Source organism: Haematobia irritans, chromosome 2 (assembly GCF_050003625.1).
Source record: "Haematobia irritans isolate KBUSLIRL chromosome 2, ASM5000362v1, whole genome shotgun sequence".
In the NCBI taxonomy this organism is placed as follows: domain Eukaryota; kingdom Metazoa; phylum Arthropoda; class Insecta; order Diptera; family Muscidae; genus Haematobia; species Haematobia irritans.
In genome coordinates, this window is record NC_134398.1 from 104,245,753 (window position 1) to 104,380,752 (window position 135,000).

Sequence of the window (135,000 nt, forward strand, 5' to 3'; positions counted from 1 at the left end):
ATGAAAACTAAATCTTGGAATGGACAATAAGGCAAATATATACTTATACTAAAATATTAATAAAAATACGTAAATTCAATAATAATCGTTTAGATCAAATTTTTGTAATAGAATAAACACATATGTTCATAGATTGTGAAAAGAAGGTTTCATTTCCGGGACACTCTCCCTCCGCCTTATAGTGTTCTTAAAACTGTTAAACTGGGATGCCCTTGGATTTTTATTTGGGCATTGCCCATAAAATTTTCTGGGATCAGGGGATTTTTAAAGCAAAGTGAATTTTAATATCGGACGTTGGACGGATTGTTTCATTGGTATTTCTAGGAGTTAGTTTTCCATTTGGTCTTCACAGGTAAGTATATTTGATCGTTTTCGTGGGTTTACATTAACTCATCCCACTTACTTATTGTTACTCCTACCTTGATATATTCTTAAATTGTTTTCTTTCTGGTGATTCCCCGGTTCTTTTTTAGGTAGTTGATCTTACAGGAACCAGCACTATGAGGTGACTCTCTCCAGGATTGTGGCAACCAAAAATACATAGGTGTTTCTTGAACTAATCTTCACCAGTCAATTTCTCCAGTAGAAAAAAAAAACGTGTTACGGTTACCCTAATGCAACAAAGGAGCAACTCACACACCCGCCAGCACAATCGCTTCCCAGAGGAGGTCCATCCCGTTGCCCTTGTCCAGGTCCGTATCAATAAATATACATGTATAAAAACAACAAATTTACTCACTCTAATACACACATTCTTCCAAACAGGGGACAAGATGTTATATCCCAGCCGCCCGCCCTACCATGACCACTCGAACTCCACAAAAATCTTACCGAATGGTCCCACAAGTCCGCTCACATCACAACTTACATCCCGCGCTCACCTACCCCTTTTAGAATAATTTACCACATCATAATCTTCGTTACAATTTCAAATCATATTATAAAAACTTTATTTAGAACAATATATGTAACCCTAATCTCTAATTTAATAAATTTGAACACATATAAGTTACAGTATTTAAAATAAATTATTTTTACCGAAAATAAATTAATAAAAAAAAAGTAAAGAAAAAAATCAAGATTATTGAAATGGAGTATTCTAAATATGTAAAAAAAAACACTAGGTGAGAATCATTAATATGTGAAATGCACAATATCAAACATTTAAACTCAAAAAAAACGCCTAGAACCTACAAAAGTTTTCAATGCCCAATTTCTGGCTGACCATAGTCTACAAATACTAATCTAAATAAGGGAGCTCTCTTATATCAGATTTTTGGATCTTTTCCACTTTAAATCCACATTTACAAACCACAGCAAACAAAAAGAAAACTATTGTAGTCCCTACGACGAAAAAAAAAAAAAACATAAAAAGGATACAAAAACTAGCCTATTGGCCAAACACACAAAAAAAAAAATATTGAAATCAATTTCACTAAAAGAGTATATAAAAATAACTATAATACGTTGATAAAAAATACATATACAATAACTTAAGAACTAGTTTTTGATTGTATGTTGGTTTTTCATTTAGATCTTTTACTTTGGGCATGAATAATTAGCCCATATGATAAAACCGATTTAACCGGGTTATTGTCTGCACAAAGACTTGGTTTCCCACACACTCTCACTCAGAGTGGTGAATATATATATATATATATATATATATATATATATATGTATATTTATGTTTCTTGAAGTGTTCCCAGAACGGTGGTCAACATTTTTTAACGGTCACTAGGGGAGCACTTACTTGACGGCCACCCCTGTCTCTATCGCCACGTAACGCAGACTTTCAATCTATCGTTCTATTATTCGTGCTGATTCTATGAGGACTGACCCGCACTACTTTATCGATAGTTTATCGCCGAGTTAAAAATAATGGTTTGTCCTACCTTAATCTTCGTACAAACTTGTCTGGCTCTTGCTGTGCCCTAAGGACATTCAATGGAATTCCCTTTTTGCCACTTTCCTTATAACGACTGGTTGAAATGTTTGCCTGCCAGAAAAAAAGCGAGCCTCCTGATACCCAGGAGGCAGTTTGTACCTATATGGATAGAAGTCATGTTCAAAATCCAATTTCCAACATATCCAAGTTATTCGATTAAACTTACGTTGATTTTATTAGATTGGGACTTATAAGTAAGTATCCTGTCTGCTAGACACCTCCTAACATTCACTTGGTTCGCCCTCTGACAAAAAAATTATTCAAAAAAACAATTTTTCAATATTCACTTTTTAAAATTTACATCAATTAACAGCACAAAAACGAACCTTTATGCACAAAAAAACACTTCACTTTATATGTATACTGCACTACTTTTGAATACAGATATATGCCTATGCTCAGCACAACAAAAAATGGCAAACTATCAGCTCGCCAAAACGCTTTCCACCCTTTTATAGCGACGCCGCGATACCTCAATACTTCCAGCGATCGCCATCATTATGGCCATTTAATTTATCGCTTCAATTCCTTCTTAATATATTTCACTAGTGGCACTTCTCTTTCAAAACTCTTAAATTTCTCGTTTTCCTCTTAACGATAATTTCATGAATGAAACCTGCATTACCCGGCATGCACTAATCACTACTACACTTTACTACGGGGTTGCCTTGCGAGGTTGGCAACACCACGTTATGAACACATCCACCCCCTGTCAATGGGAAAACGTCAAAAAGCATTCTCCTCGTTGTAGCGTCGACATGCTACTTTTTATTTCTTCCTACATTTCTAAAATTTATTAACCTATTTTTTCTTTTTTTCATTTTCAGGTTCCTTGGACTGCTCTGGTGGAATGGCTATGACTGATGGAGAACCCCGTGATAGAGGCATTCGACGGACATAGAGTGTTTATCTGCCACAGGAGTCTCCAGCAGCCACAGTCATTTTCCCAGACTACTCAACATGGGTTCGGGCAAGTCGCGGTAAAACCCAACCGCAAAGGAGGCTTCCCTGCCAAGGATGAATGCCACCAAACGAAAAGGCCATCCCAACGATACAACATAAAGAAATCAAAAAAAACTAATATCTAACCAAACTAATCCCCCCCAAAACCAAAACACAAAACTACCATACTAACCTCCCCTTACTAAATAAAACACAAAAAAAAAAAAACAAAAGTATGGACACGTTGGCTCATTGTGGGCACTTGACCAACCCTCCGCGGTCTCCAAAGCTCTCTCCAGTCCCCCCATCACCAGCATAAATTGGGGACTGGCGAAATATTGTGGCATCGAGGTCGCCACGTAGGCGACAAGGCCTTACCTAAAGTACCCCCCACGCAAAATTTTTTTTTCGTCCTGGACTTAGCCTCACGCAACAAAACACCAGGGCTGTCCAGTATACGCCGACAGGACGGGTGTGCGGTGAAATCGGGCCTCGTAAATCATTGTGTGAGTACAGGGACATCACGTGGGGAACTCCCACGCCCTGAGATTACTAGCCGGGCCCTGATACTACTCCATGAGCATACTGACTATTAGGGAAGTACGAAGTTGTTCACAAGTATGAGATTCGTTACTTTGTAAAAATATTGAATTCATTTCAGGTCAATTGCACTATGTAACGTTCGGTTTTTTTTCTCCCTGCCAGAACTTCAGGTATGAAATCTATAGTATTCGATGTAAATATCTAGGTCTATAGCTCTAAGGGTGCTACGATTATTTAAAACAAATGTATAGTGGACTGAGATATATTATTAGAAATTGGTTAAGCTAAAAAAAAAAGGTATATGAATATATATATATATAGTTAAAATAGTTGTATACTCAAAGAAAACTAAACAAAAGATATTTAAGTAATTGGAAGCTTTTATAAAAACGAACAGACCTACAGGGTAGTATCACAGATAAAGAAGCATATTGCACCATAAATTTAGACTTAATATTAGGACGAACACAAACATAAATTCAATATAATTGCATTCTAATCCTAATATTGCACCGTAATATCACAGCTTCTAAATTTATTATTGCATTAAACTTTTATATCTTTAGCATGATAATTACCAAGCGGTTTACCCTGAAGTGTTTCCAGTTGGAACATATTGTTCCCAACAGGTTTCACTATTCTACATTTTAAAAACTTCTTGCAAAATTTAGCATTACGATCCCTCGCGAAATCTGACAAAACAGTATTGCGACGATACACTTCTTGGCCAGGTACAAATTGCACCATCCTGGCCCGTTTGTTGTATCTTTGTGCACTACGTTCGTAGGCATCATGCATACTCTTCTTCACTTTTTCCCTAATAATCTCTAGCTTTTCTGTCCTCTGCAAATTTAGTATCTCATTATCTGAAAGAGATCCAAGTTTTCGGGCCAGCCTATAGTCCGCCCCATTAGTGAACATATGGTAACCGAACAGTGAAAAAAATGGGGTTACTCCTGTAGCCGAATGGACCGATGTCCGCAATGCGCATTCGATCTCTGACAAATAGAGATCCCAATCCCTGTGATCTTCGTCCAGATAACTCCTAATTGCCGCTATTACCGATTGGTTAACCCTTTCTGAGGCATTCGATTGTGGCGAATAAACAGCAGTCTTCATATGGGTTATTCCGTAAGTCGATATCATGTCCTGGAATGCCTTCGATACGAACTGCGCCCCGTTATCGCTGTGGACCACTTCTGGGACACCAAATTTATGAAAGATTTCAGTTACTAAAAATTTCACTACATTATTAGCCGTTGCCTCGCGCATAGCTTTCAAAAAGGTGAATTTGGTGAAGTGATCCACAACAATAAAAATATACGCATTACCGCTTTTCGATCGCGGATACTTCCCCAGGAAATCAATATATAGTTTTTGAAATGGTCTGTCCGTCACAACTTCTTGCCCTATAGTCGGCATCATTCGTTGGTTACATGCCTTTGTTTCCTGACAAACCTGACACTGTTTTACAAATTGTTTCACCTGAGTCGCCATTTTGGGCCAGTAGAAAAACCGTCTCACCCTTTCCAATGTCTTAGTCACTCCGCCATGAGCTACTGTAGGTGCAGAATGAGCTTTTTCTATAATAAGATGAGTGAGAGAAACAGGAACCCAAAGTTTCCAAACATATTCATCTGAGAATTCCTGATCGAAAGCTGTCTTCTTAAATATAAGACCGTCTTTTACCATAACGTCTGGCAACTTCCCCTCATTTTCCTTAATATTTCTCATTAGTTCCATATACTCTTCTCCTTCGAATTCTGTGGTCTCGAAATCCAGCAAATCCTCTCTTGCGAGTTCACTGATATCTATCCCAATCGGAGATCTCGACAGCATGTCTGCCACAACATTTTCAGAACCCTTACGGTGTTCTATTTCAAAATCAAAATTTTGTAGTTGAAGAGACCAACGTGCCAATCTACCGCTCAAATCCTTTAAACTCATCAGCCATTTTAAACTAGCGTGATCTGTTATCACCGTGAATGGCATCATTTCTACATAGGGTCTAAACTTTTTAACTGCCATAACGGCAGCCAAACACTCTTTTTCTGTAACACTATAATTTCTCTGACAAGAATTAAGTTTTTGAGAGTAAAAGGCAATCGGATGCTCTTCGTTATTATTACTGATCTGAAACAAAACAGCCCCTATTCCATAATCTGAAGCATCGCATTGTATATAAAACCTTTTCGTAAAATCGGGATGCTTTAGCACAGGTGCTGTCGTGAGAGCCCTTTTCAATTCCTCAAAAGCATTTATAGCATTTTCATTCATAGTGAACTTTTGTGACTTCTTAAGTGTATCGGTAAGCGGTGCTGATATTGAAGCAAAATCTTTTATAAACCTACGGTACCAGCCTGCTGTACCCAAAAAGCTCCTAACTTCGCGAGGATTCCTAGGTATCTTTATCATTCTAATTGCCTGAACTTTATCTGGATCAGTTTTCAACATACCATTTCCAATAATAAAACCGAGATATTTTAACTCCCTGAAACAAAAATGTGACTTTTTCAAACCGATAGTTAAGTTGGCTTTTCTTAAACAATCAGCCACTTCCCCCAATAGTCGAATATGCTCATCAAACTCACTTGAAATTACTAATAAATCATCGAGATAAATGAAAACATGTTCCTTAAGTCTTTGCGGAATCACTCGATCCATAAGTCGACATAATCTTTGAGCAGCGTTACATAACCCGAACGGCATCACACGAAACTGATATAAAGGCCGTCCGGGTACTGTAAAAGCTGTATAGGGCTTACTTTCATCATCCAACTCGATTTGCCAAAAGGCGTACTTAAGATCAACACTGCTTATATAATGGGTCTCGTCAATTCTGCTTAGGATGCCATCAATATTTTGAAGTGGATATGCATCTTTTATTGTTAATTTATTCAGTTTTCTGGCATCCAAGCAGAATCTATTTTTCCCTGGCTTCCTCACAACTGTGGTTCTATTACTCCACGGACTTTCACTCTCTTCTATTACTTTCAACCTCAACATATTATCTATTTCCTCGTAAACTATCGACTGAACCGCTGGAGATAATGGGTAATGTCGGTCCTTAACTGGTACCGCGCCTTCAACTAGTTTTATAGAATGTTTCTCCAAACTTGTACGACCCAGTCCTTTTTCCTCAAAAGTGTCGAATTTCCTAACAACTTCTTGTAACTTCATTTGTTGCTCAGCTGTCAAATCGTGTGGATTAAATTTTTGTTCAACCTTTTCATTAGCAAATTCCTTTTGGAGCTGTTCCATATTAATCTCTTCAACATCTAAAAAATCAGGGGCTATATTAAATAATTTCCAAAAATCTATTCCTAAATAAAGTGCCTGCTCTAAATCAGGACATAAATATAAATCTATTTCCTTAACTAAATCTTTATATTTTATATTAGTACTAATTTTCCCTATAATTCTATGTTTATTTCCACTAGCCGTTTTAATATTTGAACAAATAGGCTTGATGACACAATTTAGGTTCTCTATAAATTCTCTACATCCATTTCCTAAAACGCTCACCGAAGCTCCACTATCCAATAACCCTTTAATTTCCATATTTTCTATTTCAACAATGGCAAATATTCTTGGATCTTCCCTAATACTGATTTTTTTAATTGTTTCAATAACCATTTTAATTTTATTCCTCTTTTCAGCAAACTTTTGCCGAACCTTTGGTACTTTTGGGGTCTTACTCCCTCCTTGTGAGCCATCTCGGAAAATCCGGTCACGAACTAGATCATAATTCGATTTTCTAACATCTAATGGTACGTAATGTCGCATCCCCGGTTCATAAAATTGAAGATTAGTACTAACTAAATTTTTCGCTATCTCCTTCTTCGTTATGGGCCGAGACTTATTTCGTAGTATTACTGTCGTTTCTCGGGGTTCTCGCTCGGACGTGGCCCCCCTCCAAATTCCACGCCCTTGCTGCGGTTTCCCTGTTGACACACAGGACATTTCGGTGTCGTGAAACCAGGTTTCCCACATTTATAACAAAACAAACTTCTAACTGTCGATTCGCAATCCCTAAATCCGTGCCCAGACTTCCGACAATTCCAACATAAAAGTGCTCCATTATTTTGACGATTTAATTGTAACGCCTCTAGTTCTTCCAAATCATTTCCATAGCCATCCGATTCCGAATCAATTTCCGATACTTCCTGGTACAATTCGTTCACCTGTCTAATAGGACGCGCCGACTGAACCATATTTCTCATGTCTCTTTTCGGGAAATTTCGTTCTGCCTCGTTACATTCTATCCTCAGCTGTTCTACCGACGAGACTTGAATCGGATATACGATACGACCAACACTTTCCTTCACATTTTTCTTCATTATCTTGATCATGTCGTATTCTGAAACGGGTTGCATTAATTTTGCCCTTAACTGGCCCATAATGTGAAAGAAGGTATCAATCGACTCATTCACCTGTTGTTTTCTTTGAGCTAATTCTGATAAAATTTCGAAATTGGACCGCGAAGACTGATATTGACTTAGGAGACATTGTTTTAATTTCTCCCAATCGTGAAATTGATGAGTCTTCTGGAATAGCCAGTACCATGACTCAGCCGGCCCCGTTACAATCAATGGAAAATCCCTAATGACTTCTTTCCATGGAATATTATATTGCATTTGATAGTGCTCTAACCGGTATATAAAATCTTCAACCCCTAAACTGCGAGAAGTGCCATCAAAAACTAGGCCTAATTTATCCAGCCTTATTCTCTCTCTCCACACATGTTGTGTTGCTGCTGGGATTATCGGTACTGAAGTTTGCCTATCTGAAGCATTAGAAGCCGATTCCTGATGAACCCCATTAGCCAATTCCTGATGGACCCCATTACTAGACACCCTATTCTGCGCGTCAGTACTAACATTTGGAGGATTCGACCCCACATCAGATCTGATACTGGCTGTTGCGATCGTAAGTTCCCTGATAGCCCGTGATAAATCATTTATAGTCCTTTTTATATCCCCCATCTCATTTTGGACCAATTCGACTCTATTTTCCAGCGATCGATGCAAAGCCAACGACTCACCCCTCATAGGAGCCTGATTCGGTCCATTTATAGAACTCGACATATCAACTACACCATTAGGAACTTGTTCCTCCTGTCCCTCCATAATAGTCTGTTCCCTGGGCCTTTTCTCTATGAACTGAATAGAACTATTTGCGTCAAAACTTTCTGGTCTGGCTCTTTTCTTTTTAGCTTACCGATACACCGCTTACCGATACACTTAAGAAGTCACAAAAGTTCACTATGAATGAAAATGCTATAAATGCTTTTGAGGAATTGAAAAGGGCTCTCACGACAGCACCTGTGCTAAAGCATCCCGATTTTACGAAAAGGTTTTATATACAATGCGATGCTTCAGATTATGGAATAGGGGCTGTTTTGTTTCAGATCAGTAATAATAACGAAGAGCATCCGATTGCCTTTTACTCTCAAAAACTTAATTCTTGTCAGAGAAATTATAGTGTTACAGAAAAAGAGTGTTTGGCTGCCGTTATGGCAGTTAAAAAGTTTAGACCCTATGTAGAAATGATGCCATTCACGGTGATAACAGATCACGCTAGTTTAAAATGGCTGATGAGTTTAAAGGATTTGAGCGGTAGATTGGCACGTTGGTCTCTTCAACTACAAAATTTTGATTTTGAAATAGAACACCGTAAGGGTTCTGAAAATGTTGTGGCAGACATGCTGTCGAGATCTCCGATTGGGATAGATATCAGTGAACTCGCAAGAGAGGATTTGCTGGATTTCGAGACCACAGAATTCGAAGGAGAAGAGTATATGGAACTAATGAGAAATATTAAGGAAAATGAGGGGAAGTTGCCAGACGTTATGGTAAAAGACGGTCTTATATTTAAGAAGACAGCTTTCGATCAGGAATTCTCAGATGAATATGTTTGGAAACTTTGGGTTCCTGTTTCTCTCACTCATCTTATTATAGAAAAAGCTCATTCTGCACCTACAGTAGCTCATGGCGGAGTGACTAAGACATTGGAAAGGGTGAGACGGTTTTTCTACTGGCCCAAAATGGCGACTCAGGTGAAACAATTTGTAAAACAGTGTCAGGTTTGTCAGGAAACAAAGGCATGTAACCAACGAATGATGCCGACTATAGGGCAAGAAGTTGTGACGGACAGACCATTTCAAAAACTATATATTGATTTCCTGGGGAAGTATCCGCGATCGAAAAGCGGTAATGCGTATATTTTTATTGTTGTGGATCACTTCACCAAATTCACCTTTTTGAAAGCTATGCGCGAGGCAACGGCTAATAATGTAGTGAAATTTTTAGTAACTGAAATCTTTCATAAATTTGGTGTCCCAGAAGTGGTCCACAGCGATAACGGGGCGCAGTTCGTATCGAAGGCATTCCAGGACATGATATCGACTTACGGAATAACCCATATGAAGACTGCTGTTTATTCGCCACAATCGAATGCCTCAGAAAGGGTTAACCAATCGGTAATAGCGGCAATTAGGAGTTATCTGGACGAAGATCACAGGGATTGGGATCTCTATTTGTCAGAGATCGAATGCGCATTGCGGACATCGGTCCATTCGGCTACAGGAGTAACCCCATTTTTTTCACTGTTCGGTTACCATATGTTCACTAATGGGGCGGACTATAGGCTGGCCCGAAAACTTGGATCTCTTTCAGATAATGAGATACTAAATTTGCAGAGGACAGAAAAGCTAGAGATTATTAGGGAAAAAGTGAAGAAGAGTATGCATGATGCCTACGAACGTAGTGCACAAAGATACAACAAACGGGCCAGGATGGTGCAATTTGTACCTGGCCAAGAAGTGTATCGTCGCAATACTGTTTTGTCAGATTTCGCGAGGGATCGTAATGCTAAATTTTGCAAGAAGTTTTTAAAATGTAGAATAGTGAAACCTGTTGGGAACAATATGTTCCAACTGGAAACACTTCAGGGTAAACCGCTTGGTAATTATCATGCTAAAGATATAAAAGTTTAATGCAATAATAAATTTAGAAGCTGTGATATTACGGTGCAATATTAGGATTAGAATGCAATTATATTGAATTTATGTTTGTGTTCGTCCTAATATTAAGTCTAAATTTATGGTGCAATATGCTTCTTTATCTGTGATACTACCCTGTAGGTCTGTTCGTTTTTATAAAAGCTTCCAATTACTTAAATATCTTTTGTTTAGTTTTCTTTGAGTATACAACTATTTTAACTATATATATATATATTCATATACCTTTTTTTTTTAGCTTAACCAATTTCTAATAATATATCTCAGTCCACTATACATTTGTTTTAAATAATCGTAGCACCCTTAGAGCTATAGACCTAGATATTTACATCGAATACTATAGATTTCATACCTGAAGTTCTGGCAGGGAGAAAAAAAACCGAACGTTACATAGTGCAATTGACCTGAAATGAATTCAATATTTTTACAAAGTAACGAATCTCATACTTGTGAACAACTTCGTACTTCCCTAATAGTCAGTATGCTCATGGAGTAGTATCAGGGCCCGGCTAGTAATCTCAGGGCGTGGGAGTTCCCCACGTGATGTCCCTGTACTCACACAATGATTTACGAGGCCCGATTTCACCGCACACCCGTCCTGTCGGCGTATACTGGACAGCCCTGGTGTTTTGTTGCGTGAGGCTAAGTCCAGGACGAAAAAAAAATTTTGCGTGGGGGGTACTTTAGGTAAGGCCTTGTCGCCTACGTGGCGACCTCGATGCCACAATATTTCGCCAGTCCCCAATTTATGCTGGTGATGGGGGGACTGGAGAGAGCTTTGGAGACCGCGGAGGGTTGGTCAAGTGCCCACAATGAGCCAACGTGTCCATACTTTTGTTTTTTTTTTTTTGTGTTTTATTTAGTAAGGGGAGGTTAGTATGGTAGTTTTGTGTTTTGGTTTTGGGGGGGATTAGTTTGGTTAGATATTAGTTTTTTTTGATTTCTTTATGTTGTATCGTTGGGATGGCCTTTTCGTTTGGTGGCATTCATCCTTGGCAGGGAAGCCTCCTTTGCGGTTGGGTTTTACCGCGACTTGCCCGAACCCATGTTGAGTAGTCTGGGAAAATGACTGTGGCTGCTGGAGACTCCTGTGGCAGATAAACACTCTATGTCCGTCGAATGCCTCTATCACGGGGTTCTCCATCAGTCATAGCCATTCCACCAGAGCAGTCCAAGGAACCTGAAAATGAAAAAAAGAAAAAATAGGTTAATAAATTTTAGAAATGTAGGAAGAAATAAAAAGTAGCATGTCGACGCTACAACGAGGAGAATGCTTTTTGACGTTTTCCCATTGACAGGGGGTGGATGTGTTCATAACGTGGTGTTGCCAACCTCGCAAGGCAACCCCGTAGTAAAGTGTAGTAGTGATTAGTGCATGCCGGGTAATGCAGGTTTCATTCATGAAATTATCGTTAAGAGGAAAACGAGAAATTTAAGAGTTTTGAAAGAGAAGTGCCACTAGTGAAATATATTAAGAAGGAATTGAAGCGATAAATTAAATGGCCATAATGATGGCGATCGCTGGAAGTATTGAGGTATCGCGGCGTCGCTATAAAAGGGTGGAAAGCGTTTTGGCGAGCTGATAGTTTGCCATTTTTTGTTGTGCTGAGCATAGGCATATATCTGTATTCAAAAGTAGTGCAGTATACATATAAAGTGAAGTGTTTTTTTGTGCATAAAGGTTCGTTTTTGTGCTGTTAATTGATGTAAATTTTAAAAAGTGAATATTGAAAAATTGTTTTTTTGAATAATTTTTTTGTCAGAGGGCGAACCAAGTGAATGTTAGGAGGTGTCTAGCAGACAGGATACTTACTTATAAGTCCCAATCTAATAAAATCAACGTAAGTTTAATCGAATAACTTGGATATGTTGGAAATTGGATTTTGAACATGACTTCTATCCATATAGGTACAAACTGCCTCCTGGGTATCAGGAGGCTCGCTTTTTTTCTGGCAGGCAAACATTTCAACCAGTCGTTATAAGGAAAGTGGCAAAAAGGGAATTCCATTGAATGTCCTTAGGGCACAGCAAGAGCCAGACAAGTTTGTACGAAGATTAAGGTAGGACAAACCATTATTTTTAACTCGGCGATAAACTATCGATAAAGTAGTGCGGGTCAGTCCTCATAGAATCAGCACGAATAATAGAACGATAGATTGAAAGTCTGCGTTACGTGGCGATAGAGACAGGGGTGGCCGTCAAGTAAGTGCTCCCCTAGTGACCGTTAAAAAATGTTGACCACCGTTCTGGGAACACTTCAAGAAACATAAATATACATATATATATATATATATATATATATATATATATATTCACCACTCTGAGTGAGAGTGTGTGGGAAACCAAGTCTTTGTGCAGACAATAACCCGGTTAAATCGGTTTTATCATATGGGCTAATTATTCATGCCCAAAGTAAAAGATCTAAATGAAAAACCAACATACAATCAAAAACTAGTTCTTAAGTTATTGTATATGTATTTTTTATCAACGTATTATAGTTATTTTTATATACTCTTTTAGTGAAATTGATTTCAATATTTTTTTTTTTGTGTGTTTGGCCAATAGGCTAGTTTTTGTATCCTTTTTATGTTTTTTTTTTTTTTCGTCGTAGGGACTACAATAGTTTTCTTTTTGTTTGCTGTGGTTTGTAAATGTGGATTTAAAGTGGAAAAGATCCAAAAATCTGATATAAGAGAGCTCCCTTATTTAGATTAGTATTTGTAGACTATGGTCAGCCAGAAATTGGGCATTGAAAACTTTTGTAGGTTCTAGGCGTTTTTTTTGAGTTTAAATGTTTGATATTGTGCATTTCACATATTAATGATTCTCACCTAGTGTTTTTTTTTACATATTTAGAATACTCCATTTCAATAATCTTGATTTTTTTCTTTACTTTTTTTTTATTAATTTATTTTCGGTAAAAATAATTTATTTTAAATACTGTAACTTATATGTGTTCAAATTTATTAAATTAGAGATTAGGGTTACATATATTGTTCTAAATAAAGTTTTTATAATATGATTTGAAATTGTAACGAAGATTATGATGTGGTAAATTATTCTAAAAGGGGTAGGTGAGCGCGGGATGTAAGTTGTGATGTGAGCGGACTTGTGGGACCATTCGGTAAGATTTTTGTGGAGTTCGAGTGGTCATGGTAGGGCGGGCGGCTGGGATATAACATCTTGTCCCCTGTTTGGAAGAATGTGTGTATTAGAGTGAGTAAATTTGTTGTTTTTATACATGTATATTTATTGATACGGACCTGGACAAGGGCAACGGGATGGACCTCCTCTGGGAAGCGATTGTGCTGGCGGGTGTGTGAGTTGCTCCTTTGTTGCATTAGGGTAACCGTAACACGTTTTTTTTTTCTACTGGAGAAATTGACTGGTGAAGATTAGTTCAAGAAACACCTATGTATTTTTGGTTGCCACAATCCTGGAGAGAGTCACCTCATAGTGCTGGTTCCTGTAAGATCAACTACCTAAAAAAGAACCGGGGAATCACCAGAAAGAAAACAATTTAAGAATATATCAAGGTAGGAGTAACAATAAGTAAGTGGGATGAGTTAATGTAAACCCACGAAAACGATCAAATATACTTACCTGTGAAGACCAAATGGAAAACTAACTCCTAGAAATACCAATGAAACAATCCGTCCAACGTCCGATATTAAAATTCACTTTGCTTTAAAAATCCCCTGATCCCAGAAAATTTTATGGGCAATGCCCAAATAAAAATCCAAGGGCATCCCAGTTTAACAGTTTTAAGAACACTATAAGGCGGAGGGAGAGTGTCCCGGAAATGAAACCTTCTTTTCACAATCTATGAACATATGTGTTTATTCTATTACAAAAATTTGATCTAAACGATTATTATTGAATTTACGTATTTTTATTAATATTTTAGTATAAGTATATATTTGCCTTATTGTCCATTCCAAGATTTAGTTTTCATTGTCAAGGGCTATACAAAGTCACATAAATAATTTCATTTGTTTTCTTTAGTGGGTTATTATTTTGATATCTAATCCCCAACATTTCCACTTAACTGAGCTCAATTAGGTAGGAAGTTAGAGTAAAGTAAATCCCCATTGGATTATGAAATTTTAAGGCTTTGTAGGTTCCACATTACTATTCATTGAAAAGGATAAAAAAGATGTTTAGTTATTGTAAATGGTAAAGTTTCCGTGTTTTCCTGTTTTATTAAACGATACGAAATATAGTTTTATTTTGTTAGTTTTAATTATTGACTAGGAAAATGAGAAATAAAAATGTATCTTGATTTGAATATTTGTAACGAAATGATGTGCTAAGTTTTGATTTTTTGAGGGGGGGAATATGTGAAAGTAAACGGAGTGAAGTAAGGTTTTGTGGGGTTCATAAAAATTGGTGAAAAGGTATCTGTGAACCATGGTTGGGAGGGCAGAGTGGGAGGGTTGTCCATCAAAAGCCTCATTCAACGTATGTGTCCCTTTGTGTTTGTAAGTGTGTTATCGACAGTTGTAAGTTCCTTTTTTTTCATGTTATACCTCGGGCTAGGTTTCGGCGGGTTGAGGACCGTCCTGATAGAGGTTGAGTGTGCCGGAGGGCCAAGCCTAGTGCTATATGGGGTCTTAACATTATATTAATCTATTGACCTTCTCTCTTTTCAGGTGGGACATCCCGCAGTGGCATCTGCATACGCAGTGACAAGAATTGCGGAAAATATCCAACTAGTGCTGGATACTTTCCACAACTCTTACTTTGCGACATACAGATGCTCATGCCAGATGTCTAACAGACTGGGCCCAAGCAGCCGTGGAAACGCCACCGCATATCCGAGCTTCCCCCAGATCTCCTGCCCCGCCCGGGCAAGCTTTCCGTACAAGCGTATTACCACATGAGACTTGCCCCGGCCAGTATGGATTGGTCTCGTGTAAGGGTCAATCCCAACGAGGGAAAAAAATATGAAAACAACAACAACCACGAATTAACAAACAAATAAAAACACACTTGGGCACGGCGGCCACGGGCACATACACTAAAAACGGCCAGCTGTCCCGAGTGTGTCCTATAGCTATCCCTGGCCTTCCCATCATGTGGCAAATTATCCGGAGGCTGGGGAATAATGTGGATTGGTGGCCGCCACTTAGGCTAAAAGGCTACCCCCTAGGGAACCTCCACGCAAATTTTTCTTTTTTTTTTGCGCAGCAACAACCTCTCAATACCACTCGTATATTAGGGTGGCACGCAACACAAGTCCAAAAAATGTTGGCAGGGTACAAGCAAATTTGCTTAAGAAACCAGACCCATCATGTTGGCGCTGGCATAACAGCTACAGAATTTGCGAAATACTTTGAAATTTTATTAAATTAACCTACTTCAAAGTCGGTAGTGCACTACGCACCCCCATGTAGATATGTACCATACCTTGACGGCCCAATATCAATGTCTGAATTGAAAAGTACTTTGAAAACACTCCAGCTGAACAAAGCCACGCGAGAAGATAGAATCCACTATGAATTTATAAAGAATTCTCCAGATAACTTCCATACGTTGCTTCTCAAATCATATAATGTGACTTTTAATAATTGTGAGATAGATGAATCCTTTATTGATTTACAAATTAGTTACAATGGGCATATCATATAAACATGTTAAATTTATTGAAAAAGTTTATTCAGTATGGACAGGGGAAGAGTTCTCTGAATATTTCAAAACTACAGATGGATTAAAGCAAGGCTGTCTACTCTCCCCACTGCTATTTACATTATATATCAACGACATACATGAAGAACTGCAAGGTGGATTGTACTGTAATCAAATTAATATAAGGGTTTTGTTGTATGCCGATGATATGGTACTATTAGCTGATGATACAAACACAATGCAGTATATGATGCTCAATCGTAAAAAATACTGTAGCAAGTGGAATCTGGAAGTTAATATGACTAAATCTGAAATAATGGTTTTTAGAAATAGTGGCAGACTTGGACAACATGATAACTGGTTGTACAATGGTGAAAAAATAAGAATAACTAAAGAATATAACTATTTAGGTGTGGTTTTCACACCGAAACTTAGTTTCATGAAGCATTTAGAAAAAAGGAATATGGAATGGTTTTTTCAATGATCTATTAGTCTCAATAAAATTAAAAAAATTACAAAATAATATTATAAAAAAGCAAAGTAGTGACCGGCTCTATAAAAAAAACTGGACTTTTCTAGAGGACTTGCATACATAAACGATCAAAACTCTATGGAAAACATAATGTGGATATTTAGAGCGCGATGTGAAGTTCTACAGCTCAATGGAAATATGTATGGAGCTAGTGACCGGGAGCAACTTTGCAATATTTGCAATTTACAAGGGCGAGAATCAACAATACATTATATAGGCACATGTCCTGGTTTTAAAGAATATCATATTGCATGTTTTCAGAAACACACATTAATCGAGTCAGAATTAATTTTTATTTTAAATGGCGAAGGCTGCGACAACTGGAGCAATTTAATCAAATATTTGAAAACTACATGGAAATATAGGCAATTTCTAGTAAATAGTGAGAACCTTTAAATAAAATTACTTGGAGGCAGACGTTTTTTTTTATAAAACATTGTCTAAACTAAAATTTTTCTCTTTTTTGTTATAAAGTAATGTAAGAAATTTAGTACATTACAACATTCTGTAAACAAAATATATTGTTAATTAATTATTTATTTTTCAGAGACACTCACGCTCTGTAGGCAACAGTAAAGACAAGGAGCAAGCCTTGTTTTCATTCATGTTATGTGCACTTTACGCACAATCGATACATTCATAAAAAGACGGATATAGTTCTAAGTTTTCTATAAAAATTATCGATAAGCACAAATCAACAATTGTAATCGAAAAGAAAAAGTCTCAAATAAATTTACTTACTTACTTAATTATAAAGTTTTTTTTGGCAAGAATGAACATAGTACCGACTTTAGTGTGTAAATATAACCATAGCGATAGGCGGTAGGCGAAACATTTTTGCCGCAACGGCAAATACAATAAGCTTGACGGCGAATAATTCCCTTTTTCACGTTTCCTAGCGTTTTTGTTGTCAATACAGCATGCTTTCGCAATATAAACAATGAAGTTGAATAAAAACATACAATGGCTTGTTATTTGTTGAGTTATTTCAAGAAAAAAAATAATCTACACGTGTCCAGGCAACAGTAATTCCTAGTGGTGAGTTAAAAAAATTGATAAGCGATGGCAACACTATACCAGTTTTCGCCAAGGAGTTAGAATAAGTTTTAATTTAGCGACACGCCGCTAGCCGTCACGGTGTTCCGTCGCGGATTTTGGGCTTCCCATAAGAAATACACGTAAATAAGTGTTCGCCTACCGCCTATCGCTATGGTTATATTTACATACTTAATATTTAAAATGAATTTCACGACAAATATTAATTTCTCATCGTCCATTTTAATCGAAAACAACAAAATACTACACCCCGAGAAATGGTTGGTTGCAATTCGATTATTACAGTAAGGAGATAATAACAGAACCTATTTTTTGTTACAAGAATAATGTTTTAATTATTTCTCCCATTATATATCCAACACAACTGTAAAAAAGTTCACAAAATCAAATAGAAATTTCCATAACTATTCAATTGGTTACAATAACCAATGCCGATCAATTTAGTTTTTTGTTTCATAAAATTGTTGAGCTAACCACCAGCATAGTGAGATACAGCATGGGAATCAACAAATGGTTAGTATAACCAAAAGTTTAGTATTCTAAAATAATTTTAGTTCAATCATGGGACGCAACTAAGGTAGTTGTTGCAACAAATAAATAGTAATATCAACACTGACAATGACGCTACAAAATTTGCAAAACGGGTGTTTATTCTTCATGATTTTTTTTATTTTGTTTTGACAAAATAAAATAAATCTCCAATAGAATAAAATTAAAATCTGCTGCTCTTTTCATTCTTTCTATATTGCAGCCAATCCAAAGGTGGTAATTCATATGTCAGGTATTGAATGGCACGCGCAAGAACATTTCGCTTGCGTATGCCATTCAAGCTACCAGCCAAATAATATGAAATTCAACACCAGTCATTGGCTTCATATGGAAAAAGAATTTAACTGCAGCATAAGCAATTCCGGCAAATAATTCGACTATGTTATTTTTCTTTTACTTTTTGTTGTTATTACTACTTACTTGTATTTAGTATATAAGGCTGAATAAATTTAATAAAGATGATCACTACGATTAAACATCTTGGTGTTTCAATTGGCGTGATTCATTCTTTTCTTGGTGTATCACCTAGTAAGAATTTTTTATATAAAATTATTGGAACATGAGCTCATCGAGAAAGTTCCAACGTCAGACGCAAAGAACCCTCCAAGCGTACAATCCTTACATAAGGAGAACGAACAGGTGGGTGCCACTAGCAGTCACGACGGTCTTATTAGCCGTTCGTTGGCCAAAATGGAAGCCCTGAGTCGGCAACTAGAAGGTTTGCAAGTTAGTGGCCAGGAGAGAACCTACTATGAGGTGAAAATGGCCACAATAAACCGTCTATGGCAACAGATAGAGTGCCTCAACGACGATGTTCTAGACAAGTACCCAGACCCAGAGCTACTCGGGTACGATACTGCAAAATACATCTGGCTCGAGAAAGAGGCCCAGGCAGCAGTTATTCAACTCTCTAGTGTCAGCAGGGATTCAACCTTCTCCAACCCGGAAGTTGTGGCCCGACCAACTTCTTTACCACTGCCTGCAGTCACTATCTTCAAATTCGATGGTGACTATATGAAATGGATATCATTTTCGGATCTCTTCACAAAAATGATCCATGAGCAGAAAATCCCAAATGCTCACAAGATGTGGTACTTGAAAAACCACGTAATGGGCGAAGCAGCAAGCCTTATTGCGCACCTTGCCATAACAGAAGACAATTATCCCACGGCATGGCAATTGTTGGAACATCGTTATAACAACAAGAGGGTTATGGCAGCTACGGCAATCCAAAGGATGCTCGATCAACCCTCAGGTGCTGGATCTTTAAGTGCCCTCAAGCGATTACATGACACAACAAAGCAATGTTTGGCAGCTCTCTCCAACCTGGGACTCCAGACTTCGTCATGGGATCCACTTTTAATCCACCTCCTCGTTAAAAAGTTGGATAAAAGTGTTCATAGTCAATATGAACAAATGATCAAAAATCCGAAGGAACTGCAAACCATAAGCGACTTCCTATCGTTCTTGGAGAACTATTTTCATACTTTGGAAGCAATGGGTGTAAAGGAAAAAACCTCTATCAATAGCTCCAAAAATTGCGCCCTGACTTCCCATCCAAGTCCTGAAAGCCGACATTGCATCATTTGTAAGAAGGACTTTCACCAATTATACCGATGCCAGGAATTCGCTCTACTCAGCACAAAACACCGCCTCAATATTGTACTGGGACAGAAGTTATGTGTGAATTGCTTTAGCAGCAGACATTCCACGAAACAATGCTCGAATTTAGGCCGCTGCCAAAAATGTGGGAGAAAGCACCATACGCTCGTTCACCTTGAACAATCTCACACGCAACCCTCCAAATCCCCAGGTAGATCAATCAAGGAAGATCAAATGGAACACCCCAAAACACCAGAATCAGCAACAACTTCCAACCAATCCACTGCGGCTTCGCTTATCACTACCCCATCCGTCATAGCTGAAAGCTTGGCCTTAAACTCTGAATCTCGAAGGCCCTATATTCTACTAGGAACCGCATTGGTCAAGATTAAGGCGAATGGTCAGGAAATCGAATGCAAAGCAATACTCGACTCGGGATCTCAAGTCAACCTAATTACGGAAAGATTAGTAGCACGACTCGGTCTACCAAGTAGACCTACGACTATGTCAATTAGTGGTATAGGAAGAAATCGGACCAAGGTTCAACACAGAGTGAACATTTCGCTCCAGTCAAGATATAACAATTTCTCATCACGCTTGGAGGCATTCGTACTTCCCCAAATAATTACTCCATAACCTGCTCAATTTATCCACATTGATAAATGGCTAATTCCCAAGAATATAACGCTGGCAGACCCTACCTTCAACCGTCCAGGCAAAATCGACATCCTTTTAGGCGCAGAATATTATCATCAGCTACTCGCTATCGGACAAATCCAACTAGGAGACAACCTTCCAATCTTGCAAAACACAACACTTGGGTGGATAGCATCAGGGAAGGTATCTGATCAACATTTGCAAACATCAATATGTGGAGTACTAACTGATGAAGATAGCATGAACCAGACAATCGAACGATTCTGGAAACTGGAAGAAGTCGATAATACACAGAAGCAATTATCGATACATGACGCACAGTGCGAAGCTCACTTTAATCAGCATACTGGACGTGACAAAGAAGGAAGATTCATCGTAAGGCTTCCATTTTGTGCCGAACCAAGCTCTTTAGGAGAGTCACACAGTCTCGCTTTTAACCGTTTCCTATCATTGGAACGGCGACTATCCAAAGACATTACTTTAAAACAACAATATATACAGTTTATGAAGGAATACGAAGCACTAGGCCATATGACTAAAGTCAACATAGACAATGTGACAGGAACAAAATATTTTATTCCTCACCACTGTGTCCTACGACCTGAAAGCAGCACCACTAAACTCCGAGTAGTATTCGATGCTTCAACAAAAACATCCTCTGGAAAGTCACTGAACGATGTCTTATATACTGGCCCAACACTACAGAATGATCTGTTTGCTATTCTGCTACGCTTCAGATTGCCACGTTTCGTGTTTACCACAGACATAGAAAAAATGTTTCGCCAAATACTGATACATCCTAAAGACAGACCATATCAGATTATCCTGTGGCGGAACAATATCACCGAAGCTATCAACTACTTCACATTAAATACCGTTACATACGGAACCCGACCAGCCCCCTATCTGGCAATTAGATGCTTGAAAGAAATAAGCAGGGAAAATAAGATGCATTTTCCTTTAGCAGCTAGTTTTTTGGAAAAGAACTTCTATGTGGATGATGGCCTGGGCGGAGCAGACAACTTGAATACAGCTTTGGAAATCCAGCGCCAACTGCAACAAGTCATGGCGCAATACGGATTTAATTTACGAAAGTGGAGTGCCAATCATATCCACCTGCTTCATAACATTCCGGAGTACGACCAAGAAGTTAGCCTGGACTTCAGCACAGATGACACCAATTATACCAAAACTTTGGGATTGGCCTGGTTACCCAAAGCTGACCAACTTAAAGTAAAGGTCAACCTAGCGCCAATCAGGTCAGTGACCAAAAGGACGGTCACTTCAGATCTTGCACGTATTTTCGACCCCCTAGGTTTGCTATCTCCTGTAGTCGTCAGGGCGAAAATCTTTGTCCAAAAACTATGGAATCTAAATCTTTCATGGGATGAAGCCGTACCTTCAGAATTCGACTATCGATGGCGAAACTTTAGAGAGAGCCTCAAGTCACTTGAAACCTTTCCCGTTCACCGACATGTCCATAAGGGACATATTTCTCAAAACACTCAGCTCCACATCTTCAGCGACGCATCAGAAAAGGCATACGGGGCAGCAGTATACATTAGAACAATCTTACCGAATAAGATTATGTGTGTAAATATAACCATAGCGATAGGCGGTAGGCGAAACATTTTTGTCGCAACGGCAAATACAATAAGCTTGACGGCGAATAATTCCCTTTTTCACGTTTCCTAGCGTTTTTGTTGTCAATACAGACCGCTTTGACAATATTAAACAACGAAGTTGAATAAAAACATACAATGGCTTGTTATTTGTTGAGTTACTTCAAGCAAAAATAATCTACACGTCTCCAGGCAACAGCAATTCCTAGTGGTGAGTTAAAAAAATTGATAAGCGATGGCAACACTATACCAGTTTTCGCCAAGGAGTTAGAATAAGTTTTAATTTAGCGACACGCCGCTAGCCGTCACGGTATTCCGTCGCGGATTTTGGGCTTCCCATAAGAAATACACGTAAATAAGTGTTCGCCTACCGCCTTTCGCTATGGTTATATTTACACACTATACTTGTAAACCTCCTTTGTGCGAAATCCCGAGTAGCACCCTTTAAACAACAAACGCTTCCAAGGCTAGAATTATGCGCTGCACAGCTGGGAGCCAACTTGGCGGTTAAAGTTAAGAACGATTTAGATATGATGACAACACCCACTTACTACTGGACTGATTCCACAATAGTGTTAAATTGGATCAACTCAAGATCATCCTCCTTTCACACCTTTGTCGCTAATCGTATTGCTTCAATTCAAGACAACACGACTCCTGAACAATGGAGACACGTTAGTTCCAAAGATAACCCAGCAGACATCATATCTAGGGGATCAGACCCCCATCAGTTGAAACAAACAACCCAATGGATGCTTGGACCATTCTTTCTTCACGGAGACGAGAAACATTGGCCTCCTGCGTTTCTTCCTTCTCCTGATTCGATTAGCACTGAACGAAAGCAGAACCTCCACAACCTAATGTTGGCCGCTGATGCAGAAAACTTCTTGTACAAAATAAATCACAAGAATTCCTTGAAGACACTCCAACGAATTGTTGCTTATGTTCTGAGATTTATTAAAAATTCCAAAACCCGCAAAGAAAATCGACAAAACAGGCCAACCCTCACTCCCCTTGAACTTCACGATTCTCTTATTGTCATAGTTCGTATCGCACAGCATTTTAACTTCAAAGAAGACATTTTACAACTGGAGAAGCATAGAGAACTTAAAGGCTCAAGTCAAATCAAAGGTTTGTCGCCGTTTTTGGACGAACATACAGTTTTAAGAGTTGGAGGTAGACTAGAAGAATCGACTTTGAGTTTTAATGCCAAACTGTTGCGTGTGAGGCTAAGTCCAGGACGAAAAAAAATTTTGCGTGGGGGGTACTTTAGGTAAGGCCTTGTCGCTACGTGGCAGCCTCGATGCCACAAGATTTCGCCAGTCCCCAATTTATGCTGGTGATGGGGGGACTGGAGAGAGCTTTGGACACCGCGGAGGGTTGGTCAAGTGCCCACAATGAGCCAACGTGTCCAATTATACTTTTGTTTTTTTTTGTGTTTTTTTTAGTAAGGGGAGGTTAGTATGGTAGTTTTGTGTTTTGGTTTTGGGGGGGATTAGTTGGTTAGATATTAGTTTTTTTTTGATTTCTTTATGTTGTATCGTTGGGATGGCCTTTTCGTTTGGTGGCATTCATCCTTGGCAGGGAAGCCTCCTTTGCGGTTGGGTTTTACCGCGACTTGCCCCGAACCCATGTTGAGTAGTCTGGGAAAATGACTGTGGCTGCTGGAGACTCCTGTGGCAGACAAACACTCTATGTCCGTCGAATGCCTCTATCACGGGGTTCTCCATCAGTCATAGCCATTCCACCAGAGCAGTCCAAGGAACCTGAAAATAAAAATAAAAAAAAAATAGGTTAATAAATTTTAGAAATGTAGGAAGAAATAAAAAAAATAGCGTGTAGACGCTACGATGAGGAGAATGATTTTTGACGTTTTCTCATTGACAGGGGTGGATGTGTTCATAACGTAGCGTTGCCAACCCCGCAAGGCATGGTCGTAGTAGAGAGTAGTCGTGATTAGAGCATGCCGGGTAATGCAGGTTTCATTCATGAAATTATCGTTAAGAGGAAAACGAGAAATTTAAGAGTTTTGAAAGAGAAGTGCCACTAGTGAAATATATTAAGAAGGAATTGAAGCGATAAATTAAATGGCTATAATGATGGCGATCGCTGGAAGTATTGAGGTATCGCGGCGTCGCTATAAAAGGGTGGAAAGCGTTTTGGCGAGCTGATAGTTTGCCATTTTTTGTTGGCTGAGCATAGGCATATATCTGTATTCAAAGGTAGTGCAGTATACATATAAAGTGAAGTTGGGAAAAGTGTTTTTTTTTTGTGCATAAAGGTTCGTTTTTGTGCTGTTAATTGATGTAAATTTTAAAAAGTGAATATTGAAAAATTGTTTTTTGAATAATTTTTTTTTTTTTGTCAGAGGGCGAACCAAGTGAATGTTAGGAGGTGTCTAGCAGACAGGATACTTACTTATAAGTCCCAATCTAATAAAATCGACGTAAGTTTAATCGAATAACTTGGATATGTGGGAAATTGGATTTTGAACATGACTTCTATCCATATAGGTACAAACTGCCTCCTGGGTATCAGGAGGCTCGCTTTTTTTCTGGCAGGCAAACATTTCAACCAGTCGTTATAAGGAAAGTGGCAAAAAGGGAATCCCATTGAATGTCCTTAGGACACAGCAAGAGCCAGATAAGTTTGTACGGAGATTAAGGTAGGACAAACCATTATATTTGACTCAACTATAAAATATCGATAAAGTAGTGCGGGTCGGTGGTCATTGGATCAGCTCGAGTAATATAACGATATATCGAAAGTCTGCGTTACGTGGCGATAGATACAGGGGTGGCCGTCAAGTAAGTGCTCCCCTAGTGGCCGTTAAAAATTGTTGACCACCGTTCTGGGAACACTTCAAGAAACATAAATATACATATATATATATTCACCACTCTGAGTGAGAGTGTGTGGGAAACCAAGTCTTTGTGCAGACAATAACCCGGTTAAATCGGTTTTATCATATGGGCTAATTATTCATGCCCAAAGTAAAAGATCTAAATGAAAAACCAACATACAATCAAAAACTAGTTCCTAAGTTATTGTATAGGTATTTTTTATCAACGTATTATAGTTATTTTTATATACTCTTTTAGTGAAATTGATTTAAATATTTTTTTTGTGTGTTTGGCCAATAGGCTAGTTTTTGTATCCTTTTTACGTTTTTTTTTTATTCGTCGTAGGGACTACAATAGTTTTCTTTTTGTTTGCTGTGGTTTGTAAATGTGGATTTAAAGTGGAAAAGATCCAAAAATCTAATATAAGAGAGCTCCCTTATTTAGATTAGTATTTGTAGACTATGGTCAGCCAGAAATTGGGCATTGAAAACTTTTGTAGGTTCTAGGCGTTTTTGAGTTTAAATGTTTGATATTGTGCATTTCACATATTAATGATTCTCACCTAGTGTTTTTTTTACATATTTATAATACTCCATTTCAATAATCTTGATTTTTTTTTACTTTTTTTTTATTAATTTATTTTCGGTAAAAATAATTTATTTTAAATACTATAACTTATATGTGTTCAAATTGATTAAATTAGAGATTAGGGTTACATATATTGTTCTAAATAAAATTTTTATAATATGATTTGAAATTGTAACGAAGATTATGATGTGGTAAATTATTCTAAAAGGGGTAGGTGAGCGCGGGATGTAAGGTGTGATGTGAGCGGACTTGTGGGACCATTCGGTAAGATTTTGTGGAGTTCGAGTGGTCATGGTAGGGCGGGCGGCTGGGATATAACATCTTGTCCCCTGTTTGGAAGAATGTGTGTATTAGAGTGAGTAAATTTGTTTTTATACATGTATAGTTATTGATACGGACCTGGACAAGGGCAACGGGATGGACCTCCTCTGGGAAGCGATTGTGCTGGCTGGTGTGTGAGTTGCTCCTTTGTTGCATTAGGGTAACCGTAACAATATGGCGCCCAAACGGAAGTAGCTCGGCAAGATTTCTTGTCGTGGCGACCAGGAAATAGTGTATGACATCTAAACACGAGAAATAGACCAATAGTATATTTGCAATAGCCCAACTAGAAGCTCTGTTTAGAATATGGATAAGTAGGGGTTCTTAACAGCCAGTCTGGAATGATTAAAGATATGTTGTGTTAAGAGATCTTACTTAAAAGTTTTAGAATAGGAGTGGATAGATTATATACAAACTGAATTTTTGTTGTGACGTACGTATTATATTGGTAAAACGGGACTAGCACACAGGATTCAGGTAGAAGGTATAATAGAGTAGATTCCGTTTACTTATATGAGTGACCAAATGTGTAATTAATGACTTGATAGCCGTTCTGGCGAGGCTAAAGGACTGTGATATCCAGTATTTAAATGGACACATTTGCTAGGGTCAGATGTAAGGCCCTAAGAAGGCACAGATTCAATTGATTTTAATTTTATGTTATGGTGACTAACGCACATTCGGAAAAATTGCTCCAAGGAGAGCCAACAGATAATATGAAACCGCACACATCACATCTCACGCCTACCACCCCAAATGAAATTCTGAAAAGAAATAAGAAAAGTAAAGTAAATTTATAAATCGCTAAGAATATTTTTGTTGGAAGATATATGTATGTTGTTTGTTTCACTGATTGTGTTAAAGTAGGTGAAATTGTTAGGAAAACAGTTTAAATAAATTTTTTTTGTTTGCGAAGTAATGAATATTGAGACTCGGTTACAAGCTAAAAAGAAAAGAGCTAGACCAGAAAGTTTTGACGCAAATAGTTCTATTCAGTTCATAGAGAAAAGGCCCAGGGAACAGACTATTATGGAGGGACAGGAGGAACAAGTTCCTAATGGTGTAGTTGATATGTCGAGTTCTATAAATGGACCGAATCAGGCTCCTATGAGGGGTGAGTCTTTGGCTTTGCATCGATCGCTGGAAAATAGAGTCGAATTGGTCCAAAATGAGATGGGGGATATAAAAAGGACTATAAATGATTTATCACGGGCTATCAGGGAACTTACGATCGCAACAGCCAGTATCAGATCTGATGTGGGGTCGAATCCTCCAAATGTTAATACTGACGGGCAGAATAGGGAGTCTGGTAATGGGATTCGTCAGGAATCGGCAAATGGGGTTCAGCAGGATTCGGCTTCTAATGCTTCAGATAGGCAAACAGTACCGAGGATACCAGCAGCGACACCACATCCTTGGAGGGAGAGAATAAGGCTGGATAAATTAGGCCTAGTTTTTGATGGCACTTCTCGCGGTTTAGGGGTTGAAGATTTTATATACCGGTTGGAGCACTATCAGATGCAATATAATATTCCATGGAAAGAAGTCATTAGGGATTTTCCATTGATAGTAACGGGTCCGGCTGAGTCATGGTACTGGCTATTCCAGAAAACTCATCAATTTCACGATTGGGAAAAATTGAAACAATGTCTCCTAAGTCAATATCAGTCTTCGCGGTCCAATTTCGAAATTTTAACAGAACTAGCTCAAAGAAAACAACAGGTGAACGAGTCGATTGATACCTTCTTTCACATTATGGGCCAGTTAAGGGCAAAATTAATGCAACCTGTTTCAGAATATGATATGATCAAGATAATGAAGAAAAATGTGAAGGAAAGTGTTGGTCGTATCGTATATCCGATTCAAGTCTCGTCGGTAGAACAGCTGAGGATAGAATGTAACGAGGCAGAACGAAATTTCCCGAAAAGGGACATGAGAAATATGGTTCAGTCGGCGCGTCCTATTAGACAGGTGAACGAATTGTACCAGGAAGTATCGGAAATTGATTCGGAATCGGATGGCTATGGAAATGATTGTGAAGAACTAGAGGCGTTACAATTAAATCGTCAAAATAATGGAGCACTTTTATGTTGGAATTGTCGGAAGTCTGGGCACGGATTTAGGGATTGCGAATCGACAGTTAGAAGTTTGTTTTGTTATAAATGTGGGAAACCTGGTTTCACGACACCGAAATGTCCTGTGTGTCAACAGGGAAACCGCAGCAAGGGCGTGGAATTTGGAGGGGGGCCACGTCCGAGCGAGAACCCCGAGAAACGACAGTAATACTACGAAATAAGTCTCGGCCCATAACGAAGAAGGAGATAGCGAAAAATTTAGTTAGTACTAATCTTCAATTTTATGAACCGGGGATGCGACATTACGTACCATTAGATGTTAGAAAATCGAATTATGATCTAGTTCGTGACCGGATATTCCGAGATGGCTCACAAGGAGGGAATAAGACCCCAAAAGTACCAAAGGTTCGGCAAAAGTTTGCTGAAAAGAGGAATAAAATTAAAATGGTTATTGAAACAATTAAAAAATCAGTATTAGGGAAGATCCAAGAATATTTGCCATTGTTGAAATAGAAAATATGGAAATTAAAGGGTTATTGGATAGTGGAGCTTCGGTGAGCGTTTTAGGAAATGGATGTAGAGAATTTATAGAGAACCTAAATTGTGTCATCAAGCCTATTTGTTCAAATATTAAAACGGCTAGTGGAAATAAAGATAGAATTATAGGGAAAATTAGTACTAATATAAAATATAAAGATTTAGTTAAGGAAATAGATTTATATTTATGTCCTGATTTAGAGCAGGCACTTTATTTAGGAATAGATTTTTGGAAATTATTTAATATAGCCCCTGATTTTTTAGATGTTGAAGAGATTAATATGGAACAGCTCCAAAAGGAATTTGCTAATGAGAATGTTGAACAAAAATTAAATCCACACGATTTGACAGCTGAGCAACAAATGAAGTTACAGGAAGTTGTTAGGAAATTCGACACTTTTGAGGAAAAAGGACTGGGTCGTACAAGTTTGGAGAAACATTCTATAAAACTAGTTGAAGGCGCGGTTCCAGTTAAGGACCGACATTACCCATTATCTCCAGCGGTTCAGTCAATAGTTTACGAGGAAATAGATAATATGTTGAGGTTGAAAGTTATAGAAGAGAGTGAAAGTCCGTGGAGTAATAGGACCACAGTTGTGAGGAAGCCAGGGAAAAATAGATTCTGCTTGGATGCCAGAAAATTGAATAAATTAACTATAAAAGATGCATATCCACTTCAAAACATTGATGGCATCCTAAGCAGAATTGACGAGACCCATTATATAAGCAGTGTTGATCTTAAGTACGCCTTTTGGCAAATCGAGTTGGATGATGAAAGTAAGCCCTATACAGCTTTTACAGTACCCGGACGGCCTTTGTATCAGTTTCGCGTGATGCCGTTCGGGTTATGTAACGCCGCTCAAAGATTATGTCGACTTATGGATCGAGTGATTCCGCAAAGACTTAAGGAACATGTTTTCATTTATCTCGACGATTTATTAGTAATTTCAAGTGAGTTTGATGAGCATATTCGACTATTGGGGGAAGTGGCTGATTGTTTAAGAAAAGCCAACTTAACTATCGGTTTGAAAAAGTCACATTTTTGTTTCAGGGAGTTAAAATATCTCGGTTTTATTATTGGAAATGGTATGTTGAAAACTGATCCAGATAAAGTTCAGGCAATTAGAATGATAAAGATACCTAGGAATCCTCGCGAAGTTAGGAGCTTTTTGGGTACAGCAGGCTGGTACCGTAGGTTTATAAAAGATTTTGCTTCAATATCAGCACCGCTTACCGATACACTTAAGAAGTCAAAAAAGTTCACTATGAATGAAAATGCTATAAATGCTTTTGAGGAATTGAAAAGGGCTCTCACGACAGCACCTGTGCTAAAGCATCCCGATTTTACGAAAAGGTTTTATATACAATGCGATGCTTCAGATTATGGAATAGGGGCTGTTTTGTTTCAGATCAGTAATAATAACGAAGAGCATCCGATTGCCTTTTACTCTCAAAAACTTAATTCTTGTCAGCGAAATTATAGTGTTACAGAAAAAGAGTGTTTGGCTGCCGTTATGGCAGTTAAAAAGTTTAGACCCTATGTAGAAATGATGCCATTCACGGTGATAACAGATCACGCTAGTTTAAAATGGCTGATGAGCTTAAAGGATTTGAGCGGTAGATTGGCACGGTGGTCTCTTCAACTACAAAATTTTGATTTTGAAATAGAACACCGTAAGGGTTCTGAAAATGTTGTGGCAGACATGCTGTCGAGATCTCCGATTGGGATAGATATCAGTGAACTCGCAAGAGAGGATTTGCTGGATTTTGAGACCACAGAATTCGAAGGAGAAGAGTATATGGAACTGATGAGAAATATTAAGGAAAATGAGGGGAAGTTGCCAGACGTTATGGTAAAAGACGGTCTTATATTTAAGAAGACAGCTTTCGATCAGGAATTATCAGATGAATATGTTTGGAAACTTTGGGTTCCTGTTTCTCTCACTCATCTTATTATAGAAAAAGCTCATTCTGCACCTACAGTAGCTCATGGCGGAGTGACTAAGACATTGGAAAGGGTGAGACGGTTTTTCTACTGGCCCAAAATGGCGACTCAGGTGAAACAATTTGTAAAACAGTGTCAGGTTTGTCAGGAAACAAAGGCATGTAACCAACGAATGATGCCGACTATAGGGCAAGAAGTTGTGACGGACAGACCATTTCAAAAACTATATATTGATTTCCTGGGGAAGTATCCGCGATCGAAAAGTGGTAATGCGTACATTTTTATTGTTGTGGATCACTTCACCAAATTCACCTTTTTGAAAGCTATGCGCGAGGCAACGGCTAATAATGTAGTGAAATTTTTAGTAACTGAAATCTTTCATAAATTTGGTGTCCCAGAAGTGGTCCACAGCGATAACGGGGCGCAGTTCGTATCGAAGGCATTCCAAGACATGATATCGACTTACGGAATAACCCATATGAAGACTGCTGTTTATTCGCCACAATCGAATGCCTCAGAAAGGGTTAACCAATCGGTAATAGCGGCAATTAGGAGTTATCTGGACGAAGATCACAGGGATTGGGATCTCTATTTGTCAGAGATCGAATGCGCATTGCGGACATCGGTCCATTCGGCTACAGGAGTAACCCCATTTTTTTCACTGTTCGGCTACCATTTGTTCACTAATGGGGCGGACTATAGGCTGGCCCGGAAACTTGGATCTCTTTCAGATAATGAGATACTAAATTTGCAGAGGACAGAAAAGCTAGAGATTATTAGGGAAAAAGTGAAGAAGAGTATGCATGATGCCTACGAACGTAGTGCACAAAGATACAACAAACGGGCCAGGATGGTGAAATTTGTACCTGGCCAAGAAGTGTATCGTCGCAATACTGTTTTGTCAGATTTCGCGAGGGATCGTAATGCTAAATTTTGCAAGAAGTTTTTAAAATGTAGAATAGTGAAGCCTGTTGGGAACAATATGTTCCAACTGGAAACACTTCAGGGTAAACCGCTTGGTAATTTTCATGCTAAAGATATAAAAGTTTAATGCAATAATAAATTTAGAAGCTGTGATATTACGGTGCAATATTAGGATTAGAATGCAATTATATTGGATTTATGTTTGTGTTCGTCCTAATATTAAGTCTAAATTTATGGTGCAATATGCTTCTTTATCTGTGATATTACCCTGTAGGTCTGTTCGTTTTTATAAAAGCTTCCAATTACTTAAATATCTTTTGTTTAGTTTTCTTTGAGTATACAACTGTTTTAACTATATATATATTCATATACCTTTTTTTAGCTTAACCAATTTCTAATAATAGATCTCAGTCCACTATACATTTGGTTTAAATAATCGTAGAACCCTTAGAGCTATGGACCTAGATATTTAAATCGAATACTAGAGATTTCATACCTGAAGTTCTGGCAGGGAGAAAAAAAAACCGAACGTTACATAGTGCAATTGACCTGAAATGAATTCAATATTTTTACAAAGTAACAAATCTCATACTTGTGAACAACTTCGTACTTCCCTAATAGTCAGTATGCTCATGGAGTAGTATCAGGGCCCGGCTAGTAATCTCAGGGCGTGGGAGTTCCCCACGTGATGTCCCTGTGCTCACACAATGATTTACGAGGCCCGATTTCACCGCACACCCGTCCTGTCGGCGTATACTGGACAGCCCTGGTGTTTTGTTGCGTGTGAGGCTAAGTCCAGGACGAAAAAAAATTTTGCGTGGGGGGTACTTTAGGTAAGGCCTTGTCGCTACGTGGCAGCCTCGATGCCACAAGATTTCGCCAGTCCCCAATTTATGCTGGTGATGGGGGGACTGGAGAGAGCTTTGGACACCGCGGAGGGTTGGTCAAGTGCCCACAATGAGCCAACGTGTCCAATTATACTTTTGTTTTTTTTTGTGTTTTTTTTAGTAAGGGGAGGTTAGTATGGTAGTTTTGTGTTTTGGTTTTGGGGGGGATTAGTTGGTTAGATATTAGTTTTTTTTTGATTTCTTTATGTTGTATCGTTGGGATGGCCTTTTCGTTTGGTGGCATTCATCCTTGGCAGGGAAGCCTCCTTTGCGGTTGGGTTTTACCGCGACTTGCCCCGAACCCATGTTGAGTAGTCTGGGAAAATGACTGTGGCTGCTGGAGACTCCTGTGGCAGACAAACACTCTATGTCCGTCGAATGCCTCTATCACGGGGTTCTCCATCAGTCATAGCCATTCCACCAGAGCAGTCCAAGGAACCTGAAAATAAAAATAAAAAAAAAATAGGTTAATAAATTTTAGAAATGTAGGAAGAAATAAAAAAAATAGCGTGTAGACGCTACGATGAGGAGAATGATTTTTGACGTTTTCTCATTGACAGGGGTGGATGTGTTCATAACGTAGCGTTGCCAACCCCGCAAGGCATGGTCGTAGTAGAGAGTAGTCGTGATTAGAGCATGCCGGGTAATGCAGGTTTCATTCATGAAATTATCGTTAAGAGGAAAACGAGAAATTTAAGAGTTTTGAAAGAGAAGTGCCACTAGTGAAATATATTAAGAAGGAATTGAAGCGATAAATTAAATGGCTATAATGATGGCGATCGCTGGAAGTATTGAGGTATCGCGGCGTCGCTATAAAAGGGTGGAAAGCGTTTTGGCGAGCTGATAGTTTGCCATTTTTTGTTGGCTGAGCATAGGCATATATCTGTATTCAAAGGTAGTGCAGTATACATATAAAGTGAAGTTGGGAAAAGTGTTTTTTTTTTGTGCATAAAGGTTCGTTTTTGTGCTGTTAATTGATGTAAATTTTAAAAAGTGAATATTGAAAAATTGTTTTTTGAATAATTTTTTTTTTTTTGTCAGAGGGCGAACCAAGTGAATGTTAGGAGGTGTCTAGCAGACAGGATACTTACTTATAAGTCCCAATCTAATAAAATCGACGTAAGTTTAATCGAATAACTTGGATATGTGGGAAATTGGATTTTGAACATGACTTCTATCCATATAGGTACAAACTGCCTCCTGGGTATCAGGAGGCTCGCTTTTTTTCTGGCAGGCAAACATTTCAACCAGTCGTTATAAGGAAAGTGGCAAAAAGGGAATCCCATTGAATGTCCTTAGGACACAGCAAGAGCCAGATAAGTTTGTACGGAGATTAAGGTAGGACAAACCATTATATTTGACTCAGCTATAAAATATCGATAAAGTAGTGCGGGTCGGTGGTCATTGGATCAGCTCGAGTAATATAACGATATATCGAAAGTCTGCGTTACGTGGCGATAGATACAGGGGTGGCCGTCAAGTAAGTGCTCCCCTAGTGGCCGTTAAAAATTGTTGACCACCGTTCTGGGAACACTTCAAGAAACATAAATATACATATATATATATTCACCACTCTGAGTGAGAGTGTGTGGGAAACCAAGTCTTTGTGCAGACAATAACCCGGTTAAATCGGTTTTATCATATGGGCTAATTATTCATGCCCAAAGTAAAAGATCTAAATGAAAAACCAACATACAATCAAAAACTAGTTCTTAAGTTATTGTATAGGTATTTTTTATCAACGTATTATAGTTATTTTTATATACTCTTTTAGTGAAATTGATTTAAATATTTTTTTTGTGTGTTTGGCCAATAGGCTAGTTTTTGTATCCTTTTTACGTTTTTTTTTTATTCGTCGTAGGGACTACAATAGTTTTCTTTTTGTTTGCTGTGGTTTGTAAATGTGGATTTAAAGTGGAAAAGATCCAAAAATCTAATATAAGAGAGCTCCCTTATTTAGATTAGTATTTGTAGACTATGGTCAGCCAGAAATTGGGCATTGAAAACTTTTGTAGGTTCTAGGCGTTTTTGAGTTTAAATGTTTGATATTGTGCATTTCACATATTAATGATTCTCACCTAGTGTTTTTTTTACATATTTATAATACTCCATTTCAATAATCTTGATTTTTTTTTTACTTTTTTTTTATTAATTTATTTTCGGTAAAAATAATTTATTTTAAATACTATAACTTATATGTGTTCAAATTGATTAAATTAGAGATTAGGGTTACATATATTGTTCTAAATAAAATTTTTATAATATGATTTGAAATTGTAACGAAGATTATGATGTGGTAAATTATTCTAAAAGGGGTAGGTGAGCGCGGGATGTAAGGTGTGATGTGAGCGGACTTGTGGGACCATTCGGTAAGATTTTGTGGAGTTCGAGTGGTCATGGTAGGGCGGGCGGCTGGGATATAACATCTTGTCCCCTGTTTGGAAGAATGTGTGTATTAGAGTGAGTAAATTTGTTTTTATACATGTATAGTTGTTGATACGGACCTGGACAAGGGCAACGGGATGGACCTCCTCTGGGAAGCGATTGTGCTGGCTGGTGTGTGAGTTGCTCCTTTGTTGCATTAGGGTAACCGTAACAAAACATCCCATGCTTTTGCCATTCAATGACCCAATAAGTCGACTAATCTTCGAATCGTTACATAAGGAAAATAAGCATTGCACTCGCACCGCACTCTTTGCTACGGTGAGACAACGCTTCTGGTCCATCAAAGGAAAGCATTTGGCTCGTGAAACTGTTCACAAATGTATTCAATGTGCAAGATCAAAACCAAAGCTTCTGAAACAAATTATGGGAAATTTGCCAGAAACAAGAGTAACGCCTGCAAGGCCCTTCATAAACGCAGGGGTAGATTATTGCGGACCAATCTGGGTACATTTCAAAACAAGAGGAAAACGACCTCAGAAAGCATATCTTGCGATATTTTGCTGCTTTTCAACAAAGGCCGTTCATCTAGAACTTGTAACGGACCTTACAACCGATGCCTTCATTGGGGCGTTGAAAAGATTCATTGGCCGAAGGGGCCATTGCCAAAACCTATATTGTGATAACGCTACCAACTTCGTGGGAGCAAAAAATCAACTCGCAGAGCTGACAACCTCGTTATTCTCAACAACAGCTCAAGAAAAAATACAAAGAGAATGCGCAACTAGAAGCATTACTTTCCACTTTATACCTCCGCGATCTCCTCATTTCGGTGGACTTTGGGAAGCAGCTGTAAAATCCGCTAAAGGTCTTCTGATAAAGGAAATATCGAGTGCATCCTTGACTTATGAAGAAATGGAGACCATTGTCATAGAGGTTGAAGCGATACTAAACTCTAGGCCAATAGCACCACTACCAAATGATCCTAATGACGCCGCTGCACTGACTCCGGGCCATTTTTTGATTGGAGAACCTCTAACTGCTCAAGTAGACGTCACAGCCCAAGCAACAACATCAACTTTGGCAAAACGATGGGAGTTAGTATCCCGAATAAAACACCAATTCTGGAAAAGATGGTCCCAGGAATATCTCAATGAACTCCAGCAGCGTAATAAATGGCAAACTGCATCTCAAAATCTGCAATTGGGCACTATAGTCGCAATTAAAGATAACTTGCCTGTCATGAACTGGCGACTTGGTAAAGTCATTGAAACTTATCCAGGGTCAGATGGTTTCGTCAGGGCAGCTGCAGTAAAAACCTCAAGCGGTATCATTAAGCGAGCCATTCACCTACTCGCTCCTCTCCCTCTAGAACAAACTAACGACGAAAAAGGAGATAATTCATTTCCGCTTAGCCGCAGCGCCGCATCTAGCGACAAAGACAATGGTTCACCACCTCCAAAACGTGCTAACCTTCCCACAACCAGCATGCTAGTTATTCTAGCATTATTCCTCCCACTAGTGATGTGCCAACAAGTTACCTATACTCCGATTAAAGGCAACCCCGGTATAAATTTTGAGTGTATTGGTAACATTAAGCCAATTCTATCAGAATGGAAGCTTCTGATATATTTCGAACTGGCACCTCTTCATAAGGAACTGCAGCTCTTCATCAACGGAACCAATTCCTTAGCGAAAACATGCAATCACTCACACTTCCGCGATCAATGTAGTGACCTAATAACCCATTTCTACAATATCCAGAAAGATTTGCCAGCCACTCCAGAAAATCTCGTTCTACGGAAGAAACGAGGGGCAATAGATATAGTCGGCAACGTAGCAAATTCATTATTTGGTGTTCTGGACTCAAATTATGCTGAGAAAATGTCAGGAACAATCAATAGTATTAAAACCAACGAAGCTCGACTGCAAGACCTACTGCGGAACCAAACATCATTTCTGGACTCTACCCTTAATCTCATGAAGCAATCTGAAGCTCGGACACAGGAGAGTTTTGAAAAAATAAATTTTAAAATAAGTAGACTCATGAATCTGACAAACAACGAAAATATCTACCGCTCTCAACTCATCTTATCGCTCAGTATCCAGTTAAGTCTAATTGCAAATAACTTGCAAAAAATGCATGTTTCCATGACGGATTTGTTGGCTGACACTCATCATGGTCGAATCAGCCCTCTTCTACTAACTCCACAACAATTTGCTGTCGAGGTAGCTAATATAAAGGCTAACCTACCGCAAGATTTAACACTACCAGTAGTAGAAATAATACAATTATATGGCATCGCAACAGCTCATGCCTCAATATCGAACGACCATATTATCTGCACCTTGTTCATTCCATTGTCAAACCAGGATGAATATGACCTATTTTACCATACACCAGTTCCACAAGTGGTAAATAATACTCTAGTAGCCCTCATGCCGACATCAGAAATGATAGCCTTTAATGCTCATCGTGATCAATATTTTACAATGGATAACATCAAACTACTTGACTGCAACTCACTGGATCACAACACCTTTTTATGCCCAAATGTCCAAACAGTTTACCATAAAGGTGCACAGATTTGTAGCTGCGAAGTCCATCTATTCAATAACGAATCTGACCCTAGCTGCAATATCGAAGCATTATCTAACCACAATGTGTGGTATCAACTCTTTAAGAAAAATCAATGGCTGTTTGCCACTGATGCACAGCTGAAATTAAGTACAGTCTGTAATGGTAAAAGCAACTATCAGCCTTTACAGGGTACTGGAATATTAACACTGCCAGCAGGTTGCACAATAAAAAATGAGATGATTACTATCAACAGCCACCCTACACCAGTCCAGTTCATACAATGAGATGTCATTCTTCAATACACTACCTAACATGGAAAATATAACGCAAGCGTTCATTCACCGCTCAAGTTTCGAAGAAATAAATCGTTTGCAGGCAGAAGTGAAGGCACAACTACGTGAAATTCCATCAACCTCAAATTACCATGCAGTTCATAGCCTTATCGTTAGCTACTGTGGATTAGGACTTATTGTAATCGCTGTTGTGGTCCTACTAACAAAGTGCATTTTTAAGAAAAGGGCCAACATGCATATATCACCACAGCCTGCTCCAAGATCAACATGGGACATTTCAGTAGACCCATCCTAAATAAAACCTACAAGGTAACCGGAATTAGCTTATACAAGCCTCTCAAAATTATTCACGACTCCCCTCGGGGCCGCAATATGTTTATTCTTCATGATTTTTTTTATTTTGTTTTGACAAAATAAAATAAATCTCCAATAGAATAAAATTAAAATCTGCTGCTCTTTTCATTCTTTCTATATTGCAGCCAATCCAAAGGTGGTAATTCATATGTCAGGTATTGAATGGCACGCGCAAGAACATTTCGCTTGCGTATGCCATTCAAGCTACCAGCCAAATAATATGAAATTCAACACCAGTCATTGGCTTCATATGGAAAAAGAATTTAACTGCAGCATAAGCAATTCCGGCAAATAATTCGACTATGTTATTTTTCTTTTACTTTTTGTTGTTATTACTACTTACTTGTATTTAGTATATAAGGCTGAATAAATTTAATAAAGATGATCACTACGATTAAACATCTTGGTGTTTCAATTGGCGTGATTCATTCTTTTCTTGGTGTATCACCTAGTAAGAATTTTAAACTCCCCTTAAAAGAAAGTTCTGGTGCACTACCAGGACTGCCATTAAATCATTTATTCTGGTGTACCACCAGAATATCCGCTGAGCAAACGCGCTCAAGCACTAACAACGGGGAACAGCGTCACTAAATTTACTTTTTAATAGTCCGCAATAAATTGAATAATAATTTTTTCATTACCAAGTGTAAACTATAATTTGGCTTAAGGCCGGTATGCACCTCTAGCGAAAAATTTCATTCCCATAAGAAATGCATTGCTATTTATGCTAACGAAATTTTCGGTAGCGTTCAATTTCGTAAGCTGGTACGCACCTCTAATGAAAATAACAGGGTTGTCAAAAGCATATTTTGGCAGCAAACATTTAATTTATTACAATCATTGTGTACGTAAAAGTTTTAAAAGGTCTGTAAATAATAAACAATTTATTTGAGGAATATTTGGAACATATATTAACAATTTTTTAAAGCGATTAGCTGGTTTAAAAATTGTGTACACAGCCCTGTTTTTTTTGTTGTAGACTTAAATAAATTTTTGCTACCGAAAATTTCGCTAGAGGTGCATACCGGCCTTTAAGGTAAGTATCGTACCGATTTAGTGAAAACATAATATTATAGAAGTTTCCATAAAAATTGCAGGCTTCACACACATACAAACACAAATACTTTTTACGGCAAACTACCTTTTTTATTGTATTAGGCACATAAAATTCTAGGACGAGTCAATGGCGGTTCTATGTCGATCTGTATTTACACTGCCAGCATTTCAAAGTTACATTTCATCCTCATCGCTACCACAGACTCGTAAGTGACACTGCAACAATCGCCAACTGTGATGGGAGAAGCGTATGAAGAAGTATGAAATGTACATGAAAGTATGTTGCCATCACTATTAGAGCTGTTTTCTTTTAGCACTAGATACAACATTTGTGTGGGCTACCCAGAACATCGTTGCACTGGTGTTCTATCCAGAACATCTCATCAGTGCAAGTCGCGCCGATGTTGCCAAATTGTATTTTGATAAACTGACGCTTCTTCGATTCACAATATGAAATTCAAAGTGCTACAGAGTCATAAATAATCGTAGCAGAAAATATTTGAGCATTTCATACATTAAAAATGCAAGATTTCATTTCTTTTCTGAGATTGTTTTTAAACAGCTGATGACAGTGTTGCATATTTTTGGAGATGTCATAAACAAGTACTCTGTTTTCTTTTAGTCCTTCACGGCTTAGGGTATCCAGTGCTAAAAGAAACAGCCCTATTGTTATACTACGTTCGCACTAGACACGAAATCTCGCTATTTAGAACCAAAATCTCTTTACAAATCTCAAGTGTTCGGACTGGCAAAATAACGAGATTTCGTAGATTTTAGGATTTAACGGCTGTTTGTAAATATATCAATACAACCACAAACCCGTATGTGTACACGCACATGCACACACACATTCATCTACAATGAAAATTGGGGCAGGGTTGCAAAAAGCGCATTTTTAATACTAAAACCACAGTTATACAAGGCAGTATAGAGGACTTTGAAAGAGATTTTGTTAAAATCCTCTACGAGCCAGCTGATATTTACCTGTTGCAAATCTACTGAGATCTAGGAAGATGTCGGCCAAAATCCTCGTTTACGAGACTTTCGTGCCTAGTGCGAACGTATTACAAGAGGCATTTTATATTTTGTGAAACACCAAGCGCAACTAGCTTCTTATAATTTATTTAAATAAAATCGATAATGAAGTGCTGAAAACATAGTTACTTCGCTTAAAATTGTAAAAGGTATATTGGTGAACAATTTTTGGCTTTCTAAATGGAATAAAGTGATTGTTTTTCAGATATTTTACAGACACGCTGCTTCCATCGAGAATAAAAACACTGGCTGATAGACGCTGCAACATCCCTGCCAGCATTTCAAAGTTCCATTTCATCCTCATCGCTACCACAGACTCGTAAGTGACACTGCAACAATCGCCAACTGTGATAGTACTTTGCCATCACTATTCGCATGAAAGTATTTTGCCATCACTATTGTTACAAAAGCAATTTTATATTTTGTGAAACACCAAGCACAACTAGCTTCTTATAATTTATTTAAATAAAAACGATAATGAAGTGCTGAAAACATAGTTATTTCGCTTAAAATTATGAAAGGTACAATTTTTGATTTTCCAAATGGAATAAAGTGATAGTTTTTCAAATATTTTTCCAGACACGCTGCCTCCATTGGGAATAAAAGCACTAGCTGATAGATACTACAACATGTAACTTGCAACTTGTAACTCAACATAAATCTTTTATTAATGCATAAAAATATGTTAAATGTGATGAGATAGTCGTATAAATGTTATATTTATGAGAATTTATAAATGTTTAATAAAATTAATAAACATCTAAACAATCGTGGTTTACTTGACCACAATGATTATTTTACAACTATCTTAAAATGCACTTTCTCTGATTGTTTGAAGGGGCTCTTATTGGCGTCCTTCTAATTGTATCCAGAAGGGCACCTAATAATTGCACTCATGCGATACTTTTTTGTAGTAACTTGGCGTGGTACAACTTCTCAATAGTGACGGCGCTTTTCCGAGGAGTTTTGGGTATCGTATACGACTGTTTTCGACGTAGTGGGGATTCTCAGAAGCGCCCCCAAATTCAAAAAATGTTGGCAGGGATGTAACTTGCCGCTTGTAAATCAACATCATTCTATTATTAATCAAAAATTTATGTTAAATGTGTTGTGATAGTGGAATAAATGTTATATTTATAAGAATTTATAAATGTTTAATCCAATTAATAAGCATCTAAAAAATCGTGTTTTACTTGACCACAATTATTCTTTTACAACTAGTGTGTCGGATCGATACGACTTGTCGGCGATGACTAAATAATCGGTAAATGTGTTATCGATCCCATAAACATGCAGCACTATCGATTATGCCTTCGGACTTAACTTATAATGTGCACAATATATGGGATATGTTCGACACGAGCACTGTCCGGAATAACTGATAGTCTGTAAAGCGCATTAATGTTAAGTGAAAATGCTAATGCGTCGCGTAGTAGTTACTTCATTCAGGTAAATATTTTAAATGTACCTTTATATTAAATAAAATAGTATCTCATCCCTGACGCTTGATGCGGCATAATTTTTAGTGCAAAACAAGTTGCGAAAAAATTGGAGGACAGAGTTTATATTTGCATTAAAGTGAAGATAGCTTGTACGCAATAACATATAATTTTCATATATCATTTACGAGCGTCGAAACAACTAATATAAGCTTGAGAACAGTCGGGATTCAGCCAGCCAAATAGCTACATACAAATTTGTGGGATTGTCTTCTTGATGTTCTGCTGATCGAATTGGACATCTATTGTGGAGTATATTGTAAATGTTGACTGTCTTATTGACTGTGAATGAAGTACGAAAATCTCTTTTTAAGATACAAAGGTGTGGTACTGGCAAAAAATTAAACCACGATTCCAAAAACAGAAATCTGAAAGCAATTCGTAGTGCAACTGAGTCGGCAAACCTGCTTGATTCGCAATTACCAGACTATTCTAATTTTATAATCATGAGTGCCAGTCCAACTCCTCCCTTGAAATCAGAAAATATTGATGGTGGATTAAATAACAGCACAGTCATAATGTAGGTGAAACTGTTACATTTGGCAAGTTCTAAAGCCATGCTAAAGTTCAAATAATCGAAGCTATGTACTATATAACTTTTCTTTCCTAGTTCCTTTAAGCCAGGGGATAAACAATGTTGTCAAGAGATAAGCAATAGAAATGTTCGAGTAATTGCAAATCCTGGTAAACACGATCATGGCTCTTCAAAAGTCAAATTGAAAAACATTGTTGACTACAAGTGGGAAGTAAAGAACTATCCAGGCCATTTAATAGCAGTTCATATAGATGAAAAGCATATTGCATATGTAATAAACGGTAAGAATGTAATATTTTGTACAGTTGAAATTATATGATTTGATGAAATACGATATAAAATTCTTGTATTATAAGCCCTATACTTCCAAGTGCCCTGTAAGATTGTCAAATACCCATGCTATATACCGAGTGAGTCGAATAGGAATGATGCGTCTGATATGTAATGCATCAAAGTAAATGGCTATATTTGTTTATTTTGATTGCTATTTTTGTTTTATTGCAAAAAATGTGGGATATAAAGTAAAATTTTAAAATCAGTTTAGATTTCGAATTAATCAATATGTATTGCACCGTATTTTTTTCGTACACTTTTTGGACGCGATGCAACAATACCAGTATCACGATAACGTGCAGTGTCACGATAACAAAGTATTTGTTCAAATTTAAATGCTGGATGGCTCTAACAATAGCCACTTTTGGTTTAAATTGATTGATTGATTTATTTAGCAATAAGCTATTATATGCAATACATTAACTTAATAAGTACAAATTGAAATTTCTAAAATCTTTTGCATATGTAATCATTTTACGTTTGAATACAAAAATGTTGTTTTCATTTTTCAATTCTTGAGGCATTCCATTAAAAATGTTAAGTCCCTTGTAGAACAGTAGGTTTTGGCCAAAGTTTGTTGACGAAAAATCAAGTCTGAAATCCATAACATTTCTAAGATTGTACGGTTGAATATCCGCAACATAATTCAAAAATTGTTCCATGTATTTCGGCATCATTCCATGTTTAGTTTTGAAAATGAATAATAAAACATTCATTGTTAATCGTTGATTCACTGATAACCATTGCAAATTTTTCAACATTTCGTTAATATGGGTAAGGCGATGACTTTGTAGTATACAACGCATTCCTCTATTTTGTAGTTTTTGAAGTCGATCTCTCATTTGTTGTGTACCGAGAAACGGTATTGTAGAGCAATAGTCGAAATAGGCCTTTATAGTTGTGTTAAAAATATATATAGCTGTAGCCATTGATAAACTGTATCTGATTCTTCTTAAAAACGCAACTTTTTTCGATATTTTCTTGCAAATGTAGTTGAAATGTGATACAAAGTTCAGTTTTCTATCCATTATAACTCCCAAATATTTTATCTCCTCAACTTTTTCGATTTCAGCACCATCCTAACTTGCTCCGATGTAGATCCGTTTATTATCATTGCCTTTGTTTTTTTCAACATTTAGTTTTATCTTATTCATTTTTAAATATTTATCAACACTAGCTAAATCCTCGTTCAGTTTACGTACACATTCCTCAGGGGTTTTTCCAACAACATATATTAGTGTATCTTCAGCAAACATGTAAACGTTTGAATTCATTACCACTGATTCCAAATCATTTATATAGATCAAGAAAAGTAAGGTACCCAATACCGCACCTTGAGGGACCCCTGAATTATTGAGTTTCGGATTAGAAAATTGCTCGCCACATTTGGTTTTTTGGTATCAGTTATTTAAATAAGATGTAAACCAGCATAATTCAGTACCATAGCTTTTTAGTTTGAGGAATAAAATCTCTCTATCTATTATTTCGAATGCTCTCTTTTTTTGGGGTTTTGATTAATTATTGGCAATGTCTATTCGACATTAAAACGCCAGGTTGTAGACCTCGATCGATGTAGACTCCATACTACACCGGAAAGAAAAAAGAAAAACATTCGTTGAGCCAGGAAAACAACAAGGCCCCGATTATGGGTAATCGAACCCGGTTTAAGTAAAACTCCAAAAACCAGGTGTGAGTGGTATAACTAGTGCATATTAACAGTAAAAAACGAAAATTTGACGTCATCTTCCCATTATCAGCAGTATAAAAATGTAGATATTAAATACCATAAATGTATCGACAGCATAAACTTATGCAGGTATATATATATATATAACTATATATATATGTATATATCACAGATCAATTGTGTCATCACATAGCATCGAATCGGAATAAACCATAAAATATCACAGATTATTTCCATATCAGTCTTGTCAGTAGCAATCAAATTGAAACGTTAGTATCAATGATAAAATTAGCGAGCGATTTGTATAAATCAACATCCTTTGTCGCAAGAATATCATGGACATCATTAAAACGGCTAAACATGTTATATTTCAATCTCAAATCGTTAAATTTTCTGCATTCAAAAATCGTATGATGCGTTGACTCCGCATCAAAACATACATTGCACACATCTGAGCTAATGGCTCCAATTTTCATCAGAAATGGTTTGTCATACGTGCGGGCTGTAAACAGACGATTGATTATTTTGGCTTCTTGGGGGTTGACCATAGATTTCGAAAACCACGGCTTCTTTCTAACATCATCAATTAATTTGCTGGCTCTTACACTCTTGCTAAGAGCAATTTTCTTGTATTCAGAATTCCAACTATTCCACAGGGACGTTCGGATCATGTTCAGGCCCTCTTCAGGTGTAAGTTTCGGCTCAATGGGAGCACCAAGCTCCGCAGCAAGCTTAGCTGTTTCATCTGCGCTCTCATTAATGCTTAGTCCTCTGTGTCCTGGAATCCAGACAACATGACATTTGTTGATATTAGATTCGTGATGTTTTTGATGAAATAGTTCAGCAATGTAATTCTTTGTGTTATCACTGGCAATAATCTTGCACGCAGCAAGTCTATCCGTGAACAGTACACAATTATCATCTTCGTCTTCAATGGCAACCTCCAGAGCCTTCAATAAGGCCCATAACTCTCCAAAAGTGGATGAAGCAGCGAAACCGATTCTGAAAAGAAAGCGTTGATTCGTAGACACATTGACAATACCACAGCCAATTGAATGTGTAGAAACCGAAGCATCGGTAGCATAGACAGTAAAATTAAAATTCTTATAGTCAGCAATTGCGCTGAGATAGATAGATTTCAATACCTCATTGGGGTAATTCATCTTCCCGTTAGGCAACAGGTTGAGTCTGACAGTTGTTGTTGTTGTTGTAACAGTTTATTGTGATCTCATCCATTTCATGTTATACGCTTGGTACATCAGCTTGTTGGCAGATCAAGGAACTCTGCGACTAAGGTGGGGTGTGTCCAGAGTGATCTGGTGGTAAGTCGGGTTGGTTTGGCTGGGCAAGAGAAAAGATGACGCGTGTCGTGTGGCCCTTGGTTGCAAATTGGACAAACGTCAGCTACGCTGCTATCAATCACCGATAAGTAGGAATTGAGGCGGCTGCACTTGCCTGATCTTAATTGGGCCAAAACTACCCTAGTCTGCCGTGGGAGGTCTCTTTCCTCCGGTGCTATGGGCGGTGGTCGGACTCCAAGAACAGGATTAACCTTGTAGCTTCTCACCGCTTCAGCTACAGTATCCTCATGAATCCTGTTCAAACCTGCCTGGTACGCTGCTTGATCTAGAGGCTCTCTTTTATAGCGCTGGATCTCGCGCTCTAGATTATGTATATCAACCCTTACGTTCCTGGGTGGTGGTTGTGTATCCATAAGATGGTGGTTTGGATGATTACTGCGATAACAACCCAGGAGATACTGCTTTGACAACATGTAGTTGTGTCTTCGCACAGGGATGATCTTTGTCTCCACATAAAGGTGATCCAGGGGTGTGCTGCGGAGACACCCAGTCGCAGTTCTAAGAGCAGCGTTCTGGCAGGTTTGTATGTTATTCCACTGCGTATCACTAGTCTGCGGTGTCCACACTGGCGTTGCATAGTTTACAACTGACCGGCCAATTGCCTTATAAGTAGTTAGCAAGGTTTCTTTGTCCGCACCCCAAGTACTGCCGGCAAGTGACTTGAGGACCTTGTTTCTACCACGGAGCTTATTACAAATTGCAGTGGCATGGGCAGATGACCTAAAAAGGCTGTCGAATGTGACCCCAAGAATCTTGGGGTAATTTGTGGTCGGAATTATTACTCCATCGACTCTGATATTCAACTGCCTGCGCACTTCTGCCGTCCATGTAGTAAATAGTGTGGCTGAGGATTTGGTGGGGGATATCCTCAAGTTTCTCGCAGTGAAATAACTGGTAAGATTAGCTATGTAGACGTTCAACCGATCGCAAATGTCATCAACATTGGGCCCAGATGCCAAGATTGTACAGTCATCCGCATATGATACAATCTCGACGCCGTCAGGAGGGGGTGGAATCGAGGACATGTAGAGGTTAAACAGTGCCGGAGATATCACCCCACCTTGGGGAACTCCCTGTTTAACTCTACGCGGTCTTGACTTTCTGTCCCTGAATTCCACGTACGACTGGCGTCCACACATATAATTCAGCACCCAACGCTTCGCTCCTGACGGTAGGGACGTATTCTCGATGTCCTCAAATAATGTGGCATGGTTGACCGTATCGAATGCTTTCGATAGGTCAAGCGCCACGAGGACCGTCCTATGACACGGCCTGGGCTGGTTAAGTCCCTTATTAATATGTGTCGAAATGGCATGTAAGGCTGTTGTCGTACTATGTACCTTACGGAATCCATGTTGATGGTGGGCAGCTGGAAAATTCTCCACAAGGCTGGGGAGGAGTAATGCCTCAAGTGTCTTGGCAACTGGCGAAAGAAGGGATATCGGTCTGTACGATTCACCTTTGCTCGAATCTTTGCCCGGTTTCAGTAGTGGAATCACCCTTCCCATTTTCCAGACATCGGGTATAATGTGTGATTCCAAAGACAAATTGAGGAGTCTGGTCAGGTACTCAATTCCCAGTATTCCCAGATGCTTCAGCATTAGCATTGAAATTCCGTCAGGGCCCAGCGCCTTAGATGGTTTCGCGCTGTTGATGACATTGGTAACTTCGGCTGCAGTAAATTGTGGTGTGTCATCGGCTCGGAGACCACGTACACCACGGGTGGCTCTCCTTTTCGCTCTATCACTCTCGGGATGCTCGACAAACTGTCGGTTGAAGTATTTGGCGCACCTCTTCGGATCAGTCACAGTCACGTCGCCAAATGTGACTGAAATCCCATCATCCCTTGTGGAGGGGTTCGAGAGGGCTCTAACTGTTGACCACAATTTACCAGTTCCTGTTCCTAAGTTACATTGCTTCAGGTGCTCTAACCAAGTGTTCTGCTTGTGCACGTCGACTATCTTACTAATCTCTAGATTTAGTTCTCTGATTCTAGGATCAGCAGGGTTAGCACGACGGCGTTCATCACGCTCGTCTGCGAGTCCCGCCGCTTCGGCTGGGAAGTTGGGCCTCACTTGGGCAATTCGACCAGCGGGTATGAAGCGAGCGGCTGCTGCGTTGATGATGTCCCGGAACTCCCTCTGGGCAACATGAACATGTGAGGGGGACGGGAGCTCACTGAAGCGGCGATCGGTGTATTCTCTGAAGCCTTCCCAGTTGGCTTTCTTTTGATTAATAAACGTCCGGCGTTCAGAGGTTATGAAATCGGAGGGTCGGTTGATGGTGAGAATTATGGGGAGGTGGTCCGAACCCAATGAAATGACGGGTTGCCAGGAGACGTCATTTATCAGACCAGCAGTCACCCATAATTCTCGTGGGGGCCTCTTCGTTCACCGTGCAAAATGTGGAGTCGCCTATCTGCTCTGCCAAAGCTATGCCCCTCTGGTCATTACCCAGGAGAGAATGCCAAAGTTCATGGTGGGCATTAAAATCTCCTAGAACCAATCGGTTATGCCCGCTCAACAGCCACTCAATGTTTGGGCTATAACCTGGAGCACAGCTACCAACCGGCGGTATGTACACATTGTATAGCTCTATCTCGGCAGCCCCACACTTAACTGCTACCCCCATACATTCCATGTACGGGTCATTAGTGTCTAGCACAAGCGTGATAGGTCTATACTGCACGGAACGGTGTAATATGAAAGCCAGGCCACCACCTCCATTTCTTGTGCGATCCTTCCGTAGGACATTGTACCCATCAATATGTCGTAGGCTGCAGGTGGGATTCAGCTTTGTTTCCTGGATCGCCGCGACCCTTATCCTTTTCCGATTCATAAAGTCTACGATCTCACTAATCTTACCACGGAGCCCGTTGCAATTAAATTGCAAAAATGATGCACTCTCCGGAACTGGTACAACAATATTCGGTGTAAGATGCTGCGGCGGAGAATATTGTTGTGCGGGAGAAGTCGGTGGGGTCACATAATCAGATGACCCACTGCTGCTGTCATTGGCACAGCATCCTGCCACGAAGTCAGTTTGACTATACTCCCGCAGCGATGTTAGGCCGGAGCAGTTCCGGAAGTGCACCCATTCCATGCACCGGTTACACCTCACCAAAACCGAGCGATGGTGAATTCGATTTCGGCAGAAGGCACAGTACCATGGTCCGGGGTTTTCCTCTATCCCGGCTCGGACCAAAAGCAGGCGGAGAAGGCTCCCCGGGATGCACCTTCTCCAACACGAAAAAACGGACGAGACAACACGTACACTGAGGTGGCAGCCGCTGGCCGATGGCTGGTATCCATCGGGTCAATCCGGTGCGTAGAACCCGCCGCCGTGGGATTGTCTGGGATTGAGTCTGACAGTCACTTTTCTAGGTGTTAAAGGCTTAGAAATGCGTTTAATACTATCAAATATGTGAGGAAATTCATAGTAAACATGACTATAACTGGAGTTGACTCTTGGATTATCCGAGATTAGTCCATAAAGTACCACATCCTTGACCTTCACCTTAATGAGTTCTTTCGCCGTAAGATAAACTGCTCTAAATTCAGGGGGAGCTCGTGAGCCAAGGCATAAACCATATGAGTCGGGGAGGATCTGGCCACACCCAGGCTTCTCCTCAACATGTCCGTCTGCAATCTCTCTACCCTTAAGTTAACACTTTTCGGGGCATGAGCCGATGTTGTCCTGGCATATTCAATTTTCGATCTTACAATACTCTTGTATACATTTAACCTCACATTGGGGTGCAGCCCGCCTCGTATGGAAGTGAGACACTTGAGCATATTAACACGGTTTTGCGTTTCCTTCGAATAGATTCATAATGATACTTGATCGACAACGAGTTGGAAATAATTCTACCCAGAAATCGAAAACTCTTCGTCTGTTCAACTCTGGTTCCTTCAATGACCAGATCAATGTTTTTGAAGCCATTTCTCACATCGTATTCGATTTAGAAGGGTTAAACGATAAGTTAAGAGTTTTGCAGGCGTACATAAACTCTCTTATCTTTCCAATGAGATTAGATCTTGCCACAGCAAAGTCCCGATGGTAAGACATAACAATAAAGTCATCTGCATATTGAAAGATTATTGTGTTTCCATCCTCTAGGGCATGTAAATCAGCTGTATATAGGTTAAACAGTAGTGGCGACAAACAGCTCCCCTGTGGTAGCCCATTGTACACAGAGACCTCTGCATCACCCAATTTGAGAACCTCAGCAACCGCCTTCTTCCACTTATCCGTCTCTGTTCTAGCATATTCCAGATTAATGTAGGAGGAAAAAAAGCCTGGCTTTCTTCGCAGCCGCCCACTGCCTGCGAAAGCAAACCTTGAGTTCCTCACTCCACCAGAACTTAGGGCTACGCCCCTCTGGTATCACATACGACGCAAACTCTACTTCATCTTTCATCGACTTCTGAATAAGATCAAAATCAGGCTCCAGTTCAAGCTTCGAAAGCGACATCATAAGTTTATTCCTCGATAAAAATCTTGTCTTAGGTTTTCTTTTAGTGTTTAGTATAACCGTGATGGGGAAATGTCTGCTCCCGCCAAGATAACAGTCGCTCACATTCCATGATCCCTCCAAATCGGAAATGATGAAAGTAAGATCAAGCACTGAACCCTTAGAACCATCATTCCTTCTGAAAGTGCAGCCATTAGTATTAATGCACTTTAATCTCGAATAGCCTATTATGGTTTCCAACTCTTTCCCTTTTCTATTGGTAATAGTATTACCCCATACAGCGTTGCGGGCATTAAAATCACCCATTAGAATAACGTTCTCATGCCGATCCAAAAAATTACATAATCTCCCCATTTCACTGGCCAGAAGATATAATGGTAGGGATGGAGGCAAGTAAACTGAAACAATTGTAAAGTTTCTGCAAAGATTGTTCGTTTTAACTATGACTCCACTCTAGAAAATTTAATATATTTTTTAAGTCCAATGGTCCAATAAAGTTTCTAGGGACAAAAGCCCTTAACTTTCTCTTCCTCAACTCTTCATTGTCTAAAAATTTATTCGCTAACTGAACATCTTCAAAAGTCAGCTTGTATAAAGTAACCCCAATGGCATCAATTTTCTTAATATTACTAAACTCATCAGACTTGATGTCTCTTATTTTTTGCACAAAATAGAGACCATTTTTCACCTTTTTATTTGTACAGTTATCCACCTCAGACGTGTCTACCAATACATACGGCTCACCTGTGTGATCATTGGAATATCTTACCAAAGAATCGTTAACCCTCCTTTTCTTGCTTTCGTGCACCATCGTCTCATCACGCGGTCTTGTATTTTTTTGTCACATTCACACCATCGTCAATCAGCCTCACATCACTCGTAGTCTCGTCAACCCCCATCTCGGTTTCTTGACCTTGATTAGCAATAGCCAGCCCACCATTTCTACCTTTTACAGGTTTTGTCAACTTCTTTTTATTACATTTATTATCAGCATCAATATGACACACAATCATAGACTTTGAAGGCCCAGCCTTCTCATCCACACCTCTTTCCATGGCCTCCACAATGGCCAACAGTTAATTTTGCACAACCACTCGCACCAAATTTACAAAATTAAACAGCTCACAATCAACAAGACAAAAAAAATTGTCAAGATGTTTCCAACGTTACAATGCAAAACGTGCACACTACAATAGCAAATATGTTTTTCTTCACAGCACACGATGTCTACACAGCTAAGGCTCAACGAAGCTGCTTGCTTTAACTGCGAATGCTCTCTTTAAATCAAGAAATACAGCAGCTATACAGTTTTTTCTTCCAATATCTATTTTCCACATTAATACTACGAGATTTATAAGAGCTTCGCAGCTGTGGTTACTTCTAAATCCCGATTGCTTCTCATACAGTAATAAATTCTTCTCAAAATATGCATTCAGCTGTTTATGCCCAATTTTATCTATTAATTTACTTAATGTCGGTAGCATATTTACCGGCCGCATTTCGTTTGGATTCTTCAGAGTTACTTTCTTAAATTTGAAAACAGAATTTAAGTTTTCATTAATGTTGTTCTCATATTTAACGTATGGTATATATTTTGAAATATCTTCGACGCTTTTTATAAAGAATGAGTTCAATTCTTCTGCTATTTTAACATCTTGTGTAACGATTCTCCCATTCAGTTCGATTTCGTGTACGTAATCATCCTCTTTTTTCAAAACAAATTTCTTTATTGCTCTCCACATATCCTTTTGATTGCTGCATTCGTTTATTTTATTGTTTATATAGTTTCCTTTACATACTCTTAAATGTTTGGTGTATTCATTTCTAAATACACGATAGTTGGCCCAGTGAAATTCATTATTGTACCATAAAGCTATGTTATATAATCTTATTTTTTCCATCTTCATTTCTTTTAAATAAACTGTGAACCATTTATCATATACGCTTTTTGGTCCTCTATTTATTTCCATAGCTTTCAGTGCATTATTGATGTCATTGACGAATATCTGTGCAAATTCATTTATTGGAAGCCTTTGGTCAGCTTTAGCTAATTCGCTATTCATAATCGCCCTCCTCAAAGTAGAGTTGCTTTTATGATATTTCGCCCAGCATACTTTGTTTCAGTTTCCACAGGTATATCAATTTGCAATGACTCATGATCACTAATCTTCATGCTTCTATTTATTTTAACGATTATTTTATCCATGTTGGTTATAGTGTAATCAATTAGAGTCGACGAATTATCTGTTATTCGGGATGGTTCGTTTATAAGTTGTTTGAAGTAATTATCCGTTATAATTTCTTTCAGTTTTCTTTTATGGTTACTATCTTCAAACCAGTTGATATTGAAATCCCCCATAATTATGTAAGTTTTATTACTCTGGAAACTCTCTATTTCTTCTTCTATTGTCTATTGACGATTTGGGGATCTATATAATACCACCAAATACAATTTCTTTCCTTCATAAATAACTTCGATCCTCATCCACCAGATTTTTCTTTCTATCTGGTGAAGCAGGAGCTTTTTCCTACTTGTAAAGTGCGAGTCTAAATCCAAATTAAATAAAATTCACTTTTGGCAATTTAGTTTCAATTCAATTGACTATACTTTATTGCGTAAAAAGTAATGTGCTTAGCTTGTACTATGATCGATAACTGTCCATCCAAGTTTTTTCATATACACAGCGAGCTGATGATAGACGATGGACGAACAATTATTTTCTCTACCTTCAACATATTTATTTTCGTTTTACTCTTTGGCAGAAACCGTTTGTTAGAATTGATATGGTCAATGTAAATAATTTTATGACCAGCAGTAGACATAGTCGAAGTTTATAACGGCATCCAAGTTAGCAGCATATCGTTACTAGTATAACAACCAGAAATAAAGAGAACAGAAATAGCAATTGAGAGTAACTATTTGCTCTTGTTTGATGACCCTTTAGGAAATAGTGTAATTTGTGAAAGCCACAACACTATCGATTTAGTATCAATCATCCTAACTTGCCATTTTTTGTGAAAATAAATACAAACACCTCCTGTGTTTCGAGAAATGCTGTCACAACGCAGTAAATTAAAATTTTCTAAATACAATTCGTTGCTGTCAATATCAGCAGTTAAATGAGTTTCCGATAAACATATGAAATCCAAATTTGCTTCTAAACACATAACTTCCAGTTCTGTAAATTTCGCACATAATCCTCCAATATTCAGATACAATATCCTTATTATTTTTGCTAATATGCTTCTCTCTCCGCCTCAAACTTCATTTTCCGTTTTAAAATTGACAATCGTTACTTCTGCTGTCATGATTGGCGCTAATATCTGTTAAATGCAGTCTTTCCTTTGCCTTTTCACAGTTTACGCATTTATTTAAGTTACTTTGGCATTATCTAAACGAATGACCGTTCTCTCCACACTTTGCACACACTTGCTCAATAGTTTTGCAGAATTTCGAGGTATGATTAAATCCCCAACATTTGAAACAACGCAGAACTTTCATATACTGGACATCTGTCCCATTCAATATTTAATTTTTTTCTTTGAATTTTTTGATTAAATCCTTCCCCATCTGTTTCAACTATTGCGTTATACACTCTTGGAGTTTTATGTGATTTGTATACCTTAACACACTTCAGATGATTAACTTCAATATCATTTTGCGTTTTAATAGCTTTTATTCTAGATTCTTTTCCAAATCCTCATTCATTCCAACTATCATTAACTTTGGGTTCCTCATCTTGGGAGCTCGTATTCGTCGCCCATCTTCTTATTTATTTCATCCGTTGAAGCATTAAGATCGTTTTCATTCTCACACCTGATTGCTCCATCATATCTCTTTGCTATTCTTCTCACTTGCATACTGAGATCCGACGGCTTAATTTTCTCTCTCACATCTCTCTCTGTCATGTCACTGTTCTGATTGTTCTTTGGTTTCAGTATAACAGGTACACTATTTGTTGCTTTAAGTTTGTTTGCGTAAATATAAAGCATTCACTTGAATTATAATAGAATTGAGGGATTTCATATCATCCACACTGTTTACTATACATTATACTCATAGGCATATCTTTTATCTTCATCTTTTCCTTGGAAATATTTTATTTTCCTGAATTTTATGATTCAATGGTATATACCAATAATCTTCGGCTTAGATTTATTGTAGAGAAGTTTTATTATGATTGAAAATTTAGTCCGCGAAGCGCAATATGAGCAATATGAGCAATTTGTGCTCAATTTTGAGACTTTTTTTCGACATCTGGTGTGCCAACATTCATTTCCGTGCGCCGATCAGAGAATGAAGCCGGCCATTTTTTGTCGACGAATATGTCGACTCATGTATAGCCGCCAATTAATGAAAAATATTTATTTAAATCAGAAAAAATACTTATAATTACAATCAGTATCAAGTTGCTATAGTAATTTGGTAAGAATCTGTTGTAACCGAGGCAATTAAAACACTTGATATTTTGAAGGTTATTCTTTTACTGTACCGTTTATTCACTGAGATTCTTATTTATAATGAGAATATTGATGCATATTGGAAATACATAATTATGTACACATTACGCATAACGTTATATTGGAATTGTATTGGAAATATATTCTATGTTACAAAAGGGGAAATGTAAATAAATGCAATTATTAAATAGGGAATTCAATTCATGACACTACAATTCTCCCCCACTTATTTAAACATTATAAGAGTTATTCATATACGATTTATAGAGTAATATTAAAAAAAATATTAATCAGATTCTACAACATAGTTTTTGAAATGTGTGGGTATTTTCCTGAGTCTAGTTGATACTCGGCTAGCCGTATCGGTACTGGTTAGTGCTCCCGACGTGTGGAATGGTGGTTCTTTAGAAGTATTTGGAACTTGATTGGATACAATGTAGTCCCTTAAATGTGTTGGCATCTTCTTAGATCTCTTTGAAATCCGGCGAGCTAATTCAGGTGTAGTTGGTGTAGTTGCCGTGTGTACCGGCGATTGCTCAACAATATTTGGTGGAGTTTGCGTTGTACGTTCTTCTTGACGTTGTGGCTCAATAGCTTGGCTTTGATTTGAATCGTCTGGTTCGTGCACTGATGTTTGATGTTGCGAATGCGACGTTTGAGAATTTCCCATCCATACTAAATTATCCAATATGTTATCCTGTCTAGAAGATGGCGCCTCTAAACTTGACTCCGGCTCAATGCTGCCATTATTGTTGTCTGGTGGGACTTGTGTGGAACAAAGTTGATTTATATGTCTTTTCAATACATATCCACTGTCGAGCTTAATGATGTAATGTAATTCGCCGAGTTTTGCTAATATTATCCCAAATTCCCAACAGTTTTTATTATTTTTATAAATTCGAACTTGCACTCTATCGCCAACTTTAAGCTTCCTAACACTTTTGTAAGACATCTGGTTTTTACCAATTATTGGGGGTTTAAGTGTGTCCAGCTGGGATCTAATTTGCCTTCCCAAATATTGTTCTGAAGGAGTCTTACCATTTTTCACGGTATTTGCACGGTATTTAAATAATATTTCTCTAATTTTTTCATTGATCGACTGGACTTCCTCAGACATAGCCACTATTCTGCGCTTTAGCGTCTGTACATTTCTCTCTACCAGCCCATTAGTGGCTGGATGGCCCGGAGCGATAAACTTTTGGAAAATTGAATATTTTTTACAGAAAAAGGAGAATTCCTCACCAGTGAAAATTGACGCATTATCCGAAACCAAGATAACCGGGATTCCATTTCTTGAAAATATTTCTTCCAAAATTTTTATCGTCGACGCAGAAGTTGGTGCGGATTTAGTTATTCCGATTCCAGCCCATTTCGATTTCGCGTCCACAACTACCAGAAAATGATTGCCTTGAATTGGTCCCGCGTAGTCGATGTGGACCCTTTGCCAATTAAAAGTCGGTTCATCCCAAGGGTGCACTTCAGCTTTCGGAGGGGAATTCCTAATTTTCGCACATGAAGTACAAGAGCGCACCAAGTGTTCTATGTCTTTGTCGATATTCTTCCAATACACATAACGACGTGCCAATTGTTTCATTTTTGTAATCCCGACATGGGTTGAATGGAGCTCTCGTAGCACTTGCTCTTGTAAGGTTTTTGGTACCACAACTCGATGTCCTCGTAACAAAACGTTGTCTTCAATAGTGTACTCCGATTCAATATTCTTACTACGTAGCTCTTCCAATATGTTTGATAGTTCAATATCTGTAGATGTTTCGTTTTGAATTGTTTGAAAATTTATATGCCGGTTTCCAATTTGTTGCACACTCAAGTGGCATATATGACGTACTTCTCTATCAAATGGACATACAGATGATGAGTTTGTAGGCAACGGTGCTCTTGAGAGACAATCTGCATTAACGTTTTCTGAGCCTTTTTTAAATTCCACCTCATAATCGAAGCCTGATAAATAGGCTGCATACCGTTGCAAGCGTGCTGATGTCATATGTGGTAGTTTTGCTGTTTGATGAAATATTCGCATTATCGGCTGATTATTTGTTATGAGCTTAAAATGACGGCCAAACAGATATTCATGGAAACGGCGCACTGCAAAAACGATTGCCAATGCCTCCCTATCCAATTGAGAATAATTCTTCTCGGCTGACGTAAGAGCTCTAGAGGCAAAGGCAATAGGTCGCTCGCATCCATCTACCAAATGTGACAGAACCCCACCGATACCTGTTGGTCCCGCATCGCAAGCCACCTGAATAGGCAATAGTGGATGGAAAGGATACAAAACTCTATCACTAACCAATTCCGCTTTAATTTTTTCGAATGATTTTTTGCATCCTGGTGACCATCTAAATTTAGCATTATTCCTTAGAAGCTCTCGTAAAGGTGCACTAATTGTTGAAATATTTGGTACGAAACGGCCGTAGTACGTTGCCATCCCCAAAAAACGCCGTACTTCATCGATATTTCCTGGTGGAGGCATATTGATAATTGCCTCTACTTTTGATGGCGATTTTTTTACTTTGTTGTGTTCGATGACGTGCCCCAAAAATTCGATACTTTCTTTCAAAAATGAACATTTCTTTCGATTTAGATGTAAGTCATACTTCTGCAATTGTCTCAAACATCTTTTTAGATTAGTAACACATTCTTCAGTTGACTTACCATGCACGATGATATCATCGAAATAGGATTCAGTATTAGGGACGTCTCGCAGAATTTGGTCAATCACCCGATTGAATTCCGCTGGCGCTGTTTTTATGCCGAAGGACAGCCTTTGCATCCGGTAGGTTCCTCGATGTGTCGAAATTGTTTGTATAATACTGGATTCCTCATCTACTGGGATATGCAGATAAGCCTTGTATAGATCGAGGCGACAAAAGCATTTCGAATCACGTAGGCTACTAAAGATTTCTTCGATGCGTCTTATAGGATAATGTGCATCAACTAATTTCGGGTTTACACCCACTTTATAATCCACGCAAAGCCGGACACCACCGTCCGGTTTAGGTATTACCACAAGAGGGGAGCCCCAATCTGAGTTTTGAACTTTCGAGATAATACCTGCCTTTTCCAGTGAGTCCAGTTCTGCTTCAACACGCTCTCGCAACGAATAGGGTACATTTCTCTCTTTGATGTAAATTGGTGTTGTTCCTTCTCTAAGCCTTAGAGATACGTTGTACCCTGGTGTACACCCCACCTTTTCTTCGAAGACACTTGCAAATTCTGTGATTATATTCTCGATGACTGCTTGATTGGATATGTCAACGTTTTGGGTTTCGACTGATTGTACATTGTTATCGATATCATTAAGATTGATTCTCAGTTTACGTATCCATGATCGTCCTACAAGTGGAGGACATACGTCAGGGACAATGTACAATTCATCCGTAATCGACACTCCCTTAAACTTGGCGTTTACCCGAACTTTCCCATCAGGGACAAAGGTATCCTGTGTATATGATCGAAACACGATGTTGGTTGACGTGATTGAATTCTTAATATTCAGGTTTTTGAAAATTTTCCTGGGAAGAAAAGTATATCCAGAACCGGAATCAATTTCAAATCGCACTGGCTCTCCTTCGATATCAATTGTTGCCATATAACGTGCACTAGAATCTGAGCCATTTTGATATACATCCACTATGGTATACACCCCGTAGTCATCACCTTCATAGTCACTTTGTGCACTTTGTGAATATGCTGTTTCATCCTCTATTTTGTTTATATTTTTATTCATAATCGTTGATATACATACTTTAGCCAGGTGCCCACCTTTACCACATCCAGAACAACTTAATTTGGATTTGTCAATGCGGCAATCTTTAGCAAAATGGCCAGGTTTGGCACAACGTAGGCACAATCCACTGATTCCAAGTTTAACATAATCAACCTTTGTATTTTGAAAGTTTTTCTTGCGATTGGTGAAACTTGCTTTCTTCCTGTTTATGTGAGTTACTTTATTGACGTCCCCCGTTGAGTTTGTCATTGTTCGGGCATCAGCTCTAGCAGATTCTAAACTAATTGCCTTTCTGACTATTTCGTCGAATTCCGCAGCTTCGGACTGTAACAATTGTTCCCTCATACTGTTGTCCATTATACCTCGTATAAATTGTGCGCCACTGACGTTCTACAATTACATGGGGACACAAAAGCACACTCTCCAATCTCTTCCCTTAAGGCAGCTACATATTCCGAAATTGTTTGTTCTGGTGTCTGATACTTGCTCAAAAATTTGTGCTGTGCAACCAAGAGGTTCATTTTTGGGGATAAATGTGCTTCCAAGGTTTTGCACAATTCATCGTATTTCAGAGCACTCCCTTCTTTAGGTGCCGCCAAGGCAGCCACCATATTAAACATTTTTGCTCCTATCGAATTTAACAAAAGCTTAGCACAGTACTCCTTATTCTCACTTATGTTTTTCATTTCGATGTAATTTTTGAACCTTCGAAAATAATTTTTGTAGGTTTCCTTTGTTGAATCAAATACATCGAAATTGGGCACAAGTACCGGTGTGGAAGCCGCAGTACTTGATTGACTTGTCGACGGCATTCTGGATATTGTTTCGATTAAACGATTGTGGACGTCCATAAAAATTTTAAACTGTTCTTCATCCATTTTGTAGAAAATTTGATCACGGATATAATATTGGCAAAACTTTTAGCCTCGTCGCCAACTGTTGTAACCGAGGCAATTAAAACACTTGATATTTTGAAGGTTATTCTTTTACTGTACCGTTTATTCACTGAGATTCTTATTTATAATGAGAATATTGATGCATATTGGAAATACATAATTATGTACACATTACGCATAACGTTATATTGGAATTGTATTGGAAATATATTCTATGTTACAAAAGAGGAAATGTAAATAAATGCAATTATTAAATAGGGAATTCAATTCATGACACTACAGAATCTAGCTCGGAAGGTATGAATAAAATGTATATTTATTGTAGAATTGTTGTACAACTAATTTCAATACCATCCAGTAGTGGGATTCTGTATTTCTTTACGATAATCGCATTGTTAACGTTGCCTACGAAAAAAATTGTCTGCATTGATGATGCTGCAAGTAATCATTGAGAATTGTTGTTAAAGCTGCGTTGCGCTTGGCAACCCCGCCACGAAATGCGGTGGAATGAAAGAATAGCACAAAAACAGGTTGCAAGAGAAAATGAACGATATTTCCAATCTATATAAAGTTCCATCTAATTTTACAATTATTAATCGAGCTTTTATGGACAAATTTAGATAAAGGAACTTGATTAATAGAGTCATTGAAAAGAAAACGCCAGATACAAATTTATTATCTGTTATGAGCTTAAAATGACGGCCAAACAGATATTCATGGAAACGGCGCACTGCAAAAACGATTGCCAATGCCTCCCTATCCAATTGAGAATAATTCTTCTCGGCTGACGTAAGAGCTCTAGAGGCAAAGGCAATAGGTCGCTCGCATCCATCTACCAAATGTGACAGAACCCCACCGATACCTGTTGGTCCCGCATCGCAAGCCACCTGAATAGGCAATAGTGGATGGAATGGATACAAACCTCTATCACTAACCAATTCCGCTTTAATTTTTTCGAATGATTTTTTGCATCCTGGTGACCATCTAAATTTAGCATTATTCCTTAGAAGCTCTCGTAAAGGTGCACTAATTGTTGAAATATTTGGTACGAAACGGCCGTAGTACGTTGCCATCCCCAAAAAACGCCGTACTTCATCGATATTTCCTGGTGGAGGCATATTGATAATTGCCTCTACTTTTGATGGCGATTTTTTTACTTTGTTGTGTTCGATGACGTGCCCCAAAAATTCGATACTTTCTTTCAAAAATGAACATTTCTTTCGATTTAGATGTAAGTCATACTTCTGCAATTGTCTCAAACATCTTTTTAGATTAGTAACACATTCTTCAGTTGACTTACCATGCACGATGATATCATCGAAATAGGATTCAGTATTAGGGACGTCTCGCAGAATTTGGTCAATCACCCGATTGAATTCCGCTGGCGCTGTTTTTATGCCGAAGGACAGCCTTTGCATCCGGTAGGTTCCTCGATGTGTCGAAATTGTTTGTATAATACTGGATTCCTCATCTACTGGGATATGCAGATAAGCCTTGTATAGATCGAGGCGACAAAAGCATTTCGAATCACGTAGGCTACTAAAGATTTCTTCGATGCGTCTTATAGGATAATGTGCATCAACTAATTTCGGGTTTACACCCACTTTATAATCCACGCAAAGCCGGACACCACCGTCCGGTTTAGGTATTACCACAAGAGGGGAGCCCCAATCTGAGTTTTGAACTTTCGAGATAATACCTGCCTTTTCCAGTGAGTCCAGTTCTGCTTCAACACGCTCTCGCAACGAATAGGGTACATTTCTCTCTTTGATGTAAATTGGTGTTGTTCCTTCTCTAAGCCTTAGAGATACGTTGTACCCTGGTGTACACCCCACCTTTTCTTCGAAGACACTTGCAAATTCTGTGATTATATTCTCGATGACTGCTTGATTGGATATGTCAACGTTTTGGGTTTCGACTGATTGTACATTGTTATCGATATCATTAAGATTGATTCTCAGTTTACGTATCCATGATCGTCCTACAAGTGGAGGACATACGTCAGGGACAATGTACAATTCATCCGTAATCGACACTCCCTTAAACTTGGCGTTTACCCGAACTTTCCCATCAGGGACAAAGGTATCCTGTGTATATGATCGAAACACGATGTTGGTTGACGTGATTGAATTCTTAATATTCAGGTTTTTGAAAATTTTCCTGGGAAGAAAAGTATATCCAGAACCGGAATCAATTTCAAATCGCACTGGCTCTCCTTCGATATCAATTGTTGCCATATAACGTGCACTAGAATCTGAGCCATTTTGATATACATCCACTATGGTATACACCCCGTAGTCATCACCTTCATAGTCACTTTGTGCACTTTGTGAATATGCTGTTTCATCCTCTATTTTGTTTATATTTTTATTCATAATCGTTGATATACATACTTTAGCCAGGTGCCCACCTTTACCACATCCAGAACAACTTAATTTGGATTTGTCAATGCGGCAATCTTTAGCAAAATGGCCAGGTTTGGCACAACGTAGGCACAATCCACTGATTCCAAGTTTAACATAATCAACCTTTGTATTTTGAAAGTTTTTCTTGCGATTGGTGAAACTTGCTTTCTTCCTGTTTATGTGAGTTACTTTATTGACGTCCCCCGTTGAGTTTGTCATTGTTCGGGCATCAGCTCTAGCAGATTCTAAACTAATTGCCTTTCTGACTATTTCGTCGAATTCCGCAGCTTCGGACTGTAACAATTGTTCCCTCATACTGTTGTCCATTATACCTCGTATAAATTGTGCGCCACTGACGTTCTACAATTACATGGGGACACAAAAGCACACTCTCCAATCTCTTCCCTTAAGGCAGCTACATATTCCGAAATTGTTTGTTCTGGTGTCTGATACTTGCTCAAAAATTTGTGCTGTGCAACCAAGAAAATGATTGCCTTGAATTGGTCCCGCGTAGTCGATGTGGACCCTTTGCCAATTAAAAGTCGGTTCATCCCAAGGGTGCACTTCAGCTTTCGGAGGGGAATTCCTAATTTTCGCACATGAAGTACAAGAGCGCACCAAGTGTTCTATGTCTTTGTCGATATTCTTCCAATACACATAACGACGTGCCAATTGTTTCATTTTTGTAATCCCGACATGGGTTGAATGGAGCTCTCGTAGCACTTGCTCTTGTAAGGTTTTTGGTACCACAACTCGATGTCCTCGTAACAAAACGTTGTCTTCAATAGTGTACTCCGATTCAATATTCTTACTACGTAGCTCTTCCAATATGTTTGATAGTTCAATATCTGTAGATGTTTCGTTTTGAATTGTTTGAAAATTTATATGCCGGTTTCCAATTTGTTGCACACTCAAGTGGCATATATGACGTACTTCTCTATCAAATGGACATACAGATGATGAGTTTGTAGGCAACGGTGCTCTTGAGAGACAATCTGCATTAACGTTTTCTGAGCCTTTTTTAAATTCCACCTCATAATCGAAGCCTGATAAATAGGCTGCATACCGTTGCAAGCGTGCTGATGTCATATGTGGTAGTTTTGCTGTTTGATGAAATATTCGCATTATCGGCTGATTATTTGTTATGAGCTTAAAATGACGGCCAAACAGATATTCATGGAAACGGCGCACTGCAAAAACGATTGCCAATGCCTCCCTATCCAATTGAGAATAATTCTTCTCGGCTGACGTAAGAGCTCTAGAGGCAAAGGCAATAGGTCGCTCGCATCCATCTACCAAATGTGACAGAACCCCACCGATACCTGTTGGTCCCGCATCGCAAGCCACCTGAATAGGCAATAGTGGATGGAAAGGATACAAAACTCTATCACTAACCAATTCCGCTTTAATTTTTTCGAATGATTTTTTGCATCCTGGTGACCATCTAAATTTAGCATTATTCCTTAGAAGCTCTCGTAAAGGTGCACTAATTGTTGAAATATTTGGTACGAAACGGCCGTAGTACGTTGCCATCCCCAAAAAACGCCGTACTTCATCGATATTTCCTGGTGGAGGCATATTGATAATTGCCTCTACTTTTGATGGCGATTTTTTTACTTTGTTGTGTTCGATGACGTGCCCCAAAAATTCGATACTTTCTTTCAAAAATGAACATTTCTTTCGATTTAGATGTAAGTCATACTTCTGCAATTGTCTCAAACATCTTTTTAGATTAGTAACACATTCTTCAGTTGACTTACCATGCACGATGATATCATCGAAATAGGATTCAGTATTAGGGACGTCTCGCAGAATTTGGTCAATCACCCGATTGAATTCCGCTGGCGCTGTTTTTATGCCGAAGGACAGCCTTTGCATCCGGTAGGTTCCTCGATGTGTCGAAATTGTTTGTATAATACTGGATTCCTCATCTACTGGGATATGCAGATAAGCCTTGTATAGATCGAGGCGACAAAAGCATTTCGAATCACGTAGGCTACTAAAGATTTCTTCGATGCGTCTTATAGGATAATGTGCATCAACTAATTTCGGGTTTACACCCACTTTATAATCCACGCAAAGCCGGACACCACCGTCCGGTTTAGGTATTACCACAAGAGGGGAGCCCCAATCTGAGTTTTGAACTTTCGAGATAATACCTGCCTTTTCCAGTGAGTCCAGTTCTGCTTCAACACGCTCTCGCAACGAATAGGGTACATTTCTCTCTTTGATGTAAATTGGTGTTGTTCCTTCTCTAAGCCTTAGAGATACGTTGTACCCTGGTGTACACCCCACCTTTTCTTCGAAGACACTTGCAAATTCTGTGATTATATTCTCGATGACTGCTTGATTGGATATGTCAACGTTTTGGGTTTCGACTGATTGTACATTGTTATCGATATCATTAAGATTGATTCTCAGTTTACGTATCCATGATCGTCCTACAAGTGGAGGACATACGTCAGGGACAATGTACAATTCATCCGTAATCGACACTCTCTTAAACTTGGCGTTTACCCGAACTTTCCCATCAGGGACAAAGGTATCCTGTGTATATGATCGAAACACGATGTTGGTTGACGTGATTGAATTCTTAATATTCAGGTTTTTGAAAATTTTCCTGGGAAGAAAAGTATATCCAGAACCGGAATCAATTTCAAATCGCACTGGCTCTCCTTCGATATCAATTGTTGCCATATAACGTGCACTAGAATCTGAGCCATTTTGATATACATCCACTATGGTATACACCCCGTAGTCATCACCTTCATAGTCACTTTGTGCACTTTGTGAATATGCTGTTTCATCCTCTATTTTGTTTATATTTTTATTCATAATCGTTGATATACATACTTTAGCCAGGTGCCCACCTTTACCACATCCAGAACAACTTAATTTGGATTTGTCAATGCGGCAATCTTTAGCAAAATGGCCAGGTTTGGCACAACGTAGGCACAATCCACTGATTCCAAGTTTAACATAATCAACCTTTGTATTTTGAAAGTTTTTCTTGCGATTGGTGAAACTTGCTTTCTTCCTGTTTATGTGAGTTACTTTATTGACGTCCCCCGTTGAGTTTGTCATTGTTCGGGCATCAGCTCTAGCAGATTCTAAACTAATTGCCTTTCTGACTATTTCGTCGAATTCCGCAGCTTCGGACTGTAACAATTGTTCCCTCATACTGTTGTCCATTATACCTCGTATAAATTGTGCGCCACTGACGTTCTACAATTACATGGGGACACAAAAGCACACTCTCCAATCTCTTCCCTTAAGGCAGCTACATATTCCGAAATTGTTTGTTCTGGTGTCTGATACTTGCTCAAAAATTTGTGCTGTGCAACCAAGAGGTTCATTTTTGGGGATAAATGTGCTTCCAAGGTTTTGCACAATTCATCGTATTTCAGAGCACTCACTTCTTTAGGTGCCGCCAAGGCAGCCACCATATTAAACATTTTTGCTCCTATCGAATTTAACAAAAGCTTAGCACAGTACTCCTTATTCTCACTTATGTTTTTCATTTCGATGTAATTTTTGAACCTTCGAAAATAATTTTTGTAGGTTTCCTTTGTTGAATCAAATACATCGAAATTGGGCACAAGTACCGGTGTGGAAGCCGCAGTACTTGATTGACTTGTCGACGGCATTCTGGATATTGTTTCGATTAAACGATTGTGGACGTCCATAAAAATTTTAAACTGTTCTTCATCCATTTTGTAGAAAATTTGATCACGGATATAATATTGGCAAAACTTTTAGCCTCGTCGCCAACTGTTGTAACCGAGGCAATTAAAACACTTGATATTTTGAAGGTTATTCTTTTACTGTACCGTTTATTCACTGAGATTCTTATTTATAATGAGAATATTGATGCATATTGGAAATACATAATTATGTACACATTACGCATAACGTTATATTGGAATTGTATTGGAAATATATTCTATGTTACAAAAGGGGAAATGTAAATAAATGCAATTATTAAATAGGGAATTCAATTCATGACACTACAGAATCTAGCTCGGAAGGTATGAATAAAATGTATATTTATTGTAGAATTGTTGTACAACTAATTTCAATACCATCCAGTAGTGGGATTCTGTATTTCTTTACGATAATCGCATTGTTAACGTTGCCTACGAAAAAAATTGTCTGCATTGATGATGCTGCAAGTAATCATTGAGAATTGTTGTTAAAGCTGCGTTGCGCTTGGCAACCCTGCCACGAAAAGCGGTGGAATGAAAGAATAGCACACAAAAAGGTTGCAAGAGAAAATGGACGATATTTCCAATCTATATAAAGTTCCATCTAATTTTACAATTATTAATCGAGCTTTTATGGACAAATTTAGATAAAGGAACTTGATTAATAGAGTCATTGAAAAGAAAACGCCAGATACAAATTTATTATCTGTTATGAGCTTAAAATGACGGCCAAACAGATATTCATGGAAACGGCGCACTGCAAAAACGATTGCCAATGCCTCCCTATCCAATTGAGAATAATTCTTCTCGGCTGACGTAAGAGCTCTAGAGGCAAAGGCAATAGGTCGCTCGCATCCATCTACCAAATGTGACAGAACCCCACCGATACCTGTTGGTCCCGCATCGCAAGCCACCTGAATAGGCAATAGTGGATGGAATGGATACAAACCTCTATCACTAACCAATTCCGCTTTAATTTTTTCGAATGATTTTTTGCATCCTGGTGACCATCTAAATTTAGCATTATTCCTTAGAAGCTCTCGTAAAGGTGCACTAATTGTTGAAATATTTGGTACGAAACGGCCGTAGTACGTTGCCATCCCCAAAAAACGCCGTACTTCATCGATATTTCCTGGTGGAGGCATATTGATAATTGCCTCTACTTTTGATGCGATTTTTTTACTTTGTTGTGTTCGATGACGTGCCCCAAAAATTCGATACTTTCTTTCAAAAATGAACATTTCTTTCGATTTAGATGTAAGTCATACTTCTGCAATTGTCTCAAACATCTTTTTAGATTAGTAACACATTCTTCAGTTGACTTACCATGCACGATGATATCATCGAAATAGTATTCAGTATTAGGGACGTCTCGCAGAATTTGGTCAATCACCCGATTGAATTCCGCTGGCGCTGTTTTTATGCCGAAGGACAGCCTTTGCATCCGGTAGGTTCCTCGATGTGTCGAAATTGTTTGTATAATACTGGATTCCTCATCTACTGGGATATGCAGATAAGCCTTGTATAGATCGAGGCGACAAAAGCATTTCGAATCACGTAGGCTACTAAAGATTTCTTCGATGCGTCTTATAGGATAATGTGCATCAACTAATTTCGGGTTTACACCCACTTTATAATCCACGCAAAGCCGGACACCACCGTCCGGTTTAGGTATTACCACAAGAGGGGAGCCCCAATCTGAGTTTTGAACTTTCGAGATAATACCTGCCTTTTCCAGTGAGTCCAGTTCTGCTTCAACACGCTCTCGCAACGAATAGGGTACTTTTCTCTCTTTGATGTAAATTGGTGTTGTTCCTTCTCTAAGCCTTAGAGATACGTTGTACCCTGGTGTACACCCCACCTTTTCTTCGAAGACACTTGCAAATTCTGTGATTATATTCTCGATGACTGCTTGATTGGATATGTCAACGTTTTGGGTTTCGACTGATTGTACATTGTTATCGATATCATTAAGATTGATTCTCAGTTTACGTATCCATGATCGTCCTACAAGTGGAGGACATACGTCAGGGACAATGTACAATTCATCCGTAATCGACACTCCCTTAAACTTGGCGTTTACCCGAACTTTCCCATCAGGGACTGTTAGGGGCTACCCTACAAGTTATATAACCGATATGGCATTAACATACGTTTTTTGCTCATATGGCAACTCGGAACATTCAGTCTAGTTCTACGCGCTCTTCTAGAAGCTAGAGCTTCATTCTTTTTTCTTTATCTTGTATTAACTTTACACGGTTAGCGTTAGTGACCACTCGCATCTCATAATATAATTTGTTAAATAAAACGCTATCAATTTACAAAAATCAATCAAGTGGCTTTTATTTTCAAATATAAGAGCACAACAAAAGTGGCGACGAGGAAAGTCGAGTGAATTCACAAGTTTTTGGTGTTGCAATAATCATGATGGAAGACGCATCAGTGTCCGACGATACAATTGTGAAATTGTTGGCCGATCAACAGGCAACAATGAACCAACAGACGCAACTCCTCAAGCAGCTAACGCTACTCATACAAGCACAAAATACAAATTCGACAAATGACGCTCCAGAAACATCAAAGGCAGCATTGATGGAGTCGCTGGCTCATTCGATGACGGATTTTGTGTACGAACCAGAAAGCGGTTTAATTTTTCAATCATGGTATAACAGATACGTCCACGTTTTCGAGAAGGAGGCAGTCACTCTCGAAGATCACGATAAGGTAGCACTCCTGTGGAGGAAAATGTCCAACCACGTTCATGAAAGGTTTGGAAACTACATTTTGCCACAGAAGCCATCAGGGATGACCTTAAAGGACACCATAGAAAAATTAAATAAACTATTTGGGAAGGTGGAGACAGAAGTGTCGCAACGTTACAAGTGTTTACAAATGTCGAAATCCGAGGGTGAAGATTTCAAAGAATATGCTGGACGAGTCAACCTCCAGTGTGAACTTTTTCGTCTCAGGGACATGCAAGTTGACCAGTTCAAGTGTCTCATCTTCGTCCTGGGACTGAAATCCAGCAAAGACAACGACATCCGTCTAAGATTATTAAAAATTCTGGATGAAGCTAAAGACACCACGAATCTCGACAATCTTGTAGATGAAACACAACGACTTCTGGATCTCAAAACAGACAACACTCTCATTTCACAACAAGAGAAAGCTGTGTGCGCAGTAAACAAATCAGCAAAGAAGAACAACTCTTCAAAACTTCCAAAAACACCCTGTTGGTTATGTGGTGAGTTACATTTTTCAAAATTCTGTCCCTTCATCAAGCATAAATGTGCCAAGTGTCAACAAATTGGTCACAAAGACTACTACTGCGACAGTGCAAAACGGGCAAGCAAGCAAGCGAACAACAGCGGTAAGCAGCGAGCAAGCACAAAAGGGAGTTACCATACCAAGGCAGTTTTTTCTACAAAACGGTTACAATTCAAACAGTCTCGGAAATTTATCGATATCAGCGTCAATGGACATTCGGTACGATTATAGATCGATACCGCATCTGACATATCGATAATATCTCAAACTACGTGGGAAAATATTGGCAAGCCTGCCGCCTACAAAACAGATGACATCGCTACAGATGTTAACACAAACAAAATCAACATCATTGCAAAATTCGAGTGCAATGTAAAGATCAAGAAGAAAACTTTGGATTTGCCTTGCTATATTTCAGACATTGAAAATCTCAATATTATGGGCATAGACTGGATCGAAGCTTTTAATCTGTGGGATACACCAATCTCAGCATGGTGTCATCGTATAATTTCAAACGAGGATATTTCATCACTCAAGAGCAAGTATCAAAAAGTTTTCGACAACAACAATATGGGACTTTGCACAAAGACCCAAGTGCACATCAAACTTTTGCCAGGTTCCAAGGAAGTTTATATCCCTAAGCGACCAGTACCTTACGCAGTAAGGGGGGATATTGAATGCGAATTGGACAGACTACAAAATGCGGGAATAATAACACCCGTAGATTCATCTCGATATGCAGCGCCAATCGTGGTAAGCAGAAGAAACGGAAAGATACGCATTTGCGCCGATTATTCAACTGGGTTGAACAGTATAGTCGAACCAAATCAATACCCTCTTCCAACACCCGAGGAAATCTTCGCCGAATGTCACGATTGTACCATCTTCAGTCATTTGGATCTCTCAGACGCATACCTCCAGGTCGAAGTAGACGATGAAAGTAAGGACCTCCTCACGATCAATACACACAAAGGTCTTTATCGCTTCAACCGCCTCACTCCAGGTGTCAAATCCGCGCCCGGAGCTTTTCAACGCATAATGGATCAATTATGTACAGGCATTAATGGTTCCAGAGCTTATATCGACGATATTATACTCGCAAGTAAATCCATATCAGAACACGAATTCAATTTAGATCTTTTATTACAGAGACTACAGGAATATGGTTTTCGACTTAAGTTCGAAAAATGCCAATTTTTCAAGACCAGCATCAAGTACTTGGGCCAAGTAATTGACAAGTCAGGCATACGCCCAGATCCTGAAAAGATTCGTGCCATACAAGATCTCAAAGTGCCACAAAACATATCAGAGGTGAGATCACTACTAGGCTCGATTAATCATTATGGGAAATACGTCAACAACATGCGGAAGCTTCGAAAGCCTCTTGACGACCTTTTAAAGAAGGACAAAACATTTCAGTGGTCAGCACAATGTCAAAACAGTTTGGATGAATTCAAACGCATCTTGAGTTCGGATCTGTTACTGACCCACTATAATCCAAATCTTCCCATACATGTAGCAGCTGATGCTTCATCACACGGCATAGGCGCTGTGATATATCATACTTTTTCAGACAATAACATCAAAGCAGTATACCACGTATCACGAGCTCTCACAGAACCTGAGAAAAATTACAGCCAAATCGAAAAGGAAGGGTTAGCATTGATATTCGCCGTCCAGCGCTTCCATAAGATGTTATTTGGAAGAAAATTCACCCTTCACACAGACCACAAACCATTGTTGGCTATCTTCGGCTCCAAAAAAGGTATACCAGTGTACACCGCAAATCGCTTGCAAAGGTGGGCTCTCATCCTTCTCACCTATGATTTCGAAATAAAGTACACCAACACAAACGATTTTGGGCACGCCGACGTTTTATCTCGTTTAATAAGCAATCACGCGAAGCCGACAGACGACTACATAGTGGCATCAATATCGCTTGAAGACGACATTCAACGCGATATCAATGAAGCAATGTCAACAGTACCAATCGATTTCAAATCAATCGTCCAAGCTACTAAGAACGACGAAATTCTTCAAAGAGTCAAGACATATGTTGAAAGTGGCTGGCCTGAAAATCAAAAACAAATCGATTCAGACATTCTACCATATTATAATCGAAAGGATTCTATATCAAAAACAGAAGATTGTCTCTTATTCAATTCTAGAATTATAATACCACAAGTATTCAGACAACGCGTTCTAAAGCAGTTGCATAGAGGGCACATAGCAGCAGAAAGAAGTAAGGCTATAGCTAGAAGCTACGTCTATTGGCCAAGAATAGACAAGGACATCGAGGGCTACAGTCGAAACTGCAATAGCTGTCAAGTCAACGCAAAGAGTCCTGTCAAGACAAATCTGTGTCCGTGGCCAAATACAGCACGCCCATTAGAACGTATCCACATAGACTATGCAGGCCCAGTCAATGGAGTTTATTATCTAATCATCGTGGATTCATTTTCAAAATACCCGACAATCTGCGAGACAACTTCGATTACTTCAACAGCAACAATAAAAATGCTCAATACATTTTGCGCTCAATTCGGAAATCCCGAACAACTGGTGTCGGACAACGGCACACAATTCTGCTCTGCACAATTCGAGGATTGGTGTACCCATCGAGGTATAAAACACACTAGAACTGTGAGATTTCATCCAAGTTCTAACGGTCAGGCGGAAAGATTCGTAGACACTCTCAAAAGAGCTTTAAAAAAATCAGAAGGGGAGGAGACGGCCTCTGAAGCACTACAAACATTTTTACATGTCTACCGCTCAACACCAAACCCGAATTCACCAAACGGACTAAGTCCGGCAGAATCGTTCATAGGCAGAAAAATGCGCACAGTCTTTGATCTAATGTCAAAACCACCTACTGTAACATCAGAAATAAATGTAAAAATGCAAGAACAGTACAATCAAAGACACGGGACTAAGAATAGATCATTTCAACGCGGAGATCTCGTATTCGCCAAGAACTTCCGAGGTAATAAATGGAATTGGGTTCCTGGCGAAATAATCGAAAAAGTTGGAAACGTTGTTTACAACACGCTTATTCAAGTTGGAGATCGCAATATCTTGGTAAGAGCTCATACTGACCAATTACGACCGAGAAGTTCAAAGCATCGGAATGAGTCAGATGATAATTCGAACTTGCCATAGAGCTGCAAAACTATCGATAGCCCTTCCATTCGATGTTTTCGATAGTTTTAAAAAAAACTATCGATACTATCGATACTATCGGATATATTGCAACCCAACAAACACAAGGATGAGCATTTTTCATAGGTAACACCATATCAATTTGATAGTGAATTCCATCTTCAACATTATTTCAAATGGGTTTGCAAATTGCTTGCTTTCAAAAAAATTTCCAAAACATTTGAAGAACTAAAATGAAATTTAGTTTGAAAAGTTGTTGCTAATATGTTGAGAAATTGTTGCTAACATGTTGAATTCTACTGTTGAGCGTAATCGAATTCTAATCTAATTATTTGAAAAAATGTTTGAAAGTGTATTGAATATAAGCATTTCTCCAATGCTTGTTTTTATTGGGAATAGTTGATTATATCCAATTTTTAATGTTTATAATTAAACAAAATAATTGATTTTTTATTGTGGGCATAAAACTCATGTTTAATTTAGTTTAATTTATTTAAAACCAATGAAACAAAAACAAACAAAAACAAAAACAAAAACTCAACTTCAATTGCTAATGACTAATGTTCCATGAGATCAGGGTGTATGTGGTTATGTATATACATATTCGAAGAGAAAAATTATATAAAAATATATTATTATTGGGTGACCCAATAATTTTTGTTAATAAAAAGTAACATGTTTACATGTTTTGGTTTTAAAGATGTTCTTCGATCGGAAACTATCGATCCAGCTTTGCTGAACATCCTCTCCGACTCTGTGGATGTCGCTGGTATGCAAAAATACTTTAAAGCACAAGATTTTATTGCCGACATTCCAGTACCATGATTCTGTAAAATAAATGTCATTTAATAAATGAATGAATGCAAAAAAATGTGATACTCACTGTCCAATATTTCAGTGGATCATTTGCTATTGGTATATTTTCATTTTCCATATACTGTCTAACAGATATGATAGCATCAACATGACTTGTTCTTACTTTGTTTGCAATTTTATTCTGGACAAATGTCAGTAGCGGTTGCTGTGATTCAGGTGACATATTTTTTGATGTTGACGGTTCTGCAGTTTCCGTTTCATTGCTATTTGTCTTTACCATGACACTTATTTCATTTTGTAAAAAGTGAGTCCCCTTATCTGCATTACTAATACATCGGAAACCTTCTTTTTTAAACCTGGGGTCCAATAATGTTCCCAATCTCGCCACTGTGCGTTCCTCGTAGGGAAATAATCGTTTTTGCACTCGCTGAGTTAAAAATTCACAAGCTTTAGTTCCCTCTGAAGTTTTCATTTTATTTCTGTTTTCATTAAGATTTTGAAAAATACCGCAAATTAGAGGAATAATTAACGAAATAGTTACATTAGAGCTTGACGATGTCTGGACCGTGGCGTTGTCAAATGGCGAGAGCAATTCTTTGAGATCCTGCAATATTTCGATATCATCCGCCGTAAGAGGTGGTGGAGCCTTTGGCGTAGCCAACAGTGTTTTAGATATTGAACTATTTGTCAATAAAATTCTTTCGACCATCTTCAAAGCACTGTTCCAACGTGTGGGAACTTCCTGTATTAAACTGTATGGCTTATCTTTATCTTGATCTGCTTTAAATTTTTCATACGATATCGTACTACTTTTGAAATACGTCACTATCTTTTTACATTTTGCAAGAATAGGTTTAATATAGTCCTGCGATAAGCAATCTTGTACTACAAGGTTCACTGTGTGCGCAAAGCATGGTAGATTTCTCTTTTGTAACAACTCGCATGCTTTTATCATGCTACTATCATTGTCTGTTACAATTGACACAACTTTGTCCATTAATTTCCACTCTTGTAATACTGCACTTAAAGAGTTTGAAATATTTTCTGCAGTGTGGTTGGTAGCAACAAGCAGCTTTTTTGTTGATAAAACTGCAGTGCGCAGATCGAAATTTTTTGATGTAAAGTGACATGTAACAGTAAGATAACCTTCATTTGCACGAGAGGTCCAGCAATCCATAGTAATTGCACATTGTTCAACATCGTTCAGAATTTGTTGCAAACTTGTTTTAATATTATTGTATTTATCTACCATCATTACTTTTTGCAAAGTCGTTCTAGAAGGTAGGCTATATCGAGGATCAAGACATTTTATTAGCTCACGAAAACCTTGATCCTCCACAATACTAAACGGCTGCATGTCGATTGCAATCATTGTCATTAAAGCATTGTCAAGAGCATTTTTCCGTTCTGAATTAGAATCGTATGTGCCAGACTTTTTAAAAAACGTGTCAATTCGAGTTAACTGTTTTGGCATGGTACGATATGTAGGATGACTGCGTTTGAGGTGGTCAAAAAGATTGGATGTGTTGCCACTGGTCTTATATACTTTTCCACAGGAGCGACATTTGGCATGTTTTTTGTCTCTCATTTTTTCGAAATATTCCCACACTTCCGAAGTTCCCTTCCGGGATCTCCTCTTTACAACGCGCTCATTATCTGACGCGCTGGAGTCGCTATTTTCGATGTTTTCTCCCCTGGTATCTGTTGCAAGTAAAAAATAAATTTATACAATAAAAGAAATACAATACAAGAAAAGAAATTAGTTACTTACCATTCGATTTTTGAAGATATTGCTCCATTTGCAGGACCGTCAACTTTATAAGAAACTTTTTTTCCTCTTTAATCTTGGCGAATAATTAAAATATTGCAGTATGTTTGCTTTTTTGCTTTTATGAATTTGCGGCGTCACCGGTGTTTTGTTAGTGATGCGGGTTTATGCGATAGTATCGCTATCGGAAAATAACAATCGATAGGAACTTAAAAAATAAAACTATCGATACTATCGATAGTGCTATCGATAGTTTTGCAGCTCTAACTTGCCATTGGATCTATTACTTGAGGCATTCAACATTTCACCACCACCGTCTAATGAAGAATTTACAACGCCTCCAACGTCACCAATTTTCCACCCTAAGCGGATCACTGCTCGAAGACATCCAGTGGAAACTGCCTCTAGATCGCCGTAGGCATCTTAAGGGGGGAGATGTTAGGGGCTACCCTACAAGTTATATAACCGATATGGCATTAACATACGTTTTTTGCTCATATGGCAACTCGGAACATTCAGTCTAGTTCTACGCGCTCTTCTAGAAGCTAGAGCTTCATTCTTTTTTCTTTATCTTGTATTAACTTTACACGGTTAGCGTTAGTGACCACTCGCATCTCATAATATAATTTGTTAAATAAAACGCTATCAATTTACAAAAATCAATCAAGTGGCTTTTATTTTCAAATATAAGAGCACAACAGGGACAAAGGTATCCTGTGTATATGATCGAAACAAGATGTTGGTTGACGTGATTGAATTCTTAATATTCAGGTTTTTGAAAATTTTCCTGGGAAGAAAAGTATATCCAGAACCGGAATCAATTTCAAATCGCACTGGCTCTCCTTCGATATCAATTGTTGCCATATAACGTGCACTAGAATCTGAGCCATTTTGATATACATCCACTATGGTATACACCCCGTAGTCATCACCTTCATAGTCACTTTGTGCACTTTGTGAATATGCTGTTTCATCCTCTATTTTGTTTATATTTTTATTCATAATCGTTGATATACATACTTTAGCCAGGTGCCCACCTTTACCACATCCAGAACAACTTAATTTGGATTTGTCAATGCGGCAATCTTTAGCAAAATGGCCAGGTTTGGCACAACGTAGGCACAATCCACTGATTCCAAGTTTAACATAATCAACCTTTGTATTTTGAAAGTTTTTCTTGCGATTGGTGAAACTTGCTTTCTTCCTGTTTATGTGAGTTACTTTATTGACGTCCCCCGTTGAGTTTGTCATTGTTCGGGCATCAGCTCTAGCAGATTCTAAACTAATTGCCTTTCTGACTATTTCGTCGAATTCCGCAGCTTCGGACTGTAACAATTGTTCCCTCATACTGTTGTCCATTATACCTCGTATAAATTGTGCGCCACTGACGTTCTACAATTACATGGGGACACAAAAGCACACTCTCCAATCTCTTCCCTTAAGGCAGCTACATATTCCGAAATTGTTTGTTCTGGTGTCTGATACTTGCTCAAAAATTTGTGCTGTGCAACCAAGAGGTTCATTTTTGGGGATAAATGTGCTTCCAAGGTTTTGCACAATTCATCGTATTTCAGAGCACTCACTTCTTTAGGTGCCGCCAAGGCAGCCACCATATTAAACATTTTTGCTCCTATCTAATTTAACAAAAGCTTAGCACAGTACTCCTTATTCTCACTTATGTTTTTCATTTCGATGTAATTTTTGAACCTTCGAAAATAATTTTTGTAGGTTTCCTTTGTTGAATCAAATACATCGAAATTGGGCACAAGTACCGGTGTGGAAGCCGCAGTACTTGATTGACTTGTCGACGGCATTCTGGATATTGTTTCGATTAAACGATTGTGGACGTCCATAAAAATTTTAAACTGTTCTTCATCCATTTTGTAGAAAATTTGATCACGGATATAATATTGGCAAAACTTTTAGCCTCGTCGCCAACTGTTGTAACCGAGGCAATTAAAACACTTGATATTTTGAAGGTTATTCTTTTACTGTACCGTTTATTCACTGAGATTCTTATTTATAATGAGAATATTGATGCATATTGGAAATACATAATTATGTACACATTACGCATAACGTTATATTGGAATTGTATTGGAAATATATTCTATGTTACAAAAGGGGAAATGTAAATAAATGCAATTATTAAATAGGGAATTCAATTCATGACACTACAGAATCTAGCTCGGAAGGTATGAATAAAATGTATATTTATTGTAGAATTGTTGTACAACTAATTTCAATACCATCCAGTAGTGGGATTCTGTATTTCTTTACGATAATCGCATTGTTAACGTTGCCTACGAAAAAAATTGTCTGCATTGATGATGCTGCAAGTAATCATTGAGAATTGTTGTTAAAGCTGCGTTGCGCTTGGCAACCCTGCCACGAAAAGCGGTGGAATGAAAGAATAGCACACAAAAAGGTTGCAAGAGAAAATGGACGATATTTCCAATCTATATAAAGTTCCATCTAATTTTACAATTATTAATCGAGCTTTTATGGACAAATTTAGATAAAGGAACTTGATTAATAGAGTCATTGAAAAGAAAACGCCAGATACAAATTTATTATCTGTTATGAGCTTAAAATGACGGCCAAACAGATATTCATGGAAACGGCGCACTGCAAAAACGATTGCCAATGCCTCCCTATCCAATTGAGAATAATTCTTCTCGGCTGACGTAAGAGCTCTAGAGGCAAAGGCAATAGGTCGCTCGCATCCATCTACCAAATGTGACAGAACCCCACCGATACCTGTTGGTCCCGCATCGCAAGCCACCTGAATAGGCAATAGTGGATGGAATGGATACAAACCTCTATCACTAACCAATTCCGCTTTAATTTTTTCGAATGATTTTTTGCATCCTGGTGACCATCTAAATTTAGCATTATTCCTTAGAAGCTCTCGTAAAGGTGCACTAATTGTTGAAATATTTGGTACGAAACGGCCGTAGTACGTTGCCATCCCCAAAAAACGCCGTACTTCATCGATATTTCCTGGTGGAGGCATATTGATAATTGCCTCTACTTTTGATGGCGATTTTTTTACTTTGTTGTGTTCGATGACGTGCCCCAAAAATTCGATACTTTCTTTCAAAAATGAACATTTCTTTCGATTTAGATGTAAGTCATACTTCTGCAATTGTCTCAAACATCTTTTTAGATTAGTAACACATTCTTCAGTTGACTTACCATGCACGATGATATCATCGAAATAGTATTCAGTATTAGGGACGTCTCGCAGAATTTGGTCAATCACCCGATTGAATTCCGCTGGCGCTGTTTTTATGCCGAAGGACAGCCTTTGCATCCGGTAGGTTCCTCGATGTGTCGAAATTGTTTGTATAATACTGGATTCCTCATCTACTGGGATATGCAGATAAGCCTTGTATAGATCGAGGCGACAAAAGCATTTCGAATCACGTAGGCTACTAAAGATTTCTTCGATGCGTCTTATAGGATAATGTGCATCAACTAATTTCGGGTTTACACCCACTTTATAATCCACGCAAAGCCGGACACCACCGTCCGGTTTAGGTATTACCACAAGAGGGGAGCCCCAATCTGAGTTTTGAACTTTCGATATAATACCTGCCTTTTCCAGTGAGTCCAGTTCTGCTTCAACACGCTCTCGCAACGAATAGGGTACATTTCTCTCTTTGATGTAAATTGGTGTTGTTCCTTCTCTAAGCCTTAGAGATACGTTGTACCCTGGTGTACACCCCACCTTTTCTTCGAAGACACTTGCAAATTCTGTGATTATATTCTCGATGACTGCTTGATTGGATATGTCAACGTTTTGGGTTTCGACTGATTGTACATTGTTATCGATATCATTAAGATTGATTCTCAGTTTACGTATCCATGATCGTCCTACAAGTGGAGGACATACGTCAGGGACAATGTACAATTCATCCGTAATCGACACTCCCTTAAACTTGGCGTTTACCCGAACTTTCCCATCATGGACAAAGGTATCCTGTGTATATGATCGAAACACGATGTTGGTTGACGTGATTGAATTCTTAATATTCAGGTTTTTGAAAATTTTCCTGGGAAGAAAAGTATATCCAGAACCGGAATCAATTTCAAATCGCACTGGCTCTCCTTCGATATCAATTGTTGCCATATAACGTGCACTAGAATCTGAGCCATTTTGATATACATCCACTATGGTATACACCCCGTAGTCATCACCTTCATAGTCACTTTGTGCACTTTGTGAATATGCTGTTTCATCCTCTATTTTGTTTATATTTTTATTCATAATCGTTGATATACATACTTTAGCCAGGTGCCCACCTTTACCACATCCAGAACAACTTAATTTGGATTTGTCAATGCGGCAATCTTTAGCAAAATGGCCAGGTTTGGCACAACGTAGGCACAATCCACTGATTCCAAGTTTAACATAATCAACCTTTGTATTTTGAAAGTTTTTCTTGCGATTGGTGAAACTTGCTTTCTTCCTGTTTATGTGAGTTACTTTATTGACGTCCCCCGTTGAGTTTGTCATTGTTCGGGCATCAGCTCTAGCAGATTCTAAACTAATTGCCTTTCTGACTATTTCGTCGAATTCCGCAGCTTCGGACTGTAACAATTGTTCCCTCATACTGTTGTCCATTATACCTCGTATAAATTGTGCGCCACTGACGTTCTACAATTACATGGGGACACAAAAGCACACTCTCCAATCTCTTCCCTTAAGGCAGCTACATATTCCGAAATTGTTTGTTCTGGTGTCTGATACTTGCTCAAAAATTTGTGCTGTGCAACCAAGAGGTTCATTTTTGGGGATAAATGTGCTTCCAAGGTTTTGCACAATTCATCGTATTTCAGAGCACTCACTTCTTTAGGTGCCGCCAAGGCAGCCACCATATTAAACATTTTTGCTCCTATCGAATTTAACAAAAGCTTAGCACAGTACTCCTTATTCTCACTTATGTTTTTCATTTCGATGTAATTTTTGAACCTTCGAAAATAATTTTTGTAGGTTTCCTTTGTTGAATCAAATACATCGAAATTGGGCACAAGTACCGGTGTGGAAGCCGCAGTACTTGATTGACTTGTCGACGGCATTCTGGATATTGTTTCGATTAAACGATTGTGGACGTCCATAAAAATTTTAAACTGTTCTTCATCCATTTTGTAGAAAATTTGATCACGGATATAATATTGGCAAAACTTTTAGCCTCGTCGCCAACTGTTGTAACCGAGGCAATTAAAACACTTGATATTTTGAAGGTTATTCTTTTACTGTACCGTTTATTCACTGAGATTCTTATTTATAATGAGAATATTGATGCATATTGGAAATACATAATTATGTACACATTACGCATAACGTTATATTGGAATTGTATTGGAAATATATTCTATGTTACAAAAGGGGAAATGTAAATAAATGCAATTATTAAATAGGGAATTCAATTCATGACACCACAGAATCTAGCTCGGAAGGTATGAATAAAATGTATATTTATTGTAGAATTGTTGTACAACTAATTTCAATACCATCCAGTAGTGGGATTCTGTATTTCTTTACGATAATCGCATTGTTAACGTTGCCTACGAAAAAAATTGTCTGCATTGATGATGCTGCAAGTAATCATTGAGAATTGTTGTTAAAGCTGCGTTGCGCTTGGCAACCCCGCCACGAAAAGCGGTGGAATGAAAGAATAGCACAAAAACAGGTTGCAAGAGAAAATGGACGATATTTCCAATCTATATAAAGTTCCATCTAATTTTACAATTATTAATCGAGCTTTTATGGACAAATTTAGATAAAGGAACTTGATTAATAGAGTCATTGAAAAGAAAACGCCAGATACAAATTTATTATCTGTTATGAGCTTAAAATGACGGCCAAACAGATATTCATGGAAACGGCGCACTGCAAAAACGATTGCCAATGCCTCCCTATCCAATTGAGAATAATTCTTCTCGGCTGACGTAAGAGCTCTAGAGGCAAAGGCAATAGGTCGCTCGCATCCATCTACCAAATGTGACAGAACCCCACCGATACCTGTTGGTCCCGCATCGCAAGCCACCTGAATAGGCAATAGTGGATGGAATGGATACAAACCTCTATCACTAACCAATTCCGCTTTAATTTTTTCGAATGATTTTTTGCATCCTGGTGACTGAATGAAAGGTGGAATGAAAGAATAGCACAAATACAGGTTGCAAGAGAAAATGGACGATATTTCCAATCTATATAGAGTTCCATCTAATTTTACAATTATTAATCGAGCTTTTATGGACAAATTTAGATAAAGGAACTTGATTAATAGGGTCATTGAAAAGAAAACGCCAGATACAAATTTAATCTAATCTTAATCTAAATTTGCCCATAAAAGCTCTATTAATAATTGTAAAATTAGATATAATACATTTGGACGTTAATTGCCTGTTTCGGTATCAGGCTAACATAAAAAAATAATATAAAATTCCTTTTAATTTGAGACCATGTAAGGCAGTTCCGCCCGACGAAATTCTTAGAACGGCTTAGAACCTTTGGATTTTTAAAATATTGCAGAAAACTCTTTTTGTAATAGAAAGCGGATCCATTTTTTCATATTAAAAGTAACCTACATTATTAAAGACACTATTTTGTATAAATTAAATTTTCCGCTGATAAAGTCAATGCATTTCAGAAAATAAACAACCAAAATTTTTTCGTTGTTAACTTAACGATCTATTGATTGTTATCTGCTTTTGCAGACACAGCTGATTTTATACAACACAGCTGATTTTAAACGATTGGAAATGTAGTTTAAAACGACTACCGAATAGGTTGGTTGTTATGTTTCTTGTTATCCCTTCTTAACGGTGCGATTCATCGTTAAAATTGTTGTTATTTGTTGCTGTTGTGACAGTTTTTAATGTAATTTCATTCATTTTGTTCTATGCTTTGTACTTCAACTGGTGTCCAGATCTAGGAACTCTGCGACAAGGGTGGGATGCGTCCAGAGTGATCTGGTGGTGAGTCGGGTAGGTTTATTTATTTATTCAGTCATCAATACAATGGAAGCCAATAAAGGCCTATTATACATATTGTAGTAATAAATCTTTGTGTAGAATATATAAAACAAAAGCTTAAAAACTAAATAAGTGTTTCAGATTATTTATAATTTCAGCCACATGAAATTCATACAAGATATATAAAAAATAATAGATAAATGATCCCATGATGCCAACAAATCATGATAATAAAACAACTCAACACTATTAAAATAATGCAAAATCCTCTTTCTCTAAGATTCACATGAATACGAGAATGGCCTAAGGTCATTAGGAAGATGATTCCAAACACGAAAAACTCTAACTAGAAACGAATGCTCATATATGGAAGAGCGAATAATGGGAATATCAATCTGAATATTCCTGGTAGAATTAATGAAGGTGAATTCACGCGTCAAAACTTCCGGTTGCCTATATTTAATAACTTTATAAAAGTGACATACAGAGCGCAAGTTGATGTAATTCCTAAAAGAACATCCAACTCAGGAATCCTCCTTGCAGGCCACAAATCCGTAAACCAAACACATAACGAACAATTCTCTTTACTACTCTTCCCATCCTGAAAAAACTGTGGCAACACCGAAACCTGTCGGACGTACTTTTTGTTTACTCACTTAAATTTCTAATTATTATTGGGTAATTTTCATATTTTACATACTCAGGCATCCTAATTGCAATTCTGCATTGGAGATGCCTGCATCTGTACCACCAGATATGGATTGCGATGTGGCTGAAGTGGAGATAGTGCCCACAATGTCCACTGCCAATCAGACCATTGTTGATATCAACAAAAAGGCAATACAAAACAACCTAAACCCATCTATTAAGATGAATGCTCATAAAAGACAACGGATTGAGGAGGCGATATCCCCAATAAACATAAATATTTCAGAGCTGTATGAACGACTGTCAAAACACACTCCACAAGACCAAAATAGTTTTGGAATACTAAACGTTTTGGCTGACGTTGATTTAAAAAATTCCCCGGCGGTAACTAAACCAAAACCTTTAAACGACAACAACAAAAAAGTTGACCCCAAGCCCAAATTAAAATGGTGCCCGCCAATTTTCATCTACAATGTAAACATAAAGGCTTTGATTGATTCCCTAAAAGCCACGATACCAGTGTTTTCATTCAAAGTAAGAAATATTAACAGGAACAAAAGTAAATTATACTTTGCTGACAATAAAGTACATGCCTCCATGATGGCACTACTAAATACCAAAGGTATCCAATCATACACATTCACGCCTAAAGAACTGAAACAAACTTCGGTAATCATACGAGGCCTCTATGCAGTTTCAGATATTGTCGAAATTGAGGAAGAATTGAATGCCCTAGTTCCGGACACAGTAGAAAAGGTTACAAAATTCAAAACACCTAATTCTATTAAAAACAATATCGACACTGGCCTTTTTCTAGTTACACTAAAACATGGTAAATCACTTAGTGATGTACAACATATTGCGGCACTCCAAAGTCAAATTATTGGATGGGAATTACCGAAGAAAAAAGATAGTGACATCCAATGTCATAAATGCCAGAGATGGGGTCATGTATCCAAGAATTGCAGCTCTCCTTATGTCTGTATTAAGTGCGATAATAAATAAACACCCACCTGGGGACTGCCAACGCACTCGTTCTGACACCTCAGAGCCATACTGTGCAAATTGTAAAATGACTGGACACCCTGCTAATTGGAGAGGATGCCCAATATATAAAAAATATGTCGCCGCAAGGAAAGCCAGAATTTCCAAGGCCCTTGAAGAAAAGAAGAAAGCAACGGAAAATGTAAAAAACACAATGAGGGTTACTATGCAATCGCCAGGTAAAACATTTGCAAATTTGTTCCAAACAAACTCTTTACAGCAAAACTGCCAACAATCAAAACCAAATTTTGTGCAAGAATTCTTGAAATTAGCAGAATTATTTCTTGAACCTGAAGAGTTGACCTTAGAACAAGAAATCAACATTTTCTTAAAAGATTTTACAAATATGCCAAAGACTGATGCAAGAGAGACATTTTTGCGTCTGTTAAAGAAAGTTAAAACTCTATATGGACCATAGAGTTTTAACATTATTAACTTTCAAAGTTCGCTCCCTATTGGATAAAAGTCGTCAAATCGAATTAGGGCATATTCTAAAGCAAAATAATGTCGATATAGCCTTCATTCAAGAATGTCACCTAAAGAGCTTTAAACGAGTGCAAATTAACGGTTACAATTTTATTTATGACAACTCCCCTCTGGGGGTAGCAGTTATAATTAAAAGTAGTATGACATATAATAAAGTACAATTAATTGATGTTGGAATTAATACTTCTCTAGTTCAAATAGACTTAATTCACGACAACAACATAGTCAAATATTTGATTGGTTCCATATATATACCATGCAACTACCCAACACAAAAATTACTGTCAGATCTGGACAAATTACTGCGATTCAGTGGGAGCTACGACAAGTTCATATTTGGAGGCGATTTGAACGCAAGGAACATATCGTGGGGCGATTCAATGAATAACTCAAATGGAAATATTCTCCACGGATGGTTGGAGGACAATTCTCTGGACGTCTTCAGACTATGTGACACTGCACCGTCCTTTCCAAATGGTCCCTCCTTTCTCGACCATTTTCTGGTTAATAGTCAACTAATAGACACCAACAACACCAATTTTGAAATCTCTTCACTGTCGACATTCTCAGATCACTTTCCCATAAAGCTGAAATTGAAATTAGAAGGAGTTAGTATCTTAAATAACGTCCCTGTTACAGCTACGTCTTACAAGAATACAAACTGGAACAATTTTCGACTTGATATAACTTCGGCCACTCATCATCTAATTCCTCATGGGTACGGAATTATGGAAAATCAAGAAATTGATGAACTGTTAACGAATTTGAAAAATTCAATTTCCCAAGCTCACTCAGTTCACTCCCAGAGAGTCTTGATTGAAAACGGAAAATTTCCTCTCTCAGAAAAGGCAAAGAAAATGTTCAAATTGAAACATCAGTGGCAAAAGGAACTGAAGAAGATTTTTCACCGCTCTGGAAATAGAACAAGCAGTGAGTACAAAGTTATCTCCAAACAAATACAACTTTTAAAGATAATTATAAAGGAAACAATAAATATTGAACAAGCGCAAAAGTTTAAAGAGCGATTATCAAACATTAAACCTGGTCCATCTGCTTTCAAAGAGATTTACAAAATTACGAGGAAAAAGAATTCATTCTGTCACCACCTGCGTATCAATGATTCTATAATCACAAATAAGTCTGAAATTGCAAATAACTTTGAAATGTACTACTCTTCAATATTTCGTGAATCATTACCTGTTAATCCTATTCCAGATCTCAGTTCTAGAGTATTATCCCTTATCAATTCAGCTCCACGGAGAATATATACATTCGATGAAAATTTCAATGCCACAGAAAATGATGATTCATTTCACTTTACAAGCTCAGAAGAGGTGAAAAGTATAATTCAGAATTTAAACAGCAAAAAATCCAGCGGTATTGATGAAATATCAAACTATTTGATAAAACAATTACCGGATTCATCACTGAAAATACTCACCTTTATATACAACCAGTGCATTAACAATGGGTATTTTCCAAATGAATGGAAAATGGCAAAAATAATTCCCATAAAAAAGAAACCGGACAGCGAAGTAGTAAAAGATTTCCGCCCAATTTCACTTCTCCCCAATTTTGGAAAGATTTTTGAACGAATTCTGAAAAATAAAATAGAAAATGAACTCATTATTAATCCCATATCGAATTACCAATTTGGCTTCAAAGTAGGTCATTCTACTCAACATGCACTGTTTAAATTTCATGGTGATATTACAAAAAACTTAAGAAAAAAGATTTGCACAGTTGCCATATCATTGGATATTGAAAAAGCATTTGATTCAATTTGCCATACTGGAATTCTATATAAATTAATAGATCTAGAGATTGATCCATACCTAATAAAATTAATAAACAGCTACTTGGAACACAGGAAATTTATCGTACAAATCCGTGAAGAATCTTCGGTTCAGGGCTATGTTAAAAGTGGTGTCCCTCAAGGCAGTGTATTGGCTCCGTTCCTTTTTAATATGTTCCTGCATGACTTTCCACACACCACCGAGAATTCGCAAGCAATTCTTTACGCAGATGACTGTTTAATCTACGCCCACAGCAAATCTCCTTCAGAGGCGCTTCAATATGCTTCTGAACATCTGGAGTTAATTAATGAATTTTATAAAAAATGGGGAATTAAAATCAATGCAGGAAAATCGGAAGCAATATGTATTAGAAATGCTGCTGGGAAATGCCCTAGGACTGTTGTTCCCGAAAGTAAAAATCTCAGAATGTCTCTTGAGGGCATAGAAGTTCCAATTAACACGAGTATTACATATCTAGGGGTGAGATTTGATAATTTGCTAAAATTCAATATTCATGCAAGATCTACACTGAAAAAGGCAAAACGAATAGCTGCGACGTTTTCCTCTCTTTTCAATAACCCATACTTACCGCAAAATACCAAGCTGATACTGTATAAGGTCACAATAAGATCTGTATTGGTTTACGGCTTTCCAATTTGGTTCACCATCTCACCAACAGTTGCAAAAGAGTTGGAGATATTCGAAAGAAAAATAATAAGGAAATGTATCAAAAAGCACTATATAAGTAAAGGGTGATTCTTTTGAGGTTAGGATTTTCATGCATTAGTATTTGACAGATCACGTGGGATTTCAGACATGGTGTCAAAGAGAAAGATGCTCAGTATGCTTTGACATTTCATCATGAATAGACTTACTAACGAGCAACGCTTGCAAATCATTGAATTTTATTACCAAAATCAGTGTTCGGTTCGAAATGTGTTTCGCGCTTTACGTCCGATTTATGGTCTACATAATCGACCAAGTGAGCAAACAATTAATGCGATTGTGACCAAGTTTCGCACTCAGTTTACTTTATTGGACATTAAACCAACCACACGAATGCGTACAGTGCGTACAGAAGAGAATATTGCGTCTGTTTCTGAGAGTGTTGCTGAAGACCGTGAAATGTCGATTCGTCGCCGTTCGCAGCAATTGGGTTTGTGTTATTCGACCACATGGAAGATTTTACGCAAAGATCTTGGTGTAAAACCGTATAAAATACAGCTCGTGCAAGAACTGAAGCCGAACGATCTGCCACAACGTCGAATTTTCAGTGAATGGGCCCTAGAAAAGTTGGCAGAAAATCCGCTTTTTTATCGACAAATTTTGTTCAGCGATGAGGCTCATTTCTGGTTGAATGGCTACGTAAATAAGCAAAATTGCCGCATTTGGAGTGAAGAGCAACCAGAAGCCGTTCAAGAACTGCCCATGCATCCCGAAAAATGCACTGTTTGGTGTGGTTTGTACGCTGGTGGAATCATTGGACCGTATTTTTTCAAAGATGCTGTTGGACGCAACGTTACGGTGAATGGCGATCGCTATCGTTCGATGCTAACAAACTTTTTGTTGCCAAAAATGGAAGAACTGAACTTGGTTGACATGTGGTTTCAACAAGATGGCGCTACATGCCACACAGCTCGCGATTCTATGGCCATTTTGAGGGAAAACTTCGGAGAACAATTCATCTCAAGAAATGGACCGGTAAGTTGGCCACCAAGATCATGCGATTTGACGCCTTTAGACTATTTTTTGTGGGGCTACGTCAAGTCTAAAGTCTACAGAAATAAGCCAGCAACTATTCCAGCTTTGGAAGACAACATTTCCGAAGAAATTCGGGCTATTCCGGCCGAAATGCTCGAAAAAGTTGCCCAAAATTGGACTTTCCGAATGGACCACCTAAGACGCAGCCGCGGTCAACATTTAAATGAAATTATCTTCAAAAAGTAAATGTCATGGACCAATCTAACGTTTCAAATAAAGAACCTATGAGATTTTGCAAATTTTATGCGTTTTTAAAAAAAAAAAAGTTATCAAGCTCTTAACAAATCACCCTTTAGAAATAAGAAATATTCCAACACTTACATTTACGACACTGCTGGAACTCAGTCCATATGCAACCATGCCATGAAACTTCAAAAAATGTTCATCGACAAGTTACCCAATCACGAAAATGATTTGCTGAAGGAAATCTATGAGATTGAAAAAGACACAAACTGGTCCGAAACAGTTTACCTCTCTCCAGTTGGTATTATCCATGCCAACATTGACAATGGTCCAGCCCAAAACCTGCCACAATTTTACGCTGTTATTGCTCGGGGCTCACATCGAGGATAAATAGCATAATAACACAACTTGACACCTACACGGAAACACATAGTGCAATATTTACTTCTATAGATAGTTAGCAACATTAAGTACCTAATTAGTTCACTCACCTGTAACTGAACAATCGTTATATTATAAAGAGTTTGTTTTAAAACTCAGCTATTGTGATATTTACAAGAATACTCTAAAAAAAAACAAGTTACAGCTTTTCTGCAAATGTTAGCAGTTTCGTTTTGTTATCTCATTTTGTTTGTTATGTAGTTTTAAGTGTTTTGTTTTTATTCTATATTTATTGACAGACACCTTATGCGCTGTCCGCAATCGTAAAGGCCGCGAGCAAGCCTTGTTCTCTTTCATACTAATGCTTTTCCAAGCAAAACTAATTATCATTATAAGCAAGTAGCATATACGCCAACAAAGTGTATTAGAACAATACAACTATAGTTCTAAGTATTCATAATACTATTCGTTAAGAGCATTCCCTATGTCAATGAAAAATAATAAGACTCAATAAAGTTATTTACTTACTTACTCTTCCCATCCTATCTAAATTGTACGAGGGCAGTTCGGAAACTTCTTAGCCTAGCACAAAAAGCGCGGTATAAACAGAAAAAAGTTAAATGTTTTGGAAACTTCCATCTCTGTTATGAGCACATGTTAAATTTTGTTTCGATCTGACAACTCCTTCATATAGAAACAGGTGTTCAAAAAAAGACGCATCCGCAATTTTTTTACAATGGAAAAATTATAAATACGTGCTGTCATTAAATATTTACATAAAAAAGGTTTATCGGGACAAGAAATTCATAATGATATGGTGAATGTGTTAGGTGAAAGTGCTCCTTCATATGCAACAGTAAAAAATTGGGTTGCTGAATTTAAACGTGGTCGTACAAGCATTGAAGATGAACCACGTAGTCGCCGTCCAAAAACAGCAACAATAACAGAAATTGTAGCCAAAGTGCATGATATGGTATTAAATGATCGACGAATAAAAGTGCGTGAAATTGCTAATATTATGGGCATCTAAAATGATCGAGTCCATTTAATTTTGCATGAAGAACTACAGATGAAAAAGCTTTCTGCAAGATGGGTGCCGCATTTGTTAACAGTCGATCAAAAACGCATAAGAATGAACATTTCTCAAGCTTGTTCGGACCGTTTTAAGCGAAATAAAATGGAATTTAAGCATCGTTTCATAACTTTTGATGAGACATACTCCAGAGACAAAAGAACAATCAAAACAATGGACTGAAGCTGGAGGAAGTGCCCCAAAAAAGGCAAAAACAATTCAATCGGCTGGTAAGGTTATGGCAACGGTTTTTTGGGACTTCAAAGGTATTTTATTGATTGACTATCTGCAAAAGGGTAAAACAATAAATTCAGAGTTCTATTGTAACCTTTTGGATCAAATGTACAAATTAAATGTACTGTACTTGATTAAATGTACAAATTCGAGAAAAACGTCCTGGCTTACAACACAAAACAATAATTTTTCATCAAGACAACGGACCAGCGCACAAGAGTGTTTTAACAATGGCTAAAATCAACGAATTAAAGTACGAGTTGCTTGACCACACACCTTATTCTCCTGATTTAGCTCCCAGTGACTTTTACTTGTTCCCAAATCTAAAAAAAAATCCTTGCTGGCAAGCAAGGATGAAATGAAGATGCAATTACAGTTGTAAACCACTATTTTGAAGACCTTGAGGAAAACTATTTTAATCAAGGGATAGAATTGCTAGAAAAGCGTTGGACTAAGTGTATTGAAGTTTCAGGAGATTATATTGAAAAATAAAACTATTTTTGAAAAACTAACATTTAAGAGAATTGACCAAGTTAATCCTTTGACCATCTATTAATATAGAAGGGGGTACATTGCCACTATTACGAGGGTGGAAGTAAATCGCTTTTGCATTGGTGGGATTAATAACAAGGACATCAGCTTCAAGGAAACTAAAAACGTAACTTAGATGCAAGTTGATGACATCTTTTGAAGTGTTACAAGAGAAAGGTAGAAAAATGTCGTCAGCAAAGACAAAAGGTGTGCAAAAATCATTTTTCATATGTGAGATAATGTCATTAATAAACGCCAAAAATAATATAGGATCCAAAACTGTCCCTTGGAGGACACCTGACGCTACCGCCCCTATCCCAGATCTACTTTCCTTAATCGAAACATATTGGGATCTTCCCATCAAATAGGAATAAACAAGTTTACATGCAGTACGAGAAAATTGGAAATTCCGATAAAGTTTCCCAATAAGAATAGTTTAGTTTATGGAATCAAAAGCCTTAGTCAGATCTAAAGAAACTAGGATACAATTTATTTTATATTTTATTTCAAACATCAATACATAGGAAGCCTAATAAGGCTTATATATGTATTGTAAGATTAACTACTACGATTAAGTTGTAGTATAAATTATTTAATGGTAAATTTCTTATCGATGATAAATACATTACAATTAAAACTTGCCCCAGCCACAAAGTATTGCAAAATTAAATAATTAAATAACTCATTAAGAATGTGTGTCATTAACATGATCCAAAATATTACTCTTGTATGATTGGTAAGAAAAAGAAAAATTTCTTAGTGAATTAGGCAAATGATTCCCAAAACGAAGAACTCGAATCAAAAAAGACTTCATATACCGAAGAATATATCATAGGGACATACATTTGAACATTTCGCGTTGAATTTATAAATGAAAATTTATTTACAAGAACTTCTGGTTTTCTTGATTGCATAATCTTAAAAAAATGAAGAACGGTACGCAGATTCAAGTAATTTCTAAAAGTGCAACCAAGAAAATCAGAAGTACATGGATGAATACGATCGTGATCATACCATTTAACATAATATATAGCGGACAATTCTGTGGACAATCCTCTATAACTATCTAAATCCATGTTTCAGAAAATATTTCAATGCCATAGTTTTTTTACGAATATATCTAATTTTTTACGAATATATCTCGGAGTTTAATCCCTCAATAGGTGTAACTTTCTTAAAGTGAAGCAAATTCGATTTGATAATAATTTAAATGAATATCAAAATTTAGATTCGGGTCAAGCATAACCCCAAGACATGTAGGAGAATCAACGTAATCAACTATCTGATTATTGATAACAATTTGAGGGCATAAAACATTGCGAGTTCTTATGTGGAAATGCATAGCTTTAGATTAAGCTGGGTTGATCATTAATCCATCATCATTAATATAAAGTTATTAATATGATAATTGCAGACGCGTTCGGTCCTAACAAAATAAAGATATCGTCTGCAATTTACACGGGAGTTGAAACTACGGCTTATTTAGTCTGTAATTGAAAGAACAGCAGAGGTTGTACTAAAATTCTTACGAAAAGCAAATTGATTGGAATGGAAGAGCGAATAATTATTGACATGTTCTAAGATTTGCGACTTCATTATGTTCTCAACATTCTTAGACATAGCCGGTAAAATACTAATGGATCTTATATTTCCAACGTCACTGGGACCATCCTTAGGAATTGAGACAATACGTGCTAACCAAATGAAGTAATAATGGCAAAATTAGTGGAAAAAAATTACTTTAATGAATCTAATGGGAACACCGTCATAGCCTATAGGATTAGATTTTACAGAATTTACCGCCATAACTAAGTCCTCAGCAGCAACACATCGGAAACAAAAACAATCCTCAACATCCTCAAAATCTTGAAAATTAATTACAATACCATCACTTGGACGCATATTCCCTAAAAACCTATCCGTCATCACCCCCGTCAACGTCTAGTTCAGGGCAACCAATACATCCTCGTCTACGCAGCCTACTCCATAGCTGACGGTTGGCACAACCCGCAAAACGCTCCTTCCTAATAATCGACTTAGCCTTATTCCTAAGTCTACAAAACAATCTCCAGTTGATATCCGAGCGATTACGTAGATAATGACTATAAGCTCGATCCCGATCTCATATGGTTACAAAAATGCTTCTCAAACCCATGAATGAACAATCATTTGAGTTATTCGTTCTTGACACAGGAACAGAAGAATGCAGTGAAGTAATTGTTATCGAGGATAGATAATTGAGAATCAACACTACAGGCATAAAACATGGACGAAATGTGGAAACTATTACACAGCTCGACAATCGCGTTGACTTCCAGACGACTATAATCCTTATACTCAATGAGCCTACTACGTAAAGATGGGGAAAACTGAAAAGAAATAAAAATGACACTATTGTATGATGGAATTTGTATCTGGCATTTATTAGACATTGAAGAATTGGCCGGATGAGATATTAAAGTGAGTGGCCATGCTATTATGTACAACCTGAAGGCCACGCCTATTAGCAACAGATCGAAAATAACATGATTTACCAGTATCAAAAAGATTATAATTAAAGTCACACATTACAATAATATTCGAAAATCTGTCAAAGAGATCAGAATGAAGATCCTCAAAACTATCAACATAGCCCGTGCGCAAGTAAACTACACAAATAACAATTGATGAAGTGTTACCAAAAATTTCTATAAAAAGAGATTCACAAACACCATATCTAGTACCTCGGAACAAAACTTTGTAACGAAGATTCTAAGAAACGTACAGACATACTCCACCACCTCTACTATTGCGGTTAGGAAGAGAGCGATCATTCCTTATATGTAGTTTGGAACCGATAAAGAACTGGAAAAATATTAGCCTTAGGTTTGTCTGGGCAAGAGAAAAGGTGACGAGTGTCATGTGGCCCTTGGTTACACATTGGGACACACGTCAGCTACGCTCAATCACTGATAGGTAGGAATTGAGGCGGCTTGGCTACAGGCGAGAGAAGGGATATCGGTCTGTACGATTCACCTTTACTCGAAACTTTGCCTGGCTTCAGTAGTGGAATCGTGTTATATACCTTACGGAATCCATGTTGATGGTGGGCGTCTGCAAATTCTCCACAAGGCTGGGGAGGAGTGGTGCCTCAAGTGTCATGGCTACTGGCGAGAGAAGGAATATCGGTCTGTACGATTCACCTTTACTCAAATCTGCTGGCTTCAGTAGTGGAATCACCCTACCCATTTTCCAGATATCGGGTATAAGGAGTGATTCCAATGACAAATTGAGGAGTCTGGTCAGGTACTCAATTCTCTCATTCCCAGATGCTTCAGCATTAGCATTGAAATTCAGTCGGGGCACAACGCCTTGGATGATTTCGCGCTGTTGATGACATTGGTAACTTTGGCTGTGGTAAATTGTGGTGTGTCATCGGCTCGGAGACCACGTATGCGACGAGTGGTTCTCCTCTCGGGATGCTCGACAAACTGTCGGTTGAAGAATCTAGCGCATCTCTTCGGATCAGCCACAGTCATGTCGCCAAAGGTGACTAAAATCCCATCGTCCCTCGTAGCGGGGTTCGAGCGGGCTCTCACTGTTGACCACAAGTTACCTGTTCCTGTGCCTAGGTTACATTGCTTCAGGTGCTCTAAACATGTGTTCCGCTTGTGCGCGTCGACTATCTTACTAATCTCTAGATTCAGTTCCCTTATTCTAGGGTCAGCAGGGTTAGCACGACGGCGTTCATCACGCTCGTCTGCGAGTCCCGCCGCTTCAGCTGGGAAGTTAGGCCTCGACCAGCGGGTATGAAGCGAGCGGCTGCTGGGTTGACGATGTCCAGGAACACCCTCTGGGCAACATGAAAAAGAGAGGGGGCGGGAGCTCACTGAAGCGACGATCTGTATATTCTCTGAAACGCCCGGAACTCAGAGTTTATGAAATCAGAGCGTCGGTTAATGGTGAGAATTATGGGGAGGTGGTCTGATCCCAATGAAATGACCAGATTTTTTCGAGAGAGATCCGCAAAATTTTGAAATTATATCCCCCAAAAATCCCCAATTAAAATATTTTTCCCCATGAAAAATCCACCAAGGAAAATCATATAATTATTGTATGTATGTAAATTTTATGAAAAAGAAAAATAATTTCACATTATCCAATTCTTTAATAAATTACCGAGTTTTTTTAGAAAGTTATACAATCCACTATGTTCTGGTTTACGAATTCGCAAAACGCAAAATTTTGGATTGTCAATTACTTCTGAGCCATTTCATCTTTTTCCAAAAAATGTCCTTATCCAGTGATAAAAATTTCGCGTTAAACGTTTTATTGAAAACGTTTAGATTAAAATTAGGTTATTTCCATTTTAAATTGTTATTTTCTTTTTACTGGCCGCAGGAACAAACGAAACGAAAGCGAAATGAAATTACAAAAAAAATTGCATGGTACTTAATAAGACCGTGTAAGACCGGGCAGATACATAATGGAAGTTAGGCCTTCTTCAAATTTGTTACATAAATATGAAGCTGCGATGGTAAATAGAAACGCGGTTTAGCCCATGAGCCTTACGGTTCGGAAACTTCTTAGCCTATCAAAGAAAGAGAATAGTTTTTCAAAAATGTTTTTATTTTTCAATATAATCTCCTGAAACTTTAATACACTTAGTCCAACGCTTTTCTATCAATTCTATCCCTTGATTAAAATAGTTTTCCTCAAGGTCTTCAAAATAGTGGTTTAAAACTGTAATTGCATCTTCATTTGAGGTAAAACGCTTGCCAGCAAGGAATTTGTTTTAGATTTGGGAACAATTAAAAGTCACTGGGAGCTAAATCAGGAGAATAAGGTGGGTGGCCAAGCAACTCGTACTTTAATTCATTGATGTTAGCCATTGTTAAAACACTCTTGTGCGCTGGTCCGTTGTCTTGATAAAAAATTATTTTTTTGTATTGTAAGCCAGGACGTTTTTGTACATTTAATTGATCCGAAAGGTTGCAATAGTACTCTGAATTTATTGTTTTACCCTTTTGCAGATAGTCAATCAATAAAATACCTTTGAAGTCCCAAAAACCGTTGCCATAACCTTACCAGCCGATTGAATGGTTTTTGCCTTCTTTGGGGCATTTCCTCCAGCTTCAGTCCATTGTTTGGATTGTTCTTTTGTCTCTGGAGTATGTCTCATCAACAGTTATGAAACTACGCTTAAAATCCATTTTATTTCGCTTAAAACGATCCGAACAAGCTTGAGAAATGTTCATTCTTATGCGTTTTTGATCGACTGTTAACAAATCTTGCAGAAAGCTTTTTCAAACAGGTTGGCTGATAATTCCCGGTCTGACACATAGATGGCGTCGCTAGTATTAAATGCAAATTATTTTTATATAGTACCAACCCTCAAATGATTCGTGTCAAAATTTGACGTCTGTAAGTCAATTAGTTTGTGAGATAGAGCGTCTATTGTGAAGCAACTTTTGTTATTGTGAAAAAATGGAAAAAAGGAATTTCGTGTTTTGATAAAATACTGTTTTCTGAAGGGAAAAAATACGGTGGAAGCAAAAACTTGGCTTGATAATGAGTTTCCGGACTCTGCCCCAGGAAAATCAACAATAATTGATTGGTATGCAAAATTCAAGCGTGGTGAAATGAGCGCGGAGGATGGTGAACGCAGTGGACGCCCGAAAGAGGTGGTTACCGACGAAAACATAAAAAAAAATCCACAAAATGATTTTGAATTACCGTAAAATGAAGTTGATCGAGATAGCAGAGGCCTTAAAGATATCAAAGGAACGTGCTAGTCATATCATTCATCATATTTGGATATGCGAAAGCTCTGTGCAAAATGGGTGCCGCGCGAGCTCACATTTGACCAAAAACAACTACGTGTTGATGATTCTGGGCGGTGTTTGCAGCTGTTAACTCATAATACACCCCGAGTTTTTCCGTCGATATGTGACAATGGATGAAACATGGCTCCATCACTACATTCCTGAGTCCAATCGACAGTCGGCTGAGTAGACAGCGACCGGTGAACCGTCTCCGAAGCGTGGAAAGACTCAAAAATCCCCTGGCAAAGTAATGGCCTCTGTTTTTTGGGATGCGCATGGAATAATTTTTATCGATTATCTTGAGAAGGGAAAAACCATCAACATTGACTATTATATGACGTTATTGGAGCGTTTGAAGGTCGAAATCGCGGCAAAACGGCCCCATATGAAGAAGAAAAAAGTGTTGTTCCACCAAGACAACGCACCGTGCCACAAGTCATTGAGAACGATGGCAAAAATTCATGAATTGGGCTTCGAATTGCTTCCCCACCCACCGTATTCTCCAGATCTGGCCCCCAGCGACTTTTTCTTGTTCTCAGACCGCAAAAGGATGCTCGCTGGAAGGGAAAAAAATTTGGCTGCAATGAAGAGGTGATCGCCGAAACGACGGAGGCCTATTTTGAGGCAAAACCGAAGGAGTACTACCAAAATGGTATAATTTTGGAAGGTCGTTATAATCGTTGTATGAAGAGAACTATGTTGAATAATAAAAACGAATTTTTACAAAAAAATGTGTTTTTCTTTGTTAGACCGGGGACTTATCAGCCAACCTGTTATATGGCTCTAGAAACCAGATGTTTTCTCTGATTTGCTTCAAATTTTGCACAAGAAGTATATTTGAAAGTATCGTCAAGTGTGACCCGTTTGATTGAAATCGGTCCAGATTTAGGTATAGCCCCATATAAACGTACATTTGCAGAAATGCATTATCTTACCCGAGTTAGTGACGTTTAGTTGTTGTTGTTGTTGTAACAGTAATGTAGTTTCATCCATTTTGTTCTATGCTTGTGTAGTTCAGCTGGTAGCCAGATCAAGGAACTCTGCGACAAGGATGGGGTGTGTCCATAGTGATCTGGTAGTGAGACGGGTAGTCTTAGCTGGGCAAGCAAAAAGGTGACGAGTGTCATGTGGCCCTTGATTGCATATGGGACACACGTCAGTTACGCTGCTATCAATCACTGATAAGTATGTATTGAGGCGGCTGCACTTGCCTGATCTTAGTTGGGCCAAAACTACCCTTGTCTGCCGTGGGAGGTCTATCTCCTCCGGTGCAATGGGCGGCGGTCGGACTCCGAGAACAGGATTAACCTTGTAGCTTCTCACCGCTTCAGCTACAGTATCCTCATGAATCCTGTTCAGACCTGTCTGGAATGCTGCCTTATCTAGAGGCTCTCTTTTGTAACGCTGCATCTCTGGCTCTAGAAGGTGAAGATCAACCCTTACATTCCTGGGTGGAGGTTGTCTATCCACAAGATGGTGATTCGGATGACAACTTCGATGGCAACCCAAGAGGTACTGCTTTGACAACATGTAGTTGTGTCGACGCACTGGGATGCTCTTGGTCTCCGCATAAAGGTGATCCAGGGGTGTACTGCGGAGACGTCTGTTGCGGTTCTAAGGGCAGCGTTCTGACAGGTCTGTATGTTATTCCACTGCGTATCGCTCGTTTGAGGTGTCCACACAGGCGCTGCATAGTTTACCATTGACCGGCCAATTGCCTTATATGTAGTTAACAAGGTTTCTTTGTCCGCACCCCAAGTGCTGCCGGCAAGCGACTTGAGGACCTTGTTTCTACCGCGGAGCTTTTCACAAATTGCAGTGGCATGGGCGGACGACTTATAAAGGCTGTCGAATGTGACCCCGAGAATCTTGGGGTAATTTGTTGTCGGAATTGTTTCGCCATCGACTCTGACATTCAACTGCCTGCGTACTTCCGCCGTCCATGTAGTGAATAGTGTGGCTGAGGATTTGGTGGGAGATATCCTCAAATTTCTCGCAGTGAAATAACTGGTAAGATCACCAAGGTAGACATTTAATCGATCGCAAATGTCATCAACAATGGGCCCGGATGCCATGATTGTGCAATCGTCCGCATAAGACACAATCTCGACGCCGTCAGGAGGGGGTGGAATCGAGTAGGTAGAGGTTAAACAGTGCCGGAGATATCACCCCGCCCTGGGGAACTCCCTGTTTAACTCTACGGGGTTTTGGCTTCTTGTCCCTGAATTCCACGTACGACTAATTCAGAACCCAAGCTTCGCCCCTGCCGGTAGGGACGTGTTCTCGATGTCCTCGAATAATGTGCCATGGTTGACCGTACCGAACGCTTTCGATAGGTCAAGCGCCACGAGGACCGTCCTAAGACACGGCTTGGGCTGGTTAAGTCCCCTATTGATATGTGTCGAAATGGCATGTAAGGCCGTCGTCGTACTGTGTACCTTACGGAATCCATGTTGATGGTGGGCAGCTGGAAAATTCTCCACAAGGCTGGGGAGGAGTAGTGCCTCAAGTATCTTGGCTACTGGCGAGAGAAGGGATATCGGTCTGTACGATTCACCTTTAGTCGAATCACTCTTCCCATCTTCCAGACATCGGGTATAATGAGTGATTCCAAGGACAAATTGAGGAGTCTGGCCAGGTACTCAACTCCCAGTATTCCCAGATGCTTCGGCATTAGCATTGAAATTCTTAACTAAGGCACAGGGACAGGTAAATTGTGGTCAACAGTGAGAGACCTCTCGAACCCCGCTACAAGGGATGATAGGATTTCAATCACCTTTGGCGACGTGACTGTGACTGATCCGAAGAGATGCGCCAAATACTTTAACCGACTGTTTGTCGAGCATCCCGAGAGTGATAGAGCGAAAAGGAGAGCCACTCGTCGCATACGTGGTCTCCGAGCCGACGACACATCACAATTTACCGCAGCCGAAGTTACCAATTCGGCTGCGGAAAATCTAAGGCGATGGGCCCCGACGGAATTTCAATGCTAATGCTGAGGTGACGTTTAGTGCAAGTTTTTGTCGCATTTGGCTAAGCACGGGTCCAAATATCATATTTCGTTGGAAAGGTAGAGAGAGCTTTATTTCTATGCAATTGAAAAGAACAAGAAATACGAAACTTTGAAGTTTATAGGGCACAGAACAATTTTTTTTTCAGAAATTCCGATTTTTTGGGAATTAAAAATATGAATTGAAACCTTTATAACATTTCAACTAATTGCGATATCATTATAATTTTTGTTGATTTTTGCAGGGAAATTGTTTTAAGAAATATTGCTGAATATCAAAAATCCCCAAAGTTGGGACATATATTGAAAAAACGTTATTTGTTTATAAGTTGCATATTTCTCAGCTTTTCACTGGTAGGATGTTGAAACCTTTTACAGTTAGTTAGTGGACACATAGGGCTTCTTAGAAAACAGATCGGCTTAGTAATCGGTGCTTTGCCGAAAGATTTTGGGAGGAAAACAACTCATTTACTACTTGACCAAAATGACCAATAAAAGCTTAAAACGTATCCTTATTTGGTTGTCAATAAGAAACAAGTAAAAAAAAATATTGGGAGAAATCTATAAAAAAATGTTACGACAGAAACAATGTATGTGCCTTTTTCCAAAAAATGGACCAAATTAGATATTTTTTGAAATTCTAATTTGTGGACTTTACAACTTTTAATCTAAAGCGCATGGGTACACATTTTTATACCCTGCGCCACACTGTGGAACAGGGTATTATAAGTTAGTGCATATGTTTGCAACACCCAGAAGGAGACGAGATAGACATATGATGTCTTTGGCAATTTGCTCAGGGCGGGTCCCTGAGTCAATATAGCCATGTCCGTCCGTCTGTCTGTGAACATATTTTTGTGATCAAAGTCTAGGTCGCAGTTTTAGTTCAATCGACTTCAAAGTTGGCACAAGTTTTTGTTTTGGGTCAGAATAGAAGCCTATTAATTTTGGAAGAAATGTAGTGAATAGTGTGGCTGAGGATTTGGTGGGAGATATCCTCAAATTTCTCGCAGTGAAATAACTGGTAAGATCACCAAGGTAGACATTTAATCGATCGCAAATGTCATCAACAATGGGCCCGGATGCCATGATTGTGCAATCGTCCGCATAAGACACAATCTCGACGCCGTCAGGAGGGGGTGGAATCGAGTAGGTAGAGGTTAAACAGTGCCGGAGATATCACCCCGCCCTGGGGAACTCCCTGTTTAACTCTACGGGGTTTTGGCTTCTTGTCCCTGAATTCCACGTACGACTAATTCAGAACCCAAGCTTCGCCCCTGCCGGTAGGGACGTGTTCTCGATGTCCTCGAATAATGTGCCATGGTTGACCGTACCGAACGCTTTCGATAGGTCAAGCGCCACGAGGACCGTCCTAAGACACGGCTTGGGCTGGTTAAGTCCCCTATTGATATGTGTCGAAATGGCATGTAAGGCCGTCGTCGTACTGTGTACCTTACGGAATCCATGTTGATGGTGGGCAGCTGGAAAATTCTCCACAAGGCTGGGGAGGAGTAGTGCCTCAAGTATCTTGGCTACTGGCGAGAGAAGGGATATCGGTCTGTACGATTCACCTTTAGTCGAATCACTCTTCCCATCTTCCAGACATCGGGTATAATGAGTGATTCCAAGGACAAATTGAGGAGTCTGGCCAGGTACTCAACTCCCAGTATTCCCAGATGCTTCGGCATTAGCATTGAAATTCTTAACTAAGGCACAGGGACAGGTAAATTGTGGTCAACAGTGAGAGACCTCTCGAACCCCGCTACAAGGGATGATAGGATTTCAATCACCTTTGGCGACGTGACTGTGACTGATCCGAAGAGATGCGCCAAATACTTTAACCGACTGTTTGTCGAGCATCCCGAGAGTGATAGAGCGAAAAGGAGAGCCACTCGTCGCATACGTGGTCTCCGAGCCGACGACACATCACAATTTACCGCAGCCGAAGTTACCAATTCGGCTGCGGAAAATCTAAGGCGATGGGCCCCGACGGAATTTCAATGCTAATGCTGAGGTGACGTTTAGTGCAAGTTTTTGTCGCATTTGGCTAAGCACGGGTCCAAATATCATATTTCGTTGGAAAGGTAGAGAGAGCTTTATTTCTATGCAATTGAAAAGAACAAGAAATACGAAACTTTGAAGTTTATAGGGCACAGAACAATTTTTTTTTCAGAAATTCCGATTTTTTGGGAATTAAAAATATGAATTGAAACCTTTATAACATTTCAACTAATTGCGATATCATTATAATTTTTGTTGATTTTTGCAGGGAAATTGTTTTAAGAAATATTGCTGAATATCAAAAATCCCCAAAGTTGGGACATATATTGAAAAAACGTTATTTGTTTATAAGTTGCATATTTCTCAGCTTTTCACTGGTAGGATGTTGAAACCTTTTACAGTTAGTTAGTGGACACATAGGGCTTCTTAGAAAACAGATCGGCTTAGTAATCGGTGCTTTGCCGAAAGATTTTGGGAGGAAAACAACTCATTTACTACTTGACCAAAATGACCAATAAAAGCTTAAAACGTATCCTTATTTGGTTGTCAATAAGAAACAAGTAAAAAAAAATATTGGGAGAAATCTATAAAAAAATGTTACGACAGAAACAATGTATGTGCCTTTTTCCAAAAAATGGACCAAATTAGATATTTTTTGAAATTCTAATTTGTGGACTTTACAACTTTTAATCTAAAGCGCATGGGTACACATTTTTATACCCTGCGCCACACTGTGGAACAGGGTATTATAAGTTAGTGCATATGTTTGCAACACCCAGAAGGAGACGAGATAGACATATGATGTCTTTGGCAATTTGCTCAGGGCGGGTCCCTGAGTCAATATAGCCATGTCCGTCCGTCTGTCTGTGAACATATTTTTGTGATCAAAGTCTAGGTCGCAGTTTTAGTTCAATCGACTTCAAAGTTGGCACAAGTTTTTGTTTTGGGTCAGAATAGAAGCCTATTAATTTTGGAAGAAATCAGTTCAGATTTAGATATAGCTCCCATATATATCTTTCGCCCGATATGCACTCATATGGACCGAGAAGCCAGAGTTTTATCCAGATTTACTTGAAATTTTGCACAAACATAATACTTGGTCGTGTAGTCAAGTGTGCAAAATTTGATTGAAATCGGTTCAGATTTAGATATAGCTCCCATATATATCTTTCGCCCGATATGAACTTATATGGCCCCAGAAGCCAGAGTTTTACCCTAATATGCTTGAAATTTTGCACAAGGAGAACAATTAGTATTATAGTCAAGTGTGCCAAAATTTACTGAAATCGGTTCAGATTTAGATATAGCTCCCATATATATCTTTCGCCCGAGATGGACTTATATGGCCCCAGAAACCAGAGCCAATTTGGATGAAATTTTGCACTAGGAGTACAATTAGTAGTGTAGTAAAGTGTGATAAATTTTATTGAAATCGGTTCAGATTTAGATATAGCTCCCATATATATCTTTCGCCCAATTTTCCGACATATGACCACAGAAGTCAAAGTTGTCCGATTTACGTGAAATTTTGAACAGGGAGAATTAAAATACTAGGTATGCATGTAAAATTTGGTTGAAATCGGTTCATATTTCGATATAGTTCCCGTATATATGTTTTACCGATTTGGGAAAAAATGAACAAAATACCCACATTTTCCTTATAAATTCGCCACTGCTAAGTCGAAAACTAGTAAAAATGACTCGAATTTTCCTTTATTTCTAATACATATCTATCGGCCGATAAATCGTAAATACACTTTTGCGAAGCTGTCCCAAAATTGGTTCAGATTTAAATGTTTCCCATGTTTTACTAACATTGTGTTCCACCCCAGGGCATTAGCCGACTTAAATTTAAAGTCTACAAATATTGTAGAACTCTGTCCAGATCTGGTCAGATTTAAATATATGTATATGGAGGCATACACATTTATATATAGCAACCAACACATTTGACGGATTTGATATGGTATCGAAAATGTGGATCAACATAGTGGTGCAGGGTATAATATAGTCGGCCCCGCCCGACTTTAGACTTTCCTTACTTGTTTTCTTCTAGAATTCGTAGAATTTTGTAGGATATGCAGTTAAGAAGAAAAATTACCAATCCACTCCAAAACGGAATTTCTAGGTTCAAAATACTGACCCCACTTTGTCCAAATTTTGCAAAAAAAAAAATAAATTGTGGGGCCTATATCTTGCGAACGGTAAAAGATAATTGCACACACACGCAAACTTTTTTGTAGCGCTTTACAAGTTCTACCCAGCAAAGAAAAAAAATCGGTTCAAAATTGCGAGGTTGACAGCTAAAACAAAATTTCATACCCCCCGACGTGTCCAACTTTCAACGCCTACAGGTAAGTCCGTGGACCCACTAGGGCCCACAAATTTGCAAACTTAGAGGAAAACACTTCAGCTTTCACACACAGAAAAAATTATGATGATATCTTTATCCGTTCAAAAGTTACATAATTATTTCCAAAAAAAGCGATTTGGAACCGCTGTGCGATGGTGAATTTGGTTTCCGCAGACCGAACAGTACCATGTTCCGGGGTTTTGCTCTATCCCGGCTCGGACCAAAAGCAAAAGCAGAAGGCTCCCCAGGATGCACCTCCTCCAACACAAAAAGACGGACGAAACAACACGTACACTGATGTGGCAGTTGGAAAAAATTTAGTGTCAGCCGCCAAAAATGGTCGGAAAAAATGTGCGGTCATAGTTCGGTCTTCAAAATAATGCCAGATGTGCCAAAAGTTGTAGATTACACTCTGGCGAAACAACTTTTCGACAAAAAGTTTGAAACTCTAATTCCCAACAGTGAGGCGTGGTGCACACAGACCTCGGGGAATAAACGATATATAAATTTCTACACTGATGGCTCCAAAATGGAGGGACAAGTGGGGTTCGGAGTATATTCTAATGATCTGGAACTTCGAATAGCGAAAAGATTACCTAATCACTGTAGTGTTTTTCAGGCTGAAATATTAGCAATAAGAGAAGTGGCGAATTGGCTGAGAAGTAATGTTCCAAAAAATTTTGGCATTAATATATACTCAGACAGTCAACCTGCAATAATATCCTTGGACTCTGTGTTCCTTAACTCGAAAACGGCCATAGACTGCCGCAAATCTCTCAACGAGATGGCTGAGCAGTACAATATTCACCTAATATGGGTGCCTGGCCACTGGAACATGTTAGGGAACAGCGAATCGGATTAATTATAATACGTTTTTTTAATTAGTTCATTAGATATTACTTTTTTCCCATGATGAGATTTTGGTTTTTCGATTTTATGTATTGCGAAATGTCCTTTATAAGTTAAAATTTGTTGTATCTGTTAATTTAAAATAATCAACAATTCCCCCACATACTTGGACTTGTATTTCCATTAACAAAAAGAAAAAAATATTCTTTGTATACTCTCGTTTCTATATATTACATTTAATTGGCTTCAAATAATAATTATAAATGTTACAGTTAACAACAAAGTTTCTGGCATGGAGGGCATGGTACGTGTGGTTAATACAGCCAAAGGTTTGCGAGCATTGATCAAAGGAATGTCGGGGGAAGTATTAGATCTACAATTTGCTCATATCGAGAAAGAACATATTCTAGCTTCAATAGATGCATCTTCATTATACATCCATAAAATTGATATACATGAGGGATCGCTATTGTGCAATCTAATTATAAAAATAGAGGATCCCATATTGAATTATACACCAAAATATGATAAAATATCATGGTGCCCTTTCATTGAAGTAACTGTGGATGATGACGAGGACAGCCAATTAATAGTTTGGGCACGCGGTTCAGTATTTCAGTGCTTTAATATAAATATTATTGTAACCGAACATGGCGTAAGTTCCAGCTGGTGTGTCCTGTTCGTTGAATTGATAGTAATTTTAAAATATTTTATAGTATGGAAAATTCCAATCGAAGGATTTAAAATCTGGATATTTGAAACATTCCGATGAGAGCATAACTATAACGTGGGTTGCCTTATCACCAGATGGTTCAACTTTGGGTGTTGGCAGCACCGATGGTGTCATTCGTTTTTATCAGGTATATATTCATGACAAAGATCCTCGTTGTTTGCATGCTTGGAAGCCGCACAACGGAAAGCCTGTTTCTTCGTTTTTCTTCCTTGACAATTTAACAAAGAACAATGCAGCGTAAGTACCATAAAACTTCGAATCTCAACTATTTTACTAATTTTTTATGTTTTAGACCGTATTGGAAATTCGCCATTACAGGTGCAGAAAACAATACAGAATTTAAAGTTTGGGATTGTGGAACGTGGAATTGTTTGCAAACAATTAATATTGCAAGCGCTTCGGGAAAACAACTATATTTGGTCACTGAATTAGATCGGACTTCGTCATATTTGGTTATATCTAGTTTGGAGACTCGAACCTGCTATGTTATGCAAATTATAAACTCGAACAATTGTATACCAGTTTTAAATGGTGCGATTGCAAGTAATGAGAGTTCAAATACCGATGCAAGTAACAGTAGTGTAACACCTTACTCGTCCAGTTTAAATACAAAAGGAGATGGTATCGTTGCCATTAACGCCAACGTACAGGTCTATATCAAAAGTATCTCGGAATTTCCACTTAGCTCGGGAATTTTGTCATTTTCGATAGTTGATGCATCTGTTCGACGATATAAATGTGCTAATGACAATTACATGTGTGAGGAATTGGATGACTACGATGAAGAAACGTCTTCTATTTATTGTGTTGTCGTCCACATGTACATAGTACAATCAAAGAGCATGCAGGAGTGTCATATATTATATCAACCTACCGTCCAAGAGAGTGTAGAAATAAAAAGCACAATATCTAGCGAAACTAGCCTCGGACAAATAAGGGATCAAAAGAACAATGCAAATAAATCTAGTGGCGACAATGATCAAATAGAAAAAATGGCAAATAATAATGATTCCAATGAAGTTTTGCAATCGGGTGACAAGGAACACAAGAAAATTATTTCTTTGGTTAAAGAAGAAATGTCATCAAGTGAAAAAAATCCTTTGGAAATTATATTAGGAATAGCCAGCGCTTCTAGCACAAGCAATCACAGTAATTTGGTGGCAAATGCGGGTGGTTCCAATGTCGTGGCAGTCGCAGCTGCTGCAGCTGCAGCACCCAGTGTAGTAGCAACGGAAAATAGTTCAGATTCCCGTAACACATCGCCAAAAGGTTCTGCAAACGTTACAACAAAGACTTATCCGCAGGTGAATTTGATGACACCGGATGCTTTCACATCTTTATCATTTTCAAATGGTAAAGTTAAAATTTTTGGGGTTATTTTTAGACATAATCATACAATTTTTTCTAGAGAGGAAGACTCCAGAAAACGTTAGCAGTGAAGTTCTCAATACCATATTAATGTTAGCTGCCGTAGCTGGACAAAATCCTACAGCTCAAACAAAAGCGGAGAACATGAATCTAATGAATTTAGTGAATAGTTCATTATTAGAGGGTCAGGAACATCAAAAACTACAAATTAAAAGAGATATAGAATATCAAGAAAAGTTTAGAGGTGAGGAAACAAATTACTAGTAATATTTGAAATTTATTTCACATATTAACATTTAAACAGCCATAGATAGAGATCCAGGCCGTGCCATAGGTGAAAATTTAACTAGTGGTGGATCAAGCCCAAGTCGCGAAGTTCAGGAAATAATGTCACTACAAGACTATGATAAAAGTTCCTTCAGTGGTGACGAACTTTTGGATGGTAACAATGAAAATGCAAATGAAACTGATGCCGCCGAAACTGAAGAAAATAATATGGAAACAGCAGGTCTCATCCAAGTCGCAAAAACAAGTACTTCTTAAACTATATCCATTTTTGTTCTAGATAAGGATGTGTCAGCTAAAAATGGTAAAATGAATTCTAGTTCTACTACTACATGGCCTAAACTACCAGACGTATCGAAAGTTAATACTAGTAGCAAACATTCAGCAGAGCTACAGAATGCGGCAAATTTAATATCACAAGCTGTAAATGCTTCATCCATGTCGAATCTTAGCAGTAGCCATGTTGCTCCAAATCTTGGTAGCAACTCTTGTACGAACATTATGCAAAGTGAAGTGGAAAATCCGGTCGCAACGGATCTAACTGAAATTAATATGAAAATGAACGAGCTAATAGGTAAGTTTTTATAATTGTGGGAATTTACTTTTTATTATAAAATATTTTAAGTTAGGAAAAAATAGCTTAAAAATCCAAGATATTCCAAACGTTTGAATTTCCTTCACCATCCAGTGGTTTGAGAAAAAATTACTTAACCCTTATGTGCGTGATGAGGTCCCGCTGAACCGTTTTAATTTTTATTTATACATAACTTTATCTTTTATATGATTTGCAGCGTGATGGCTTATGACTTCTTGTATTAAATTGTTTTAAGTTGAAAACTTTAAATTTTTATGTGATTAAATCATTAAATCGGTTTTTATAGGTGTTTGAAAAAGTTTAGTGCGCTTCTGCATGATGAGGTCCAATGGGTCCTACCAATAATTACATTAGTGGTTATAGCACAGTTTAAAAAACAGCGTAATGAAATTGAGATTTTTGTGTTTGGAACATTTAATAACACTAACATCCTTTCAGAAAATACCCTTATTTAGAAGAATTTGTCATTTTTGAATTTTCCATTGGTTTCGTTGTTTGGTAGGTAGTACATAATTTTATCTCTTACGTGGATATATCCAGTATAGTGAAACTACAAGTGCAAAAAAAAAAAAAAAGTTATTTGAACTTCATAGAAATCGTGGTCGATCTAAGTTTTTATATTTCTATACATGTTCCAGACCCATCGGGTGCCTCAATTTGGACCAAGTTTGAAGCAACCACTATGCCAATAATACAGCGAACAAAACGAACGCCAATAAAAAAATTGCATTGTTTTACCAAAACAATATATTGTTGCTTGGTAGCTATAAGTTTACTTATAGGTACCACGCCTGCGACAAACATCAGGACCTGTAAAATACTTATCAAAAATTTAAACATTATCTGTATCCAATTAAAAATTAAAGAAAACTCTATATTTACCAACAAATATCTATATATGCAATTAGTGCGTCATAGAAGAGTCCACCTACGGTAAATAATCTACACCTAATTTTATTGTGTGTTATCACATACAGCAAGGTTAAAAAATTAATCGATTCAATGAAATTTTTATTCGAAACAGATATCAATTACAAAAATTAATTGTTTTATTGGTTTTCTTGATTGAAGGCAAAAGTTATTCTTTTCTGTGTAGACATTTTTGAGTGCTTCTATGCATCTCTAAGTCGTTTCCAATGTAATGAGACACTCCGTCATAGAAAACAGTTACAAAAGAATATTTTTTTGAATACAGGTCAGGTGTGACCAAGTAAAAAAAGATGATATTTAATGTAAAAGAATTGCGTACGAAAGTCAAACCTCAGTGATAACAGAACCGAGAAAAGACGAGATAATTTAATTTTTTATTAAATCATTATAAATACATTTCAAATTAAATAAATGCCTCAGCGCCATCAGGCTTTAGAGAGGCTCATTGGCATATGTTCCACAATAAGATCCCTAAAGTATAAATATTACAAAATAATGATCTACAAATTTATCTCCAAATATATACCAGAAGCAAATAAATAAATAAATTAAAGTAGTAAATCTTCAAAATTTTATAAGACAAACTCTTTTTAATAGCATTTTAAAGGTTGCGAGACTACTACAAGATTTTACATGTAGCGGTAAATTATTATATTCTTGGGCACCTGAAAAATCAATACGTTCCTTCGTCCTTTCCGTACGGCATAACGCTACTCTTAATTGCTGATTGTTTCGAGTATTGAATGAAGTTTGATTTATTATGAAGGAGATTGTATTATATCCAATATAAAAGTACAAAGATGTTTGATATTTATAAAGTCCACGTATTGGCAAAATATTCGGGAAAATGCTACAGAATAAGGTACTTGTTGAATTGGCAAATTCGCCACTATTTTTAATGATTTATTTCTTAAATTGTTGAAAATACCAATAGCTGGCGAAATCTTAGTCTTAATATGATTGATATGTATGTCCCACGAAAGGTTAGATTGCAGATGCATGCCTAAATACTTAATAGAGTTGACCTCATGAATTTCCTGACCGTAGTTAACAAGTTCCCCATATCGACAGAAGCATTACCAGAGTGGCATAATGATCTTAAATTCATATCACCTAACACTGTCAGTTTCTCGAAATCACAAACGGTACCATCTCGTCTGATAGTATCCACGACATTGGTAGTAGTCTCAACAAAACAAAAAAATATATCACTTAAGTGGCAACGAATAGAAAATACATCCAACGAAATTTCAATATTACTATATACGTGTTGCCAAAAAATCGCGTTATCAAAGTGTAGTGAGAACACGACATAATATATTTATGAATTACAACCCTGTTTATGTATCATATTAAAATAAGCTAACTGTAACTGTAAATGAATAAAAGCACTCACTTGTATTTAACACAACATGGTGTCAGGTTGGTTTTACACGAAAAGTAAAAAAAAAATTGAAGGCAGTCTAATTGAAATAAATAAATAAGTGTATTAAAAGTTTTACTAAAAATATAAAATCAGTCGTTTAAAAGTCAAGTTGAACTACAAAAGCTCCTGTTTCCAGAATGGCGCCAGAGCATTCATTAGCCGTATTATCGGGCTCCGTAAGCCAACAAAAACATATACCAGCAAATGCCTCAATAAATCCTATTGATTTAAAACATATGGCGGTAACGTGGAAAAATTGGTTAACTCAATTCAAAATATTTCTTCGTGCATCTGACTTGGAAAGTCAAAGTGATAAAAGGAAAGTAGCTTTGCTGTTGAATTATATGGGTCCAGAATGTTTAAACATATTCCACTCATTTGATTTTGATATGGACACAGTTCAGTATAACACGCTTATTCAAAAGTGGACAGATTACTTTGTGCCCAAGAAGAATATTGCGATAGAACGTCACAATTTCTTTTCAAGAAAACAACTTGATGATGAGAGTTTGGAATCGTATGTGACGGCACTCCAAAACCTAAGTTTGACTTGCGAGTTTGAGAAATTACGAGAAGATTTAATAAAAGACATATTTGTCTGTGGAATGTCAAGTCAATATCAGTCGATTAAAGAAAGATTGCTTGGTGAAGGTGGAGTAAAGTTGGATAAAGCTATACATATAGTAAAAAGCATGGTTTTGGCCAAAGAAAACGCCACAGCGCTGCAAAAATCGGATGATGTTGCCATAAATGCTATTGGAAAACCACAAAAACAAGATAATAATCAGTGGAAGAAAACTTGTGGTAAACGCGGACAAAAGCATCGTTCAAAGTGTCCAGCTGAAGATGTCATATGCCATTGCTGTAAAAATAAGGGTCATTTTGCTAAGATGTGCTATAAGAAGCGGCAACAACGTGTTCAAAGTCAAGGGCAACATCGGTACTCGCAGCAACAACAACAAAAATCGGCACGGTTTATAAAACAGAGGACGAAGATCTTTTCATTGGATCACTGGCTCGCAGAAAGGGAAACAGTATGGAATGGAACATATTGGTATGTATTGATAACAATATGCTTGAATGTCAAATAGATACGGGAGCGCAAGCAAACATTCTGACATTTGAAGCTACGCAGAATTTACAGTTATTAAAAAGAATTGAAAAAACCAAAGTTCGCATATTTGCATTCAATGGAGAACAAATGCCCGTGTTTGGTAAAGTGCACATTACATTCAAGCATAATGATGATCAATATAGTGCTCTATTTTTTATATTAGATTTGCCATGTAAAAATATTATTGGACTAGAATTGGCTCAAAAAATGAATTTAATTAAAATGGTGTATGTTGTTTGTTGTAGTGATGTTTTGATATGACGACATTTTTGATGGATTGGGTTTGGTGAAATGAAATGCAAATTTGTGCTAAGAGATGATGTTGACCCGGTCATAGACCCACCAAGGAAAATTCCATTTGCACTACGCAATGAGTTAAAGGTAGAACTGAAGAGAATGGTTGATATGGGTGTAATAACTACTGTTGAGGAACCTACTGAATGGGTCAATTCCATTGTTTTAGTCCGGAAGTCTACTGGGAAGTTGAGAATTTGCTCAGACCCTAGGAGTCTTAATAAAGCTATTCTACGTCCACATTATCCATTTCTGGATATTGGAGTATGTAAAGCAGAGTTAAATGGCAGCAAAGTTTTCAGTGTTTTGGATGCAAATAGTGGCTTTTGGATGTTGCCATTAGATAAAAAGTCGTCAGAGTTATGTACATTTAATACGCCATTTGGGCGGTATAGATTTCTCCGGTTGCCATTTGGAATAAACGCGGCCCCGGAAATTTTCCATGGTGAGATGGTCAGGTTGTTTGATGGGATCGATGGCCTTATTATTTATATTGATGATTTTCTTATACACGCGAGAACAGAAGAGGAGCATAATAGAATACTAGAGGCAGTGCTTAAAAGAGCTAAAGAAGTGGGTGTCAGATTTAAAAGGGAAAAGTCTAAGTTTTTGCTTAAGGAGATACAATTCTTAGGCCATATGTTTAATCAGGATGGCGTTATGGTAGATAAAGAGAAGACTAGGGCTGTTGTAGAAATGCCATGTCCAAATAATAAAACTGAACTCCAAAGATTTTTAGGTATGGTGAACTATTTTGGTTCATTTATACAAAATTTATCTCTAAAAGACAAATATTTAAGGCAGTTGCTGAAAAACAGCGTAGAATGGCACTGGGACAGACATCATATGGAAGAGTTTAACAATTTGAAAAGTGAGTTGACCCAGACACCTCTTCTAACATATTTTGATTCCTCTAAACCTCTTACTTTAACAGTAGACGCGTCTCAGTACGCGGTGGGAGCTGCGATACTTCATGATCGTCGTCCTATAGCATATGCTTCGGCATCCCTTATGGATGCTCAGACCAGATATGCACAAATTGAGAAAGAGTTGTTTGCAATTCTTTATGGTTGCACCCGTTTCCATCAATTTGTGTATGGACTGAAAGGTGTCATAGTTGAGACCGACCATAAGCCTTTGTTATCTTTATTTAGCAAGCCTTTGTATAAAATACCAGCTAGGCTTCAAAGGCTTCTAAGGCTTCAATGTTACGACCTGGATGTGAGATATAAGCCAGGGAGACATATCTCAATAAACACAAACGTTTGAGAAATTCAAAATTTCAACAATTTTTCAAACATTTTTTTCAAAGGATTAGGGTAATATTCAAGTTGAGAAATTGTTGAGAAAATCGCGTTCTCAACAAAAAACAGACATTACCCTCAACAGTGAAATTCAACACATTAGCAATAATATCTCAAGTGTTATCCTCAAATTGAAATGAATCGCTACTCAATAATTTGTCAAACAATTTTCGATGCGAGTCAAATTCAAAATTAACATCGTTGCAAATACTTTTCAACCTAAATTTGTATGAATGATATCCCCACTTCAAATTGAAAGTCAAAGCCAAAATTCTATGAATTTTGTATAATTTATTCATTTTCATCAAAATAAAATATATAATAATACACTACACTACATAATACACTACAATACCAATTGATGAATAATAATCTTATTAAACATATCAACAAATAAAAATAAAAAAACAAACAACAAAACTTTAAATATCTTAAACATTATTAGTAAACACTTTTGCATTGATAATTCGATTTCCTTCCTTTTGGTGTCATAAAACAGCATTAAAATTTATTAACATGCGGGCAATTTGAAATTAGGAACGTACTGGACCGCGTGTTAGAATTGATTTCCAGCAGAAGGAATTCACAAAATATCCATTTTAAACTGATAATAGCATATGAATTAAACTGACGATGTGATGCACATTTTCATCCAGAAGTTGTTGATTTCAACAATTTGTTGTTTTTAACAATTTTAATTGGTTGCACTTGTGTTTCTGGAAACTTTTTCTTGTCGATAAGCCACTCATTTTTCATTGGTCAGCTTCTTATTGTTTGCAAGAATGTAGCATCCAAAGATTTTAGTTTTCTGCAAAGAGATTTAGTGACTTCTCTAAAGTGTTGATTTAATTTTTCATATTGACGTACCAATTATTATAAACTAAAGGGTGGTTAAATTTTCAAGGGCCGATGTTGATTTTGAATAAAACACAAACTATTTAGGAAATTATTGTAATTTTATTTTACTATGATATATTGGTATTACTCAATTATGTATGGAACAAGATATCGGCCAAATGGGCGCCGCGACCTCGGTGGCACACCTTCATCCGATGGTCCAAATTTTCGATGACGCTGAGGCATAATGGAGGTTCTATGCCGTTAATGTGCCGAATTATCTGATCCTTTAGCTCTTGAATTGTTGCTGGCTTATCGACGTACACCTTTTCTTTCAAACAACCCCAAAGAAAAAAGTCCAACGGTGCCAAATCACATGATCTTGGCGGCCAATTGACATCGCCATTACGTGAGATAACATGGCCATTGAATTTGTTGCGCAAAAGAGCCATAGGTTAGGTTAGGTGGCAGCCCGATGTATCAGGCTCACTTAGACTATTCAGTCCATTGTGATACCACATTGGTGAACTTCTCTCTTATCACTGAGTGCTGCCCGATTCCATGTTAAGCTCAATGACAAGGGACCTCCTTTTTATAGCCGAGTCCGAACTGCGTTCCACATTGCAATGAAACCACTTAGAGAAGCTTTGAAACCCTCAGTAATGTCACCAGCATTACTGAGGTGGGATAATCCACCGCTGAAAAACTTTGGTGTTCGGTCGAAGCAGGAATCGAACCCACGACCTTGTGTATGCAAGGCGGGCATGCTAACCATTGCACCACGGTGGCCATTGTTTCGTTAGCTGTGTGGCAAGTGGCACCGTCCTGCTGAAACCACATATCGTCCACATCCATATCTTCAAATTCGGGCCATAAAAAGTTCGTTATCATCTCACGATAGCGAACACCATTAACAGTAACTGCCTGACAGGCCTCATTTTGGAAAAAATACGGCCCGATGATGCCGCCAGCCCATAAACCGCACCAAACAGTCACTCTTTGTGGGTGCATTGGTTTTTCGACAACCACTCTTGGATTATCATTCGCCCAAATGCGGCAATTCTGTTTATTGACGAATCCACTGAGGTGAAAATGTGCTTCATCACTGAAGATGATTTTCTTTTGATTTGAACGCCCATTTTCATAATAAGTCTGGATAACTGTAACACGTTGTTGGATTGTGTATCTCTCCATGGTTCAAATTGAGTAAGTCTGAAATAGAGAAATATCAAATAAAATTCGGAAAAAAACTTGGCGTTTAGGCGTGGTTCACATTCAACATCGGCCCTTACAATTTAACCACCCTTTATTTGAAGCAGTTCCAGTTAATTGTCCACCATTTTTTCATTGGTCAGCTTTTTAATGTTTTCAAGAACGTAGAATCCATAATTTTAGTTTTCTGCAAAGAGATATACATTTAGTGACTTCCTTAAAGTTTTATTTCATTTTTTATTTTCACTTACCTTTTTTTATAAACTATTTGGTTATTTGTCTAAAATTTTCCATTTGTTTTATTTCTTGCAATTGACCACGAACTTCGTTGCACAAATAAGTATTGAAAACCACATGGTTTTTTCGTTGCATTTTAGGGTAGTGTTTTGTCAAAGTTTTCTCATATTATCTTCAACACCTTTTCAAAGATTTCAACATTTTGGCAAATTGGAAGTAATTCGCAAACAATTTGAAGATGCATTGAAGGTGAGCTATTTCAAGTCAAGTTGAATTTATGTTGAAAATTATATTTACCCTCAAACTGAAAAGTTGTTGCATTTGAAAAACGCTCATCCTGTGTTTATTGGGATGTGTGTTGCAGATACACCTTCGCGAAATGCTTTGAAAGAGAATGCCTTGCAGGATTAGATGAAGAGCCGACATTACATATTGATTTGATAAAATCTCATCTTGAGATAACCTTCTCTAATATAGATGAAATTAGGAAACATTCTAAAGATGATAGAATTTTTCAGCAATTGAAGGGATACATAAAATATGGCTGGCCCAAGTACAAAAAAGATGTTGAACCTAACATTATACCATTTTTTAAAATTCGAAATAACCTATCTTCGATAGATGATATAATATTAATGGATGAACGTATTTTGATTCCTGAATCTTTTAGAAAGGATGTTTTGGATAGTATTCATTCGACACATATGGGTGTTCAGAGTTGTCAAGCTCTTGCTCGCCAGTCTGTTTACTGGCCTGGTATTAATTCTGATATTTTTAATAAAATTTCAGATTGTAAAATATGTTTAAAGTTTCAGAACTCACAACCCAGGATAGAATATTTGTTTCATGATATAATTGACATTCCATGGTTTAAATTAGGCTGTGACATGTTTCAACATAATGGAAAAAACGTATTTAGTTGTCGCGGATTACTATTCCAAGTATATAGAGCTGGCGTTATTGATCGGGTTTAATAGCCAAAATGTTATTAAAAGTTTGAAAAGTTTACTATTTTTTATGAAAAATGAACTAACCCATAGTAAGAATGACCATGATTTGGCGCCAAAGATTTTTTTCATCTAGATAAGTTCATGATTTTCTTAGTTCATGTATTGCATCGTATTTTAGTTCATTATTACTATGCTGTGGGAAGAATATACTTAAACTCATTTAAAATATTCCAGCTATCCGGAAAAATGAACAATTTTTTGGGAAACCTGTATTAAGAAATTGGTTTGAAATAAACTTTTTGTCGGTATAATTTTAAAAAAAGTAGAGAAATTGAGGAATCAAAGGTAAATCAAGCCTGTATACAACTAAGAAATTTTTCGTACAAAACAAGTCAATTTTCTATAACCACCAGTATTTTATTTCAAAAAATTATTATTATATTACACAAAATAAAGGAAATATTTTTATACAATAAAGGAAATATTTTTATTCGTACGTTGGATGCAGTTACTTGTCAGTAGTTAGAAATTGCTTCTTCAAAAGAGTAATATTCTATGTTATTAGAACTAAACTAATTAATTTAAATTTCCATGTTTTATATCCATATGAATGATATATGTGGCATAAGTTGCTATATTCATTGAATTGTTGTCCAATTTCATCGATTTTGGCTAACTTTTGTTGGGCGGATTTGTCTTATAAGTATCTGAAATTGCAAAGTTATACAAAATATAAGAAAAATATTATCAAATTCTATCGTTCATATTGATTTTTAACTTAATTACCATTACAAGACCTGTCTACCTGCAAGTGAAAATAATTATTTTTAATAAATTGAAATTTTGGTTTTATAAAAAACCGACCAAATACGGTTTATAGAAAAACTTACCACATTGAAAAATCCATCCAGTATGTACATTATTGGAATCATATCCATGGACTAATGGGACGTTTTTGAAATTAGTCTCAGAATATATTTGAAATAAAAAATATTATAAAATTAGACATAATTTCCACTATACTATACTGAGCATTTAGTATTTAAGGAGGATATTAAGTTCGAGTTTAGAGGCTAAAATCGCAATTTTCTTGATAAGTTTTCTTTAATAATCCATTATACAAAAATAATCTTTATAGAAAACTTGGTTTGGGCTATTTTCCATCAAGTTATATTTAAATTTGTATCGAAGACGTATTTTTTTTGGGGTTTTGATTAATTATTGGCAATGTCTATTCGACATTAAAAAGCCAGGTTGTAGACATCGATCGATGTAGACTCCATACTACACCGGAAAGAAAAAAGAAAAACATTCGTTGAGCCAGGAAAACAATAAGGCCCCGATTATGGATAATCGAACCCGATTTAAGTAAAACTCCAAAAACCAGGTGTGAGTGGCATAACTAGTGCATATTAACAGTAAAAAACGAATATTAGACGTCATCAACACATTAACCCAGTATAAAAATGTAGTTATTAAATACCATAAATGAATCGACAGCATAAACTTATGCAGGTATATATATATAAAACTAAATATATGTATATATCACAGATCAATTGTGTCATCACATAGCATCGAATCGGAATAAACCATAAAATATCACAGATTATTTCCATATCAGTCTTGTCAGTAGCAATCAAATATAAAATTAGCGAGCGATTTGTATAAATCAACATCCTTTGTCGCAAGAATCTCATGGACATCATTAAAACGGCTAAACATGTTATATTTCAATCTCAAATCGTTAAATTTTCTGCATTCAAAAATCGTATGATGCGTTGACTCCGCATCAAAACATACATTGCACACATCTGAGCTAATGGCTCCAATTTTCATCAGAAATGGTTTGTCATACGTGCGGGCTGTGAACAGACGATTGATTATTTTGGCTTCTTGGGGGTTGACCATAGATGTCGAAAACTACGGCTTCTTTCTAACATCATCAATTAATTTGCTGGCTCTTACACTCTTGCTAAGAGCAATTTTCTTGTATTCAGAATTCCAACTTTTCCACAGGGACGTTCGGATCATGTTCAGGCCCTCTTCAGGTGTAAGTTTCGGCTCAATGGGAGCACCAAGCTCCGCAGCAAGCTTAGCTGTTTCATCTGCGCTCTCATTAATGCTTAGTCCTCTGTGTCCTGGAATCCAGACAACATGACATTTGTTGATATTAGATTCGTGAAGTTTTTGATGAAATAGTTCAGCAATGTAATTCTTAGTGTTATCACTGGCAATAATCTTGCACGCAGCAAGGCTATCCGTGAACAGTACACAATTATCATCTTCGTCTTCAATGGCAACCTCCAGAGCCTTCAATAAGGCCCATAACTCTCCAAAAGTGGATGAAGCAGCGAAACCGATTCTGAAAAGAAAACGTTGATTCGTAGACACATTGACAATACCACAGCCAATTGAATGTGTAGAAACCGAAGCATCAGTAGCATAGACAGTAAAATTAAAATTCTTATAGTCAGCAATTTCGCTGAGATAGATAGATTTCAATACCTCATTGGGGTAATTCATCTTCCCGTTAGGCAACAGGTTGAGTCTGACAGACACTTTTCTAGGTGTTAAAGAATTAGAAATGTGTTTAATACTATCAAATATGTGAGGAAATTCATAGTAAACATGACTATAACTGGAGTTGACTCTTGGATTATCCGAGATTAGTCCATAAAGTACCACATCCTTGGCCTTCACCTTAATGAGTTCTTTCGCCGTAAGATAAACTGCTCTGAATTCAGGGGGGAGCTCGTGAGCCAAGGCATAAACCATATGAGTCGGGGAGGATCTGGCCACACCCAGGCTTCTCCTCAACATGTCCGTCTGCAATCTCTCTACCCTTAAGGTAACACTTTTCGGGGCATGAGCCGATGTTGTCCTGGCATATTCAATTTTCGATCTTACAATACTCTTGTATACGTTTAACGCCACATTGGGGTGCAAACCGCCTCGTATGGAAGTGAGACACTTGAGCATATTAACACGGTTTTGCATTTCCTTCGTAATAGATTCATAATGGTACTTGATCGACAAGGAGTTGGAAATAATTCTACCCAGAAATCGAAAACTCTTCGTCTGTTCAACTCTGGTTCCTTCAATGACCAGATCAATGTTTTTGAAGCCATTTCTCGCAAAATACATCGTATTCGATTTTGAAGGGTTAAACGATAAGTTAAGAGTTTTGCAGGCGTCCATAAACTCTCTTATCTTTCCAATGAGATTAGATCTTGCCTCAGCAAAGTCCCGATGGTAAGACATAACAATAAAGTCATCTGCGTATTGAAAGATTATTGTGTTTCCATCCTCTAAGGCATGTAAACCAGCTGTATATAGGTTAAACAGTAGTGGCGACAAACAGCTCCCCTGTGTCAGCCCATTGTACACAGAGACCTCTGCATCACCCAATTTGAGAACTCTATGGGAAAGAAAATTGACAATCCAATTGCAGTACGCACCATCCAACCCCGAGTCAATGAGTTGTTTATGCAGAATATCAATCTTGACACAATTATAAGCATCACTGATGTCTAGTGAGAGAATGACAACTTTAAAGTTATTAGCCTTTAACAAAGCAACTCTGTGTAAGAGCTCATTAATGCACGTACTGGTGGAAGCGTTCTTCTTGTACGCGTAGGACCTTTTGGGTATCATATCAATGCTATCAAAGTGGCTTGTAATTCTGTCTTTCACCATCAAATTAATACATTTCAGAAAAACAGATATCAATGATATCGGACGGATGTTTCTAGGATCATTATGATCCTTTTTCGGTTTCGGTATGGGGACAATCTTGATAATTCTCCAATCGCCTCGAATACTATTATTTAAAAATGCCCCATTCATCACAGTTAACAATGCACGTTTGGATATTCCCGAAAGAGACTTGATCATGTCATATGTTATTCCATCATATCCTCCAGCCGATCGTGATCTTTTTCCAGAAAGACACATCTCAAATTCATCAAATTCAAAGGAATCGATAACATTATCTACCATAGAAAACTCAAAAGCTGATTTCTCACCAATTACTTGATTTTTCAGATGCTCCAGGTATTCACCATTATTTTCTCCGTTCCAGATAGTTCTTGTCGGATTGCCTCTTCCTCGAATGTTATTAATGAATTTCCAGGCACTTTTAGTATTGGGAGATTTATTTATTTCATCTAGTTTGGCAAGATAATTCTTCTTGGCCTCAGCAACCGCCTTCTTCCAATTAACAGTCTCTGTTCTAGCACATTCAAGATTAATGTAGGAGGGAAAAGCCTGGCTTTCTTCGCAGCCGCCCACTGCCTGCGAAAGCAAACCTTGAGTTCATCACTCCACCAGAACTTAGGGCCACGCCCCTCTGGTATCACATACGACGCAAACTCTACTTCATCCTTCATCGACTTTTGAATAAAATCAAAATCAGGCTCCAGTTCAAGCTTCGAAAGCGACATCATAAGTTTATTCCTCGATAAAAATCTTGTCTTAGGTTTTCTTTTAGTGTTTAGTATAACCGTGATGGGGAAATGTCTGCTCCCGCCAAGATAACAGTCGCTCACATTCCATGATCCCTCCAAATCGGAACTGATGAAAGTAAGATCAAGCACTGAACCCTCAGAACCATCATTCCTTCTGAAAGTGCAGCCATTAGTATTAATGCACTTTAGTCTGGAATAGCCAATTATGGTCTCCAACTCTCTCCCTTTTCTATTGGTAATAGTATCACCCCAGACAGCGTTGCGGGCATTAAAATCACCCATCAGAATAACGTTCTCATGCCGATCCAAAAAATTACATAATCTCCCCATTTCACTGGCCAGAAGATATAATGGCAGGGATGGAGGCAAGTAAACAGAAGCAATTGTAAAGTTTCTGCAAAGATTGTTCGTTTTGACTATGGCAATGTCGAAGTCTGTCTCAAAGACCACTCTAGAAAATTTAATATATTTTTTAAGTCCAATGGCTACCCCCCGTAGCCATCATGCCTAAATTTCTGTACAAGATTAAAATTTATCATTCTGTTTCTATTAGTCTTGTTCTCGGAGAAAATTTCAGATAGTACTATAATATCGAAATCATAATTATTCGCATAAAATTCGAGATAATTCTTATTTTTCGTAAACGACTGAACATTATACTGTAGAATCTTTACCATGGGATGACGAAATGGATGAAATACTAGAAGCAGTTGGTTGAGGCATAAAACCACACTTGACCAGGCGCGAATTAAAATGATTCATGGCATCCATAGCAGCAGCATTGTTAGACATCTTAAAAAAATCCATCATAAAAACTAGCATTTCACTGGTGACCCTTTCAAGCTCAGTAACTCTCAATTCACTAGTCATATAGACTGGAGATGAGGGTTGTGTCTCTGGAAACATTCTCGGTTGAATTTGAACACCAGGACGGTGAATGTATTCCTTCCTTTGTCTCTTAGCCACAGAGCTATACGTATATGGAGTTAAAATTTCATTAACATCTCGATCTCTGGTGTCATCTCTCACTGGAGCAGTCCTCTGTCTTCCTTTTCCATTCGGCAACTCAGGAAAACTGGCATCGTCAGCTAACAAATCAAACCGATTTTGATTGTTATATTTCAACAGAACTTCCCGTTTCGACATCTTCTTGCGCGTCATAATTCTGTTGGTCTCAATCTCTTTCTTCCAGCTCGGACATATGTCCTTATCACTAGCAAGATGACCTTCCGTCTTACATAGTAAACATTTGTTACCTCCGCATTGACCATTACAAGCATCACTATTTGCTCCACATTTTATGCAACGCTTCTTCGACCGACATCCAAGTTTAGTGTGGCCCAAGCGACCACAGTTATGACATTGCCTAATGGCTGGATAGAAAGTATTAACTACCAAAACCGACTTCTCAAAAACAATCCAACTCGGATGATCATCACCAGCAAACCCAATTTTCGCTGTCTCCATGGGATGAAAGACGCCAGAATCATTCTCATCACGCCTGGTAAACCGCTTTACAGAAAGAATTTTAATACTAAAAGTTGCATTCTCCAAAATTTCCTCCTCAGTATAACACAAAGGTACATTTCTTATAACACCGAAAGTTTCAATAAAGTTTCTAGGGACAAAAGCCCTTACCTTTCTCTTCATTGTCTAAAAATTTATTCGTTGACTGAACATCTTCAAAAGTCAGCTTGTATAAAGTAACCCCAATGGCATCAATTTTCTTAATCTTATTAAACTCATCAGACTTAATGTCTCTTATTTTTTGCACAAAATAGAGACCATTTTTCACCTTCTTATTTGTACAGTTATCCACCTCAGACGAGTCTACCAACACATACGGCTCACCTGTGTGATCATTAGAATATCTTACCAAAGAATCGTTAACCCTCCTTTTCTTGCTTTCTTGCACCATCGTCTCATCACGAGGTCTTGTATTTTTTGTCACATTCACGCCTTCACCATCGTCAATCAGCCTCACATCACTCGTAGTCTCGTCAACCCCCATCTCGGTTTCTAGACCTTGATTAGCAATAGCGAGCCCACCATTTCTACCTTTTACAGGTTTTGTCAACTTCTTTTTATTACATTTATTATCAGCATCAATATGACACACAATCATAGACTTTGAAGGCCCAGCCTTCTCATCCACATCTCTTTCCATGGCCTCCACAATGGCCAACAGTTAATTTTGCACAACCACTCACACCAAATTTACAAAATTAAACAGCTCACAATCAACAAGACAAACAAATTGTCAAGAAGTTTCCAACGTTACAATGCAAAACGTGCACACTACTAATAGCAAATATATTTTTCTTCACAGCACACGATGTCTACACAGCTAAGGCTTAACGAAGAATGTCGAAGACGTATAATTTTATATTTTCTTAGTGATTTATTTTTAATTTTAGCGGCTAAACTCGAACTTGGTACTCACCTGTAGGAATTGCCGTAACATAAAAAATATAGATTCAAAAAAAAAAAAAATGGTTGCATCTCCAACCTGTGATCCAGATGTAGAATAAATATAGATCATCCTATTACCACTCATGTTGCATATTTTTTATGTAAATCAATTAAAAATCCGCACTAATTTTAAACTGTTAACAGAAATATACAGTACCTTAATCTGTTAGTTGTTTTTATCAATAAAAAGCGTTTTTGATTTCTCTAACATCATGCTTGGAAATAAATGTGTTTTCATTAATAAACACCAATACCGCACGTACAATTTTGCGCACTTCATAAATCCATCAACAGAACTGAATGCAGCAATAAAACTCAAAGACACAAATAGTCATAACGGATACATACCTGCCGTAAAGAAAAACAACTCCACACACACACACGATCCCTTTCTGATCTCGCTATTGCAAGAAAACAACTCTCACCACAAAAGATACCAACAAGGAACATTCCATTGTCTTTAAAATCAAAACAACCAACAACAGCATAAATGACGCAATAACAAACACAAACAATGATACGAGATAAACACAAAATGTCTCCAAAAACTCGCTCACATGATGCACTCACAGTTTCCAGTAGCAACTTTATTGATTAGTTGGAATTCTATCTATAAGTTAAGGTAAAATATATACCAAATCTATGAGGAATCTATAAAAAATTATATACACCCGTCAAGGATTATATTAACTACTTTTTATTCTACTTTACAATTTTCAATGTGAGTAAAAACACTCCAACATATAATAAAAAGGGAAATAATCTGTAGGTAGCCATCGTACGAATCGGTAATGTCGTTAAGTTAATTTTTACTAATTTTTTTTTTTTCATACAAAATTTTTTCTTAGTAAATTGTCCACATTTCGTAGTAAGATTTTTATATTGCCCATGTATTTTTATAATAGAATCAACGATGCATTAACTACTGTGTTGGAAATTTATTTAAGGAAAAATGCTTCCCATTTTGTAGTTAGTGAACTAAAAATCATTTACTGAATTTTTATAAGTTTTCCTTTAGCTAAGTTAAATTTCGTCGTGGTTACGAAAAATGTTCTATATTACAGTAAATTTGTTGAACTATGTGAAAGTTAAAATGGCCCTTAAATTTACAAGACACTTTTTTTCTGTGCATGGTATTCCACAAAATTTAATTTCTGACAATGGCCCCCCCTTTAATTCTAAGGAGTTCAAACAATTTTGTTCGGAATGGAAAATAATTCACAATACATCTAGCCCATATTTACCTCGTTCCAATGGCCTGGCAGAACGTTCTGTCCAGATTTGTAAAAAGATTTTAAATAAAAGTTTTGATACTAATGAGGATCCATATTTAGCACTTTTGCATTATAGGACAACACCGAAAGGCAAACTACCAAGTCCAGCAGAGGTACTTATGTCAAGAAGGTTAAAAACAAATCTGCCCATTCTTACATCTCAATTAGAACCCAAGCCCATCGACAGACGAAAATATAACAGGGATTTAGATTATTTGACCGGTTAGGTTAAGTTAAAGTGGCAGCCCGATTAAATTTCAGGCTCACTTAGACTATTCAGTCCATTGTGATACCATATTTAACTAAAAGTACCTATTACATATGGGCACTTCTAGTCTTAACCACTGAACCTTCTCTATTATTTACTTTTGTGGAACCAACCAGATTGCTCCAAAAACATTAACAAACTGCATGAGTTACGTTTTCCAGGTCCGCCAGTAATCTAAAGCTATATGCTCCTAAAATTCGCTTACGCCTTACACAAAAAGCAGGACACTCACACAAGAGGTGTTTAATTGATTCATTTTCCTCCACATCATGGCAGCTTATACAATAGTCATTATACTTCGCACCTATAGTTTTTGCAAATTCGCCTATCAGGCAGCGACCCGTTATAGCAGATATCAGGAGTGCTATCTGACGCCTTAAGAACACTAGCACATCTAGTGTGCGGTTTAAGTTTAAATGGGGCCATATTTGCTTGGTGTCGTTACAACCCTAGCAATTCTCCCATCGAATATTGGCCATCATAACAGCCTTCTCACGCAGTAAGAGCTTGCAGGTGGCCAGAGGCATACCAACAGATTCTAGTTCCCCTGGAATATGTAAGGTAGTTCCTAGCCTTGCTAACACATCTGCTTCGCAGTTCCCCGGTATGTTCCTATGGCCAGGCACCCATATTAGGTGAATATTGTACTGCTCAGCCATCTCGTTGAGAGATTTGCGGCAGTCTATGGCCGTTTTCGAGTTAAGGAACACAGAGTCCAAGAATTTTATTGCAGGTTCACTGTCTGAGTATATATTAATGCCAATATTTGTTGGAACATTACTTCTCAGCCAATTCACCACCTCTCTTATTGCCAATATTTCAGCCTGAAAAACACTACAGTGATTCGGTAATCTTTTCGCTATTCGAATTTCCAGATCTTTAGAATATACTCCGAACCCCACTTGTCCATTCAATTTGGAGCCATCAGTATACAAAATCTATATATCTTTTATTCCCCGGGGTCTGTGTACACAACGCCTCACTGTTGGGAATTATGGCGTTTTCTTTTCTTGTAAAAAATGCGCACTTTTTTTGCATTTTACCCGGAAAAGTGCGAAAAGGCTTCGAATTCTGTTGTGAAAATAGATGTAGCATGAATCTGTTCCTGTCTTACTAAATGCGCCTGAGATACATAAGCTCGCCATACACTGAACTTTATTTAAACAAGTCGGTTTCTGAAGTGCCTGCCACCAGACTACAACACCATATAGCATTATAGGTCTAACTATTGCCGTGTATAGTCAATGCACAATATTTGGTTTTAGTCCCCACTTTTTTCCTATTGCCTTTTTGCACGAGTACAAAGCTACCGTGGCTTTTCTCGCCCTCTCTTTAATATTAAGCCTAAAATTCAGCTTCCTGTCCAAAATAACGCCAAGGTATTTTGCACACTCACCAAAGGGAATTTCAGTACCCCCTAAGGAAATGGGCCTAACCGTGGGAGTTTTGCGATCTTTGCAGTACATGACTTGTTCTGTCTTTGCTGGATTTACACCAAGACCATTATCTTTCGCCCATTTCTCAGTCATCCGGAGAGCTCTCTGTATAATATCTATGATTGTGGATGGGAATTTTCCCCTGACTGCTAGCGCCACATCATCTGCGTATGCCACCACTTTTATCCTTTCTTTTTCTAGGGAAACCAGAAGGTTGTTTATAGCAACATTCCAAAGAAGAGGTGATAAAACTCCTACTTGGGGAGTGCCTCTGTTTACATACCTTTGTATGTTTGCTTGCCCTAGTGTGGCTGAAATACGTCTCTTTATTAGAAGTTCGTCTAACAGCCTAAGTATACCTGGATCAACATTCAGAGTTGTCAGTCCATTTAATATCGAGCGACATTATTGAACGCCCCTTCGATGTCTAGAAACGCCACGATTGTGTATTCTTTGACAGATAGTGAGCTTTTAATAAAGCTGACTAGTTCATGCAATGCTCTCTCAGTATACCTGCCCTTCGAGTATGCATGCTGTCGAGAGCAAACTTGAATCCACGCTAGTTCTAAGATATATGTCTTCATCCTCTCCAGGGTCTTAAGTAGGAATGAGGATAAGCTGATTGGTCGGAAATCCTTCGCACTCGAGTGAGAGGCTTTTCCTGCTTTAGGTATGAAGACGACTTTAGGTTAGGTTAGGTTAGGTGGCAGCCCGATGTATCAGGCTCACTTAGACTATTCAGTCCATTGTGATACCATATTGGTGAACTTCTCTCTTATCACTGAGTGTTGCCCGATTCCATGTTAAGCTCAATGACAAGGGACCTCCTTTTTATAGCCGAGTCCGAACGGCGTTCCACATTGCAGTGAAACCACTTAGAGAAGCTTTGAAACCCTCAGAAATGTCACCAGCATCACTGAGGTGGGATAATCCACCGCTGAAAAACTTTTTGGTGTTCGGTCGAAGCAGGAATCGAACCCACGACCTTGTGTATGCAAGGCGGGCATGCTAACCATTGCACCACGGTGGCTCCCAAGACGACTTTTGTTTCCCTCCACTTTTCTGGAATATATGCTAAGTTTACACATCGTTTATATATTACCGTCAACCAGAGAATAATTCTTTCAGCCACTGCTTGTAATTCCGCCGGAGTAATTCCATCAGGTCCGGGGGATTTGAATGGTCCAAAGCTATTTAAAGCCCATTTTATTCTAGATTCCGACACAATTTCCTCGATAGGAAATGACCGCTGAGCCTCTGTTACACCGTCAGAACATGGTTCAACCGTCTGATTTCCAGTGATGTGTGTGTCCAAGAGTACTTCCAACGTCTCCTCACTGGACGTTGTCCAATTTCCCTCCGATGTTTTAATGAAACCTGGAGCGGTGTTAGTGGATGCTAGTACCTTCCGTAGTCTGGAAGCCTCTGACGTATTCTCAATACTGCTACAGTAATCATCCCAAGAGTTTTGTTGAGACCTTCTCAGTTCTCGTTTATATTCTCTCAGATTCATCTTGTAAGTGTCCCAATCCTCCGGAGCTCTTGTGGACTTTGCTTTGTTAAAGAGCTTCCTGCAGGATTTCCTCATATTACTTAACTCCGTAGTCCACCATGGCGGCCGATTTTTTCCCCTTGGCTTTCCTCTAGGGCAAGCAGCTTTCAGTGACATGTTGAAGGCCTTAGTAATCCGCTCCACTGCGTGTTCAATATCTTGCACAGTGCTCATATTTGTCTCTGGCATTTTCGGTATCATCAAATTGAACGATTCCCTATACCTATTCCAATCAGTTTTCCTAACATTTGGCGGAAATATGGTCTTTGAAGTACGAACAGCCAATCTGAAACTGATGTAGCGATGATCTGAGAAGCTATGTTCCCTCAAAACTTGCCACTCAGATATCTTATCATTCAGTTCCGGAGAGGTCAAAGTGACGTCCAAAACCTCTTGCCTGTTTCTGGTGACGAAGGTTGGTGCATCTCCCTTATTGCAAACTACCAGGTTAGTACGCAAAATAAACTCTATTAGCGACTTGCATTAGTATCACTACATCCCCAAATACTATGATGTGCATTTGCATCGCATCCCATAATGAGTTTTGTTTTTAGTGACTCCTCAACTAAGGTCTTAACGGCACAGGGTGGCATCTCCCTATCATGTCCCATGTAGACCGAAGATACCCAATATTTGCATTTGGATATCTCTAGACTGGCTACGACAGTGTCTGCATTGCTCAATGAAGGAAGCAGAAACAAGTTTAGTTCGTTTTTAGCAATTATACATGCTCGATTTATATCGTTACCGGTATTATGCAAGTTTGAAACCCGGAGTGCTTAATTCACAGATCTTGTTCTTATATATGTATGGTTCTTGAATAAGAACTATATCTATGTCTCCTTTCATCAGGAGAACTTTTAAGGCTGGAGGAACCGTAGAACCATCCAAATTTTCAACCACCGTCACATCAGCCGCTTCAATTAAGTCATCAAGGGCTTCCTCTTTACAGATCTCGGTGACTCTCGCAACAATCCGCGGTTCAGCTTTGGTGAGGTTTGAGCCTGTAGAAACTTCCCGCATATGATTTTCGCCATAGTCTGCAGGTTTTATGTCTCCTTCGGCTTCGCTAGGAGATTTTTTCACTGCTGACTCTACCGGAGGCTTGTCCGTTTCGGAATCCTTTGGCTGATCGCTTTTGTATACCTTCATATGGATATCATGAAAGCCATAACTTACACGTCCTTGGGTCTGGGCTAGATGTGGCAGCGACTCTATGTTTAATATAAACACCGCATGTCGTCTTGGTCCATCCACCTCATCCAAACGACCAACCTTCCAATCGGCGGTTGGAAGATTTGGGTTACATTCTTTTAGTCTCTCTAGTATTGACTCAGGATCAGGAGGGTTTGCCGGTATCCATGCATGTGCTCTAGGTTTAGCCGGTATGTCTTTTTTTATCGACTAACTCGAAAGCGGCTCCTTCCCAAACTTCATCAATTAGCATCAATGCAGCTTTAAAGCAATCCATAGACCTCTGGTCCGCAAAAGCTATTAACTTATATCTTCCTTGATACCATCCAGCATCTTGTTGTCGAGGACTTGGTCCGGGAAACTTTTTTCGCACCTCTGAGTAGACACCAGACATCGCGTTCTCAATTTCCCCCATTTTAGCCTTGGAATCATACCGTCCAATGCTCCTTTATTAATAATAGCCATCACAAGGCTGTCTTTTGCAACTGAGGCAAACGATCTTTGATCCCGTTTAGAGGATGGCAGGTCATCCGGTGATCGTTCCCTTTTTTCAGCTTCAAGAATTCCTTGAGCCCATTTTAAGGAATCGCTTTGCTTAGCCGACAACGTGCTTGGGTCGACTGATCCTAATTTCTTTAGGATAAACAAAGCATTTCTTCGTTCCTTGAATCTCTTTCGAGAGGGATTGCCTCCTTTTGATGTCGTCACCTTAGAAAAGGTTCGACTTGCCAAAGTGTCACCGCCAGTCGACCCGTCTACAGGTCGACTAATTGGGCCTGACTCTTGGTCGCTGCCCAAATTTATAACTTCAGTCGTTACCCGTCCACTGGGCCCTGAAGTTAGCAACCCAGTGGACGACTTTGAATTTCGCTGCATGGTGGTTTATTATTTCCACCACATGTGAAATTCGTAATAAGTACTTATTACGATGAAATACTCCGCTATTAGAAAACACGTCCATTCAGTTCGACCGGTAAGAATGCCTATAATTCGGTTAGGAATCCAAAGAGACGAAAATCTATTAGGAAAGGTGATGATATAATGTTTAAGAAGAATCCTTCATCTCTTTGGTATTCTGCTACGATAATGGAAGAAGCAAATGAGCCTAGATCATACACTGTTAGGGATGAAGAAGGACAATTGTATAGGAGAAATGAACAGCACATAAGAACAAGAAGTAATGAGAACCATTCACCATCCAATCTTAATCAAAACATGACTACAGACAATACACAAGAACCAAACCTACAAAACAATGTTTCTACGAGTGCCAATTTGGAAAATGATGTTTATGTTACTAGATCAGGAAGACATGTAAAATGTCCGTCTAGATTAAATCTTTAAAAATGTTCGTAACTGCTGAACTTCCTTAATTCGAAAAATGTCAATAATATTTAAAATATTTTTATGTATTTGCAAACAACAAATGCATACAAATGATTATATTTTTTTGATACTCTTGTATATTTAATTTTTGTTACTGATACAATAAACTTTATGAATTCTCTTATATTATAATTAATATAACTGTAAATATATTTTTTAAATCAATTTCATATATGTATATATTGAAAGGGAGATGTAGTTAGAACAAGACATAATATATTTATGAATTACAACCATGTTTATGTATCATATTAAAATAAGCTAACTGTAACTGTAACTGAATAAAATCACTCACTTGTATTTAACACAACACAAAGTACACACAAAAATTTTTTTTTCTGATTCGATCACGAAATTAATTGACCTAATTAATTTTTAATTGAAATGTCTTCAATCACAGAAATGATAGTATCAATTAAAAAATTAATTGACAAAAAAATTAATTGATCCAATTAAAAAATTAATTGATACTATTAATTTGTGTGATTGATTTTTATTTCAATTAAAACATTTGTTGATTCAATTAAATTTTTAATTGAATATTTTTTAAAACTCAATTAAGACTTTAATTGGAAAAATTTTCGTGAATTTTTTTTCTGTGTATGACAGTTCTTGAAGTCATAATTCCATAAAGTATTTTCGACCTCGCAGAAACATTAATTCAAAGCATCTATATTTGCATCACCAATAACTATGCTTGTCTCTCTATCATTACGAGCAAAAAATTTTTCCAAAAATAATAGGAAATTTACACGTTTGCAAGATTTTCACGTTTGGTAATTTAAAAACAATGGAATCTATAAAATCATGGCTTCTACAATCTACTTCACTTTAAATAAAATTTTCCTGTACGAAAACCGAAGTTCCGCCGTATCCATCATATCGGCAGCAATGTATACCCAGCAAAAACTAGGCAATCACATCTCATTACAATTTACATTACCAGGAGTAAGCTGTAATTACACAGTGCATTACATTGCGGTGAGTTATAATGACTAACTTGTAATGACAATAATAAATACTTCTCGGTAATTTTCGAATTGATATTCTCAAAAGTTAATGCATTTAGCTGTCAATGACTTAATAAAATAGAATAAATTATGGTACCATTAGGTATAAGTATTCACATAATTGAGCAGTTACTCGAAAAAAAAACATACACACAAAAATAATATTTTATGTAACGGTAATTCTGAAGATTTTTCCGTTAAGGAATATTCTTCACGAATATTTCATAATAATTGTGTTTTAAATTGATGACATTGTCATATTATGTTTTAAATAAATGCTATTATAACTCATTCACATTACACTTTCAAAATCGACTTCACTAGATTTCACTAGATGGCTTATAAAAAGGGATATATATAAAATCCACTTTTAGTAGATTTTGAACATAATGTGAATGGGCTATTAGGTATATTATAACGTAATTCACGAATCCGACTCCCTTAAACAACAACTCCCTATTTTAAATGTGAAATTAATTTGCGTGTAATCTTATTTAGACGATTTGTTACATTTTTGTTTATTTCTACAATATTCGTTTCTATTCAAGTAATGTTCATATTACAGCATTACTCGCCATATTTTGTAATCGGCTAGATTTGGTTGCCTGATACAATAAGTGGCTATTTTGAAAACTTTGGTACATCTACGAATAAGTGATTACATATTAGGTGATTATATGCTTTAAAAGCACTACTAATTTCATGGCCAAAGGTATGCCTGGGGAGAATTACTTTCCTCCTAGGACATGCTTATGTAAATGTAATCCGTAACGATGCCAATTAATAAGTGGTTATTAATTTTTAAACAGGTTTACCTACAAGATTACCGGGTAATGAGAGTTTTTGCTGGGTAGCATTATAACCCTGAATGTTATAAATGTGACAAATGTCACTTTTAAACAAAGTTTCTTGAACAAATCAAAGATTTAAAACGATTAAACTTTGAGACAGACGATATGCTTCTGATATTTACAGAAATTAAATTAAAATTATTTTTACTTAGGTTTTTTTCAGTTTAACATTAAAGTTATTTAAATCTTCAAAATAATGGGACTCAAACATGAGTACTAAATATGTTTATTTCAATCTAAAATCATGAACGTATCTACCCATTTTGGACTGGTGAACCATATTCATTTTCTGATTCCTCCTCATGCTGCTGAACTGCCATAGAGCGCCTCTGACTAGGTTGAAAAGTAGCGGATTCAGATAATAACTTATTTACATCGTCTTCACTTTGCAAGGGTCTCGGTTTTGATAGCTCACTTCCCTTTGCAAGCACCCTGCAGCCACTTGTATAAACGGCTCTTAAATCCACATTCTTTAAAGTTTTTGCATATTTGAAGAGGCTCAACGTTTCACGACTTAAATAATCATTCACATGTCACGTATCATACGATACGTCTCCTTTAATGCATCACATTTGAAATTATTTATTGTTTATTTTAATCATACAGTAAATGTAGTAGCATTGGCTGCTAAGGGCATCAGCTATCATTTGAAATTATTTTTGTATTCATATGGTAACTCTAGTATATATTTTAAAGAGGTCTTATGCGCTTTACAGACTATCAGTTATTCCGGACGGAATGTCGGTGTTTGTAAAGAATCTTACAGTGTGTCGCATCGATACGACTTGTCGGCGATGACTAAATAATCGGTTAATGTGTTATCGATCCCATAAACATGCAGCAGTATTGATTATGCCTTCGGACTTAACTTATAATGTGCACAATAGGTGTGTTCCTTTACTTTACTCGTAGTAAAAAGTAGTAAAAGAGAGAAATATTGAAAATCCTCTCAGATTTCTATATTTGTTAAATGTACAGGAACGAAAATATAGTAAAAATTGTAAAAATGTCAAATAAAAAACAAAAGAAGCATTGTGATTTGAATAAATATTTTCAAAACATGTAGGTAAATTAAATATTTTATATCGAATTTTTTTGACAAATGGCAGATTTTTTGCAGGAAACTTTGAAATCCTTATTACGATAGATAGAAGCTATGGGTTTTACTTTGTTATAAAAAGTACTCCTTTTGCAAAATTTTGAATCAAAGTAAAACTCTGGCTTCTGGGCCATAAAGTAGAGTAATAGCGCATATTATCAGTATCTTATAAGCTGGGGTTTTTCATTCCGTTTGTAACACATACAAATAACGAATTCTGACTCTTGATCAGGGAGAAATTATAAGACGATGTCTCTCTGTCTGGCTATCTGTTGTAATCAGGCTACTTCCTTCAATAATGAACCTATAGTGCTGAAATTTTAACAGACATGTTTTTCTTCTACATGCAGGTCAATTTTGAAGATGGGACTACTTCGGCCTAAGTTTCGATTTTGCTTCCATATGAACCGACCCCCGAATTGGGGTCTTCATGACATAGACATTAAAACTTTTATCCGATTTGCATGAAATTCACAACGTAGAGGTACTTTTGGTCCATTAAAGGGTGTGCCGAATTTGGTGTGAGTCGGTCAATGTTTTGGTACTTTTTTCGAAACAAGTGGTATTGGTTCGGCATTGTTTTGAAATTCCAAATTGTGGAGTCTACACGTTAAATCTAAAGCACAAAGGTGCACAAAATTTTCCCCCAGAATACGTAGAATTTTATAAGGAATGTAGTCCTTCTAGACTCAAAATACAGACCCCACTTTGTTCAAATTTTGCAAAAAAATAAATTGTAAGGCCCTATCTCGCAAATATTAGATATATTCGCACACATACACAATCTTTTTATGGTAGTTTATAAGTTCTATCCAGCAAAGCAAAAATCATGAAAATCGGTGCATAATTGCGCGTTTGTCAAGTAACACTAAATTGCATACATCCGAGGTGTCCAACTTCCAACGTCTATAGACCAGCCCGTGAATCCACTAGGGACCTACAAACCTCTAAATATAGAGAAAAACATTTCAGCTTTGGCACAAAGAACAAATTATGATGATATCTTAATCCATTAAAAAGTTACAGATTTATTTCCAAAAAAAAGCGATTTGGAACTACTTTAGTTTGGAAAATTTGAAAACAAATAATTATTTTTGTCATGACATATCTACAACTTTTACTCGAAAGAATTTGTCGAGTAACTTGTAGTAAAAAAATTTTAAAAGAGACATGCATTTTGACATTGTTCTCTTAAAATTGTTTACTACTTTTACTATTTTTTTGAGGAACGGTTTCTAGTAAAAACTAGTAAAAGTAGTAACTAGTAGTACGTAAAGGAACACAACTAATATATGGGATATTTTCGACACGAGCACTGTCGTCCGGAATAACTGGTAGTCTGTAAAGCGCATTAACCGCTGACGAGAACAGACGAATAAAGTGAATTGTTAAAAGTGAACGGGTTGATATCCTTGGATATCCTGACAAATATTCAGAAGTGGGATAGCCCAACTAGCAATGGAGTATATCAAGCGTTTGCTGAACGAAATAAGTGGTTAAGATCGACGAGGAGTTTTGCCTTAAGATTAGCTGTGGAATTAAGTGGAAGCTGGAATATTTCTATCTTTGAGTGCAGCGTTTGCCGAAGAATTTGGAGTGTGTGTCACTAAAATTCTTGAAGGTAGAATGGATTACAGCCGGTATACAATTGTGGAGCTGAAAACAAAACTCAAAATTCGTAATTTGAAGATTTCGGGTAATAAAGCAGAATTAGTGGCAAGACTGCAAGAGTTTGATGTGCAAAATCCCAATTATATTGAAAGTTCTGCGGAGTCAGAAGAATTGTTAGGATTCGAAGAGCTGGAAGAGGTGTCACCAAATCTAAAAATGGAGGAAATGCAAAGAAAAATAAATTGTTTGATGGAGGTAGTGTGTGCATTGACAAAGAAAATAGAATCCATGGAAAATCAAATCAACATTGTGAAATAGTTGAACAAGCAGGATCATGCTCGCAAGAATTGATATACCTGTGACAGTATGTGTGAATACCCAAACAACGTGCACAACTACTACAACAATAAGCATGTCTGTAACAACAACATTGACTGCTGCAATATATGGTCAAAATCAAGTAAGAATGACATTGTCGCACAACTATGGACAAAGTTCGTTAAATTCAAATGCTGCGTCGACATACATGAACACTGTCGCATATGCGGGGCCGAGAGCTCAACAGAATGCAAATCAATACCAATTGAATGGCGTTGGAGTAGAATTTGTGCAACAGGAAAATATAGAGAGCATTTTTCAAAATCATTCTATAAGTGAGATTATGCGAATGTTGCCAGAATTTGATTCGTGTAAATCGGACACTTCATCAGTAAAATTTGTGGAGCGGATTGAGCAACTGTAAAAGCCATATGGATGGAAATAATTCTATTTGCGGTACAGAGCAACTTGCGAGGAACTCAGAAATTGTGGATTGATAGCCAAAATGTATTTCGTTGTTGGACGGCTAAGTTAGTTTTGTAAGCTAAGTTAGTTTTTCTGAAAGCTAAGTTAGTTTTTCTGAAAGTAAACAGAATAACTGGAATTTAATTTTATTCATTTAATTTATTCATTTACTTTGCAAATTCTGGAAATAGAAAAAAATATAAATGGAAAATACATATTTTTATAATTTTCGGATATTTTTCATAATTTTAAATCCAAAAGAAAACTTTTTTACCATTATATAATTCAGCTCATTAGTTTATATATCGGATATACTGCTTTTTACCTGGGTTCAAACTGAAAAAGGCAAGTAAAACAAAAATGCAATTAAATGCCAACGCTACTTCGCAACTTCAAGGTGAATCTTCCAACAAACCCATACCGCTCTTGGTTTTAAGAATCCTAGGAGTGAAAAATGTATAATTTTAATAGATCAATACAGTACCCACCCTGCTGATTGCAAACATTTTCTTACATTTTTATATATTTGATAAAATAATGGAGTTGATGGGATTGATTGCACAATTTCACGAAATAAAATTGCTCACTAAAAGAAATGAATAACAAATATACTATTTTAGTCCGTTTAATGTAATGAAAACGGTATTCACATTTCACAATTTCTTACCTTCAATAAACGTAGATTGTTTTCCATTTTTACAATACCACAAACTGGTAATTTCAAATGCGTTCTGTCATATATTTTTTCAAACCTTTACCACGTGGCCATTTGTTGTTGCACACTTTATTTATTTCAACCCTTTGCTATGATTTGTTGTTGCGTTCAAAATATGTATGCACACATTTTTAAATGCAGCAGACAGAATGTCGCCAATCATGTTTTTCAATTTACGCGAAAAACAAAAACCCAACCGTTCTTTAAGAGTTACTTCCACAGACTGATTTCTCCATCATACATTTTTTAATAAATACCCATTCTATTGTTCTCCTTTCGCTCTTTCCATTGCTCAAAATTATTCAATTTCAATCACAAAGGTGATTGGATCAATCACGTGTGTAATTGGAAAGGGCAAAATTTTCAATCTCGTTTGTAATTGAAAATTGTTTCCGAATTGATTAACAAATTGATTGAATCA

The 135,000-nt window shown here is 37.7% G+C and overlaps 3 protein-coding genes and 2 long non-coding RNA genes across 6 annotated transcripts; 2 read left to right on the forward strand and 3 right to left on the reverse strand.

Moving 5' to 3' along the window:
- The first annotated feature begins 16,752 nt into the window (after positions 1–16,752).
- Positions 16,753–23,755, forward strand: LOC142224913 (uncharacterized). Its single transcript, XM_075294691.1, has 7 exons — positions 16,753–16,996; positions 18,749–20,430; positions 20,500–21,737; positions 22,567–23,323; positions 23,374–23,479; positions 23,549–23,557; positions 23,685–23,755. Exons 1-7 carry the CDS (start codon positions 16,753–16,755, stop codon positions 23,753–23,755), a joined length of 4,107 nt encoding a protein of 1,368 aa, XP_075150806.1.
- A 1,815-nt stretch (positions 23,756–25,570) lies between these two features.
- On the reverse strand, positions 25,571–32,743 carry LOC142223609 (uncharacterized). The gene is made up of 6 exons (XR_012718819.1): positions 31,944–32,743; positions 31,830–31,882; positions 28,238–28,348; positions 26,290–26,616; positions 25,931–26,188; positions 25,571–25,860 (listed from the first exon to the last, which is right to left on the reverse strand). It is a non-coding gene; the product is annotated as an uncharacterized LOC142223609 (long non-coding RNA).
- An 8,674-nt stretch (positions 32,744–41,417) lies between these two features.
- LOC142224914 (enhancer of mRNA-decapping protein 4 homolog) lies at positions 41,418–106,356 on the forward strand. The gene is made up of 9 exons (XM_075294692.1): positions 41,418–41,940; positions 42,031–42,236; positions 103,447–103,829; positions 103,891–104,144; positions 104,200–105,260; positions 105,316–105,519; positions 105,580–105,783; positions 105,841–106,134; positions 106,352–106,356. Exons 1-9 carry the CDS (start codon positions 41,684–41,686, stop codon positions 106,354–106,356), a joined length of 2,868 nt encoding a protein of 955 aa, XP_075150807.1. The 5' UTR covers positions 41,418–41,683.
- On the reverse strand, positions 71,924–74,184 carry LOC142225943 (E3 SUMO-protein ligase ZBED1-like). Of its 2 annotated transcripts, none has more exons than XM_075295793.1 (3): positions 74,038–74,184; positions 72,330–73,967; positions 71,924–72,277 (listed from the first exon to the last, which is right to left on the reverse strand). In XM_075295793.1, exons 1-3 carry the CDS (start codon positions 74,063–74,065, stop codon positions 72,111–72,113), a joined length of 1,833 nt encoding a protein of 610 aa, XP_075151908.1. In that variant the 5' UTR covers positions 74,066–74,184; the 3' UTR covers positions 71,924–72,110. The 2 variants fall into 2 exon arrangements, with proteins under 2 accessions (XP_075151908.1, XP_075151907.1); XM_075295792.1 differs by having other exon boundaries at positions 72,334–73,967; positions 74,038–74,182.
- Positions 87,035–87,714, reverse strand: LOC142225944 (uncharacterized). The gene is made up of 3 exons (XR_012719528.1): positions 87,431–87,714; positions 87,228–87,354; positions 87,035–87,173 (listed from the first exon to the last, which is right to left on the reverse strand). It is a non-coding gene; the product is annotated as an uncharacterized LOC142225944 (long non-coding RNA).
- Positions 106,357–135,000: the final 28,644 nt, after the last annotated feature.

Bases quoted from the DNA above. Each gene is read 5' to 3' on its own strand.
- LOC142225943 (XM_075295792.1), bottom strand. From the start codon at position 74,065: ATGGAGCAATATCTTCAAAAATCGAATG. The intron at 73,968-74,037 runs GTAAGTAACTAA...TACTTGCAACAG, and splicing joins ATATCTTCAAAAATCGAATG to ATACCAGGGGAGAAAACATC. The intron at 72,278-72,333 runs GTGAGTATCACA...TTTATTTTACAG, and splicing joins ATCCACTGAAATATTGGACA to AATCATGGTACTGGAATGTC.
- LOC142224914 (XM_075294692.1), top strand. From the start codon at position 41,684: ATGTTGACTGTCTTATTGACTGTGAATGAAGTACGAAAATCTCTTTTT. The intron at 105,520-105,579 runs GTGAGGAAACAA...ACATTTAAACAG, and splicing joins ATATCAAGAAAAGTTTAGAG to CCATAGATAGAGATCCAGGC. The intron at 105,784-105,840 runs GTCTCATCCAAG...TTTTTGTTCTAG, and splicing joins AAATAATATGGAAACAGCAG to ATAAGGATGTGTCAGCTAAA.
- LOC142224913 (XM_075294691.1), top strand. From the start codon at position 16,753: ATGTATGGAGCTAGTGACCGGGAGCAACTTTGCAATATTTGCAATTTA. The intron at 20,431-20,499 runs GTACTTCCCCAA...CTAATTCCCAAG, and splicing joins CATCACGCTTGGAGGCATTC to AATATAACGCTGGCAGACCC. The intron at 23,324-23,373 runs GTGAGGCTAAGT...GGGGTACTTTAG, and splicing joins TTAATGCCAAACTGTTGCGT to GTAAGGCCTTGTCGCTACGT.